Below are 102,298 nucleotides of genomic sequence, written 5' to 3'. Positions count from 1 at the left end.
TATATATATATATATATATATATATATATATATATATATATATGAAGACAGTTCTGGCATAGTCCAAAAAGGATGGCCTGGATGAGTACGTTGGTCAGGCTATGTGTAAGAATAGGAACTTTGTATGTACAGCAAAACAAAAAAAAACTTATTTCATAACATATAATAATCTGGAATGTGAACTAAAGTGTTTCAGGCAACCCTCATGGGCACTGCATGGTATGAAACCATCAGTGTAATGCGTTCATGTCCCCTGTTCAGGACTAAGGCTGCAATGAAGTACAATGAAGTACAGCCACACAACCAGGCAAGCCCAACCAGAAACACCTCAGGTTCATTAGGCATTTGATTCTTAATTGAGTTTTGGTTGTCTGTGTTTTGGGTCTGTGAAGAAGAAATAGGAAAAGTGGGGAGGGGAAAGGAGAGCAGGAAGAGGGTGTATTACAAACCACACACAAGAAAGGACGTTTGTTTAGCTCTCCTGTCAATAAAATCATCTTGGTAAACATGCAATTAAACTGTGAGAGAAAAAGTGTATTTGTGGCTGAATATTAAAAGCTCTGTAGAATTCTCATGGGCACAAGGTGAGAGAAGAATGCTTTGGTTTGAAACTACTATAAACAAAGACTGGGAAACAAAAAGCTGCAGCTCCCTTGAGCAAACACTAGGAAGGCTGAAGATTTGTCAGTTGGTAGAGCATTGCCAACCTTGCACAAAGCCCTGGGTATGATCCCATCACTGCATCAACCCAGCTGTGGCACAGAGATGAGTGTAATCTCATCTCTGGGGAGGTGGAAGTAAGAATACTAGAAGTTTAAGGTCTCCTTCTTCACCTACATAGCAGGTTCATGGCCAGTCTAGGATACAATAGACCTCTTGAAGATAAATAAAACAAACACTTGAGTGATCAGTTGTACCTACTGTAGAGGCCATCAGCCCTTTGGATTTAAGAACACATAGGAGGAACTCTTTACAGTGTGAATTATCTGGCATGACCCCCTAATATTCTGACTAGGAAAGTCTGGCATAGACAAGTGATTCTGGGGAAAGTAGTCCAAAATCCATAGGAGACATCCATGTGATTTTTGGAGGAAATAATGACAGAGAGGTAGGAAGGAAGGGTGGCTTCAGATCACAGATAGCCTTGACAGTCAGCTAGGAAGGTTGGTCTTCATTCTGTCAGCAGTGGGGACTCATAACTGTGTTAAGACTGTTGTACTCTGGTTGGAATTTTTTCAGTTAATCCAGGCTCTTCTAAATAGTATGATGTTTTAAGGACTCCAAGGCTTGCTGAAGTTTACTACAGAAATAGTGGGGAGTCCACTGAACAAGTTCCTAAGAATGTGACTGTGAATTATTGACTGGAAGAGTACACAAGATGAGTCTGTATGGTTGCTAGACTTCCCCTGGTTAGGGAAAAATACAGGTCACAAGGATCTCTGCAGTCATGAAACACAGAAATTAAGGCAAGTTTTGCCCTTTTTGGTTTTCTCCTAGACATCCAGAGACCACAAACGGTACATTCCAGGAGAGAAATGAGCACTAACTTAGAGAATACAAATTTGCACATCAGAAAATTCCAGAGGTTCTTTACATTTGCATCTGCCCATGCAGTGGAACAGATCTAAAGTCTTATGCTCTCAAAACCTCTTAATTCTCTTACAAAGGATCTATCACAGTGGTTCTCAGCCTGTGGGTCACAGTCCTTTTGGGGCCAAACGACCCTTTCATGGGGGTCACATCGCAGACATCCTGCATAGCAGATATTTACATTATGATCTAGAACAGTAGCAAAATTATAGTTATAAAGTAGCAGTGAAAGTAATTTTGTGGTTGGGGTCACCACAACATGAGGAACTGTATTAAAGGGCCATAGCTCTAGAAAGGGTGAAAACCACTGCTCTAGTACAAATTGTTGTTCTAGATTCCTTTGATCTCTCTCGGGTCCTTGAGAAGCACTGGACAATGCTTGTGTGAGTCTATGAGACATCACTCATATAAATCTAGAATGACTAGGGAAGAATTTCAGAAGATGCCTAGTTCTAACCTTGTTTAGAACAGAAGACAAAAATCAAAACTAGACTAAGCAGCAAATGTGCGTAGTTTAAAGATGTATGAGAAAATGCTGAAATACCTAAATTCTGTTTGCTTTACATTTTTCTCCAAAGGAACTCATAGCATAATACACCAAAAAGATTTTTAGTGAAGAAGTTTAATTAGAATTGGTTCCCCATGTACTACTTTGAACATCAGTAGCTTCAGGGATACTTTGTAGAGATATCCTAGGCAGCTTACAAATATTTGATGTATGAATCTCTGCAGTAGCAAACAGATTTGTTTATAAATTAAAAAGTGATCTACATATATTTAAATGTTAAGAGATTTTATTACTATTCGCAAATGAAAACTTCCCAAAATTTTAACTATGTTTGAAAAGTGTCCAGCTTTTAATACAAATACATTAGCAACTGGGCAATATGGAATTTTTATACAACACACTACTTTTTAAAGCCAAACCCTAATTTAGGAGATGGGAAAACACCACTGCTATTCATGAAGCAAATAAAAGCCAACTTGTTTCCATAACAAACATTTAAGAGAGTTGTGTCCTAATGGAAACTCGTTGTTACTGAATAAAAATCCTTAGAGAGGGGGAAAAGTACCTTCATATATAATCTGCATTGGGGATGCAAATTGGAGAGAAACATACACCAGAGGATTTGCATTTAATCAAATCTGAAGCAAGTGACTTCAGAAGCATCACTCAGTGTGGAGAAGACTTCCCACCGGGACCAGGCTGAGCTCTCCAAGAGATCAGGACCCCTCACTAAGATTTCTCAGAGGCCTGGCACTGTGGTACCATCCAGGATGGACAGTGGTGAGTGAATTATTACAATTAAAGATAATCTTCAGAAATACTAATTCTTATTTCTGACTATAGTCTTAGCGTCATCAAACATAAAAGCACACTAGCACTCTCTGGCTCTGAGAACAGAGGAGAAGCCAACTGTTGGTGATGTTCTTCTAACTCTAGTCACAATGTGTTGCTCTTCTAACTCTAGTCACAATGTGTTGCTCTTCTAACTCTAGTCACAATGTGTTGTTCTTCTAACTCTAGTCACAATGTGTTGCTCTTCTAACTCTAGTCACAATGTGCTGCCTGTAGATTTGATTTTGCCGCATTGGCTTTAAGTGAGTATTCGTTCTGAGTAAGAAATCCACTCAAATGATTCTCATGAAATGTTGACCTGAATTTTAACATATCCTTTTTCAGAATAGTGGAAATTTGTGTTAGTTAAGTGTAGCACTTTGTTGGAAGCCCTCAATTATAAAGAAAGGACATTAAAATCCATATGTGTACAGAGCTTGAAACATCTTTTGGCATCTGACTTTAAGCTCTTTGGGTTAATGACAATGGCTGTTCTGCTAATATATGATAAGGAAGAGGCTTGAGAGTCATTTCATGAATTCAAAGTACATATGGGTCTCTCCTAGTTTGTTCATCCTAAACTGTTATATGTTAGTGCTGATGTAGAACAGAGCCCACCTGATCCAGAACAAATTTGAGATGTATTTTGTTAGCATATTAAGTGTTAATAAATGACAAAATACTTTTAAAATTCTTTATAAAATACTTTGAACAATAACTTGATATGTATTAAGTGATGTATCTCTTTCAAATCTAGTCATAAAAACCTAAGAACTGGGACGGAGCTCTTCAGGGCACCTGCCTGCTACACATGGTGTGAGCTGGCAGGAAAGCTCAGGGCTTCCCCTGGAAGGACTAATAGGCAAGAGGCAGGAGATGAGAGAGTTTGTGAGTCACCACGGTGTGATGAAATGACTTCCACACAATCCTAACATGTCCAGTAATTTGACTGTTCCTGTTCAAATTGTCCCATCTTTACTTTAAGCTGATGGTGTCATGAGCCTTTGGCACCGTTTTCTGATTAATAATGTAAACCTTTCTGGACTTGATGACCTTGGAGACTTTTTACCTCTAGTGGTCTCTTGGAAATAAAGCTAATGCCTCCTCTTCCCAAATTGGAAGCAGAGTTTACACACAGTAAGCGTCTAATAGAGGTGCAGCAAGCACTACTGGTGTTTCTGAGAGAGTATCTGCCTTCCCCTCAGTGAGGTACACAGAGCCAAGGAGCAGGATGAGGAAAAGGTACAACAGAGGAACAGCTGACCCAGACAATGACCAAGTACACTGTATTATTGCTGTGCTGTCTGAGTCCTCAGTACCTCTCTCTCACAGTCAGAATCTGGGACAAGCACACAGGCTATCCATCAACAACCCACCCATTCGGTATTCTTACTTTGACTGTTCCAGATGACTGGATAACTATATACAGTGTTGTGAGGACCTATAATTCAGAGAGCTGTGCCCACTGACTTCACTGTTCTGTTGTTGAGTTACAGAACTCAGAAGGGAACTTCTTTGCTGAAGTTGCAGGGGAGGTCTGGCTTGTTGTTTCTCTCACCAGATCACTTCATTTCCCTACTTCATGTCGCCAGCACCTCCTTAGCCTTTCCAGAGAATTCGAAAGCAGGAAAATACACCTCAAAATGTCATTAAAGTACTAAAACAAGGATATGTTTCAAATATCATATGTGTACTTAGCATAGCTAAAAGTGTTTTGGGGGAGGGTCACCAATACTATAAGTATTAAATTAATCTTGGAATATTTGAGTTTGTTTTGATGGAAATGGTAATTTATGAAAACAATGGCCTCACTAAGTCTACTGTGGGTCAAATGTTCCAAAGAAGAGGGGACTAGGGGAAAGTGTAACAGATCCGTAGTTACAACCCTGCAGCGCCAACTTCTTTCCCAATTCTAAAGGATAAATTAATTCCTGCTGCTGAATTTGCTTGTGCTCTCTCTTTGGAAACACTCGTCTTTGTTTTCCCAACAACTGATCTGAATGTAAGTTTGTATCTAGAGCATTTGAATAAAAACTCTCCCCGCTCTCTGTGCTGATGCAGGTGTAGATTCTTTATATAGACACAGCACACAGAGAGGGTCCAATGAGTAGGAGTGGAAACATCAGAAACATTTATGAGCCCTGAATATCACTCTGTCCAAAACAGGGAATAGAGAGTCTTCCAAAGAAATAAAGCAATCCCAGGTGGGATTTAATGAATTCATGCTAGGCTCCACTGATTTGCTGAAATTTTAATGCACTCATGTATACTGTTGTCAAAGTAGATGTTCATGTTTCCATGCTGAGGCTACAAAGCTCATTTATCTGGCTACTCTCATTTCCTCACCATGCTTGCTCCCATGACACTCAAAATCAAGGGCCTTGCCTCTATGTCCTATGAAATGACTCTTGCCCAGATTCTAAGAATCTTGACAATCCCAATGGCTTTCCTCAAGTTCATCTTCCTCAACTTCTCTAAAGTGCTACATCTATATCTGTATTTGTGTCTACATCTACATCTATATGTATACCTATATCTATCTATCCATCTATATAGATATATGAGAGAGAAATAGATATCTCAAAACTTGTAGGAATGTGTGTGTGTGTGTGTGTGTGTGTGTGTGTGTGTGTGTGTGTGTGTACAATAACCATTTATTGAGCACCTACTAGGTACCAGGCACTTGAAATTGCTGGTTATCCTTTCTTCTCTAGGCTCCCTCTTTCTTTCACTTCCCTGGTGTGCTTCCATCCTGATCCAACACTACTGTTCTGTGCTTCTGGCCCTTGTCCACAGTGGTCCTTCTGTGGACCACTCTTACTCTAAGCACCAATGACTAAATATCCTCTTTCCTCTTATCCTCTTTCCTCTTGCAAATCCATCTATGAAGAGCATTATTTTCATGGCTCTAATTATAATAGTGTTAAAGATACACGGTGCCAACCCAGATCTAAATTCTTGTTTTATCTACTGGACACATCCACTTTTATTCAATTATATCCCCACAACCCCAGAGTCAACATATTCAAAATGTTCTTTCCCTATCCAAATCTTCATGGTTCGCTATTTGTTTGTGTGTGTTTATGTGTACATATATATATATGTGCACATGTGGTGTGCATGTGTGTGTGCACATGTGCATGTCACTTGAGGCTTACTAAAACATAAACAAATCTCCAACATCTACTACTTAGTGGAGGAAGTCAGAATGCAGAATTGGGTACAGAATTTGTTCAGTGCTGTTTGTATAATACAAACTATATTTCTGATACACTAATTACCTGATTGTGTGTCCTTTGTCATTCCTGCTGCTTCATGATACCTCCCACCCCCCACCCCTGTATTTTCATCCTAAACCTGTTCTAGGACTCACTCTCAGATTAATCTTTCAAATATTTTTCTTCAAATATTTTTCTTCAAATATTTTCAAATATTTTTATCAAGTGTGCAGTGCACAATATTTCAGTCAATTTCCAAATGCATAAAGGACAGTTGTCCAATAGCCTTATATCACCTAGTGACATCAGAGCCACCTTAATTTGTTTAAATAAACTCTATGATGTTTGCACGAGGACAAAATTGCCTAACAACTCATGTACACAGTGATGTTTACCATCACTAAACAATGCATGACATTATGTATTTCTATGTATTTTTAATTTTTAATTACATCTAAGCATGTACATGCATGGGGGTGGGGGGAGCTTGAGAGGGCATGACACAGTGCTACATTCATATGAAGGTTAGAGGACAACTTGTAGGAGTCATTTCTCTCCTACTATAAGGGACCTGGAGATTGAACTTGGGTTGTCAGGGTTGATGATAAGCATCTTTATTCACTGAACCATCTCACCAGACCAGTAATTTAAATTCCTATAGACATTTATTTGATTATTTCAGCACTTTCTTTAGTATTAACGGTGTCAATGAAAGGAATCTTTGAACAGATATGTATTTACCTAGAAGCCCAGTATGTGCCAGTCACAGGCATCAGGGTGTACTAGTGAGATCTTTACCCTCATGGGCTTCTCTTCCTGTGAGGGGCAGAAACACACAATAAGCTTCTAAACTGGAAACTGTGTGGGACCTTTGTAAAATGGTGAATCCTAAACAGAAATAAAAATACAGAAGAATCTGGAATGTCTTCAGGGGACAGTGATGCAACATTTAAAACGTTTTCATTGAGATGGCCTGACACCTGGACTATGAGGAAGACAGGGTAGTCAGCCACGGGGCAAAGGACAGAGGAAGACAGGGCGGTCAGCCACGGGGCAAAGGATGGAGGAAGATGGGGCTGTCGGTCACAGGGCAAAGGACAGAGGAAGACAGGGCGGTCAGCCACGGGGCAAAGGATGGAGGAAGATGGGGCTGTCGGTCACAGGATAAAGGGTGAAGGACAAAGGGACTAACTTGCCCCCTCAGAGGTAGCAATATCCTCAGGCAAAAGCACTCTTGGTCCGTTTCAGAGCCCCACTTGAGTGCAGAGAGGGAGAGTCTTAGGAAATGAGATCAGAGGAGCCAGGGAACAAAGCCATCTGAGAAGGGTAAAATGAGGAAGTGCTGTAGGGCTCTGAGCTACTGCAGCAGCCCTGCCATGAGGATAGACCAGGGCAGAGATGAAAGACAGAAACAGAAAACTCATTAGAGCAGTGGTTTTCAACCTTCCTAATGCTGCAACCCTTGAAGACAGTTCCTCATGGTGTGGTGACCCCTGACCATTTCTTTTCATTGCTACTTCTTAACTGTAATTTTGTTACTGTTATAGATCATAGTGTAAATATCTGTAGTTTTCAATGGTCTTAAATGACCTCTGTAAAAGGGTCCTTCAAATCCCCAAAGGGATTGATCACAATTCACAGGTTGAGAACCACTGCATTAGCAGGCTACTAGAACAATCCTTGTGAAAGGATTGTATTTCCTCTAGAGATGAAGAAAGAGTCAAGAGTGTCTAGACCATTCCATGAGTAGCATTCCTATGTAGATCTATAGTTTGAGGCATGCCACAGAAAGGAGAGTTTAGGGTGGCTGTAGAGCTGAAGGTCTGTGAGGATGGTATTGCCATCCACTAAAATATGGAAGCTTTCTGGTAAATAGGAGGGATAAGACAGTTTCTAGTTGGGCTTGAGCAGGTTGAGATATCTGCTGGAAATGCATTCAGAGATAACTACTGAAGTCTAAAGCTCAGGTAGAAGCCCCAGGGTCACTGTTTGAAATTCGTCTAAGTACAGATTCATTTAAATATAATAGCTAAGAGTCCTTGCCATGCAAGATGGGAATCTTGAGTTTGAATCCCCAGCACCCACATAAAAAGCAGGAAATAGTTCTGCATGTATGTTAACTCCAACACTGTAAGGAACAGAGGCAAGAAGACTGTTGGGTCTTGCCAGCTGCCAGTGAGCTCCAGGTTCAACGAGAGACCCCTGTCTCAAAAGAATAAGGGAACAACAGAATAGGAGACCAGATATCCCCTCTGGATTATGCACATACACACACATTCACGATACAAACAAATCATTTTATTAATTAACTGATTAATTACAAAGTAAAACTACCCCAACGCTTACCCTTCCACATAAGCATGGTTCCTTCCTATCTCTTTACTTTCGCCTACGCATGTTGGCTAGGCACAAGGTCTTTCTCCTCCTAACCTACGGAGGACTTTCTTCTAAGTATAAACTCAGCCTCATGCCCTCCCTCGAACCTTTGCTTAGACATCCAAAGTACACTCTGCTTCTTTTTCTGCTTCTTCTCATATGGAAATGTCTCCCTGAGCTCACTAAAATGGGATTCTGTTGTGTGCTTGATACTTGTTTGTATCCCCTGTGGCATATAACTCCATACTTCCGCTAAGTCAAGGCCAATAGGTGTAAACACGTGATTGATAACAAAATTTCAAAAGTTTTGATCTGGTTATTCTCTGTCTTGTGAACTCTATTCATCTGTTCATTGTCACGTGGCTATTTTTAAAACTATTTACAAAAGGCATGTTTGCCATAGGCTTTTTGTTTTGTTTTGTTTTGTTTTGGTCTTTTGAGACAGGGTTTCTCTGTGTAGCCCTGGATGTCCTGGAACTCACTCTGTAGACCAGGCTGACCTTGAACTCAGAAATCTGCCTGCCTCTGCCTCCCAAGTGCAGGGATTAAAGGTGTGTGCCACTATTGCCCTGCTTGTCATAGGCTTTTTGGCATGCATGGTTAAAACAGAAATTGCTAATTCAGATACAAATAATCAATTTAAAAGTCCTTCAGAGAAGAGCAATGTCAAGGCTGTCTGCACACACATGGGGATCCAGCCCGGGCCTCTCTTCCTCCTCAAGCATGTTTGAGTCTGTGCCCTCTGTGATCCACAGAGTACCCTCTCAGTGCCCAGCATGACTGCCAAGCTTGGAGCAGCTTCTCCAACACGTACACATCCTACCACACACAGGAACAGCATATAGACCTTCCTGGTATCTAGTCCAGACTCTACCACTTCTGAAGAAATAAGAATCAGCTGGAGAGCTGGGCCACATCCCTAGTATTTCTGACTCAGTACTTTAGAGTAGGGCCTGGGAAGCCGCATCCCTGACCAGCTCCTAGTTGCTGATACTGAAGCTCCAGGAATTGCATTGTGAGAATCACATCACAAGATGCATATTCTCAGCTAGATTTCTCTACCTGGCTCTGATTCCTTTGTTCCGACCATCAGGATCCCTGTTACCCTCCCCTTGGAGGTTACTCTTCTTGCATAGCACAACTGTCTTCATCACCCTGTCCCACGTGTGACCTCTCTTTATTCTCTTCTCAGAGGTGGAAGACTAACATGGGCTTTTATCCTAATTCATTTCTTCTTCAAGACTGACTTCTAGCATTTTCTACCTCTTTCAAAAAAACTTGACTCTTTTCTTCTTATTTGAATATCCTTGATTCTTTGCTGCCCCTAAGCACTACAGAGACAGGGGAATGCAAGCAGCCTCCCCTTCATGCTGAACTTCTCTGTGATGATCATCCAACCTCTACCACTCTTTATCCTCAGACTTCAAGAATAATTATCCCTACCTCCCCCCTCGCTTCCACCCCTTTCTTAACATCGTTTGACTTCTAGGTACCTCACATTTCCAGAATCTCTTTTGCTAAGGTTCACAACAACCACCAAACTGAAAGCAAGGGATGCTCTTCTGTCCCCGTGATTCTACTACATCAGACAGTAGGTACTACATCTTTCTTTCTTGAAATGTCTGCCCCTAAGGTCTTGATGCCTTTAGCCCCCATTTCTTGCTGCTTCTTCTCCCACTGATCTTCCCTATCTTCTTCATAAAGCTCTCTCTTGTGGCCCTGAAACCTCTCCAGCTGTGAATGCAAGCCTGGCTTCTGTCATTAATCTTCTAGTCCAGACCTGTGCAACAAGATATAGTGATACACACTAGAGTTTTATTCAGACATGAAGAAAAGTTAAATTATGTTGTTTGCTGCAAAATGCATTCAAATGGAGATCACTCTATTAAGGAAAGCAAGTTGAACTCAGAAATATAAATGTTGTATATTTCTCTCATTTATGGACCCTAGATTTTATGAAGGTACATGAATTCATTCTTATATATGATGTGAAAATAGCAACAAGACTGAAAGAAAGGGAATAGCAAGGTGAGGGGTGAAAAGAAGGCGAGGGCATAAAGAAAAGGTAGCCAGAGTACATAATACATAAACATCCTCTTGCTCTCTTGCTTCCTTCTGCTCTTGCTCTTTTCTCTTCCCTTCCCCCTCTCTTCCCATTCCCTTCCCCCTCTCTCTCCACATGCTCATGGTGAGCCTCCTCCCCCCCCCCGCATTTCTCTGCCTCTACTACCCACTTAACTCCCCTCCCCATTCCCATAATAAACTCTAATCTACACTAAAAAAATCTTTATGAGAGCTATTAGTATGTATTATGAATACATACCAATAATTACACACACGCACGCGCACACACACACACACACACACACACACACACACACCAGTTTCATAGGGTTTTCAGTATAATTGTTTCTATCCTTTAGAATTTCCTGACCTGTTGGGCAGTGGTGATGCAAGCCTTTAATCCCAGCACTTGGGAGGCAGAGGCAGGCAGATTTCTGAGTTCGAGGCTAGCCTGGTCTACAGAGTGAGTTCCAGGACAGCCAGGGCTACACAGAAAAACGCTGTCTCGAGAAACAAAACAAAACAAAACAACAGAAAGAAAAAGTAGAGTATCCAGACCTGTTTATCCCAGTATGCCAGACGCAGATCATGATTACCTCTGTGTCTCATCCTGTGACCCTGTCAATCATTCCCTCTAGGGCTTACTTCCTCTTTCCTGGTTTGTCATCAGTATCATGATGGCTCTAAAGCTTACATTCCAGAGCAATGGTGGAAACATGGAACTTTCCCTTCAATCTTCCCCTCTAAGCCCTGTTACATCTAAGTACTTTTCACATCTGCTCCTGGCACTTCTACCTGCCCAATGATCTTTTGTCTCAATTACTCTAAGGTTCTCCACACTGATCTCCCTGTGGCTTTGTGGTTGTCAAATCCACCCTCTGTGCTGTTGCCTGAAGAGTCTATCTAAGATGCAAATTGAAGCATACCTGCCCTTGCTGAAGAGCCTCCAATGGCTCACTGCCGACAGGATGAAATCCTAGCTCCTTCCGTGCACCGAAAGCATCATGGTTGAATGCTATTCATTTTCCCTTCTGGCCACTTCCTCTCTCATACCTCATTCAGTTCTTACTCCCAGACCTTTGCCTAACCTGCTCTCCACACCTAGAATATTACACCTTGCAATCACTCTCCCCTGACCTCCTTTTTTAAACCTACACTCAGATCTCATCCTGCCTTTCCCAGCTCCCCTCTCTATACCTACAAAGAAATGATAGAGCCTGTGCTTCTCTAAATATTCTAGACAGACTTCTATTGTACCTGACACATTTCCTCTATAATAATTTTAAGGTATATCCCTCTCCACTAGATAGTATGCTCTTTTAGCTTCTACTGACACACAGAGATTCTTGGATAAATAACTAATAAATATAGCCTAAGGCTTTTCCAAAAAGTAAATAAGGCACAACCTATTCTAGATCAAAGCCCATGCTTTATATTAGACAGTGATTTAAAAGAAGTATTTTAATCCTCCTTAGTAAAAAACACATAGGCCAAATCTCATCAAAATTAGACCAAAAGGGACCGCTGAAATAATCTCACTTTGTTGAAACCAGGTTGAGTGTGGTTTTATTGGAGTTAGCTGACTCATTCTTGTGAAACCATGTATCTTTTCCTACTCTATCTGTATATTAGTGTTTTTAAGAAACTAAGTAGCTTCAAAGCGTTTTCAGATGTATTAGTTATTTTTTCCTTATAAATCCCTGAAGACAGCTAGGAAGAAATTATAAGCAATTCACACACAAAGAAAATGGAGCTGAAGAATTTTCATTTTTCCATACCAGTGACTAATGTGTGATGTGTGACTATGCAACTCCTGATGCTTAACCAGCAACCCCTCTACCCATTGCCTTGCTTTGCCTATGGCCCTGTCCATTCTCTCTCTCTCTCTCTCTCTCTCTCTCTCTCTCTCTCTCTCTCTCTCTCTCTCTCTCTCTCTCTCCCCATTCTTTGTGTGATACAAATTGATTTGTATGTCAGATACACCCTAGACTGTTTACAAATTCAAGCAGATTAGAGTTTGGCCATGTGCCTCAGATATGTATACATGGGTATGTTCTGTCATATGCAGAGAAACTCAATCTGTCCCAGCTGTATTTGCTTGTAAGACAGCAGCACTTCAGTTAAAGTGGATCACAGCCATCCAACCTACCACAGCAATTTCAAGCATAAAAATATTTTAAACTGTGTCTAGTTCAACCAACTAATTCGGTGCTTGAACACCATCAGGGTGGTCCAAGCAGAAGATTCCCCAGTAATTACTTGGCCATCTTGATTCACAAAGCTCACAACTGCTTAAAACAATGCTGACCAACTTCAGAACCTTGGGAAGATGTTTCTCTAAAAATCCACCTATCTGTTATTTCTTCTTGGTGAAACGTTTTCCCTGGTTGTTCGGCTACAAACTGACCTGAGTCTAAATTGCATCTTTATTGCAATTAGTTGAGATTTTGCCAAATAACTTAGCTCAGTTTATTCATTTGCAAAATGGATCATGTTAAATAGTGCATGCAAATGGACTAGCCCTGTAGTATCTTCAACAAGTGCACATAGTAAGTACTCGAAACTATGTTAATTAACCAACAACTCTTCTTTATCCTTGGTCTGGTTTTCTTTTGAATGTGTGTTTGAGTTGGGGGGGTGCATGCATGTGTGGGTGGAGGGCAGCGGTCATCATGGGATATCTTCCTCCATCATTCTCCATGCTACTTTTTAAAGCAGAGTCTCTCACTGATCTTGGAGCTCATTGACTCAGCTAGACCAGCAAGCCCAGAGACTTCCTCTGTCTGCTTTCCCATTGCTGAAATCACAGATGCATGCCTCTGCACCTGGCTTCTTGTATAGAGTTGGCTGTCCAAACTCAGGTCATGAGCCTGCATAACAAGCAGTTGACTAACTGAGCCATCAGCCCAACCTACATTGACCTGGCTTTTAGCAGTCATTCCCCAGGTCCAATCACCAGATTTTCAAGGACAAAACACATTTAGTAAATAGAACACAGGACTTTCTTTAAATAATCCACTTGACCTTCTGCCACACATCTCATGCTGATATGCCAGGGTAGAAATACAGTCTCACAGTAACCTGGGCCATCCATGTTTAACTTCTTCCTGTGCAGTCAGAGGTATGATTCTGAATTCATCCAGTCCTTGATCTTGTGACCAAAGTATAAATTATAAATCTTCTTGGAGTTATTCTTGGCAAAGCAGAGGTGAAAACCAGAGAGGTCACTTTGAAGAACAACTGTGTGAGAGATAGAGAGGAGTCCCTTCCATCTCCACAGAATTTGAATGAATTTTCATCAAGCAGCAGGAACTAGGACTCCTTCGAATCCCTTCAAATTCAAAATCTCTCTCATTCAGCCGTTGGCCTAGTGACTCCATATATACTGATTGTGACTTTCCCATTTGCTTAAGTCCCAGGAGATTACAGCAAACGCGTGTACCAGGGCGTGAGAGTGAAGCACACAGTCAAAGATCTCCTGGCAGAAAAGCGGTCCAGGCAGACAAGCAACTCCAGACTTAATGTAAGTCCTGATTAATTCCATTTGAAGCCTCTGCTAAAGCAAGCTCTCTCCTCTCCTCCTTTACCTACACATCACTACCTCACCCCCTGGCTCGGATTTTTCTCAAAAGGCATTCCCTTACCTAGGACATATGTCAGAAATACTTTTGAGTTTTGTTTGGTTTTGTTTTAAATTTCCTCCCTGGATGGACAACCTTTCCCTGTTGAGGACACCATCATGATAGTCTCTGGGAACTTGTCTACTAGCATTAAGGTTTTTACTTGAATTTTTATTCTCTACAGTCTCTGCATTGTCTTGCTCATCCCATTATACAATGGCTTTTTGTTTGTTTGTTTCACTTTTGAAATAGTACGTATATCTCTATTCATCTGCTATGGTCATATGACCCTGGAACTAGAATGTGTTTACTCCCTCATGTCATACAAATAACCGTTGACAAATGCCAGCCCTCCTCCTTACTAAGGTACCTGGTTTGATGAAAAGAACACTCATAGAGAGGGAACACCGGCCTGCCAGGGATCATCTATGCATGTAACACACACACCCATGAGAAAGTCTCTGGATCCAACAAGAAAAGAGGCACCCAAAGTGACCTTCATGGTTCCTCATAACATAAAAATGCCTGACCGTTCGTCACCTCAAGGCATGTGTATTAGCTACCGGCGGCAATGTCTCCAGAGCTCTGTGATCTAATTGCTGACTATTTCAGTTAGTGACGGTAGAAACAGGATGTGTCTGGACTTTTCTGCATCCCCCAGTAGAGAAAGGCTCAGAGCTTGAGGAGAAATTGCTGCCCTTTTGTATATGTTATATTCTGTTTTATTCTCCATATGATAGATGAGATTCATGATAAATCCCAATAGGTCTGGAGCTTCCTCGATGTCTGTCAGTCACATCTATACTTGTAGCTCTGCTCACTGCCTAATAAGTTGTGCTCATGTCTCAACTAGACTAATCGTGTCATGACTATAACTAATATGAAAAGTTAATGTCGTGTATTCTATTAGAATAATAATGCAGAATAATGCTGGGCACGTAGGTGACCAGGAATAAACAGTGCAGCCACAGGCAGCGTCTAGTGATGGGTACACAAGGAAACACTCCCTCTGGAATCCCCGCTGACATGTTCACCACCACCATCAGCACAGCTCCAGTGGCAAACTCCTCCCATAACTGATCAGCGTCAGAACCAAACTCTGTATCCAAGACCACCTTTGAATGCACATCCTGCTGCCCCTCTCTTCAAACAGCCTCTTCCCTTCTACTCTGACAATCAGAGCTTAGCTTACACAGAGAAATCTGGACAGCTGGGCTCCTTGCCTGATCCCGATTCAGTATTTCTCTGAGTGCCTGCTTGGAAGCATCTGGAGGGGGTGTTATAAATATCATCACCAGACTGAGAGGGAAATCAGAGAAATCAGTGGGGAGTGGGAGTGCTTCTGAATCTACCCAAAATGAACAACTGCAATGTGCAAATGGAAGGGATGTTCAGCCACTACTTCAGACAAAAGAACAATTGAATTTTAAAGCTTCATTTTTAAAAAGTCCAAGGGAAACATCCAATTAGTAGAAAAGAGGAACATGTAAGCACACCAAGGCAGGGAATGGACCTTGCATCTCTACATTGTAAGGACAGAAGTCACACTTCTTGGTATCATAGATATATACATACAAACAAGACAGAGCATGAGGCTTCTGTCTGTAAAAAGGTGCACTGAAAGCCGGGCAGTGGTGGCACACACCTTCAATCCCAGCACTTGGGAGGCAGAGGCAGGCAGAATTCTAAGTTCAAGGCCAGCCTGGTCTACAGAGTGAGTTCCAAGACGGCCAAGACTATATAGAGAAACCCTGTCTGAAAAAAATAAATGAGTAAAATAAAGTAAAATAAAAGGGATTCATGCCCAAGACCTGTAAATATCAAGTCATAGGTTTTTCTTTTTTTCTCTCTCTAGTTTTTAAGTTTTACTTTTTTAAAATGATAAAATAATATAATATTTTATATAATATAATATAATATTAATATAACTAATCAGTTACAGTAGTTAAATATCAATATTTTACTAAATCTTTGAGACTTTCATACAATATATTTTTATCATATTTACCCCTAATTCCTCCCCCAACTCTTCCCAAATCTACTGTCCACCTCCCAACTTACATTCTCTTTTTTTTCCTATAACCCACTTAGTCTAATTTGGGCTGCCTCAATTGGTATGGGGCATCCATTGGAGCACTGTCAACCTATCAGGGCTACACACTTAAAGAAAACCAATTCTCCCTCCCCAAGAAGCCATATACTGTCCACAGCTCCCCTGTTAGATGTAGGGTTTGTGAACCCCTCTCCCTTCCATGCTGGGCTGTGAATCTGGCTTGTCCAGATCTGTACATACAAACACATTATGAATGTAGCAATCCAGCCATGCCCAAAGGATACTGTTTTGCTCCGGTCCCCCTTAAACTGTGGCTCTCACAGTCTCTCCACCCTGTCTACTGCACTGCTCCCTGAGCCCTTGAGAGAGAGGCACCTTATACATGTCCTACTTGTATCTGAACACTCCACACAGACTTACTGTCTCCACTTTGGCCAGCTTTTAATTTCTAGGTAACCATTATCCACTGTTCAAAGACACATCTCTGATGAGATGTGAAAGCTGCACTCATTGAAAGCACATAATTCAATTTCGTCTTAAAATACAGATTCTCAGGCTTGCCCCATTTGTGGAGGTGGAGTTAGGAAATGATTGCCTCAACACTTTCTCCTTGAATAACAATTCTCTGGCACATTGTGATTTACATAAGGAGCAAGGGCCCTAACCTCACACAGCATCGTGGCTTCTTATCTCTTATCAAACTAAACTAACTTGGGTGTTGGCCTAGTAACTACTGAGAAACTAGGAACCAGATATGTGGAGCACATATAGAGTCTGGTAAATACCAAATAATCTGGTAAGACAAAGGAATAATCTGGTAGGTATACACATAAAACATATATAGCCAAACACTAAACTGAATGCTTATGACTAGACTGTATAAGTATGCAATATGAAAATAGCTAGGGGGCTGGAGAGATGGCTCAGCAGTTAAGAGCACTGACTGCTCTTCCAAAGGTCCTGAGTTCAAATCCCAGCAACCACATGGTGGCTCACAACCATCCGTAATGAGATCTGATGCCCTCTTCTGGGGTGTCTGAAGACAGCTACAGTGTACTTACATATAATAAGAAAGAAAGAAAGAAAGAAAGAAAGAAAGAGAGAGAGAGAGAGAGAGAGAGAGAGAGAGAGAGAAAGAAAGAAAGAAAGAAAGGAAGAAAGAAAGAAAGAAAGAGAAAGAGAGAGAGAGAGAGAGAAAGGAAGGAAGGAAGGAACAAAGGAAGGAAGGAAGGAAGGAAGAAGGAAGGAAGGAAGGAAGGAAGAAGGAAGGAAGGAAGAAATAAAGGAGGGAAGAAAGAGAGAAAGAAAGAAAATAGGTAGAATATTTATGTGAGGATAGAGTGAAGTGTTTTTTTGTGTGTGTTATCTCATTTTATGGGCATATTATCTGAAATTTGCATTTACATTTTACAGATGAATATGTTGAAAACAGGATAAAGATGTGTTGAAAAATAAGACAGAGAATTAGGTATGGTGGAGAAATAGCTTGGAAGACCTGAGTTAGGTTCCCAGAACCCAAGTCAGGTGGCTCACAACTACCTGGAACTCCAGCTCCAGGGCACCTCTCTTGGTCTATGCATACATCCTCACTCACGTGGCATACTGTCACACAGACATGTAACTTTTATTTTTTTAAAGTAGATTTTCTGAGTCTGAATTCTGTATTTAAAAAGAAATCTCAGAGTGGACTAAAGCACAGTAACCTTGGATACGTGAAAAAAAGAGGAGAAGGAGGGGAGGGAGAAGGGGAGGGAGAAGGAGAAAGGGAGAGGAAGAGGGAGTGTATGAGAGAGCATAAGTATTAGATAGAAAAACTAGCAACAGAAAAATATGTTGCCTCCATCCTCCATCCACGGTACTGACAGGGCCATCCTGGGTGGTACACAGGACCATGGTACACACTTCATGTAGTGTTAGGTCATCTCCATCCGTGGTATTGACAGAGCCATACTGGGTGACAGAGCCATACTGAGTTAAGGTACACAGGACCTTAACTCCATGTTCTTATTGTATCATCTTAGTACTAGAATCTGCTTTCTCACTTTGGTGATGTTTAAGCTTCAGTGATTAGATGTGCAACATCCAGTGTGAGCTTATTTGGACTTTAAGCATCTCTATGAATTGATTTTACTATCCATTTACTACTTCAGAATATTGAGAAACCTGTCCAGAAAGATATTATCATCAGTCAGCACTCACTCTTCTGGCCTATTTCTATCCCTGCTGAGAAGAAACCATGGAGCATCCTGCTGCCCGCAGACCCTCCTCACAGGCTCTGATTCCATCTCAAAAGCAGTGCTGAGATGACCTGGTTTTCTTCGTACTGATCCATAAGGACATAGTGAGTCTCCACTCTCAGATGGGCTTGTAGAAAGGAAACTACTCATGAGGTAAAAAAAATTTCCAGATGACAATATGGCTAAAGGCCAATGATTAGTGTTGCCGACCAAATACTGAGCTCCCGAAGATCCCACATCAATCCTCTGGTACCTGGTAACCAAATCATGATTAAAAAGCTTGCAAGGAATTTACCTGGGTGGGCATTTCATGCAGTCAGATGTAAGGACAGTTTTGAAAGAGGAATATAGAAAAGATACCAGAGGAAAAGGTAAAGCGAGCCCTTCAGTGAGGCTGGAGCAACGAGGCAACCATCAAGGAAGCCCCAGCAGCTGCAGAGGCTGGAAAAAGCAAAGGATAAATTCCCCACTGAAACCATAGCAGGAACAGACTGGAAAAAGAAGAAGATAGATTTCCTGTTGAAGCCCATAGGAGGAATAGGCTGGAAAAAGTCGAGCCCCAATAGCAGGGACAGCCTCCAGGCAGGGTTGGGGTGTCTGGCTTTCAGAACCAGGAGAGCACATTTAGATGGTTTTAGACACTGTTTAATAGTGATAGGTTATGGTTGCCCTAGGAAACTAGTGCATGGATTATGGAAAATTAAGTCCCCTCAACCAATATGCTTCCAGAAGCAGTTCTTAGATGCCCATGATGGCTGCTGGCTCCTTCTGACCACTCTGAAGGGTGACATAAGCTGAACTTTTCTATCTTTACAAGAGAATTTCCTCAAGAAAAACTTTCAAGTTCTTTATTTTAAAGTTTGGTAAACTACCATAAAAAATAAAAATCTAATAAAAAATTTAAAAAATAAATAAAAATAAAAGTCTTGTAACAAGATTTTAACCAAATCACTTCCATTATTTTACCTCCCATATACTGTGGCTTGGCAAATGGTGCATCTCTGCATATTTTTAAATTGTGAGTTTTTCTTTATTGTTTTTTTCTCAGGTTCAGTTTTGTTTTCTGTAATTCTTCACTATCTTACCTGGACTTCTGCCAGGGTAAAGAAATAATAGTTGATAGATAGATATATAGATAGATAGATAGATAGAAACCACTTGCCAACACCTGGTACCAAAACTACATAATTAGATTTGTGACTGATAAATTTTTTTTGCAACTACACTATTTCAATTGAACTCATAAAAGCTAATCATTTAACATTTTAAGAATCACATCACAAAATTCAATAAACCCTGTTATCTTATCTACAAAAGAAAAAAAAGAAAAGCAATTAGCCTAATTGCCACAATTTTTCTGGTCTGTTTTGAAATGCAGTCAACAATTCACAGACTATTTAGCTCACTAACCAAGTTGTTCTTACGCAATCATATAAAGATTCATCTAGAGTCACTGAATGCACAGCAGCTGGCACGAGGGGAGAAGAAAAAGCTGTTTGGAATTTCAATTGTGTGAGAGGGTAGGGAAGTACCTTGTACTATGTAGGAGGCTAAGAAGGGCCTGGAACTGGGCTCTAGTGGCTAATCTTGACCTCGGATTGGTGGATACCGTGATAACTTTCTGGGCACGCCCACAGAAATACTGTAGTCAGTAACAATGGCCAAGCAGATGTGAAGGTCTGGGTTAATATTTTACATAAACACAGGGAAAAATAAACAGAAATATCTGGCTCCAGTTTTGAAAGCCTTTAACTGAAGGAAATGCCAAAACTATTTCCACGGAGAAAATATTTGGATTATGCTGCCTTGAAGTATGCATAAAATAAATGTAAAACAAAAGTTACTTTCACATGGTGAGATCCTTCAATGCCAACTCCGGGTGTTTGCTTCTCAAATATTAGTTATTACACCTCTGCTCCCTTTCCACCCAGTCCTAAGTCCTTCTACTTCAATCCGTTGCTTAAATCTCTGTCAAGGACATTCAGGATACAGTCATATCTTGGTTAATGATTTGTCCTAATCATTTTTCGGGTGAAAACAGTGTGAGTAGAGGAACGAAGCCTGGCAGTGAACCAAACGTAGAAGAAACCCTGAACAGCAGGTAAACGGGTGCCATCGAGTGATCTTTATGGCCTGGAGTCATTGAAAATGTTTGATCTTTGATGAGAGAGGTATGAGAAACGCTAACTACAGGACAGGTGTCCAGTGGCAGGCTCAGTTTGGGGACTACCTTTGCAATAGGTCCACAATGGTAGGTTTGTTTAGTTCCCTGCCCAGGTGTCACTTTGCTCTGCCAATCACATGCACACTCCCTTACCCACGGAATATAAACCTGTGACATCCAGATCTGTGATTTGCATCTGTATTTCCTTCGAAATAGTAGGAGGGAAAAATACGTAGCAGGGAAACCATATATTTTATTATCTTAAAAGTTTCTTTGACTACCCTGAGACTTCTCTTCTGCCCCCAGAGCAGCATGGCTGTTGCCTGGGCCTTCACTGTGGCTCTGTAAAGTTAATTGCATTCTCCTTTCTCAGCCTTGATGTCTTTGTCAACAATTTGAGTTGAAACATCTCCTAAGACTGTGCTCTTCTCAACATCCAATTTTATTTGTATTTGTCTGTCTCTATGGGTGCACATTTATCTTATACTTATTTGTGTGGGTTCACATGTGGGAGTATGCATGCATGTGTGCATACATATGTGTACAGAGTCTACCGGGCAACCTCAAATGTGATTTAAGAGCTCTGTGAGACTGTTTCTCACTAGGTCAGAACTCACCAATTGTGCAAAGCTGACTGTGCAGGGTGTGATAGATAACTGTCAGTCTTTACTACCCCAACTGTGGGATTACAAACTCCTATCACCGTGCCCAGAGTTTTACATGAGGACTGCAGGATTAGATTCAAGACCTTCTGGTTTCAGGATAAGTACTTTACCGATTAAGCCATCTCCCCAAGCCTAGTATTCATTTCAAAGTAAGTTATAGTTTATGTATTTGAGATTTACAACATGATGCTATGAGATAACATGTAGCTAGTGAATTAGTTACCACAGCGAAACATCTTAACACATATACACAGATGGATACACACACAGACACACACACATGCACACCCATACACACAGGTATCATTCTATACAGTTACTCTCCTGTCACAAGAGCTATTACAATGTATTTCTACTGCAAAGGTCCCTGACAGTACAATTTTATGAACTTCCTCCCCTGTACCTGACATCAGGCCTTTTGACCAATTCTGCATATTTCCACCTTTGAACTACAGCTCAGGATTTCATTTTGAAGACTGAAACCTTAAAAAGTTTATCCTCTTCCTTCAGCCTCTTTATTTTGGTTATTAATTTTCACATGTTCTCATCTCACTATTTAGCATTTAAAACAGATGTCTGAGGCTAAGGAGATGGCTCAGTGGCTCAGTGGGTAAAGTGCTTTCTGAGTATTCTTGAGGACTTCAGTTTGTATCCCATCCACCCAAGTAAAATCTGGGCATGGTAGTGTCCACTCATACCTCAGGGCTGGGGCCAGGGAGGGAGGAAAGAGCATGCAGATTGCAGAGGCTCATTGGACAACTAGTACCAGAAGAGATGCTATCTCGATGATGATGATGATGATGATGATGATGATGATGATGATGATGATGATGATGATGATAAAGTAGAGGAGCTGAGGAAATGGCTCAGTGATTAACAGCTTGCTATACAAGCATAAGAACCAGCATTCCTATGCTCTGAACTCATAAGTGCCAGGTAGGTGTAGCTGCTACCCATTCATTCAAGGCTCAGAGGGCCAAAGTAGGAGGCCCCTAAACCAAGCTGACTATAAGGATTAGCTGTGTTTTTGAGACCTAGGTTTTGGGTTGGATTAAGATACCCTGCCTCCATGAGTATGGTAGAAGTACAAAAGATGGTTCCTATCAAACTCAGGCCTCCACATGCAAGTGTACGCTCTCCAACACAGGAGTGCCCACATGCCCGCAAACATGCACACAAACACACATGACACACCCACACACATGGAAAGAAAGAAAGAGAGAGACATAAACAGAGAGACAGAGAGAGGGAGAGAGACAGAGAAACAGAGACAGAGAGAGGAAGAAACAGGAACAGAGACAGGGAGAAAGAGAGAGGCCTAAAAATCAATCTCTGGCCTCCACACATACATGCACAGATAATCACACCACGGATAGGTGTGAGTGCGCACCTACAGCACACCATAGACTAATAAAGACATAAATCTGAATCTGAGTCTTACAGGAAAACTATGGCGGGGAATTTGGATGGCTCACCAGCAACACCTCAATCCACACACAGGCCAACTCTGCCATCTACAAACACTTGGCTAATGTCGCCTAATCTTTCCTTAAACCTCACCAAGGTCACCATAAAGGTCATATTTAATATTTTCCAAGGGTACAACATATCATAGGTACTCAATAAGTGCAGTTCCTATTAAGAACCTCCTGTATGTGAGGCACTATGCAGATGAGAATTCAAGGCCCTATGAGAAATCCCTTGCCCTGAGATCACACAGATCTGTGGTAGGGGAAGGAACCATCTTTGAAGAAGAAAATTAAAATAGCAAAATGGCTTTGTTCCGAGCACCTCGGTGAACATCGTGTGGGCTCAGACGGAGACACGCAGGGACAGGGTGGGCAGAGAGCACTCCACGGAGGAGGGTGTGCCTTCAGCTAGAGTTTGAGGGAAGACAACAGGATGCACGAAGGGGACAAAGGTCAAGGGGAAGGAGAGGTCTTCAGTCTGTCACATGACATAGGGGAAACATCTTGCCTGCAGAGTGGAGGGGTGAGCCAGAGGGCTGAAGGACAGCTCTTTTAAACTCCTGTCTAGCCCTGACTGAGACACTTTCTCAGACATCCCCTTGGATCCCTGAGATGGCATTTTCAGCTTTAACCTTTATTGCACTATGCTATAACTGTTTGCTGTCCTAAATCTCCCCCAGTTAACTAACATCTGGCTACTTTCTGCTTGTCCCTTCTGAATGAGTGGCAGAGTGGCTGAACAGCCAGGATCTTCTCTTTCAGAATTATGGACTCTGGCTCACACTCCATCCATGGAGATGGTCCTGATTTCTGAGTCTCAGTTTCATCCCATAGACATGGGGACAGCAATAGCCACCATAGACAGTAATATGAGTGAAATTAGGTTATGTCTGCAGAGCACCTGGTATATCACGTGATGCATCCTGGGCACTCAGTATGCAGTGGCTTTTATGGATTTTATAACAGCTGACACCTGGCACCACTTGATAAGTACCAGAGAAAATAAGTGCCAACCTCAGCCAGATGCACACTAGATTATGGGGTGTTCTGAGAGCAGGCCTGCCTGGGAGTGGCTACCTCCACCCTCGTTACTACCATATCTAATATAATAGAAACATGTCAAGCCTCTAACTTTGTAGGTTAGAAAAAATGACATATTCTGAGTGAATGAAACAGAAAAGTGGCAGATGTGAGGATCTTTTCATAAAATGGAGTTTATTTTGTTGCATGGGATTATTTTTAATTGATTTAACTGAATAATTATACATATTTGTAATACAGTGTGATATTAAATATACATGTGCAATGTATAATCAACAGTGTACCTGGTATACCCATCCCCTCCAGTACTGGCCATGTCTTCATTTAGCTGTATAGGATACATGGTCAGTTACCAGCCAGAGCTTGATTCTAATGTGCAAAGAGACTTTCAGTGTGCCTCTTCTACTCAGATGCACTCTTCCATTAATCATGCTCTCTCCCTCCCTTCTTGCCACACACACCTCTGCTGGCCCTTCCTAGCTTCTGCTACTCACTCTAGGAGATGACTCTGTAAAGGTTGCAGATGTCATGGAGAACAAGCCTGTTTTGTTTAACATAATGTACCAGTTCCATCTGGGCTGCCACAATTAGAGCTTTCCTCCTTTGTGTAGCTGAATAGCATCCCATTGTGTATATCACCTCCTCTCCAGCCACCGCTGGGTAGCTCAGGTCACTCCTTGTCTTAAAAGCAACAAGCTTAATTGGACACTGAGCCAATGTTTGTCACCCTCTTCCCTCCTGTGGGTCAAGACAGTTGAACGTCTAATTTAACAGCTACAGCTGAGATATCCCAATTGCTTCATTCTGCCATGTCAAGTAGCCCAAACCTTAGCTACTCTCAAATAAGGATTTGACTTATTCATCATAAACTCTATTTTATGAAAAGCCTTGCTTCAGACAGCAGGAAGAAGATAAAAACCAGGAAGTTCTAGCAGCTTCCTGACCTGACAGGACTTCCTGAAGCTGCTCCTCCTCTGAGAGACTCTTGTGAGAGGTGGACAGGGGAGAGAATCAGAGCTCCCCGCAGCTCAGGGTACCCTCCCTTCCCTGCTGGCTAGAGTTGCTTCTCCTTAACTCAACAGATTTCCTCAGACCTCAAAGCATGTCCTACCCACACTCTACCACACACACACACACACACACACACTCACACACACACAGAGACACACTCACACACACTCACACACACTCACACACACACTCCACACACTCACACACTCACACACTCACACACACTCACATACACACACACACACTCAGACTCACATACACACACTCACATACACACTCTCACACACTCACACACACTCACACACACTCACACACACACCAAGCTCCAATTCCTAACCTCTGAGGCCAATCTTAAGCAAAAAAGTAAATCCTCTTTCCTCAAATTATACTGAAGTTTTAAAAGTTGGATTTGTAAGAAATATGGAAAAACAGAAAAATCACATAAAGCACAAAAATAATCACCTGATCTACAAACAGCCTGACCCTAAGATTAATATCTGGACAAGGACGGGCATGGGTGGTACAATTGTATTGACTTTTATCTTTCTCTCAATAATAATAATAATAATAATAATAATAATAATAATAATAATAATAACAGTTGGCCATATCTGTTTATCCCAACACTGGAGAGATGGAGTCAGGAGAATCAGGAGTTCAAGGTTGTCTTCAGCTGCATCATGAATTAAAAGCTGCATGAGACCCTGTCTCAAACACTAATCATAATAGCTGTTATTAACTGCTGAGCTCTGAAATAGAGACTTTATAAATATCCCCATTTCTGTATTTTAAGATATATTAAGTTATCAACAAGAGCTCAGCAGCCTCCAAAGGAAATCAGGTGGGAGAATGAAGAATCAGGTAGAAAGCTACAGAGCTTACATTTGGACTCAGATTTATGGATTTTTTTTTTCATCTGATTGGTGTGCTGCTACTATGCATATGTTTTTAAAACTGGATCTCATGTAGCTCAGGCTAGTCTCAAATTCACTATGTAGCTGAAGATGAGTGACACTCTGCTATCCCTCCCCCCACCTCCAGAGTACTGTGATTACAGGTGTGGACCCCCCATGCCTGGTTTTTGTTGCTCTAACATCAAACCTAGGAGAGGTTTTTTTGGTTTTGGTTTTGGGTTTTTTTGTTTTTTTGTTTGTTTGTTTGTTTGTTTGTTTTTGGTACATGTTAGACTAGAATTCAACCAACTGAGCTACATCTTCAACTATATTGACTATACTGATTTCTTAAATGTATATATCCATACCAAAGTGGGACAAGGCTTGGAGTCACCACTAATTTTCAGGTCTTCATACCAAGCTTCAGACTCCATATATAAAATGATGGAGTCCAGTTATGTCTTATACCTCCCAATATCCACATATGATTTTCATGCTTATCCTCGCAACAGGTATGTAGACTATCCAGGGAATGCCCCACCAAGCCCAAGACTCTCCTTTCCTACAGACTCCAATATATCCAATATTATAGAAATATATAATATATATATAGAAATATATTTCTTTTAGAAACTAGACTCCCCGAAGTTCTCATGTCTTTCAACAATTTTCTCTAGTTCAATTTCAAAATCTGCTGCTAACGAGCAGTCCACACTCATCATCCCTCTCCCCCCCAGACCACCAGATCTCACAGGTCTCTCCACAACCCTACCCAGTGTATGAGACCTCTGATCCAGAATCCTCTCATGTCACACATGGACATTGAAGAAGCTTCTCTTCCATTCTCTTAAAAATCCATAAACTTCCTCTCTCTTGAAAATCCCTAGGGCTCACACAACCCATTTCTCTCTATTTTTTTTCTCTTCTGTCCTCTGCAGCCTCTTGTGGCTGCCACTCTGATTTGAGGGGTTAATATGGCTCCTACTTTCTCAAGTGGACAAAGAAGACACGTAAGCTTCATTCCCAGGATCAATTCTCACTAGAGGGGAGATTACTCAACATACTGTCCCTAAAGACTCATCTCTTGATGTTATCTTACTTCCATGGTAATCAGAATTCTCTCATGATTACGCCCATGAAAGAGCCTTACTCCTATTTTGATGTTTGATTAGCATATATTAATTAATTGTACATGAGTTTGTTGTGACATTTTTATACATGTATATTTTTGATCATATCCACCCTATTCTCTTCTCTTGTTTCCCTCTCCCTCCTATTTATTTCCCTCCTTTTCCTAATTAGTCCCCCTTTTTCTTTCATGTCTTTTCCTTTTTGAATGACCCAATGAGTCTCATTAGTGTTTCTTACAGGTGTATAGGGGAGGAATGGCCTATAGGCCCTTAGGCAACTTTTCAATGGTTAGACTACAAAGAAAATGTCTTGTCTTCTCACCTACCAACTATTAATTGTACAGACTCATTAAGATGTCCTCAAGGAAGAGAAGGGACCACTGTGAGCTCATTCCTCCTCCAATCTAGGATGTTGGGAGATTTGTATGGATCTTATGTTGATTCTGTGTGTGTAATCACATTGGATCCTGAAGAGTGTGCCAGTCACTATTGGCCATGCCTGAAAGCCAGTGTTAGAGAAAGAGGAAGCCAGCATCCTTGCACCATACTTTCTCATGGAAATATGGGAAGAGATTGGAGGATAAAGACTACCAATGCTCTCATTCCATGGGATCCTATAGCAAAAGACAAATGGAATCCTTTTCTAATATGGAACTCTAATTTTAATCAAGATACACACACACACACACAGTCGCTAAACTTTGCAGTTTATACATTGCTCTCACTCTGGTCACACTTTAATGATTACACTGACTAGCAGTGGTGGCTGGAAGGAGCAGTGCAAAGAGAAGTTCAGAAGCTGATTATCCACAGTTTAGAAGTGTGGAGTTGATCACAGATTCACAGCTACGATCTAAGAATATAGCAATGTATGAACACCGTTTGAAATCAGGGGCTTCAGACAAAAGTTTCAGACAAAGTGCCCCAAGCTCTGAAGGCGCGAGTGCAAAAAAAAAAAAAAAAAAAAGTCAGGGGCGCGCTGTCAAAGTGTATGAATTGCTAGGATTCCCTTAAATTAACCATTAAACTTACTGTTCACCTCTGCAACTCTCATAGATGGAACCAATCCTATAATAATTTTGGCTTCAGTAAGATTATCTTGTTTGCCTAAGGCACAATGAACTATCATCACATGGCTAATATGTATTTAATAGTTTGCGACTGTTTGGAAGTTTTGTGTTTTCTTATATTTTTATTTTTCCCCTATAATTTTTTTTCTTATATTTTGAGAAACGCCTCACATTTGTTTGGTTACTAAAGCTGTTGAGAAAACTTGAATTTTTAATACATTTACTTCACTTTACCTTACTATTTTTTTCCCTAAATTTCCCACAGAAAAATCCATTTCTTATTCCTCATTAGTTTTCAAGTTCTTAATAGAGGGAATCTACATCTAATCGAAGGGTATCTTCCTCGTACTTTTTCCTTGTTGTCAAGGCATGGTGTTTGGAATGTTGCTCCTTAGTAACTAAGGAAGTCCCTTCATGAGCCCAGAAATGATAATAATAATAATAATAATAATAATAATAATAATAATAATAATAATTTTTTAGAGATTTATTTATTTTTATTTATATGAGTACACTGTAGCTGCCTTCAGACACACACCAAAAGAGGGCATTGGACCCTATTACAGATGGTTGTGAGCCATCATGTGGTTGCTGGGAATTGAACTTAGGACCTCTGGAAGAGCAGTCAGTGTTCTTAACCACTGAGCCACCTCTCCAATTCCCTGCACCCCCGAAAAAACAACATTTTCTGAGCACTTGATGCCTTGTAAATGCAAAATGCCATTGTTTGAATTTAAGGATACACATTCTACAGTTGCTCTTCATTTGAATGAATGCTTTATTTTCTAAGGCTTTCCAGACTGCCCATTGTCTGACTTTAATTAGCCCACTGTCCTGCCCTGTTTGGAGAACTGAACTACACTTCCAGAGTTTTCCATGGTCCCCACCCAGCCACCTGCTCCTGCACAATTGTAGAAAAATTTTAAATAATAATAAAAGCAAGCCTTTCATAGGGAACTTATTTTCTCAGCTGTTCTATTGGTTCTGTGGAATTCTCTTTTTAAATGTCAGGAAATTTTAAATCCTTCCTGTTGGAGAATTCTTTCACGCAGCTTGCAAAAATAATCAGGTTTTACAGCAAAACAACCCTGGCTGGTCCATCTGGTGGGGCTGCAGTTCTGCAATCTCTTCGCTGGCCAAAATGCTTCCCAGTGGCTCTCGCTGCTCTAATGTAGCTGCATAAATACAAACAGCATTTCAAAGGCACACCAAGAGCCAGGGGTATAAAAATATGCTTCATTTTGTAACTTAGGCAACAGCAATCACTTCCTCACAGATGCAGCCTGGACATAATTTTGTGCCAAGCAGGAGAGCTGTTAAAATAAAAATTTTAAGAAACCGTCAAAAAGTTGAAATTCTGGAATCATGTGAGCTTTCTAAGGGGACATAAAATAGCTCATGGCTCAGAAACTGAAGACATTTGGAATCATATTTTTTTTTATCAAATGAGAAATTAACCATGAAGATATAAAGATGACATCCATGTTAATTTTAATTTAATATTAATTAGTTGCCTTAATTACAAAGACAACCTATTGTGCAATTGCCAAAGAGAATACACAGGTAGAAAGTGTAAAGATGATACAGTAGAAATCTGTGGAAGTCTCCCCATACTATACCACTATATTCAGTTTCACATACATTCTTACAGATGTTTGTTGCAACTCCTGGTTAGAACCTAAATTGATGCAATAGGTTAACTGACTTCAAAATGTACCACATATAGCTACACAGGTGATAACAAAGTAAATCTGTGTTTCCATAATTAGTCCCCTTTCCCTCGGAATTTTAACATGGCTTTTGCTCTTGACTCCTCCTCTGTGCTTTTGAAAGCTTTAATCAATCATTCCTTCCATATCAGTGATGGAATCCCTATGGTTGCCTAGGTTACCAAGGGTGACGACACCCACACAGAGTGAGGCTTCGTAAATATAAGGTGAGTGCTCATAAGGATATTTCACCATTCCTTCATCAATTAAACATTATCACGGACCAGATGATCAGACCTGCACAGTGCATCACTAAATTAGATCATGGAAGAACTTAAGGGCCTTTTGATTTTGTAGTGTGGGACGGGGAGATGTGGTAGTCCCTCCGTACACAAGTGTCATTGTGAAAGGAGTCAATGGTGAGCAAAATAGAAAAGGCCCTGGGAACTGTATGGTGGCCAGGACAGGTGGTCAGAACAGCTCTCGGCACCAAGAGGCATGAATCAGCTTTCCTCATACAGCTTCTGAAAGGATGACAAATAAACACAGATGGCGGTGTCACCTGCCAGCCTCCTGGTACCCTCAGCATCAGGTCTTCACTGGACTCCAGAAGCTCCACACTCACTCTGCCAACAACTCGAGAGCCACGGCTTCACCATCAGAGTCCGTGTTCTAGAACAGCACCTTCATGTGGCCACACCACAACTCTGCCAACAACTCTAGACCCATGGCTTCGCCATCAGAGTCCATGTTCTAGAGTAGCACTTTCACCATAAGACTCATTGCCCACTGGTGGACAAAGTCCAAGCTCTTACCACAGCTCAACAGCCCTTTGTGGCCGAGCTCCTGTGTCTTCCTCCATCTCCTCATCACCATTCCCTGTCTTCTCACTTCCTGTTTGCACTCCCACACCTCAGACACACTGTTACAGACATCCCACGCCTTGGTTTTCTCCACAGTGACACGTCCTCCTCCAACTTGTTAGGTGATTTACTTTCATCTTTTCAGACTAGATTCGGGTGCCATCTATATGATGGCATATCAAATCCCATTCTCTCAAGACAGTCAGTCACCCCAACTCTCATCTGTGTCCTCACTTCTCTATCTATACCAAGTTGTGGTAAAACAGATCTAGATTAGAACCCAGGCTGCCATGTGACCTTGAACAGGTCAATCTATAGGCCAGAGGATACCTTATGATATCATCTGAAAGATTAATGGTAAGCACTTGGTGAAAACACTTTGCACGCAGTTTGAAGAGAACACAAACACACCTATAAAAGTTGTCCCTTAAAGTGAATGATACATTCATAATGCTTAACTGGAAGTAGCTACAAGCTGGGCTGGTTCCAGCGGCCTCAACTCTGTTCTCTAAATTCTGCTCTAATTACACCCACACTTGTATAGCTATTGCTCCTATGGATCTATATGCTGACCACAAACCCCGTGTCTTCTTTGTGTTTCTGGAATTACCTCTGTCCTAGAGCACAACAGGCACACAGTATGTTTGTATGGAAGCAATCATAGGAAGTGCCTGCTGCTGATGAGCAGTTGTCTTCAGCTCCTTGCAGAAAAGTCAAGCTTCTCCTCCTCTGGGTTCAGTTCCTAAGCTTCCTCGCACCAGAGAGCTTCCTCGCCCCTTCTCAGACTTCACATTCAAAATCAGGGCACACTAACTAACCTGACTCCTAATCTCCCATCTGTAGAAAGTAGGAACAAGCCATTGTATCTCTTGAGCTACTTTTTCCTGGCTATGTAGCTGCTACTTACTGCTGCATAATAGCCCCTTGGCCTTAGTAGTATAAAACACTGATCATTTCTTACAGTTTTCAGTGTCATCTGAAGCTTCCATTTGCTGTCTCCTGAGGACAACTCATGCAGTTGCATTTAGCTGAGGGCTCAGGTGAAGTGCATGGCCAGAGGTACTCTCCCTTGCCTCTCTGGTACCTGGTGCTGCTGGCTGTTGGAAGGATCACCCCCACTTTCACTTCATGCAATCTCTTGTCCATCTGAAGGCTAGACTCCCTTTCTTATGAGGAAGTAAATGGTAGTGAATGAAACAGCCTTCAAAGCCCCTTGAGGCCTAAAATCTGAAGCTCACAGATCCCTTCGGCCATATTTTATCAGTCAACTTAAACCACAACCCGCTACCCTAAATTCAGGAGTAGATCAGTGAAGCCACTTCCTGGGGTTGGGGGGAACTTCCAAGAAACTGTAGCAGTGTTTTCTTCTCACAGGTGGCAGCTCATCTTTGCAAGTGGCTCCTAATCTGAGCAATTATTTTCTTCTGGCACCTGCAAAGCCCTATGATGATTTTTCACATCCAGGGCAGCCAATGAACTCCATGATTCTGTTGAGGAGCCAGGACACAGGATTTGCTCGATAGGATGTCCTTGAGAACTCGCTAAAGATGCTTGGGAGACTGGAGTCTCATGCTTGGTTCTCTTATTCACTGGCTAGTTGATTGTGGACACACAGCTGCTCCTATGCTCGGTATCTCCTTTAGTGGGCCTGAGACAATATCCACTTTCTAAGGTGGTAATGTGTGAAGCAATTGGCACCTTATAGATGCTCGTACTCATAAGTTCTAGTCGTCATGGAGTGTTTGTCATTAGTTGGATAGCCCAGATACGCAGTCTGTAAGTGAAATGTGTTTCAAAGTTTGAAGAAGTCAGACTTATTAAAAGATGTTTGAGGTAGTGTAGGCACCATATAAAGCATGACATGCATCTGATTTCCACTGATTCTGCAACATATTTACCACATTAACGCACACAATTCTCGATGCCTGTTTTTATTTCCTGCGGGAAGAAAGTATGCCCACCTAACAAGGCTATCCACTTAAAGGTAATGTGCATTGATATCAGCATACCTTTATATTTATTACAAAGTTAGTGGGAAATCATGTGCCCTACAATGGATCTAAATTCAGATAAAACTATGATGTTAGAAAGTTCAATATAATATCATTAGATTGACTTGCCTCCCACGCATGGGTAGGATAATCCTAAGAAACTAAATGTGTTAAGTGTTGCAGATCCCTTGGAGATACCACCTACCCACAAATGGCTATAGTTATTACTCTTGAAGCATCACTATCAATATCTTTAAGTTTAAGAAAATGCTTTAGAAACTTTGTAATTATTTTTAATGGATTTAACAGCTCCAAAGAAACATTATGCCACTGAGAGAGATCTTTCTTCATATATCCCAAAGTATTCCTTCAACTATGTTGGCACCTAAAAATATTATAGGGTCATAAAAATGGCAATAAATGTATTCAAAGGAAACTCCTAATCTTATCACTTTACTACCTTGGTGACCTATTAGTTCAAATTAACTCATTTTCATGGAGGGGCTTTTGGGGCAGCTGTGAGGCTGCTCTGCTAGCTACAGGAAGTTGCAGATCGGCAAATTTCATTCAAATATAAACCTCTAAATTTGGCTACCTGGTATTGCAGGATCCTGTTGTTTGCAGTATGCAAAATAAAAATTATATACCATCTTGCATGGTCAAAAGCTAGGGGCTCTAAAATATTAAATCCGGTGTTATTGATAGGATAAAAAGTCACTGCATGAGTACAATGTATTGAACAAAGAATAAAGGGAGTCAGTGGTGGCCCCTTCCCATGGGGAAGGAAGTTAGTCTGACCCAGGCCATGCTCTCCTAACCTATGAAACCTAAGAATGGGATGGAGAAAAGTAAGGTCCAATTGTTAAATCTGTCTAGTGAAAGCCTCCCCAGTCACGCATGGCTCTTTCTTCTTTGTTCTGTGAGGTGAATTGAAGAGATGTGTATTAGCATTGTTAATTGATATTAATTAATCTGAATAGTCTCTGGCCATAGAAGGAACACATACTAATTTAATAAAAGCAGTCTATAACATGATTTTGGTCCTGTGTTATAAGGCTTCGTTGAAATTTGTTAAAACACATCAAATTGCATACTTAAGATCTAAGAATTTCAGTACATGTAAATGATACCTGACTAAATCTGGCCCCCATTAAGTGAAATATCACTGGAAAAGTCAAGAAAAAAATATCACACACACACACACACACACACACATACATCTCAGAAGTATCCAATGCCATATAATACTTCTATGGGTTTGTAGATGATTATATTATTTCTCTGAATGTCCCTAACTCTCCTTTAAGCTGGATTTTTCTAAAATAGTGGTGTGTTTCTATTTTTAATTAAAGAAATTTGAAGAACTGGGGTCTGAAATCAGAAGTCCTCACTGAGTCTCACTGCTGCACCATGGCAGACCGTAGGAAGAAACTTGCATGTTCCCTCTGTGCCTCAGCTTCACCGTCAATACAATGAGAAAAATGATACTTAACCTTTAGGTTGTTTTAAGACAAAAATCACTAAGCAAACTTTAAATTAGGATTTATAAAAACAAAAATATAAAATGTTAATTAAAAAAAAACCTCAATGTGGGTCTGGAGAGATGATTTAGTCAGTAAAGTGCTTGCCATAAAAACCTGAGGACAAATATTCATCATCCAACCCCCTCCCCCGACAAAACCACAGATACCTTAGCTCACATATATTAACTTCAAAGTAAGGAGTGGGAGAAGACAAAGACAGGAGCATCCCAGGGCTTGCTGGCCCTACAGTTTAGCCGAGTTAGTGAGCTCCTGTCCAATTAGAGACCTTGTTTCAGAAACTTAGGTGGAGAGTAACTGAAGAGGACACCCAACATCAACCTGGGGCCTCCACACACACATATGTGCACACCCAGGATAAGTAAGTACATAAATAAATAAATATTTTTAAGCTTCGTATGTGAGTCAAGCAGCAAATTACAATTGAATAATTAGTAAACCAATAAGATATGAAGAAATCTATACCAATCTCTAAAAGATATGAAGAGACACAAAATCATGGATGTAGGGTAAATGAGGAAGTTGTATAATATATAGGATAAAAGAAAAAGATCCAAGATGTATCTAGGTAGTCTCAGAGGATGTACTAGAGCAAAGTTTAAGGCTGCAGTGGTTCAAAGTGGTCATAACCTGATGAAAGACATGAAACCCCAGAAAAACAAAAACACAAAATGCATCCTATACCAAGCAGAATGAAAAGGAATGTGGTTTACTTCTTGACAATATAAACTGGGTTTGAAGATCCTGGAAGGCAGAAAAAAGCTATATTTTAAAAACAACAAGAAAAGAAAAACAATCTTGTCACACAGAATCACTTCAAGAGCAATAGCAGACTTCTAACTGGAATTGTGGAAGCCAAAGACTGTGGGCTTATCTTTTCAAAGTGCCAAGAAATTAAATACTAAAAAGTTCTTATTGTATGATTGTAAAATCAGAAGTATTATCTTCCTAAAACAAAGTCAAAAGAAATTATTTTTTAGATAAATAAAACCAGAAGTGAGTTACTTTAAAAACACACACACATTTAAGGAATTTTATAGAAAGTTGTTTTTAGAAGGTGAAGTTAATATAGAAAGTCTGGACAAATACTAACCAGAGAAAAGGTAAGCATAGAAGTAAATACAGTAGAGATTGTTTAATATAATAGTAGTGTCTAAATTGCAGTTGCTTGACTTAAAGAATATAACTAACCATAGAAAAATGGTGATGAGAATTAATGTCCTTGGGTTCTTATCTTTCAGTAGGTTTTAGATATTGTTTGCAGGTCTTGTTAAATCTGCATAGTAAAGTTTTATGGGTGGCCATAAAGAATGGTAATAGTGTATAATTCCCACAGTGCAGACAAGATGAAATTACACAGAAGGAAAGAACGCACGAGGCTTCTTTTTGTCAAAGTATAGATAAAATTAACTAGAGTCATAACCGGTAGAGCCTCCCATATTAAAATTGGGCTTGGGCAGGATCAGCCTGGTGTTTCCATGGTAATAATGAAGGCTATTCAGAGGGAGGGAAGGTAGTGGCATCTTCAGGACTGGCGGTGGCTAAAGGGAAAGGTGGAGGAACTTTTAGAGCCGAGTTGTAGAAGCCAGAAGGATCTTCATCAGTCACAGTGAGCAGCGGCATGGTGCAGAGGCATGCAGGCTGGTGCTGAGGAGAGAAGCCCATGATGCTCTGCGACTTACAAATGTCAGAAAGACCCAGGCATCCAACTGAGCATTGATTCATAACTTCACCCTGGCCCTGTCTTGGCCAGAACAGGAAAAGAGAGGAGAAATGGGGAAGGGGAGGCAACACCAGACTCAACCAGAGAAGCACCTGTACAGTTACCAAGCCCACCACCATTCAGTCTCACTGACAAGGAGGCCGAGACCGAAGTCAGGAGGTATCAGAGGTCTGTAAGAGAGTCCTTCTAGAAGAGACCCGGGCAGGCAATCAGAAACTGGGAGAGTAGGCTGAACAGCAGGGGCCCTGACCGCTTGGGAACTTGTGCCGAAGCCAGCTCATCTGGACTGGATGAACTGGTCAAACAGATGTTAGGGATCCTTATCTGCACCTCTCTGGCCACTGCATGTCTAAGAGTTCCTGTCTGCCACTAAACTCAGCCAGGGGTATCATTACTTATTTGTATTCCCAGTATGAGGGACGGGACAGCACAGGCCTGAGTTCAAGACCCGCTTGGACTACATAGAGAAACCTTGTCTCAAAAACAAGATTATATTATACACATCCTTTCACCCCATGGATTCACAGTTTGGGTGGCTCCCTGCCAACAGCAGCTTTAGAGTATTCATTGGAGAATCCATCAACGAATAATTCATGCTTTACATTGTAACCATTCTGAGGAGCAGTTAAAATCTCTGCTCTTCCACTAGATCCCACCCCAGATGCGTTTTACCTTTGTCTAATAGATCGGCATCGTGATACCTGTGCTCCAGTCACTGGAAGCCTTCTCCTTGGGATGGGCATCTAATTCAGTGGGACAGTACTTGTCTGCAATGCACAGGCCCTGTGTTCAATCCCTACCCAACACAGCAAAAGGAGACAGACTTCTCCGTTACCAGGCCAACTCTCACAAGGTCTAGTGCTTAAGCTTGAGTCACCCTTGCTCCACTAACAGTTACTCCAAAGAAGAAGTGATATGGGCAATTTTACTACAGAATAGTCTATTAATTTTGTTTTATATTATTCACTACCTCTTACTGTGTCTGATTTATAAGCTAAACTTGATCAACATGTAAGTAGGAATAACAGAGCGTATGTATGCCACAGTGACAAGAGAGGACTGCTGTAACATGAGCCATATAGCACACACCGGCTATTTCTGCCAGGTGCTATTTTAAGCACTTCATGGCTGTGTTCTAACCAAAGTTCACAATAAGGAAGCAGACCTGGGATTCAAACATAGACATGTTGGTTCTACGGCATTCATTCTTAAATACAATGCTGCCGCTGCGTGGTTGCATGATGATATTTTACCTGGAAGACAGAATTCGAAGTCATAGTTATGGACAGACAAGATGATTGAGACCTCAAGATTTCCAGGATGAAGCCTGACCTCCAGTATGGTTGTATTGGGAGGTGGGGACTCAGGGGTAATTAATATATTAGATATATGATCTCTGTGTGTCATTGGAAGTCACAATGAGGAGGCTGCAAACCAGAAAGAGACCCAAACAAGAACGAAGCCATGACCTCAGATTCCCAGTTCCCGGAAATGTGGAATAAAGAGCTAAGCCCATGGCTCCAGTATTTATTATAGCAGATAGAGTAACTAGGGAGGCAGTTGGTAGGGGTGCTCTTGAGAAAACGACTCAGTCAGTAAAATGCTTACCACACAAACATGAGGACCTGAGTTTAGCACCCAGCAACCACATACAAAGATGGGTATAATGGCACACACTTGGAATCCCAAAGCTAGGAAGACAGAAACAAGAATATGCCCAGGGCTTGCTGGCCAACTGGCCTCAATTAGTCACTGATCCCCAAGGGTCCCAATGATGCCTTGTCTCAGAAGTCAAGGTGGACAAGATTGACCTCCTCTGGATTTTAAACACACACACACACACACACACACACACACACACACGTATACATGGGCACCACATACATAAACAAGACATTTGGAAAACAATGGATAATCTTCAAATATTCAAAAAAGTCTATGTGGAATAAGAGTTAAACCTATTCTGACTGAGAGAAAGAGATGATTAGAAAAGAGAGCAGACCACTTTCTGCTGAGTATAAAGAGTCAGAGACCTCCAGGAAAAGAGAGAGAGAGAGAGAGGGAGAGAGAGAGAGAGAGAGAGAGAGAGAGAGAGAGAGAGAGAGAGAGAGAGAGAGAGAGAGAACTGAGATCTCCATTGTTGGATATTGAATACATGGCATTGGAAACATGCAGGGTGATTGCATGAGAGTCTGTGAAACCTCTCCAGCTCTCAGAGTCTGCAGGACCTTAGGCTAAGAGCTCGGCCTGAGGTCTTAAGGATGCTCGACCTCCTTGGAAGGTATTTTCACCATGAACTTTATTGGGGACCATTTTGGAGCTAGCATTTGCTTTTGTAATATTCTTTTTTTTTTTTTATCTTATGTGACTCTGTGTGTGCTGTTGTATACATGTGTGGTATGTGCACATGTGTTTGTGTGAACATACAGGCCTCAGGTCCCTGTTGAATGTCTTTCCTCAATTACTCTCCCACTAACCCTGAAGCTCATGAATTCAGTGAGAATGACTGGCCAGCAAGCTTCGGGGGTGTACTTGTCTGTAACGCCCACCCCAAAGGCAAGGGTTACAGGCACATCCGGCCTGCCCAGGTTTTTATATGGCTTCCGGAAACCTGCCCAGGTTTTTATATGGCTTCTGGAAACCCAGACTCACACCCTGGTGATTGCACAGCTGACTTGCCTGCCCCCATTTGTAATATTCCAAGAGTCCGCACATCTAGATACTCTTTATGTTGATGTCTATACAACATCACCTCCTCCTGGGTGTGTTCCTGTGCATCTCCAACACCCACCTCAGTCATCTTTCCCAGTCATACATCCCTTACCTTTCTGTATCATTAGTCTCCCACAGTGGCTATAGACACAAACAAACACAAAGAAGATGGCCTAAACCAGTAGAAATCAATATTGGTTCTAGAATGGGAGCAGGCCCCGGTCCCTCGGAGCTACAGGAACAGAATCCCTTCCCCTTCCTCCTTTCTTCTGGTGGTCACAAGGGTTCCTTGACCCCCAATCATGAGGTTAGATCATTCATGTTTTTCTTGTCTCTATATGACTCCCACCATGTCTGTATCATTGAGTGCTCTCTTCTTTAAAAAGAAAAGTCATTTTATATTTTGCTTATCTACATTTTTGCCTGCATGCAGTACCCACAGAGGTCAGAAGAAGGTATCAGATCCCTAGGGACTGGAGTTACAGATGGTTGGGAACCACTGTGTGAGAGCTGGGAATTGAACCTGCTCAGGAAGAGAAGCCAATGCACTTAAGCACTAAGCCATCTCTCCAGGTCCTCTTCTCTTCTTACGGGGACATCAGTGATCTGGGAGTGCGGACACATCCTAATTCAGTAATGACCACATCTTCATATAAGGAATTATACTTTGAAAGATCCCATTTCTAAATATGGTTATAGTCACAGTTACTAGGAATTAAGTAAGACTTCAGTATTGGGGCTCAGTAGGTAAAGGTACTCACCTCCAAGCCTGATGAAGTTCACCACTTGGAAGGTGGAAGAACATACCTGACTCCTGCAAGCTGTCCTCTGACCTCCACATGTGCACCCTTCCACAATGCACACACATACACACACACACATACACATACACACATATGCACACATATATACACACATACACACATGTACAAATATATATACACATATGCGTGTACACATGTATACACACATACACACACATATATATAAATACACACATATGCACATACACAAACATACACACATCATACATATGTACAAACACATATATACACACAAACATACACATACACATTCACACCCAAAAATGAAAGGAAGGGAGAGACAGAAGGAAAGAAGAAGGGAAGAAGGATAGTTTGAAAAATATATTCTTGATTTTAAAATTAAATTCAAGCTTGTAACCAAAGACAAAAACACCTGCATTCTGTTTGCCTTCCAGGGCAGTGTCAGCTCCTCCCAGCCTCCGTTCATCCAGATGCCAGGTGAGACCTTTAACTCAACAAGCAATTTACTCCCTTTTAAGTAGCAAGTGAGTATGTGTGCTTAGTTTTCCAATGTGGGGAACCACAGAGCCCAGGGCCGCGCACAAGCTGTGTGACTACTTTCTACCCCCACATTCTGTCTCCAGCCAAGACCTTCCAATGTTTCGTTAACACATCACATTCTCATTTTTGCATTTGAGGAAAAAAGGAACAAACTGATGAGTGAAAATAGATCTCATTGAATCACCCTGAACTTAGTTAATCAGGTCGCCTGCCTGAAAGAAGCTCTGGCAAAAGCAATAGTAACCAGGCTCCTGGCACAGAGCTGAAACATCTAAAGCTCTGACCTCATGACCCAATACCACTAGCAGTTCTCAACCTGTGGGTCGTGATATCATATATTCTGCATATCAGATACTTACAATTCATAACAGGAGCAAAAATACAGTTATGAAGCAGCAACGATAATAATTTTATGTTGGAGGGTCATTACATGAGGAACTGTATTAAAGGGTCACTGCACTGGGAAGGTTGAGGACCACTGTAAGAGATGATGTGCCCACTGTAGATAAAAGGAGAAAGAAACACGAGGGGTTGGGGCTACACTTCTTAAGTACCTCCTGCATGTCACACAGTGGTTTCCATGCATTGTATTTGTGTCTCTTTGGTGTGTCTCAATTCCACAGTCCTGTGAAGATGGGAAAGGAATTTTTGTAACAGTAATAAGCATCCTTGTATACATACCCCGAACCCCACCACACACGATCCCTTCCAGAATCCAAACTCCGAAGTGATTTAGCACCCTCCAAGTTGCATGGGAAAAGACCTTCCGAAGCATCCCAGATAATTGATGTAAATGTCTCTGCTGTATTTTCCCCTCACATTTATTTCCACTCAAATTTGGTTGCATCTGCTCTTTTGTACTAAAAGGAGTTTCTGCAGATTCTCCTACCATCTAGAATTTTCCTCCTCTTTTTAAGGAGAAATGGATACACTTGGGAAAGAAGAGGGCTTTTCTTCATGACCGTTTTTATTCTGAAATTAGAAATATAAATGCACTGCCCTGGAAGCATCATCTACCTTCTCACCACCCTCAATAATCTGTGGGATGTAACCTCATGACATGAACTTTTTATTAGCCCAGATTCCTCTCCCAGGGAAGAGGGTTCATAATTAAAACTGTCACCATGGAATCCATCGCTGAGGGAAGTCAGGGCAGGAACTTGAAGCTGACTGGCTCACGGGATTACAAGCTGATTGGAAATCGGTGGATTTAAAATGAAAGTGTAGGGAGCCAAAGCATGCTAAAGGCTTTGGTGGGCAACTTGAGTGCCTCCCCAAATGAATACATTTGCATGGCATGTTGAATGCAGCATTCCACTCCCGGGTTTACAGACCAGACAGTGCAGGAGACCTGATCTTCTAGCACAGAGCTCTTAGAACCCCCTGGGAAGAGAGCGGGAGCAGGTCACAGAGCAAAGAGCAAAATAAAAATACTACATTAGGTGGAAGAGGCTCAGGGTCTCACTGTGAACAGCTCACCCAGGGCAAGGGTCCCGAGTTCACAGCTCACCCAGGGCAAGGGTCCCGAGGAACTTGGTTTCTCTTCTGGGGAGAGGAGGTAAGGACGCTCAATGGGACTCACTGCTGTTGGACGGAGGGAAGAGGGCGAGGGTCACCTTCTCCACATCTCCCTTTAAGAAAGATAATTAAGGTGTATAAAGGTCTGAGGATGTGAAGGCTTAAGTGAGTTGTGAGGGTCTGAGAAGACAATTCAAGATATGCAAATACAAGCTATAAAGGTCTAAGATGGGATATATAAAGTGATAAACTATACGGACCTGAAGCCTTGTGCCCCAAACGGATTCCCGAAAACCAGCCATTTCCTGCCACAGACGACTGTGCAGGGTCAGAGAGTGTCAAGTACATCAACCATTTCATTGGTCTTTTCTTAAATAAAACTCTCTTGCCAGTTTCAGCCTTTCTTTCTGTCCGTCCTAACAAACTTGCTGTAGGTCCTGAAGAGGTGAATAAAGGGAATCCAGTCTGACCACAAGGGGGCAGCAAATAACGCTAGAACCATCAAAGCCAGAAATGTCAGAGGGTTTTTTTGTTGTTGTTATTGTTCTTTTTCCTCAAAAACTGGCTTCTCTGCAATCATATGGCCCAGTGCAGGCCACCTCCAGATGAAGGCTAGGTGTGAGACATGGTGGTGAAGAGCGGTGTGCAGAAAAATCAAGACAATACACCTGTCCCTGGCTTGAAGTGAGGTGTGTATCCTCTTACCCAGAGAGATGTATTATGGGATGTAAAATCCCAGAAGCAGCCCTTTGGCTGTATATAATGGATGTAGTCCTGTATTTTATGGGGTGCAGTCCTTCATATTATGGGCTGTAGCTCAGAAGCTGTGAAACGATGTTTATAGTTCCATCAAAAGGCGTAGGTTCCAAATATTCCAGTTTGATTTTGTTGCTGCAACAAATATCATGACCAAAACCCCCTTTAAGGAGGAAAGGGGTTATTTCAACTTCCAGATTACTGTCCATCATTGAGGGAAGTCAGGGTGGGAACGGGAAGCAGAAATCATAGATGAGTGTTAGATGCTGACTTGCCACACTTAGCTAGCTTTCTTATACAGCCCAGTGCTGCCTGCCCAGGGAATAGTGCCTCCCACGGTGGGCACACCTAACATCACTTAATAATCAAGGCAGTCTCTTACATCCATAACCAATGACTGACCTGATAAAGACACTCATTTGAGGGAATAAGCCCTGGGGCCCAGGACATTCATCATTGCTAAGGATGTCTGCTATTTTGCTCAGCTTTGTCAGAACACAGTCACCAGAGAGTACTGAGCACACAATGCTCCTCACTGTAAGAAATCTCCTTCGATTTAACTTTGTTCAAAAAGTTATTTACATTAAAGTTCCTGTGATTTTTTTTCTTAAGTTTAAAAAAAAAATAGACACTCATTTGAGACTTTCTTAGCAATTGGTTCTTGGCTACATCAAGTTGACGGTTAATGCTGACTGGGATACCATACCAAGGAATTCTCTAACTTATCTCTCTGTGCCTCTTCCTAGAAGTATCTGGACCTGAAAGATACACGATAAATCACTATCTAGGTGAAGTTATTGTACATCTAACATGAATTCATCTCTAAAGTCAGAGTGATCTTGAAACAGTGATACAAGAATATTACATGCCATTCAAGACACATGGGTTTCTTTGTTAACAATGGTGTCAGGCACGTGGTGGGGGGTACCATCTTTTCATATGGCACCAAATGCAGAACCACATACTCTGAGTTTCCCACTTGAAACTTTTGCCCACTTCTCTCTCATGTGGCTACAGGATCACCAGTGATGTCGGGTTATTATGGTGTCAGGAGATCTTTCCTGTCTGATTCCGACTTCCATAGCAGCAAACAGTTCTCAAATGACCTCTACACCTCCAGCATGAGCAAGCCCTTTGCCTGTGAGTCCTCAGCTGGGCAGAGTCACACAGGCCTGCTGGAGACCTACCTGGCTGAGCCCTATGGAGACTACCGCCCACCAGCGCTGACCCCCACATCGAGTTCCCTGTTCAGCACCTCGACCCTGCCACCGCTCTTGCCACCTCCCTTCCCCAATGACCCAACTCATTTTGTCTTTGTGAGTATGGTTATTTCATGTGCAGGGAGGAAGAGGGGGGGTGTCCCAGCTCCTGTGGCCCAGCACTCACGTGCAGTAACCAAGCCGAAGTCAGGCGACTCACCTGGGGATTCCTGAGGCTGCTCTGCTCACACCTGGAGGTGCTGGGTCAGGCTGGCCTTGCTGGGACTCTTCTGAGGAAGTCCAGCTCAAAACGAAAACATCAAAAGTCTAGGGTTTTAAAGCAGGGGCCTGTAAGATAGAATTCACATTCATTTTGTTACTAGTCTGTTTGCTAAATGTTCCCCGTGCTGTTAATGCAAGACTTCTTCAGGCCTCTGAGACCTAAGGAACAAAGGTAGGAGTCACATCTAGACAGGATTAGATAAGCTCCCAAAGGAGATTTACCCAGCTTTCTCTTCCACTTCCTTACCAGTCCCTGGACTCTAGCTTCCTCACAACACACCCTCCTACCTTGTTCTCTCTTGATCCCTCCAAAGAAATAAGTTCAGAAAGATCTAAGAGCTTCCAATAGTCCTTTTATAGAAAACTGTAAAGCCTTCTGCCACAATAGGATAAATGGCTGAAGGTGGAATTTTAGACCAAAAGGGAGGAACCAGGAATTAGCCTTACTCTGTGGCAAGGACTTTAGTGGACTTTTGTTCATTTAGGGCTTGCAGCAACTCAAGAAATCTGTGCCCCATTTTACAGATGAACAGATCAGTGTCAGGAGCATGGTAGGTGGTACTGTGCATGAACTCAGTCCACCCAAGAAAAGTACTGTTGAGCAGGTAGGGAGCCCCAACCCCGGGTCATTCTAGAGCCTATGGCATACGGAGGACTACTAAACATCCAAACCAGAAACGAGTGCTGCCTTCCCTTGCTTCTGTAAAGAGGGATGTGGGGCCCAGACCAACATCCTCGAGGAGAAATTAACCAAGGGGGAAAAGCTGTCGGCAAGGCAGGCTTCAGCAGCAGCAAAAGCATGCAAAGTTTCTCCGGGTGCCTCTGTCCAGTGGCAGCTCTGCATCCTCAGAGCACCAACTAAAGAATAACTCCTATGCTTTTGCCATTTTCCCTAGAGAGACTCCTGGGAACAGACGGTACCAGATGGGCTCAGCCAGCCGGACCCTATGCCTGCTGATGCCCTGCAGACTTTGCCACCCAGCACTAGTTGCCTCTCCCAGCTGGAATCAGGAAGCAGCACCCAGCACAGGAACATGGGCTGGGGGGCATCCCTAGCTGGGGCTCAGTCCTACTCGCTGCATACACTGGAAGATCTGCACCACACATCAGGGTACCCTACCTCACCTCCATACCCCTTCACGTCTTTCATGACAGTCTCAAACGACCTCCCACCCAAGGTGGGGTCCCTCTCCCCAGAGGAAGGGTCAGATGTCGCTTCCCTTCATGATCCTTCACCTTGGACAAAAGAAGATGGCAATATGGCCTGGGGCTCTTATGAGTGCCGGCGAGCTTACTGAGAAGCAGGCCGGAGGACTTGTGCAGCCTTATAGAGAAGTTGGACCCTGCGTCCACAGATACTTCTAGGTGTGCTAGCTCATTCCGAACTGGACTTTCAGTTTAAGCCACAATTCTGTCAGTGCTAGTTGACAACTGTACTCATCTCTCTGTTCTTACCCACTGTAAAACCCCTACAAAACACTACAATGTCAATCAAATATTTTGTGGATTCCATCCTAATGAGTCAATCTTTACAAGGAGGCCGCTTTAGAACTTCGGTAACCCATTTTGTTCTAAATTTTCTGTTACCTTTAAAGCATCATTTTTTGGCACTGGTTATTTTTCTTATATTGCATTAAAAACTTTATGCACATCATAAAACATAATGATTTTCCTGTCTAATTTTTATTAGTTATAAAGGATGTGTATTTTGCAAAAGAAAGAGGAAATGGTCTATGCAGTTCGGAGCATGTAAAACAAAGCTCATTTTATATATATAGCATGTGACTTTAAAGTGTGCAGTATTATACACATTTCCCTTATTACAAGGACTTGTAAAGGCCCAGTAAAAAATATGGCACCTGATATAAATGCTTTACTGTCAATAAAATAGTATGAGGTCAGGAGATTGGCTTTGTAAAGGTCAAGTTTTACCCAGGATGTCCAAATGTTATTTCAGAATAGCCCCCCGCCCCATTGAAGGTTGACCAATGGTAGCTTCAGTTAAACTAGACAGTATCTGACTAATGGAATACATTACAGTTACCAAAGTGCCTGAATACAATGGCCATCCAATGATCGAAGAAGAACAATTCTTATATTTCAAAGAAACCATAGAAGGTAGGACTAGGTTGTTGCAGGCAGCAAACGGGACACCAAGAGGCAAGGGGACCCTGAGAAAGTGCATGTCGCCAGGCAAGATCATCAACAGTACATTTTCCACCTATGCAAAGGAAGACCTCTGTGGCTTATTGGGAAGATATGTATAGCATTTACCATATACAAAAAAAAAAAAAGAAAAAAAGAAAAAGAAAAGAAAAGAAAAAAGAAAGAAAGAAAGAAAGAAACTGACATCAGAAACAGGAATCTGCTTCTAGTGAGTCTGGGCAGTATGAATTCCTTTGCTGAGCTGAGTAATGCCCACTGGGGACTGTGGTTACCTGCAGGTCACGCCCATCATAAATGACCTGCACACACCTTGACATGGTGGATGCCTAAACCAAGGCCTATAGGTGACACTTACAATCTCTTCTGGTCCCTCCTGTCTCCTAGAAGCCAAGACTCCTCTTTTCTACCAAGGTCTCTAAAGTTCCAGTTTGGCCCAGTTCTTCAAGAGAGTCCCCAAAAGGTCCTCTGCTGTCATCTTATTGCTTACCTCAGCTAGGAAGGTGGGGGCGTACAAATTCTAATAGAGGTAGTAATTCATACTTAGATGCAAATTGTGAACGTGTCTCCTCTTATCTTCTGGTGGTGAGGTTTTCTGCCTCAGCAAACTAGCTCATGGAATACGAACAGAAATGCTCAAGTTAAAAGCCCTCCTCTTCCTTGTGCTCAAAGCTCCCTCGCTGGAGAGTACCCATGTAAGAACAAAGGAAAAGTGAGATTTGGTGGCTGCTGTGTGGCCACCTCTCACTGGTGACTTCCTCTCTCTCAACAGCAAGTTTTAGGCAGCTTTAGATATGCACACATACATACACACACATGTATGTATGCATGCATGTATGTATATAAATGATTATACGCATCTGTGGGAATACAATGTGATACTTTGATATGCATAATCTAATTTGCTTTCTGTTGCCATGATAAAAATCATTGTCAGAAGCAGCTTGGGAAGGAAGGCAAGGCCTTACAAAGCTCCAGCTCAGCCCATCATGAAGGAAAGTCGGGGCAGAGACCTGGCGGCCAGAGACCCACGGAGGAACACTGCTTCCCGGCCTGTCCCCCGTGGCTCCCTTGACTTTCTGGTTTTGTTTTTACAATTCAGAACCTCCTGTCAGGGGCGGCACTACAGTGGACTGTGGCCTCAGACATCAATCCTTTACCAAAAAAATAAGGCCCCACACACTTTCCAGCAGACCTGTCTGATGAGGCCATTTTCTTGACTGAGGTGCCCTCTTCCAGATGACTCTAGCCTGTGTCAGGCTGACAGAAAACTAACACAATATGCAAACGTTACACAGTGATCAAGTCATGGCAATTATCACACCCATGGCTTCAAAACATTTATCCTGTCTTGATAGTAAAACATTAAAATCCTTTCTTCAGTGATTACAATAACAATAAAGGGAATCATCTTTTCAGTTTTTTGAAATATTAACTATGTTATTATTGATGGTAGTCACTCTACTATACAGTTGTAGGCCAAAACTTGCTTATCCTAACTTACATTTGTAGCCAATGACTAACTTCTTTCCTATCTCCCTCCCCTTCCCCACCTTAGTTTCTGTTAATCACTTCCAAAAGTGATTATACATACATCTATACAATGTCTACCTCTATACATCTATACTATGTCTACCAGTAAGATCATGCAACACTCATCTTTGGGCACTTGGCTTATTTCATTTAATGTATGCCCCTGAGGTTCCTCTATACTGTCACAGATCACAGGAGTGAGGATTGAGCTGAGAGGAGGGGGGTTCTCTTTATCTGTTTATCCACTTAGGTTAATTTGAATGCCAGGCAACTCTTCAATAGCAGAGATTCCTCAAAACATCAGAAAGAGCAGTCTCATAGCCCGGCAGTCCTGATGTACACTACAATGAGTATACACCCGAAGGAAAGGCCAACCTAAGCTCCACTTTGCTTAGTGTGTGCTCACCTGGGAAAGCTGGCATCACCGAAGCAGAGGGGAGCTGTTCTTTCTGGACTCTTCTGCCACTTAAGATCTCTCTGTTCTGGTTCTCAGGAGCTCTAGAAGACCCTCTGTCATCTAGTTGTTCCTCAGACCCAAGTATCAGGCCCCTGCCCTGGAAGGAAGAAACCTGGGCCCCCTGTAGAGTAGGGATCTTCACGAGGGCCTGAGAGGTAGTTTTCTAGATCGGTTGTGTAAATGTTTTAATAACAATAGTTATATAGTACCCACCAGGGAAAGTTACTAAGTAGTGATAGTATAATGTAGTTTCTGTAAATTATAATTCTAACATCTGTTTAGCTATTATGTTCAGTATTCGTCATCTTGGCTCACTTTGCATTTATCTACTAGAAAATTTTGATCATTTATCTTGTAATACTCTGAAAAGACATTGGTTCTCAAGCAAGTAGAGCCTGGCTATCAGGCCTTGGAATATAGAAAGAAACAGAGCACACCAAGTTGTCTCCACTCTTGTTAAACTGGCTAACCTGGTTCTCAATGTCCACAAGGTTAACCTATAACAAGGGAGACACATACAACCCATTCTCCATCTAATGCCTGTTACAGCCATCAGGAGAGGGGGATGGGGAAAGTAGGAGTGAGGCTGATAAATTCCAAGTGGTGGATGATTTTTAAGGACCGTGTGTCACTTCCATATACTTTAATTTGGCCACTTTTTTGTTCTAGAAATGTCTTATTTTTAAAAATGGAAACAAACTACAAGGTTCTGTCAAGGAAATTAATCACATTTCCCCACACTGTTTCCTATGCAATATGTGGATATCAACCTCACCTTTGGTTGCACAATATCAGAATGTGGAAAAAATGCATTCCTCTCTCTCCTCTCCCCCTCCTTCCCCTCACCCCACCCCCACCCTCTTCCCTGATGCCTTCTGACTCATACCCTCCCACGGAAGAACCAAAGTAAACTGTGAGCCTCAGCTCAGAATGCCATCTCTTTTAGGTCTTGCCAGGACTCTGGGCATGTTTACGGTTTAAGTTGGGTGAAAGTGGTGATGTCAAGTTCAACCTACTTAAGAAAATACCAGAAGTCAAAGGTGAAACTTACAGACCACCAGTAAGGCTTAACAGGCGAAGCCTGCTGTCCTGAGTTTTCATCCCCAGGTCCACGTGGTAGGAAGGGGAGAAGTGACTTCCACTCGTGTACTGTGACATGCATACACCCCTTATGCACACACCCCAGGCACAAATAAATAAACTCATGCAATAAAAATCGTTAAGTGAAATGTAAAATTTGCCCATGCAAAGCCTGCCTTGTAGACCATCACCCGGTGAGTCACCGGAGACACAGCACGTTGTTGAAGTGTTTTTAATTCTCTTACGGTGTAATACGAACCCTGAAGAATGAGAGAAGGAAACCACATCTTCACTTTGTTTGTTTAATAAGTACTTTTAAATGATCATTATGACTTTCCACAGCTGAGTTAATTAAACAATAGCAGGGTACTTATTAAAGTGCACCGCCGAGAATAAGTCCGCAAAGGGGACAGAGCTACCAACCTCAGCATTAAGGCAGGTGCTTGCATAGAGAGAGGCATATACACAAGAGAGTATCTGCAGATCGACCTGTTCAACATGTAAATTTAAATACATAGTCAGGAATAAAACCACTTATATTTAAAGTACCAAAATAATAACTGATCCCAAGGATATCATCCTCTAATGATATTATAGTGACTGGCTAAAATTAACTTTAGAGTCAACAGCTGGGTTCTGTCTAAAGTGCCTTCTCTATTCAAGCCACTGTTACACTGTTTATCTTATACGACATATTCACTGATCACTGACTCTAGGAAGAACAACTGCCTACACTCTAAAATCAGTGGTTTTCAACCTGTGGGTCGAGGCTCCCTGGAGTCACCTATCGGATACCCTGCATGCCATTCATAACAGTAGCAAAAATACAGTTCCAAAGTAGTTAGGAAAATAATTTTATGGTTGAGGAACAACATGAGGAACTATATTAAAGGGTTGAATTATTAAAGTTGAGAACCACTGCTTTAGACAAAGAGTGATTATCTAGTTAAAGATTCAAGGGGGTGGAGGACTCATGAATGACTCACCTGGCTTGGGGCCAACAGGTTGTAGGTGCTCAGTAAACCTTCTGTAAATTGAATTAAAAGTACCACAAAAGCTATTTAGCCCCTGATTCTGTGGATTACAGCCCTCTAAAATAAGTTGACTATGGATGAATATTGAAAGTTTGTGGGTACACTCTTAAGATGGCTGATAAAGTACTTTAAAATATCTTTAAGAATAAAAATGGATGAACTTCTGAAGTAGCACAAAAAATACTGGTGCATCTTTTACTAACCATGTGTACATTGACATGTTTCTAAGAAGACATACAAATTAGTTATTTGGGGCTTACTATCTCTGGTACGATTAAAGAAACACAATAAATCAAGAACTATAACTTCCCAGGGTCAAACTAAATAATAATAAATTTTCCAGAGTTATTTTAAGCATTGGCATCATGCTTTATTAGATATGTGGTACATAAATATCTTTTAACAATAACTTCAGACCAAATAAGACATAGAGGTTTACAAAATGCATTGTCAATAGATTACAAGAAGGAACAGAGTTAGAGTTCCATATTCCAAAAGGAAAAACTATAGACCTAACAAATAATATCAAGGTATTAGCTCGTCTAGAGCAAAAACTATAATAATAGGCCTTTCCCCCAATCAAATATCTGAAGTGGAAGGATCCAGAAGTTCCAATTCTTAGAAAGTAGAATGCAAAAGAAGCATCACTCAGCCATTTTATTTCCCAACTTTGGTGAAATATTCACAGCTTTGCATGACAGCATTCTCTGTACACTTTTATGTTAGAAGTATGGTACAATAAAAATGTTTTAAGTAAAAAAGTAGCTTTCCAAGCAGTATGGTATGGTACTTTTCTTGTATAAAAAATAAATGATCAAAGGTTGGCTCATCATAACCTTTTCTTAAAGGAAAGTCTAAATTCTGAATATATACTATATGGAGAAGAAACAGGCTATGTATGCATTATTATACAATCTCCATCGCCTAGTCTTCTTGGCCACTTTCACATGGACCAAACGTGCTTCCTAAGGACTCATAAATAAATACATGTTTCTTCTATGTATTCAACATTTTGGAACTTGATATTTCCCATAACATTTGGTAACAGTGTCCCAACATTGAGATGACAAAAGGATTTTGCATTACTAAAGAAAATTTAAGGCTCTAGTCAAATTTGGAAGGAATAATGACACCTTTTCCTTATACTGAAGGTCTTTTAATATGCACATGTCTACGTTTAATAAAACCTGTTTTAGAGGGCAAAGCACAACGCTGTGCTGGGTCATTTGCATGCAAAAGACCATCGATATTTTTTTCCATTAAAAACATTCAACTTTACACACTAACAATGCCTATTCCACTCACCCCAGGTGCTGCTGGCTTGATGATGGTCAGTGACAAACTGAAGGATTTCTGAGTTTGTGGCATGGAAAAGCAGAGATTCTGAAAAGCTGATTTAGGGAGGATGGGAAAAACTATGGACAGGGGCTTTAAGGGGAGAAGGCTTGAGTGGAAAGCAAGTACTGGATCAGTCAGAGCAATTAACATATGGTGGTTGAGTAAATGGTGAATGAATGAGTGAGTAAATGAATGAGTGAAAGAATGAATGAATGCATGCATGCATGCAAACGAGCCTGCAATAGGAAAGCAGTAGTGAGCACATGGGGCCTTTGCTGGCAGAAACCAAGGCTTGCTTACCTTCGTATTCCTGGTACTCGTTACTGTGCCTGGTACACACTTGGTGCTCAAGGAACGAACATCTCAGTGGATTATCGCTCATTTAAAGGCAAAATCTGCCTTACATATAGTGAGACCCATCTCCTCCGCACAGATTTTCCTTTGAGCTAACAATGGAGCTACAAGCTAGAAAGCTACTGTAAGTCATGATGCCGTCAACTCCCTCTCAGCACTTCAATATCCTTCCCCACACCCAACATCAAGATAGTGTTATAAGTAAGTGAAGGAGCTTGTGGCAGCATACCAGACACAAAATTGTCTTTACAACCTCAGAGGAATTGTTGGGCCTTCAGGGAGGCATCCTAGAAGCAATAAGCCCCCCCCCAGAAAGAGGGTTCTGGTTGGACCACCACAAACCATAGTCAGCATAATGATCCACTTATCCTCACCACTAGCCGGTTGCTTCTTCAGGGCTCCATGTTTCTAGACTATCCTGTCATCTATGCTGCAGTCTTAAGCCCCTTGGACACACTGATAACACAGCAAGGACTTTGGGGTGATACTTACAAAAGTCTGAACACCAGTTCTGACATTTAGTATGCAACACAGGCCTGGCACCCAGGAACGATACATGAGAACTTTAAGTAATCTTCTCAGCTAGGGAAATAGTTCTTCTGTAGAGTGCTTACCCAGCATGCTCTTGATTCTGTCTCAACACGGGGATAGACAGATGAGCAAGTGAGCGAGCAAGCAATCAAGCAGGGTACCAACTTCCAGAGGCATTTGGAATCTCACACTAAAAATAGCTGGTAGCTCTAGATATCATTCATCATCACACAGACACACGGACACACACACACATGGACACACACACACATGCACACCACACAGAGACAGACAGACAGACAGACAGACAGACAGACAGACAGACAGACAGACAGATGCAAAGGGGATCTACTGAGAAAGCATTGTCTCCTGCCTCCTGAAGCATGGCTTTGACTCTGAAATGTCTGTGCTTTTCAGTTACAAGAACAGGAATCCAAAATTCCTGAATGTTGCGCTGATCTGCAGTATAGATAATGTGGGGAAGATTCTCAAAATAGGCCTGTGGAAGTAGTTTTCTGAAGTTATTTGCCAGCAATGGCATCAGACTCTGAACCGCAGGAACTGCACCAACACGGAAATACCCCAGGATGTTAGCCATGGGTTAGGCAAAGACTTCTGGGAGAAAGGATGCAGGTTTCTTTGCTCTTTGTTATCTCTGTAGACACCAGGTTTCTAAAGAGCCTATGTCTTCCAGCCTGTGTTCTCTCTGGAGAACCCATTCACCAGCACCAATGTCCTTGATATTGTCAAGGGAAAACTGTGATCTCAGGCCACCTCTGCTCATTCCTGTGTGAAAGAAGAGCTGAAGAAAAAATATTTAGTGTAAAAGAATGAGACAGCACTCCAGAAGAGGGGAAAGAGAGGCATGTATAGAGCCAGAGAGAAAAGAGGGACAAGAAATGAAGAAAAATGTCAACAGGGAGAAAAACAAGGAACAGAAAATGGGGTGGGGAGAATAAACAAAACAGCAAAGGACAACAAGGAGATCTTAAAAGCAAGACAGAAAGGAGAAAAGCAGCAAGGGGAGATGCTGACTAGAGGAAGAAAGGATGTGATGCCAGAAAGAGGGTTTCTCTAAGATCTCAGGTCTGGTCCTCAGGCCTGCAGGCCTGGCTTTGTAGAAATAGGGCCCAGTGGCTGATAAACACCAGCTGGACCAAGTACAACCACACCTCATCCTACTCTCCCCCGACGGGCGTCCCCAGCCCTGATCCTTTCCTAGATGTGTGGCTCCACCAGCCTGGCAGACAGGTCTACCCAGCATGCTTTTTATCATCCCCAGAGACCCTTTAGCTGAGTGGTTTGTTAGATATTCTACATCTAATATACTATATCCAATGTATTTTAAGTTTTCAGATATTTTTTCTATAGGCTTTTGAATCTAAAGCTTGCTTTGGGGGGCTTTTGTTTGGTTGGTTTGTTTTTTGTTTTGTTTTGTTTTGTTTGTACTTCAGACAACTCGGAGATTAAAGAGTTGAGGTCTAGACCATCACTTTATCTGCATTCCTGGAAATATCCTAGTTATTTGCAAAGGGGGGCCTTTCTGTCTCCCTTTGACATCTTGGCCTGACATTCCATCTCTCCAGGCTCTTCATCCTTCAAATCACAGGACAGAGAGCAACTCAGGCAGAGCTTCAAAAATATGCATCAGCACAGGCCCAAGCTATTAGTGAGGAGTCCAAGAAGACAGCTTGACTCCAAATTCCTCCTACTTCTCTCCTCAGAGCCTTCACAAAAAGCCCCAAACCCTTCCTCTAAAAGAATCAGGAGTTTTATGAGGTAAAAAGGCTGGGGGTGGGGGAGGGTCGAGGAATTAAAAACAAACCAAAACATAGGATTAAGGCTTGCCACAATGCAGCAGTAGAATCCTGGCCTAAAGGAATCTCAGATGGTCAAGGGCAACTGTGATGGTCCACAGCTCCTAAGAGTAAAGTGAATGCTGATGTACAAGGACTGCTTGCTGGAACAATCTGTGGCCTAGCAGGAGGGAGGATGCAGACAGGCAAGCCTTGCGGCCAGGCAGGGCCAGAGGAATACAAAGCGCAAAGCTTCGGCCTCCACTGTCCTCTAGCCTGCAGCCTGGGCCCAAAGTAGCTCTTTGCTGTGCCACACCCTCTGTCTGCCATGTTCACTCTCCAAAACCTGAGATTTCCCCCTTAAAATGGAGACTGGACGAGTGAGATTCAGTGTGTCTGTCCAGTCTGGCTCAGGTGGTTCACAGGGAGCAGCCTAGGCCAGTGGGGGCTTCTGAGCAGCCTTTGAGGCACTAGCATTGAGCTTCTTTGAGGACACCTGCTCTGTCTGTGGGCAGGTGGACAAAATGTTTAAAATAGGAGAAAAGCAAGGGTCAGGACCCAAAGGGATCTCACTCTCTGTTTCTCTGGACTCTCTGTGGGGTGCCTGTGTGCAGGATTTCTGCAGAAGATAGTCCATTTTGTTAAGCCTTTGAATATTCAAATTGAAAGTATCGCGCAATCATTGATTGTCAAATCATGGGTTTCTAGAGGTTTTAAATACTTGGCATGAGGGGGAAAAAACTCAAACCTATACCCGAAGGTATAAAACATTTATTCTGTGTGTCTCCTGATCCAGGGACCGGGGTGCTGCCTCGTGTTTTGTGAAACTTTAAAAATGTCGCATCTCTGCCTTTCTCCCTGCACAGGAGCCTTCCTAGGTGCTAAGTCTCTGAAACTGCAGCATCCAGTCTCCGGCCCAGCTCCTGCTGACCAGGATGTCGGGTAACTCAGACGCTTCTCCAGGGGTCGGGTCAAGAGGGCCAGGGGCACTTGGATCCGAGTGTGTTTCCTCTGCTTTTCCTGCGTATAACAGAGAGGCACAAAGTCAGGGAATAATAGTCAGGGCCGGGCATGGATCCAGAGAGGACGCGAGCCCGCTGTGTCGGCTCCCTCTGGGTGCCTGCTCCCCAGAGCAGAGGCCCAGAGACCCATAAGGCCACTCCGGACAATCGCGTGCCCCACGCCCCTGCCTGCCCTTTCACTTTTCCACCTTGGCGTCCTGGGAATTTGGAGGTGCCGACCTTGTGAGCCCAGAAGCGGCGGCGCGGGGGAGCTAGAGGCTCGCGGTGAGCCCTGGACTGGAGCAAGACGCACCCGGCTGGGAGCTGGGCTGGGGCTGGTTCCGCGTGGACCCCGAGGCTCGCCCGCGCTGCCTGCAGATCCCAGAGCCGACCCAGTCCGTGGGAATGGGAGGGAAGGAGACTGGAGCGTAGTGGGCGCGTCCTGGCACTGCAGCAAGACAACCGACGCCCAGGACCGGGAAGAATAGCGCACTAACTTTTCTAGGGAATCCTAGGTCTCAGGATCTGGCTCGTGGGTGGGGGTCTCCCTGCTGTCCAGCCGCGGTCCCTACACTAACCAGGCGAGGCGCTGGTGGCCTGGCACTGTCGCCAAATGCCTAGGACAGGGACCATTGTGCTCCGCCCCTCCCCGTGCGACTAATAAGCGCTCTCCCCAGGGTCAAGGTCGGGGTGGGAGTCACACTGGGCTTCTAAGTCAAACCCTACTCGGAAAGTGCGTCTGCCGGGTCTAGCCTTGCCTAACAACCAGCCAGACCTACTCACTGCGCTCTGCCGGGGAACCCCAGGCTGTCACCGGTCCCTCCCAGCCGACCCGTGCCTAGCACGGCCGGCCACTTGGGCTCTCCCAGGTCTCCCGGCCCAGCTCTGCCGGCTCAGGGGCGGCCCCTTCCGGAGGGCTGCCTCCAGGCGACTGCGCGGTCCTAGGGAGCCTCGGGATGGATGCCTTTACTCAAGAGCTGTAGCTCTTGCTGGAGAACCCTCCACAGCCCAGTTCTCCAAACGCCTGCACCGGAAAGGGAGGGGGTGGGAAGAGATGAAGAGAGCGACAGAGCCGGGGAGTAGAGGGAGAAAGTGGGTGAGGGAGAAAAAAACATATTTGAAAAAGAGAAAGAACCGACAGGAGAATCTTTCCCGAGCTTGGCCCCTTTTCTGGGGTCAGTGCAGTAAGTCCCTCACAGGACAGGACAGACTGCCCAGACCCCTGCAGCTCTCTCAGGGCTGGCTTCCAGACCAAGGACAGCACAATTAAAGGTTGACAGTGTGTGTGTGTGGGGGGGGGGGGGGGACGACGCTGCGGGGAGGTTGTTCACCATATAAGCATTATGGTGAGGGCCGCGAGATCAACTGTGAAACAGAGAGTACCCCCAGATCCACGAGCTGATCCGGAACCCCAGATTTTACTATCCTAGCCAAAATAGCAGGCTTGATTGACCTCCCTCCACATTCCAGAGCAGAACAGCTTGTACTGTTCTGAAGATGGGGCCCAGAGAGGGGTGAATAACTTCATAGATGCCCACAAGAACCGTTCCCACTAGGACCCTGAAGCACCTGCCTGCGTTCACCTTTTCTAGCTTGAGAAGTGTGGATTTTTTTTTCTTTTTACATTCTCTTTGTGTGTTCTTCAAAGGTAGAAACTTGGCCTTGGGTATCCTAACCTGACCAAGGGAATCCTCACTGTATCCCCGTGACACCCAAGCTTTGGGATTGACCACTGACCCTGTTGCCTCTCCCCAGAAAAACCTAAGGTGTATCAAGGCGTCCGTGTGAAGATGACAGTGAAAGAGCTTCTCCAGCAAAGAAGGGCACACCAGGCCGCCTCAGGGACAACTGTAAGCACCACCCTCTCCCTCTCCCTCCCTCCCAGCCCATGGATGGCCTCATTCAGACCTGTGTCAGGGAAGATGCAGAGGCCACCCACAAGCACAGCCCTGCTCAGAGATGCTTACATGTGTTCCCAACTTCATCCCAGGTCACCACAGGCAGCCACAAAAACATGTGCGACATGGTGTAGGGCTCAGGACTGTGGGAGGCTCATCTCTCACTGCTCATAGTGGGGAAGGCTTCCTGGTCCTCTGCAAGGGAGAGAGGCAGCCAACAGGTTAAGTATGTTTGTACAGTGTTAAGAGAGTATTAGATACAGCCCCCACAAACTCATTGAAAAAATATCTCCCAGAAACCTATTTAGTTTCTCTGTCTAATCTAAACCTATTTAGATTCTGAGGTCATGTATATGAAAAATCACCAGTCACTAGAAGTCTCTAGAAGAAAAGGCCTCTGTCTCTGGAATATGCAGAATTATTATAGAACTGATCTGGGTAAGGCACCCTGACACCTCAATTTATTACCTGAGTGTTTAGGGCAGCTGCAGAACCATGTAAGCCAGGCATGCTTGTCCACCAAGAAAGAGTTCAATCCGAAGAGCCATGACAGTATCCGCACATGATACTGTTATTGCTTGTCGTAGGTATAGTTATAAGGGGATGATCAGACAGGACTCCAGACTTCTATGTTATCACTGGTCTCATCAGCATGTGATCCTGTTCTAGGTCCATGTAGGATCTCATGAATGGAACTTTGGCACATCAAGCAACAGGAGGGAGAAACTATGGAGGGATAGTGAGATAGGCTTCTGAGCCAGAGGGCCTGGGCTTAGTTCTCAGTAACTCTGTGTCACATGTCCTCCAACACATTGACTTACTAGAGTCTTTTTTTGTCTGTTCCCCTAATCTTTCAGTTGAAAACTAATAGGGTTATATAAAGGTTAAATAAGTACCGAGGGGTGTTCTCCATGGTAAGTGCTCAACATATCACTAAAATAAATTCCAACTAAGGATGGATAGGCCATTTACACTAATGTATATTCCATCTTTCTTTCAGAACTTAGAGTTCAAGAATATTTGCTATGATTTGATACATTCAACTAGAGAAGTTAGTTGTCCCCACTTACAGAATTTCAGGCAACAGTAGAATGTCCTTACAATACAAAGGTGGATTTGCAGTGATTCTTTGTTCAAAGTACCTCTGTATATTAATTATTTCATTTGACTGTAATGATCAAATGACATAAATAGATCAGAAATCTGTATTCCTCCACGACAGCTAAGATCCAAAGTCTTGAAATTAGTAAGAGGCTAAAGGTAGAAACAAGATCATCGTATTTTTCAATATTGGCTCTCTAAATTCATTGTTCTGCAGAGCCAACCATACTAACAGGAGCTTAGTAACCACAATGGTTCATCACTAAACCATTCATCAAACCAGGACCAGGAGTTTTGGTCCTTGGCAGAACTCAGCTTCAACTATACCCAGAGCATTCCAATTTGGCAAAGCAATCCTGTGGCTATTGGGTTCTTAAAGTTTATGTGAGCACCCTTGGCTCATAGCAGAGAACAGGGCAGGAGGAAGGATTTCACCTCAGTACTTGACCAAGCTCTGTTCCTGAGAGAAGTCTGATTTGGCATTTTCTGAGTTCCCTGTGAGAATGAAGCAAGCCTTCAGAACCAACGTCTGTTAAGGACGGAACGCTGCTAGCTGGGATACGCTCTACTGTGCTTCCTAGAAACTTCTCCTCTCTGTCCCTTCCAGCTCACAGGAGTCATTTCAGTAGGAGACCCAGATGTAGACTCTCTTTCTGAGAGCAAACAGAAGGATTTTGGGGTTCTGGGACTGCTACAGTGTACCCAGTCAGCGAGGGTGGCAGATCACCCCAGGGAGAATAATGTGTGCCTGCTCTAGGCAGACCTTTCCAGTTTGGTAGACTGTATCCAACTTGGTCCAACATTAAAAGACCTCTCTGGGAAACAGTCATCCAAGAGAGAATTAATTGTGCTAAGTACTGCAAGGCAAGAGTAAATCTGCCTTAATTGGCTATGAAGTCAGAATAATAACTGTTTGAACCTTTAAGAAACCAATCATGAATGGTAGTTATAGACTGAGGTAGATATCTAAGTCTCAAATTGTAGCAGAAGAAAGTATACATGTCAGACTGGTACAGTTAAATTTTTTATTTCAGCCTTATCAGTCTCACACACACACACACACACACACACACACACACACTCACACACACACCACTTCTTTAAGGGCAAAGAGAAACTTGAGTTGGTGCTTATCTAAAGATAAAATTTACCTTCTTTTTAACCACTAGTTTTCCTTTGTTTTGTTTTAATAGGCTTAATGTGTTTTTATATATTGTCGATTGTGGATGTGTGTGCTGCTTGAAATAAGAGAGGCACCGTTCTTTGTATTCTGGGAGCAAGGCTGAAAGTGAACCAAGGGCCAGAAAGATAATATCAAACAGGACATTGTAAACATACCTCCAGGAGATAACAGGAGAACAGGGAAGCAAGCAAACAGGCCAATGGGGAAAGCAGTGGGTTAAAAGCAAACTCTACCAATGAAGCAGATTTAAAAAAGAAAAAAAGAAAGAAAGAAAAAAAAACCCCTCCTTCCAAGTCCTTCAGCTCAAGCTGCAGCCAAATATTTGCATAAAGAGCTGGTAAAGGCCTCCAGCTTCCTGGTTCATGACATTAGAGCATGGATCGTTTTCAAAATTAACACACCTCCTGTTTGAGCAGTGGCTGGCTGTGCAGTGCTTTCGGTGGCTCAGAGAACAGGAGTGAGTCTACTCCTGCAACCCAAGAGAGGAGTGGTGAGCTCCCCTTCCTAGCCCAGAGCCACAGCCATGGTCCCTTTAAACTTTAAAGCCACCACCTGAAATCTAAAAGAAAAAAAATCCCAAATTACTCGGTTAGCATAATTGTCCTTTCAACTGGAAATGGCAAGCTGCTTGACTTTAAACATTTGAAAGGCTCAGCCTCATGAATTTTCAGTATTTAGATACTGTAATTTTAAAAAGTAAATTATATAGAAAATAGAAAATTTTTTTAATTTGCAAAGAACTATTTTTCTGGCTATGAACTCAAATATTTATAGGCTCTGAATCACTAAATACTTCAGAATTTTTTTCTTATATTTTAGAGGTCATAAATGTGAATATTTTAGCTTCTCAGATTAAGGAAATCTAGAAACAATGTCTAATTATTACTTATTTCTTAATTAATTAAGAAATTAATTCCTAGGACACAGAAACTAAGTAGTAGGTACAAACTTGAAGAAAACGTATTGACTATAGTCATAGTTGGGTTAAGTAAATGTTAACTCTTACTCATTATAAAATAAATTGCTTAATAGAAAGGCTGCTTATTGACTTTTCTTGAGTTTTCCTATGTCTGTAACAAAAAAAAATGACTTACATTAACCCTTATCAAAATTAATAACTTAATATTTTATCAAGGAATCTGATGTTAGGAGGAAAAAAACAATGCTCAAGTAAGCAAACAAAAAAGCAAATCTCAAATATAATGCCGGCTGTGTTTAAAGTCCAGTGTTCTCAGAAGAAGGCTTACCTCAGAGCAGGAGCAGCTGTCCCCATCGAATCCCCTGCCCAGCTTCCCCAGGGGGGGAAGCGCAGCCCTTCCCTCTGCTTCAAGTTCCTCTTCTTGCCTTGACAGCTGTCAGGAAGCAGCAGTCTCCACCTCCCAGACACCACCATGCCATCGTCTGCAGGTCAGTACAGCCAGCTTTATGGTTTCCTCAAACCCTTTCAAAAGTCCATCTCAGAAGCCCTTCGGAGCCTGATGCAGGGGGTTAAGAGAGGCACCACCATTTAATTGGAATCCAACCAATCAGAAGGTGACTCCAGATACAAGCCCAGAAAGACATGGTTTTGCCTTCATTCTGAACTGTCTACTCTGTACCAAGACTCTATCCTTTACATTCATCCCAGCTGCTGGTCTCCAAGCAACTCGACTTCACTCTAAAATCAGGGTTGGCTTTAGAATCATGTCGGCTTTTCTTGGTGCAGTAGGGGTTGTAATCAGACCATCCAGGATGATGTCTACGCTCTTGCTCACTGAGCTTGTAGTCCACGGGGGCTTCCTTCCCACTCTCTACTCTCTTCCCAGAAAGCTTTCAAACAAGTGTAAGTTTCCCCAGCCCCAAACAAATAACTCTATTACATAAACAGTCCTTCCTATGCCGCTCAGCAGCTACGAATTTAAGGAGGTCATATAAAAGGAAGCCTGTGCTTATGGTAGTTCCCACCAAATATGTCACTTTAATTTAACTTGAAAGGAACCTGAGACTTTTAATGGGCTCCCTCTAAACCTGCCCCTCTCTGAACCTTGCAAGCTGATTATTATACACTGGGAATATTCATATTAACTGGAAAGGGGGCGATGCTTTTTTCAGATTATCCTCATTGTTCTCTATGATATTTTTCCCATTGTACTCTCAAAGTGTCCACAAGTAAGACACTTCTGCTCTTTGTACTTCTGAGCAAAGTGCTATTAATTTGTACACTACATTCTAAGTGCCCAATTTTAGCATGTGCATCACTGTTTGTATCATTTCTCAAAACCCTCCTCTCCACAATTTAAGTCCCTTACATGAAAAGTTTAGGTAAGCAACAAGAGCGTAATGCCAGAAGGTTTTCCAAAGCCCCCCAATAAATTCATCAGAAAAGTTTCCTTGAGCTGCAGATAGTTTTAGTCGCTAATGCTTTTATAGCCCCGAAAGCGGAGGCTTGTGCTCTTCCTTGAATGTGGCATTTAGATACTGGCTGGGCCACATGCATTCTGATTAGATTAATTTCTCTGGGACTGGGATTAACCTAAGACAACTAACACAGTTCAAATTCCAAAAGTGTTTACTTATAAGGAATTTCCCAACCTCCATTTCCCCCTAAATATAATAAATAGAAGAAAACTCTATTCAAGCCTATTTTGCAATTTTTAAGTAAAAAAAAAAAAATCATTTCCCTTTCTCTTCTAGGACTGTATTTTGAGCCTGAAACAACGTCTTCCACACCCAGTTATTTTCAAGCCCGAGAATTTTCCACCTGTGTCTCTTGTGAAGAAAGTCCTAGCTGCCTCGACCAGATCTTCGAGTCCTACCTTCAGACAAACACATTCCCAGAGCTCAACTCTGCACACATCGCCCCCCACTATTTCCCAGAGAGCTGTCAAGTGGCCCCTTTCTGCCATGACCAGAGCCTGGTAATTGATCCGCATCCTTCCTGGAGCCTGATGCTTGCTAACTGCGGGGTAGAGATGCTTTGTAGAAGTGTTTGCATCATCTCGTGAGAAAGCGTACAAACGTTATCAACCAGGAAATAGTCAGGGAAGTATTTTAAAGTTCAATGTGTGGGCACTGCGAAGGGCATAAACCTTTGAATACACGTATTATGATTTCCCATGTAAGTGGATGTCTAGCAATAAAAAAGAACTACTCTTTTAAAAAAAATCTGTTAAGACATCTGTTTATTTGGAAATCAATAGTTTTAACAATAGCCCTTAGATTTTTTTTTTTTAGTCCTTGAAATGGATCGAGGCTACTTCTACACCAACATTCTCATGGGGCCTGGCTTAACTGCTGAGCTGGTTCTACTTACTGGCTGCTTTGGGCTGCCTGGGGCAAAAGAACACATTTAAGCCTGAGATGGTTAACATTTAAGCCCGTGGTATATGCCTTAATCCAAGCACTTGGGAGGCATGGACAAGAGGGCTAGGAGTTCAAGGTCAGCCTCAGCTAAATATATAGGTATAGCCTAGGCTACATGAGACCTTCTCTCGAAACAAGACAAAGCAATCCTAATCTTTGGAAGAATTTGGATTCTCTATTCCTGATGGATCTCAAATGTTCAAAAACGTGTTCTCTTTAAAATGAGTAAGACTATTGCTTTTATGTCTTAGGGATCTGTAATGGTTTTTAAACTGTGTAAGGTTTTTTCCTTTTAAAAAGAAATGTGCATACTTATTATTTTCATTTGTCAAAAGTCTATATGAGGAGAAACTGGATTTAGAGAAGATAGGAAAGTAACTCTACAGAACGTGCATGCATATTTTCATGGGGGCATAGCACACAGTTTCTGCTCAGCTTCCAAGGTTGGCCACTGTAAAGGTGCTTAAGATGTATTAGATCTCTGGCAGCTCCCAGGGGAATACACTGGTGACAGGAGCTGGGCATCCTCGGGTGTTCTAGATGCTGGGCCTATGAGGACTTGGGTTCTACCTCTGTGTGTTTACCTGACTCCTCCTGTTCAAGAGTGTGAAGAAACGCCCAAGGTGCCACCTGCAGCTTACACTGTGGCACGCAGCAGGATCTGATGTGCAGGTGACCTGAGACACAGTGAGATTTCGTGGTTTAAGAACAAAACATCCTGCAAGGTTTTAACAAAGGCAGGCAGCAGAGCAAGGCAATTGATTGTTGGGAAAGAGAAACAGAATCTGGGATGCGGTGTCATGAAATCACAGTCGGCAAATGAGATTACTTCCAAAGACTAGGTTAAGGGTTTTAGGCTCATTCTCAGCCCTAATTTTCTCACTTTGCAGGAGTAAATCCATACTGCCCCGTTCCTTTAATCCTGTCTAAGTTACCAAGCTTTTTGTTCCCTGGTTTTCATTTCTCTAGATTCCAGGATCGCCTTCGGATTCCTCCAGTCTCTCTGGCTCCTTTGACTGCAGTTACTCGCCAGCTCAACTGCCTTCCTACACTCCAGAAGGCTACACCTCTCCTCCTCTGGATTCCCTACACTCCAGTCTCCCAGAAGAAGGCTACTTCTGCCAGCATTGGCCTTCTCACCCCCAGTACAACCACGCCTCCCCAGGCACCCCCTCCTCCTCCGTCTGCTACTATGCATCCTGTGAGGCAGAGCATTTGGATGCCCTCAGAACCACAGAGTTCTTCTCTTACTCTGGCATGGACTGTATAGACTTTGCCCCTCCGGCAGCCACCACTAGTGATTTCTATAAGAGGGAGACAAGCTGTGACGCCTGCTATAGTTAGTAGAAACCACACTGGAATGTGTCATGGGTGTATCTCTTTCTCTACTGCATCTAGGTGACACTTCAACCATTCAACCCTTTCACAAACTACCCCACATATGGTTTACATTTCACCATTTTCAACCACCTGATAGGTAGCATAGGAATCGACACAGTGCCCTCAAACCTGGTCCTGTGACAGTCTTATTTTATACACTCACTGTTAAATTTTTTTTTTTTTTTTGGTATGGATTTTTCCAGAGCCTTCCTTCTCAGTATAACGAACAAACTCTTTTGTAAACTAATAAATAACTTTGTATAATACACGTTGTGGGTTTTATTTTTCAATTTCCCATAGTAGTATTGTTTGATTTCAATATCATCAATAACCAGGAAACAACTAACTGTACTCGAATAGTTTCATCGTAACTTACTCATGCATTCAAAATCATTCTAATATGATGAAAAGTCCTGGATGCCACAGAATAGAGGGATAGGCATTGCTGAGAAAGGAAAAGCCTGCTTTGGTTAACCAAGGATGTACATTTTGGAGCAGCATCAGACAAAAGTGTGATGACTCACTCACCTCTCATATCCAGCATCCATCAATGGAATGTTAATGTGACCAAAAGCACACACTTTACCTACAGCAGTGTTAACCTTGAGACAACTCCTTTGCATTTCCAAAGTACTGTTCTATAAACTTTCTCTGCAAATATTGGTCTTCGTTCACTTGACATCTGCTGTAGAGTAGACCCAGTGCTGAGTTTAGATTCATGCTTATCTCCTCTACCTGAACTTCTGCCTTAGATCCCTAAATATGTCTTACATGTGCTTACACAGGGATTTATAAGACTGTCTGTGTTGTTTACAATTGACTTTCAAGAGTTTGAGTCCTCCAGTCAATCTAGTGAGGAGCCCAGGTGTCTTCCAAAGTCAAGAGAAGTAATGTGTTTGGAGTCAAACTGCACCAGTCAAACTTCACCTGTTATTCTTGTTCGCTCGTGGCATCTGGAGTCCACAGAGGTGAAATCTGGGGTGCATTTCCCATGTCCCCTCTTTTCATACATGGTTCAATATTGGCTCCACAGCTACAGTTCTCTGAGCCCTCCCTGTGTGGTAGACTGTGTGCAGATTTCTCAGGCACTATCCCATTGATTCATCATAACAGCATTGAGAATACAAGAGGAGTCTAGGCCTCGGAAACTTAAATCTCCCAGACAGTAAGCACCCAAACCTGAGTCTAAAGGAACCCCAAACTCTGCTCCTCACACTCATGTGGCAGGAAGTTTGAGCCACCTTTCAAGAAATACTGTTCAGTAGACTATGGAGTCATTTAACCCCACAAAGAGGTCTGTTGTCGGCTGTATCAGACATCCCTGGAAGGATCAAACTGTCCAAAGACACCAGGGTGTGAAGCATAAAACCTGCTAAAGCTCCAGGGTAGCAGAGGGGCCTAAAAGGAGAAGCTGACCCACTGGTCCTTGGTGGCCTTCTCCTTATGAGAAGACAGGGGTCCTTTCAGAATGACACCATCTCTCTTCTCCCTGAGGACTTAGCTAAGGCTTTGGCAAACAAGACAAGTTCTAGCCTGCCTCAAAGAATGGCTGTGCCAGGGAAATGGAACAATTGCTGCCTTTCTGAGGTGCCAATAAAATTAGACTTTTAATGGCTTGAAATTAAATTGATGCTGGCCTGAAGTCAACAAATACCTATTCATGCTGTCCAAAGCCACTTCATACTCTCCATGGAGTATGGCTCCAGCAGCTGTCCCCAAGAAAGAGCAGAGGAACAAACATTGTTCAGTGATTGGTGCTAATATGTTCCTGCCCTAGAGTCCATTTCTCCTCCTGTTCTTGCTTCTCCTCTTCCTCTTCCTCTTCCTCCTCCTTCATTTTCATCCTCTTTCTCCATCAGTTTGGTGTGTTCTGAATCAACTTCCTTCCAGTTTTAACGAAGGCTGTTTCTGGCATCCTTATTTTCTTGATCTCTCTCTCTCTCTCTCTCTCTCTCTCTCTCTCTCTCTCTCTCTCTCTCTCTCTCAGGAATGCATGTACACATCTCATGTGTATGGAGGCTACTAATAGATATCAACAGACAGACAGATAATCTCTTCATCTTAAAATACTGTTTAAGAATTTTTAGATTTGAAGCGAAACCAATAGGTCAAGTAACATATTACTAAACAGATAGACTCTGCCCACACATCTGCCATAGCTCACAGGAAAGTCCTGGGATGGTGCATTGCCAGCAACACAGGGCAGCCTAGACCAGTGGTTCTCAACTGTGGATCACAACCCCTTTTAAAAGCCAAAGATCAGATATCCTGTATATCAGATAATTACGATTCATAAAAGTAGAAAAATCACTTTCATGAAATAGCAATGAAATAATTTTATGGTCGGGGGTCAACACATGAGGAACAGCATTAGGAAAGTTAAGAACCACTGGCAGAGACGATCATCAGCATGTGCCTAAACACATGACAACATGCCTGTGCCTCGGTGTGAGAAAGCATGACGAGGTAAGTGTGGGTTCTACATGTCCTACAAATATATACATCTATCCTAGCCCTTTGTCTACACTGCACAGTCAATGTAGACCTTTCATAGTCCTTTGAATATACTGCATAGTCAATGCCTGGCCTTTTAATGGAAGGGCCTATTAACATAATGGTAATCACTTACTCTCTCTGTCTTATTTCTGTGGACCTGTGCTTCCTGGATCATCCCATAATCGGTACACAGCCACACAAGTGTCAGATTTCTATTGTCTCATTTTATAAATGGTGAAACTGGAGTTAAGGAGATGAAAACTTTGTCCCATGTCACAATATTTCTAATAAGAGTTCTTATTCATAAGATACATGAGGGTATGGTTCAAACTCCCAAAGTTTCTTCAGTACATACTCCATACCTAGAAAAACAATCTTTTTGGAATTTTACCTTTCACTATAAAAATCATAGCTGTATCTTAGTTGGCTCCTCGTGCAGCACAAACGTTTAATAAAATTATATTTGGAAATTGGGATGAATAAATCTATTCTAGAACTATTGAGAATATTAGTCAATATGAACCAAATGCTCAGAATGTGCTTTCAGAGTACAAAGGGGAAGATTAAAGAGACTCAGTTTTTAAAAATGATGTCTGTGAGAAGCTCAGGTTGGATGGGCACCCACTTTTAAGTCTTCTGGAAACTAAAATTATAGCTCAATTCTTAAACCCAAAAGAGATAAGATGAAACAGAGTAAAAGGGAGTAAATATTTGTAAACTCTTTTTTAAATTTTTTCATTTTTTATTAGAGTTTTTTAATTGACATTTCAAATTTTATCCCCTTTCCTCATTTCCTCTCTGAAAACCCCCCTATCCCATCCCTCCTCCACCTGCTCACTAACCCACCCACTCCTGCCTGCCTGTCCTGGCATTCCCCTACACTGGGGCATCGAGCCTTCACAAGACCAAGGGCCTCTCTTCTCATTGATGTCCCACAAGGCCATCCTCTGCTACATATGCAGCTGGAGCCATAGGTCCCTCCATGTGTACTCTTTGGTTGGTGGTTTAGTCCCTGGGAGCTCTGGGGGTACTGGTTGGTTCGTATTGTTGTCCCTCCTATGGGGCTGCAAACCCCTTCAGCTCCTTGGGTCCTTTCTCTAGTTCCTCCATTGGGGACCCTGTGCTCAGTTCAATGGATGGCTGTGAGCATCCACTTCTGTATTTGTCAGGCACTGGCAGAGCCTCTCAGGAGACAGCTATAACAGGCTTCTGTCAGCAAGCACTTGTTGGCATCCACAATAGTGTCTGGATTGGGTAACTGTATATGGGATGTATCCCCAGATGGGACAGTCACTGGATGGGCTTTCTTTCAGTTTCTGCCCTGTATCTCTTCCCATGGGTATTTTGACCCCTCTTCTAAGAAGGACCAAAGTATCCACACTGTGGTCTTCCTTCTTCTTGAGCTTCATGTGGTCTGTGATTTGTATCTTGGGTATTCCAAACTTCTGGGCTAATATCCAATTATCAGTGAGTGCATACCATGTATGGTCTTTTGTGATTGGGTTACCTCACTCAGGATGATATTTTCTAGTTCCATCCATTTGCCTAAAAAATTCATGAATTCATTGTTTTTAATAGCTGAGTAGTACTCCACTGTGTAAATGTACCACATTTTCTGTATCCATTCCTCTGTTGAGGGACATCTGGATTCTTTCCAGCTTCTTGATATTGTAAATAAGGCTATTATGAACATAATGGAGTATGTGTACTTGTTGTACATTGGAGCATATTTTGAGTATATGCCCAGGAGTGGTATAGGCTATTCCTCAGAAAACTGGACCTAGTACTACCTGAGGACTTGTTTTTCTTTTGGCCTATATTGATACATTATGTTTGAACTCTTCCTCTCTCACATCTTATTGGTTGACTCCACTTTTTCAATAAGGTATTGCTTTTGGATGAAGGGAAAAAACAGAGAATAAAGTCAATGCTAGAGAACAGAGTGCTCTCTCACTCATCCTCTCAACTGAAACCCATGTGGAGTCAACACTGTCTAACTTCAGAGACTTGTGACAGATAGCTCATAGGAAAGGACCCATAACCAGTGAGAGTTGGCAAAGGTTAAAGTCATGGTCAGGGACATCAACTAAGAAGCAATAGCTCCAAGTCTGCATATTGAGAAAGGTGGTCACCATGCAAGAGGTTAGAGCTTGTGTAACTCCACTCTTTCTTATGCAAGGTTTTCATGGAAAAAATAAATTAATAAATTCAAAAACTATCCTGCCCTGTATATTGAACATGTTCAAGAAGGGTTTGATCAATTCAACTGATGATATATTTAGAACTAGGAAGGGACTTAGAGATCATCTACTTCAGTGGACCCCAACTACTGCAGCACATCATGATGATCTGAGGGGATTTCTTTTCTTCTCTCTCTCTCTCTCTCTCTCTCTCTCTCTCTCTCTTTTAGATATTTTCTTTATTTACATGTCATATGATTTTTCTTTTCCCAGTTTTCCCTCCCAGGAACAAACAAACAAACAAAGCATTAACATCTAATTTGAATATGATGGTGTGCCCTTGTAATCCCGAGCTGGGGAGGTTTGGGGCTTGTTGGCCTGCCAGCCTAGCCAGTTTGGTGAGTTCTGAGTGAGAGAACCTGTCTCAAGCAAGGTGGACAGTGCCTGAGGAACAACACAAGACCTTGTCTTTTGGCATGTGTGCGCACGTGTGTGTGCGCGCACGCACACACACACTCACGCTCGTTCTTTGTTCTTTCTTCTTACCCAGCCCTAACCATATGAACCTCTTTCTAGGTTTCTGGGCTCTCACTATCTTTAGTCCCACCTGGAAGTCTAACTGACATTTAACAGAGTCTTAGGACCATGTATGAGAGGACATACTTCATGTGTCCTTCTGAGCCTGGATTACCTCATTTAAAATACTTTCCAGTTCTACTTACTTTCCTGGAATTTTCATTTCCCTTCATGGCTGAATAAGATGCCGTTATTTTTTGTTTCTTTTTTAGTTATCTGGAGATTTTAACTCACAGGGCAGAGAACTTGGAGTTCAGTCAAGCTTAGCCTCATTTTACAGATGCAGAAATTGAGTCAAAAGGCAGAATGACTTATCCCAAGAGGGGACCACACTTCACACCAGTAAAGGCAGATGACCACCTGAGTTGCTGCACATGAACTCACCTCTACTCCTTTGTGGGTTGTAGGTCAATAAAAAGCTGATTCCCTGGTAGGGAGGCACAAGGAGGGTGAGCCCAAGGAGTGTATGCCCAGTTCAAGTCATCCTCAGGAACAAACAAAAGGTTCAATGGTCATTTTAACCTCATTTCTTGTTTTACTTTACTAGGGGTACAATAGTGTGTCACACATCTTGGGCTAACTTCAGTCTCTCTTTGTTACCAAAGACAATTTTGAACATCTGATCCTCTTGCCTCCATCTCCCAGGTGCTGGAAGTGCAGTTGTGACAAGTGAACCCAGAGCTCTGTGCACCCAGGGCAGTCACTGGAGCAGCTGATCTGCATCCCCAGCCTCTGACAGACTGAAAAGTGTCATGAAACATGTGGTCCTTGGCAAATGGTAAGCACAGTCTCCCTGTGCTATTGGTATTGAAGAGTGTTGGCTTGGAGGGACTGGGGGTCTGAAGTGCTGTAGACTTTCTTCTGTTTGCTCTATATTCCAAAGAGACTTCCAGAGACTGGGAACACAGTAAGACTTGTCAGTGTGACCTCCCACCCAGCTTTCTCAAGAACACCCCTTCTGTTCCCATTAAAGCCTTTGGTCAGGCAAGTGAGAGAGCTCACTCACTCTGTGGCACCCAGGGTTTTCGCTGTCAGCACTCTACTGCATTGAGTAAACCACAGGAGAGTCTTCCTTCTCCACTAGCTTCCTATCATCCCTCACATCCTGAGACAGCACATGGGATACAGCCTGAGGAAAGACAGGATGGCTCCTTCCCAAACCTGTCTTGGTCTATCCTTTTGCATACCAAGCTTTAACTGAAATCGAAAATGCAGCCAGGGCATTTCTCTGAACTGCACTGAAGTCTGGGGCTTGGGGAGCTGCAATAAGATATGGGAGTTGGGGGTGGGGCAGAGAAGCGGTCCCCTCTGGAAATGGTTGTGCTAGATTGGAACTCTGAGCTCCCAGCTCCATCAGCTTCTCATTCTGCTCTCAGAACCCACTTTTCCCAGGAGCACCTTGTCCCTTGTGCCACCGAATTTACTAGGCAGAACTAGGCACAGACAGATAGAATCTCAAGACGGCTCCTTTAAACTTTTTTTCTGGCAAGTTTTGAGCACTCATTGGCGGCCAAGCTCAAAGGCTAAAGTGTTCTTTCTGTTCCTGAGCCCCTAGGAAGACAAACAAAAGACTCAAGGCTTTTGTGGATTTGGATGCAATCCTCCAAACCTTCATTTCCCCTCCAGATGGAACGACAAGGGAGAACCACCATCTTGCTGGATGGGCAGCCATTTTTGCCACCCCCAGGGTCTTGGCTGGGGAACAGGAGCTTAATGATTACCTGGAGGAAGCCATGTGTGGAAGACTAAGCCTGGTAATGTAGGAGCCATGAACGCCTGCCCTACAGCATCTGCTCCCACCCCCACTGAAGACCGTGGAAGATTCATTTCTGCCCTTCTTGGTCCAAATAAAAGAGAGAGGGGCTTCACCTTCCCAAAAGCTAGCTCTACTTCCTCATGAAGCCGTAGAGGTCAGACCTAGAATCTAGTGCCAGGTCAACTTAAGTTTGACTCTGACCAATTATTTTGTGACATTGGGCAAGCACCCTGACCTTTCTGGGATATAATTTAGAAACCAAAAGTACACAAACCAATAAGGTAAAAGCTCAACATTTAGAACATGGGCTTCACCCTGGGAACACCTACGTAATCCTTGGTGTGGGAGGTGTTTTGGGTTGGTTTGGTTGGTTACTTGGTTGGTTGATGCATCAATAATGAGAAGAGGACATCTGGCATCATTCCAAACCTAAACTCCTTCCCATATCCCAGAGCGACCAAATTGTCCTCAAATTCTCCAAGATGTTGAGACACAAAATTTTATTTTAAAGGATAAGAATATTGTCAATGGCATAAAAGTTTAAGAAAAGTCTTCATTACTTCAGCCATTCACCTCTGACAATGTGCCTAGCCCCCAACCTGTTTTGTCTGTGGTATCAGATCCTGTTAGACTGCAACCATCCTCCATTTCATTTGTTCCCTATATCCAGTTGTGATGGTTAGTTTTTTAGTCAAATTGACACAAGCTCTGGTCATCTGGGAAGAGGAGACCTCATCTGAGAAAATGCCTTCATCAGCTAGGCAAGTGATGGATGTGGGAGGGCCCAGTACATTGCCATCCCTGAACAGGTGGTTCTGGGTTGTATAAGAAAGCAAAATGAGCAAGCCATGACCAGCAAGCTAGGAAGAAGTGTCCCTCTGTGGTCTCCACTTCATTTCCTGCCTCCAGGTTCCTGTCTTGCTCTCCTGCCCTGACTTGATAAGACTGCAGTCTGCAAATCGAAGTGAACCCTTTTGTCCCTGAGTCCCTTTGTCACAGCAGCAGAAAGCAAACTAGAACCCAAGCAATAAGGCAGGTGTTGTTATCCCATCTCCAGATGAGAGACCAGATTCAGAGAGAATCAAAGGCTCAAGTCAATACATTCCATGACCAAAATCATTCAGTCTGACCACCAAATGCTCAAGCGGGAATCTCTGCAGTAGAATGAGGTATAAATACCAAGATCCCAAGAAATCTAGTATTATCATGGTCTCTGTGAGGGACCTGTAGAGTCCTGATTCAAATGGAGCCTTTGATGTGTGTTTGTGTGTGTGTGTGTGTGTGTGTGTGTGTGTGTGTAGTCTGTGTGTATATGTGTGCATATATGTGTGTGCTGTGTATATGTGTGTGTGTTGTGTCTGATATGTATGTATATGTGGTGTGTGTGATATGTATGTGTGTGTATATGTGTGCATATATGTGTGTGATCTGTGTAGATGTGTGTGGTGTGGTATGTATGTATATGTGGTGTGTGTATGTGTATGAGAGAGAGAGACAAAGAGAGAGAGAGAGAGCACAACTTTAGGTGCCATTCCTCAGGTTCTGTTCTTCTTTGTGCTTATTTGATTTTTAAGACAAGGTCTCTCATTGACCTGGAACTCGCTAAGTATCCTAACCTGGTAAGCCACAGAAATCCACCTGTCTGTGCCTCCTTTATTGTAATCTCATTATTGAGATTACACGTACGCTCTATAGGCGTAGTTTTTGTTGTTGTGTTTCGCTTGTTTTTAACATGGGTTCTGAGGATTGAACTCAGGCCCTTGTGCTAACAAAGCAAATCTTTGTGAAATGAGTCATCTCGACAGCCCCTGAACTATCAGTCTGAAAATCCTGAAGAAAAATTGAAAGGGGGCATTCCTGGAAAGGGCTTGCAGTTCCCAGGCTGTTCTGTAGTCACAGGCCATTTATTGTGTTGCTGTCACATACAAAACTCTGTGCTGGCTTCTCTACAGGTGGAAAGGGGGTCAGAACTCATTTCATCCCTCTCAAAGAAGGTTTGTGCACACATTCCTGTATGAAATTCTTTCTACCAAATCAGAAAAGATGAAAAAAAATGAAATATGGAAAAATTAGAACATAAGCAGAGAATTATCAAGTCTAAGTATTTAATAAGATGTCATTATCTTGCTTTCCTCTCTAGTGTGCAAACAGATATCTACATACTTTATTGCACTGCGGCTCAGCCCTTATCTTGTGGGGTAATTTGGAAAGTTGTTAAGTATTGGCTTGAAATTGGGTGGTGTTCCACAGGTGCTGAACTTAAGTGTGCTCAAAGATTTGGTTTCAGAGAAACTTTACTGTTCAAAAGGAGGGGTTTTTTCCCTTGTACTGTCAGCCTTGAAGAATTTATTTAATGTCTATGCCATTCTCTCCTTTGTGAAGGATGAGGATAAAGAATAGTATTTACCTCCTGGGTTTGCTGTGAACATCAAATAAGATAAAAAATATTTGTGGGAATTGGTGATTGTTGTCAGTCACATCATAAGTGGATAATTTGTTTTAATAATGACAAGTTACACTCCTGTAGAGAAAAAGTAACTGCGAATGAGTTGTCTTTCCTTTCAGTTATTTCTTCTTTGAAAAAAAACCCAAATGTGTAGGTTCCATTCTCAGACATGGAGTCCTCTCTTGTGTCCGTATGCACAGGGATCCACTGGAAATCCTGTACAAGTAAAAATTCTAACTCAGTAGCCCTAGATCCCACAAGCTTCTCATTGGTCCTAATTTTGTTTCTCAGCAAACATGCTCATTCATGTGGCTACAGCAACTCACATTAAGTCACAGTGCCCAGAAAAAAAATGATATGCTTCTGTATATCCAATCTAATCTAATCATCTAATCTAATACAACCCCAATGCAAAAAATGAAGCTTGTTTTTCATCTTTGAGTTCACTTGGAGTTGTGGATTGTCTCCATCCAGTCTCTGATTCCTGAAAGTGTCCTAAAACTTTGGGACTACGGTTTCCTTCTGAGGGTAGAAAAAAAAAAAATCAAGGGACAGAAAACAAAAATACACAAGTTACTTCCAGGTTTGAATCCTCTAAAGACATATGCTTGAGCAAACTAGCCTTGCCTAAGACTCAGTTTGCTTGTTTGTAAATGAGCATGAAGATGGACTCCAGAGAATGGTCACTAGGCTCTTGCCCTATACCTGGCGTGAAGCCACACAGCAAAGGCAAAGCTATACAACCTTTAGTTTCAATTTGAAGTTTCCATGGAGATTTATTCTCTACTCTCTTACAACTCTGCATTATGACCATAACGTATTATAATGAAAAAATCAAAATTTTAGCCTTAGTGTCTCAGTGACACGGTTAGAGAATTAACACTCTGCCTTTTCTGTTGCTTTGCTTTATTTGCTTTATAACAGGGTCTTACTGTGAAGTCCAGGCCTGCCTGGACCTCCTGACCCTTCTGTTTTCACCTCCTGGTCCCAGGGTTGCAGGAATGTGTCACCATGTCAATCACCTGTGGCTCTTCAGACGGGCTCAGTCAGCAGCTCGAAGTTCTGTGATGAGTTTAGTTTTTCCAGCTACTACAGATTCTTGATGTCACTGAAGGAATAAAGAAAGACCAAGAAAGGGAAACTTGAGACTTGTCTACTTGGTACCCCAAACCACTTCTTCTCTCTGAGAAAAAAAAACCTGTGCAGCCAAAACAAGCAGCTGTGGTTGACATCATGGGGCTAAGGACAGAAACCAGCTGTTCCTGAGAAAGGAGGCAGCCACCAGCTCCCTGAACTGACCAAGCAACAGCCAGCTCAGAGCGGATCTCAAGATGGTTCATGGGCAGGGGAGTGAGCTTGCCTCATCTTTGCAATAGCATCCAGGAAGGTCAAACCTGGCCAGCAAGTGTTTCTGGAAAGTCACCACAGGTGTCAGGCTGATGTGAGCTCAGACATGGTTCAGGAGGCTCAAAGCACAAGACTGTTATTATAGGTGAGGACCCAAATCAATAGACAAAGAGAAAATGGAAACATTGGCGCATGAGAGAAAGAGAGAAATCAGGAAGCCAGGGGGTAGGGATCATGACTACCACCCTGATACATGGTTCCCAAGCAGGTGATAGATTTGAACCAAATCCTTCCCATATATACATATAAATCCTAGGGCCTTGTACCTGCTAAACAATTGCCCTACTACTGAGCTATTTCAAAAGCATATAAGGATTTTTATCAAGTTCCCATCAACACAGCTCAGGCTTTTTCTAACAGTTAATATTCAGTATGAAACAAAGAATATTTCTTTTAACCATTTTCATAAGAAAATGGTGACCTATAGAATTAAGTTGATCTGACCAAACTTATGGGCTTAAGCAATGTCAGGATAGGGAAAAGGAAAATACTCTCCAAAGAAACCTGGTGGGCACTGGCAGTGTGTCTGTGGAAATGGCAGAATTGGGTATGCTATAGCTTAACTGTATCTCTTCCAACATCCAGTTGTTGCCAATGTGATATAAAGATGTTAAAGGCTTTAAGAGGCAAGGAGGCCATGAAGTGATAGGATTGAGTTCTCTGAAAATGGCCTTGGAAGAAATCCTTCTGCTTGTCCTTCTGTTTCCTGCCATGTCCCAGGGACTCAGCAGAGTCACCTTGGGACACAACAGCCTACCATTGCAAGTCTACCCCCGACAAGGGGACTGAAGAGAGGAATGCAACAGCTCTTATACCTGAATATGAGACCCCACCCCACAAGCTGCCAATCAAAACATCCCTAGGCCTAAGCCAGGCATCCATCTCTTGCCTGTTTCAAGTTTAGAGTTGAGCAAGGTCCATTGGGTATCTCAAGTTCACAAGCAATTGGATGGGAAGGGTTTGCTCTTCCTGGCCTAGTGCACATAACTATGGAGTCCCTAGCCCTCCTCTTTCTTCCCCCTTGGGACTACTAGCAGGCAGTAGCTGTCTGTTCTTGCTACTAAAGACAAGCCCAAGTGAAGAAACACTGGTAAGAGCTATATACAGCAAAATGTATAGTGGTTCTGTCCTCTGTGAAATTCCCTCTCATTTTTCAATAGAAAATCGTTCCTATTTGATCCGCAGGTCTGCCACCTCTCAGTGATCATCCAGATTTCAGCATCTCAGGAAACAGCTCCAATTAACCAATACTTCCCCCACTGCCCCCACCCCAAAACTCTGAGTAATGACTAGGGGTGGGCTTCAGAACTGGTGGCTAGTCAGCCACTGTTTGAGAGTAAAATTGAGTCGAGGTGGAAACTATTGAAATTAAAGCTTTATGCTTCTCTAGTGACTCTCGATAGCGTCAGACCTTCCCCTCCTAAAAGGCCTTCCTGGAAACATGTGGCAGTCCATCTGAAAGCTTTTTTGACAATAGCTGCCTAGAGAATTTTTACCTCTTAAAATAGCCTATCTGCCCAATCTGATCCTTGGCAATCAGCCAGCAGCAGTGCCTCATGCAATCAGCCAACTTCTCATAAAATGTGAAGTTTGGACCTGAGATTGTTCTCAGAGATACACTATGCAAATATCCAGCTGGATATCAGCAGAGCCCACAAATTTAAGTTGTGGAAAACACAGTCACTGATGACCCAGAAGAAAGGTTCTGTGTCTCAAGCTAGATTTCCAGTACAGGCATCTTCCAAAGGAGTCCCAGTGGGACCTGGCTCCATCCTGGGAACGCACTTCATTCTTAGACTCAGATGAGTGGTCTTGAGCAAGTCACTCTTCATAATGTGTACCACATCACCAACCTCTTAGGGATTCTACAAATGACCAGAGAAAGAGAAGGCAAGGAGACCTTCTAGCCTAAAAGACCAGCCTCCTGAGCTGTAACAGAGAATGAAAACATGAAGGAACTCAACTCTCCTCATAGAAGAAGCACAAGGAGCAAAGTTCATATAGACAACAAGCTATTGTGATTGACAGCTACAGTTTGGTCATTCGATGAGCCCCTGAACACAATATGTGAGAAACATGCCCATGACTACCACCCTGATACATGGTTCCCAAGCAGGTGATAGATTTGAACCAAATCCTTCCCATATATACATGTATATCCTAGGGCCTTGTACCTGCTAAACAATTGCCCTACTACTGAGCTATTTCAAAAGCATATAAGGATTTTTATCAAGTTCCCATCAACACAGCTCAGGCTTTATTCTAACAGCTAATATTCAATATGAAACAAAGAATATTTCTTTTAACCATTTTCATAAGAAAATGGTGACCTATAGAATTAAGTTGATCTGACCAAACTTACGGGCTTGAGCAATGTCAAGATAGGATTCAAAACCAATTATTCTTCTACAAAACTAGTACTTGGCCAAGGATATCCTCAGTCCTCAGTAGCACATCATCACTTTGAACCAGGCAAGGCTCTCAAACATGCAAAATGTCCTGTGTAGACAGCAATGCAAATCCTCATCTTCCCTGATGGAGTACCCCAGGTGGCCACTTCGATATGGAATATGCCCAGCCTGATAAGAAGGCAAATTCCTGGTGCCCTGATGACTAAGGATTTTGAACATTTCTTTAAGTGCTTCTTGGCCATTAGAGATCCCTGTTGAGAATTCTCTGCTTACCTCTGCACTCCATTCTTAAATTGGGTTATTTGGTTTCTTGGTGCTGAAATACAAATCAAAACAACTCTGAGATTCCACCTTATACCCATCAGAATGGCTAAGATAAAAAACTCAATCGACAGCACATGCTGGAGCAGATGTGGAGCAAGGGGAGCACTCCTCCATTGCTGGTGGGAATGAACTTGTACAACCACTCTGGAAATCAATTTGGTGTTTTCTCAGGAAAATGGTTGTACCTCAAAAGGATAGTTACTTCTATCTCAAGATTCAACTATATCAATCCTGGGCATATATCTCCCAAAATGTTCTACCCTACCACAAGGACACTTGCTCAACTATGTTCATAAGAGCTTTATTTGTGATAGCCTGAAACTGGGGGAAAAAAAATGCCAGATGGCTCTCAACCAAAGAATGGATAAAGAAAATGTGGTTTGCTTACACAATGGAATACTACTCAGCTATAAAAAGACAAAGACATTATTAAATTTGCAGGCAAATGGATGGAACTAGAAAATATCATTCTGAGGTAACCCAAACCCAAAAAAACATGTACTCACTTATAAGTAGCCACGCTACAATCCACAAACCCAAAGAAGCTAAGTAATAAGAAGGGCCAAGGGAGAATCTTGAGTCATCTGAGGTTGATGAAGGGAGGGAACTGAGTAGGAGAGGGGAGGAGAAGGGGAATGGGAAAGAGAATCAGGTGTGGGGAGAGCTACAGGAGAGTGAATGAACATCGGAGGCTGGAATGATGGGGGCATCTCTAGGATGTGCCAGAGACCTGGGATGGGGGAGGCTCCAGTGAATCTCTGAGAGTGATCCCAATGGAGACTCCTAGTAGTAGGGTATGTGGAGCTTGAAGTGGTCACCCCTTGTAGCCAGGCAGGACTCAAAATAGAGGGATAAGGACACTAATCCACCAGGAAACCATTAACCCAAAATATCTCCTGCCTACAAGAAGTACAGGGACAAAGATAGAGCAGAGACTGAAGGAATGGCCAACCAATGACTGGCCCAACTTGATACTTACCCATGGGCAAGAACCAATCCCTGACTATTAATAATACTCTGTTATGCTGCGGACAGGAGCCTAGCATAACTGTCCTTGGAGAGGCTCCACTCAGCAGCTGACCAAACAGATGTAGAGACCCACAGCCAAGCATTAGGGAGCTCAGAGTGTCTTGTGGAACAGTTGGGGGAAGGATTGAGGGACCCAGAGGGGATAGTTACTCTATAGGAAGACCAACAGAGTCAACTAGCCTAAATCCTTGAGTGCTCCCAGAAACTGAACCACCAACCAAAGAGCATACATAGGCTGGGCAAAGGGCTCCCCCTCCCCGCCCCACATATATATACATGTAGCAGATGTACAGCTTGATCTTTATGCAGGTTTCCCAACAACTGGGGCATGGACTGTCCCTGACTCTGTTGCCTGCTTGTGAATCCTGCTCCCCTAACTGGGCTGCCTTGTCTGGCCTCAGTGGGAGAGCATGTGCCTAGTCCTGCAGTAACTTAATGTGCCAGAGTGGGTTTGTATAAGGGGGAGGGCTCCCCCTTCTCAGAGGACAAGGAGAGGGTGTATGGGGAGAGGCTGCATAAGGGAGGGGCTGGGAGGAGAGGGACGCTGCAATCAGGATGTAAAGTGAATAATTAAATTGATTAATGGAGAAAAGGGAAACAGCAGACTCTGTTACCTCTCAAAGCCCACCCTTCCATCATGGTCAGCTCAGACCTGCTCTCAGTGGTAGAGTTTCACACGCAAACTCTAACCTATCTTACCTGTGCGACCTTGAATGGCTTGCTTCAAGCTTCTGAACTTTGGCACCCTTCTCTGAACAAAATGAAAACAAAATTGTCCAGCTTTTAGGGATGTGAAGAATTGAGGGTCCCGTCCTGGATAAACTGAAAGAAAGTACTCTTTCTTCCCAGAGTTTCAATTTTTTCTGATCACCCAATTAGCATTTTCTTGAAGTTTCAGTTTGGTTCTATTTAAACTATCACTTTCCCATCAAAGGTAGTTCTCTTTACTTCTAGAATTCCTCAGAGCTAAAAAGCATGGTTAGGCTTTCTCTCAGATCCATATAACTCCTCCACCTCTGCAGACACACAGAGGACACACACTGTGGACTCTAATGTGAACCCCCTGTCATTGGTGGGTTGGAATTCCCTAGTAATACTGTTCAACATTCTGCAGTAGGGTCTTAAGCAGTAATGCGCTACATCGTTGTGTTTTACATCCTACCAAAATGGAATGGGTACTGCTTATGTTCACTCTGCAGGTAATTTGAGTCTTATGTAGTTAAATAAAATACTCAAGGGTACAGCATAAGAGGGAAGAAAACCAGGTTTTAATCTACATCTGTCCAGCTCTGAAACTCTTGCTTTTAACTGTTCAATATCTTCATGCCAGTTACATGGTCAGGGTCCATTCCCCTGGCAGAACAGAGTGTCCCTCCAAACAGAAGAAAGGTAAAAAAGACAAGGAAATACCAAAATAAGCTCTGGGGAGCAAGGGCTGGGGCTATCTTCCTCTATTGCCTAGGACTAACCTACCTCCCCTCTGAGCCACAGCCTAGTTCATTCCTAGTAGACACACATAGGAACTGGTGTGAGATTCAAAAGCAAAACAAACAAAAGCTTCTTGTTAAGATTTTCTCTTTGAATACTTCCTTCTCCAACAGCCAACAATGACCACCAGATGCGAAGGGCTCCATTTCTATAGGAAAAAAAAATAATAACCTTGATTTTGAGCTCGTAGTGGTAGAGGAAGAAGAAAATGCTCCCTTTAGAGTATTAATTCCACCTGTCTGTTACACCTCAAATTAAAACCATTTGCATATTTGCTAGAGGGTTTTCTTAATTCTGAAATTCAACTATTATAACTTGAAAGCCAAAAAGGAGGGAAAAAAATAACATGGAAGCCAGTCCAGACTCGTTCCTGGGAGATGCAGCTGAAGTGTACAGGACTCCACCTCTGTGATTGTGGGTGCTTTCCCTGCAGACTGTGCCTGTGGTCTGGCTCTTGGCTCAGGCTGGCTTCTTCTACCCAGGCTGTTGGAAGGGAGCCTGACTTGGCTCTGTCAGTACTGCTAGCCCTAGCCCCAAGCTTGGGACTGGCTGCTGGCTGGCTGCTCTGTCTCCTTTCTGAAACTTATAGGTCCCAAGAAGGCTTGGGAAAAGGTGGTCTCAGGACCTGTGTCACACTCAAGAAGTGACTCCTGGGAGCAGAAAGCAGGAGCACCTGCTTGTAGCTCAATTAATTGCCTCTCACTGAACTAGGCAGCATCTCAGTATGGCCATCTCCAGGACAGGAAGCTCACTAACCTCTATCGAGAGACCCTGATTTCCCCCCAAACATGGGATGACAGTCCTTTAAGTGTTATCAGCTTTTAAATCTATTTGGAGAAGCATTTGTCAGTGTCTATTAAAGTTTTTTCCATTTGAGTGCTCTATCATGCAGCAATTCTGCTTCCCTTCAAAAATGCTCACAAGAAATTCTGTCCAAGGATCCTCACTGAAGCATAAAGATCATGGATTACAACTTAAATATTCACCAACTAAGGAATGGCCAGAAACAGGAAACCAGAGCACGTTCATGGTGTGAAGTGTGGGGTTGTGGTATAAAGCGATGAAAGAAACTGCTTAGAGGCATGAGAAGAGGGTCAGAATAGATTGTGATGGGAAATTAATGTCAAGGTAGCATTCATATGTGTGATTCCATTTATGACAGAACAGCAGGAGAGGCTAGTGTTTGCTGTGTATAGGTATGTGTGTGTTAAAGTGGAGGGGGAGAAATTAGATACACGCCAATGATCTCAGTTACTCACAGGGTGGTGGAAAGTAGTAGGAGATAGGGATTGTTCCTCAGGGGTATCGTAGGCTTTTCTGAGTACCATCTTTTAAAAAGAATAATGTATTTATGCATTCCTTTTGCAGTTGTAGCAAATATAGAATAAAGTCATTGGGGATGGAGAGATGTCAGTGGTTCAGAGCAGTGGATGCTTTCCCAGAGAGCCCAGGTCAGATTGCCAACATCCATATTGGGGCTCACAACTGTCCATCACTTCATTCCCAGGGGATCCGAAACCCTTTCTCTGGTTTCCATGGGCACTGCATGTATTGGTGCACAATGATATATGCAGACAAAAATCTCACACATGTAAAAAAAATAATTAAAATAATCAAAAATATTTTAAAATAAAGTTCTTTTAGTTCTTTCCACTTGAGAAATGGCAGCACACAGTAACCAAGGAAGCAAACTCAGGTCACTCTTGGTTTTCATCCCAACTTGGTCACTGAATGGTTGATGACCTTAAATGATGGTTATAGGGCTTGTGCGTGTCTCTTGACCTTCACCCATCAAATTAAGTTACTCAAATAATAAGACCCCTGAAAATATGGAATGAAGGATAAAGCCCTAAACCCTTTGCTCAGAACACATAGATCAATAATCATTGGCATCACTGATCCTTTAGTCTTCCAGGAAGGTTGCTTTGAGATCCATCATGGCAGAAAGCTGTTGGGGAGGGTGGAGCATTATCACAACGCCAAGAGTTCTAATAGAGGGATAATGAGAGATTATGCCCATACCACAAAAGCACACAATGTGTCTACACACACACTCATTCACATAACCATGCTTACACACTCATACCATGAGAGAAGACATGGACGATCAGATGTTTGCCAGGCAACTTGGGTAGGAAAAAAAAAAAAACTATACATCTGGATATTGAGATCAGAGGACACATGAGTCAGGAAGCCAGGTTTCACTGAAGACTATCTAGTTCTGCCCTAGTTTGACAGCATGCAAGAGTCCTCTTAGCTCTGAAATCAAGAGATCCACTCCCAGAGAGAGCAGATCTCTAGAAAGAATCATTTGGAGGGAGACGGGCAAATTTCTGTGAGTCCTTCACTTGGTTGACTCTGAGCACCAGCTGGATAGAGTAGGTAGGCACAACAATGGGAACAATAACAAGGACCAGGAAGGTCAAGTTGGAAAATAAGGACTAAACTTTCCAGCCATGCTCCCTCTTATCCAAGCACAGATCCAAATTTCCAACATCCTATTAAAGACACAAGGACCTGAAGTACTGTACAGCCCAATGCATTCATCCAAATCCCCATCACTGACTCTAAGAAAGCATATATGTAATCTTGCCCTTAAAGCTCATGCCAGGGACTTTCCTTGGCTCCCAGTAAGAGCCTGCAAACTCAAGTCCTAAGTGTGGCTTTGAGAGCTGAATCTTGTGTATCCTGATTAAATATTGACAATAGCTCTCCAAGCATCATCTAGAGTCAATGGAAACCCAGTGGTTTCCATTTGAATCCCCATATCACAACCATCAAAATTGTCACAGGCAAGCTTAGCATATATTGCTCTGAGACCTATAAGACCTAAATCCTCACTCCTCAACAAAATCAGCTTTATGAAATTTTAGATGCCCAAACAAGTTTCCTTCAAACATCTGAGGTATATGGTGAAAAGATACTATTCCCTGTGGAATTTAATCCATTACTCATTAACTCTTAACAGCAGGTTAACTTGCAGGTTAGGGAGAGGTCTTGGGAGGGCTCCTTGGTGTCTGAATCCCCCAACAATTACATGCCTTCTGGACCAGAGGTCAGGGGGTCTGCACAAGTGCAAGGACAACCAAGAGTCCCAGACCTCAAGGAAAGAATGAGCCTAAAGTGACATTTCAACACCAAAGAGGGCGCATGCCTTTCAAGCTCTTCTGTGTCATCATGTACTCCAGCCTTTTCATGTTTTTTTTCCAGGAAACAGAGTGGGTCCTTAATCAAGATTCCAGTCCATCTTCATTTCCACCAAAGAAACAGGTTTGAAATGTTATCTTCTCCCTGAAGATGAAGAAGAGATGGCTACTGTCCTAGGTAACCAGAGAGGGATAATATTGGGCGTAAAAATATTAAGTAGGAGGCACAGGGACTGAACAAACAAAGGGATGTGGATTAACCAAAATGAAGGGTATGTGAAAAATCATATGGAAATCCACTATCTTATAACCCAGTTAAAGTATATGAGATATTGAAGTGACATAGTCTACATGACTAAATAATGCTACTCTTAGAATCAATGGGTCACTAAACAAAACTCCCAGTGCCAGGTATGCCAGATATGGGATACCTTATGTAGGAATTGTGGTCAGGAATGTCCCTCAAACAATACGGTCTAATTGGTCTTCCACATTACACACTCAAACAAGAGAATATGACCCTATGACTGAAGACATCACACATCTCTGAGAAAACAATTTGGAACTGGCCTGTAGACTTTTAACCCAATTATTTAAAGTGTTGGGAGGAGTTATGCAGGTTTCTAAGGTGTCAAGAAGCATCAGTGGTCTTATCTAGCTGTGAACCTTATGAACTATGAAACCAATGGGCTAGGCAAGATGTGCCCACCTGAGCAACACTTGTACAGCTGTTATAGAGACAACCAAAATCTCTCTATTTGGACTAGGAACTGTTCCACAGGATAGAATCCATGCCTGTACTGTAAACCAGTTAATAATCCACATCTGGACAGGTCAAAAGCCTAACATGGAACTTCTTACTGCTGTTTAGTTAAACTGAAAATAATTGAATTGTCATCTTAATGTCTCCTTCTGCCCATAAACAAAAACTACTCCCAGCTTTATAGAGAAGTCTCTATTTGCAGTGAATGGAAAGACTCTTAGTTATCCAAGATGCCAAGATAAGTGACAGATAAGAGTTCAGCCCTAAACAAGGCATCTCTACCAACCACACCCTCTGAGGATCAGGGAACAAGGCATCTATCTCTACCAACCACACCCTCTGAGGATCAGGGAACAAGGCATCTATCTCTACTAACTACACCCTCTGAGCATCAGGGAATAGGGCATCTCTACCACACTCTCTAAGGTTCAGGGAACGTTGCAGAGAAGAGAGTGAGAAGAATATAAAAGCTAGAAGACAAGGAGAGGGGCTGAGACGTGTCATCTTCTGGGCACAATATAGGCTTTGCAATCATGACCTCACAATGGCCGCAGTTACTGGGCCTGCCAAAGACTGTTCCTGTCAATAATCAGTCATGGATCAATGAAGGAATTGTAAGGTCCCACAATTTACTGTTGAAGTGTTGGTGGAGAATTCTGGGAGAGGATCTTCCAACAAGACCACATCTCCTAATAGTGCTATTCCCTGAACCTATAGGGCCCATTTTCATTCAAACCACCAAGATTGATAAGTTTTCAGGTACTGATTGAGTTCACTGAGAAGCTGGATTTAGAAGTGAGGTTGGTTCCTTTCCCATTTCAGACCCAAGTATGTTGTGTCACAGTGTTCTCTAAGGACCCTTGATTTGGGATGGGCTTCCTACTGTTAACCCTGACAGGGAAGAGAATAACAAATTGCCACAAGAATAAAGACACTGTGCTCTTGAGAACAGCTAGAAGGTAAACCACTTCCAACAGAGGGTACCATTATTTATCCCTCTATAACAATGCCTATGGAGAAAAAAAGAGATCAGAAGGTCAGCCATAGAAAGTCATCCATAAGGAGAAAAGGCTTAATTAGAAGCCCCAGATGACTTTTTCAATTTCCCTAGTCAGTTTCTGTTTCATATTGTGAGAACCCAGTTTGATGATGTAAGTTCTGTCTGCTGCTATTTGTACTTTATTTGGAAACCTCATCCAAGGGGACACCTGCTCTGTTAGAGACTTTCTTAGCTGGGAACTCCACCTGTCTGTCTTCACAGTGTTTCCCCAGTTAGTTTCTGCTGGGTGTTTGTAACCCTCCATATCTATGGTTAGCTTTCTGTTGTTAGCTATTCTTTTGGTTGGAATTCTCACTCAGGGGAAAACTGCTTTGCCAAGGATCCTTCTGTCTATTAAGAACTCTAGCTGACTGTCAGTCTATGGCTTCCATTGTCAGTTTCTGCTGTCTTATAGCAGCACTTAATCTACGTACCTATTTATCTATCTACTTATCTAGCTACCTATTTATCTATATTTTTTTTACTTTGGCCTACTTTACATTTAATAAACTCACTCATTCAAAGTCACCATGTTGCTATTGTAGATAATAGACTGTACAAAACACAAGGTTTCTGTAGAGAAAAAAACAACCAGAGACACAAATGCACCCCAGCTAAGCCTTCTGCCTGGAAGGTCTCAAAGACACGTCTGGTAGGACCTCTGGTTCAACAGCATTCCCCTCCACACTGCAACATTTAATAGATCTGAGGTCATGGAGAGTCCATATGGACAGACATACCCTGAGAGAGTGCCAGAGCTTAGAAGGGAGCCACATATACCAAGACCATTGTAGACAGTCTTCTGCTCATTCATCAGATCCCACAAGCTCCACAGATAACTCACTCAGGGAACATGGTTTTGGGTTTTGGGTTTTGGAGTTTGTTGTTGTTCTGTTTTCATCATTGTCATTATAGCCACTAATTATGAAAGACATTGTTCTCCAGACTCCATGTTTTGCATGTATCATCTAATCTGTGTTTAAGGTTAATCCCATCAGGATAAGTTTTATAGATAGAGAGAGTTGAGCATAAGGATGTTAACCATGGCTTTTGGCACCAGATGTATATGAACAGGGTGTGTTACAGGAACTACTGAGATGATCACTCCATAGTATGGCTAAGGGGAAGTCTTTTACAATAGATAAAAGAGACAATATATCCAGTCCATCAAATGGTATAAAACAAGGTTCGGCTTGCTATCTCTATGACAGTGTAGCTCATGGAAATGGCTAGTTAACCACCAGAGAAGGTTTTGAGGGTGCATTGGAGTAAAATAATTCATATCCATTGAATGTTTACAACAGAGACTCACCCATAGTAACCACTATACAAGTGTTTATTAAATAATAAGATGCTTTCTGTGATCATGGAAGATGATCTTGTACATTTATGCTATCAGGAACCTCAAAGGAAGCAATAGAATGAAGTGAGACTGAAGAGTACCTTAGCCTAATAGATCACTCAACTCCTGACCATATCCCCAATACTGTCTGCTAAGAAAAAATAAGAGTCATCTCCAAGATGAGACTCATGGTAGACAGAAGAACTGTAAGGACTTTGGGGGCCTTTGAGGAAGAAGATATGCTCCTACAAGACCCCTAGGACATACATACCTCAGCTATTAATACAGCTGGAGTTGGTTTGCATTTGGATTTCAGGAACTGTACCTTCCAGGAGGTAGGTCTACAGTATGCAAATTATTTGTTCCTAGATTCTTCAAAAACTACCAAGCCAGGCAAGTTGGAAATTACTGAACTATTTAACTTTTTCTATCCATCTACAAAACAAAAGTTGACATTGCAGGGTCATACAGAGATTTCGTCCAGCCTGAAAGCCAGTGAGAAGAAAGTAACCACTTAGGGGGAATTGAGGGTTCCCCCTAAGTGGTTAGAAACCAATGTCTACCCTATGTTCTGAAGGGGTTCATGAATTTCATATAGTGCATTCTTAGGGCTATCTAGAAAGGAGTGACCTCTTCCAAGGGCCTTGGGAGTTCATTTATTTACTCTGACTGACCCAATGGTTGAGGATTTTTTGGGAAGGTGGTCTTTGAACTGGACGTTGGAGATGAAATATCATGGAGCAAGGCCATGTCAAAGACAAAGGCTAACTTTGGAGCAGAGACTAAATGAAGGACAATTCAGAGACTGCTCCAACTGGGAAACCTACCCATATTCAGTCATCAAATCTAGACACTATTGTGGATGCCAACAAGTGCTGGATGACAGGAGCCTGAGACAGCTGTCTCCTTAGAAGCTTTGACAGTACATGACTAATACAGAAGTAGAGGCTCACAGCCAACCATTGGACTGAGTACAGGGTCCCCAATGAAGGAGCTAGAGAAAGGACCCAAGGAGCTGAAGGGTGTGCAGCCCCTTAGAATGAACAACAATATGAACTAACTAGTACCCTCAAAGCTCCCAGGGACTAAACTCCAGCCAAAGAGTACACATGGTGGGACTCATGACTCCAGCAGTATGTGTATAGTAGAGGATGACCAAGTCAGTCATCAATGGGAGGAGAGGCCCTTGGCCCTGTGAAGGTTCCATGTCCCAGTGTAGGGGAATGCCAGGGCCAGCAAGTGAGAGAGGGTGGGGTGGTGAGCAAGGGGAGGGGGTGGGAACAGGAGATTGTTTTAGTTTGAGTTTTTTTATTTTTATTTTTTTTCTTATTTTCTTTTCTTTTCTTTTTTCTTTTGGAGGGGAACCTGGGAAATGAGATGTTGTAAATAAAGAAAACATCTAATAAAGAAAATCAAAAGAAAAAAAAAGACACTGTGGAGCGCTGCTGCGGCCTTAAAGATAGTGCCTGCCATTCTTCTGCTAAGGAGTAAACAAGTCCTTATTTGGCAAGAGGGTTGCACCTGCCAGTGGCCTGATCTTTTGTCATGACTCTATAGCCAATGATAGCACAAGATGTGGTATGGGCTCATGGGCAATCCTACGAAGGACTCATGGACCATTCGGAGCACACCCTTGATTCTCATGTAACTAACAGCTCCTGAGTAAACTGTTGCTGGAAGGAACTAGTGTGCTAGTCTTTCTTCCCTGCTGGCCAAGGTGATCGGCACGGCATAAGACACAGGGGTGGGAAGTTATTTTAAAGAACACCAAGTAGTTGAGTAAGGATTAGAAGGTTGATCTCAGTGACAACCAAAGGCACCATACAGTTTTGTTAGGAAAAACAAGGTAACAAAAATAGAAATATTTAATAAAATCACAAGTTCATGCCTAGGCATCATAAAACTCAGCATCTAAAAAAGAAAAAAGAAAATAAGCAAAAACTACTGTTCAGTTCCTAGCTAAATCCCCTTTCTGGTGGGCACCGAACATTTAAGAGCAAGAGATGAGATTTAGACAAATAAAAATTCAATTGCTAATTAACAAAAATCAGCAGCTTTCCTATATACAAACGACAGACTGGGAAAGACATCAGGGGAACAGCACCTTTCACAAAAACCTCAAACCAAATAATATAGAGTATCATGGGGCAACTCTAGCCAATCAAGTGAAAGGCTTATACAACAAAAATGTGAAGTACTTGAAGAAAGAAATTAAATAAGATATCAGAAGATATATTGATATGGTGAAAATGCTATCCTACTATGATGGCTATTCCTGGTTGTCAACTTGACTATATCTGGAATGAATTATAATCCAAAATTGGAGGGCACACCTGTGATCCAGATCTTGAGGCTAGAAGACACAGGCTTCTGACCCATGAGATACTGAGAAATAGTAGCTATGAAAAGCTTAGGTCTGGGCAAGCTAGTATATGCCTTTAATCCCAGACTGAGGCAAGCAGATCTCTGAGTTCAAGGACAGCCTGGGACAAAACAAGCTCCAGATCCAGGCAGGGTAGCACACACCTTTAATCTGGGCCACACCTTCTGCTGGAGACCTACATTAGGAGGTTGGAAGAAGGAAGGCTCACTCTTCTCCTGTTTGCAATTACTGACCAGTACATCTGTTGGAACCTACTTCTTCAGGATTCCAGCTTATACAGAAGGCCAGCTGAACAACTAGTCTCATGGGACTGAGCAACTACTAGATTCTTTGACTTCCCATTGACAGCTGTCCATTATTGGGTTAGTCAGATTACAGACTGTAAGTCATTACAATAAATTCCCTTAATATATAGAGACATTCCATAAGTTCTGTGACTCTAGAGAACCCTGACTAATGCACCTACCAAAAGCAATCTACAGATTCAATGCAATCCCCAGCAAAATTCCAACATAATTCTTCACAGTAATTAAAAGAACAATTTTCAGCTTAATGTGGAAACACAAAAATCCAGGATAGTTCAAACAGTCCTAAATAGTAAAAGAAGATTCTAGAGGCACCACCACCCCAATCTCAAACTGTATTACAGTACTACTATTTAGCAGCAGCAGCAGCAGCAGCAGCAGCAGCAGCAGCAGCAGCAGCAGCAGCAACAGCAGCAGCAGCAGCAGCAGCAGCAGCAGCAGCAGCAGCAGTAGTAGTAGTAGTAGTAGTAGTAGTAGTCAAGTACCATGATATTGGCCCCAAACCAACATGTTAGTCGATGGAATTGAATGGAAGTCCCAGTCATAAGTCTACATACTTATGTACACCTGATTTTTTATAAAGTAACCAGAAACACACACTGGAAAAAAAAGACAGCATCTTCAGCAAATAGTATTGTTCAAACTGGATGGCTGCCTATAGAAGAATCTAAACAAATCCATACTTAACACCCTGCACAAAACTCAGCTCCACTTATATCAAAGACCTTAACATAAGACAAGGTGCACTAAATCTAATAAAATAAAAAGTAGGAAACAGTCTAGAATTCATTCACACTTTCTGAACAGAAGACCAACAACAGGAGCACTAAGAACAACAATTAATAAATCAAACTTTGTGAAACTGAAAGCAAAGGGAACTATCATTCAGACAAAACAACAAGCTGTAAAATGGGGAAATATTTTTAGCAACTACACATTTGATAGAGGGCTAATATCTAATATATATAAAGAATTCAAGAACCTTGACATAAGAGAACAACCAACCTAATTAAAGAATGGTATATGGATCTAAACAGAGAATTCTCAAAGAGGAAACGTAAATGGCTGAGAAATGCTTAAAGAAATGTTCAACATCCTTAGTCATCAGGGAAATGCAAATCAAAACTACTTTGAGATTTTATCTTTACACCAGTCTAAATAGCCAAGATCAATAAAACAAATGACAGTTCATGCTGGAGAGGATGCAGAGTAAGAGAACATTCATCCATTGCTGGAAGGAGTGCCAACTTGTACAGCCTCTATGAAAATCAGTGTGGCACTTCCTCGGGACACTGGGAATAATCTATCTCAAGGTCCAGCTATACTACTCTTGAGCATATACCTAAAGAATGCTTCATCCTACTACAGAGACATTTGTTCAACTGTGTTCATTGCTGCTCTATTCTTAAATAGCCAGAAATTAGAATCAGACTAAATGTCTATCAATGGATGAGTTGATAAAGAAAACATGGTGCATTTACACAATAGAGTAGTACTCATTTGTTAAAAAACAAAATCATGAAATTCACAGATAAATGGATAAGAGCTAGGAAAAATCATCCTGAATGAAGTAACCTAGACCCAGAAAGACAAACATGGTATGTATTTGCTTATATGTGGACGTTAAATCTTCAATAAGCAAGCTACAATTTATATAATGATAGAGGGCAGGTATAGAGTAAGGAAAGAGGGGTAAGGGATGAATCACCCTTGGAAGGGGAAATAGAATACTTAATTATAGATGGTTGGGGTGCAGAAACAGGAGGAACAAATGGATATGTGAAAGAAAGAGGTTTGGAGGAAGGGACCGAGAGGGGCAGCTAAAACTAAGGGTGATTTGAGAGGAGTCCTACGACATCCTAATACAGTAGAATCTTCCTAAATATAAACATATATAAAAGTGTTCTGGATGAAATCACCAGATAATGGGAAGACAGAGCCCCAAGTGGACATCTCTCATCACTAAATGAAGTTCTGGGAATGGGTTACATCTAATCAATTTGTTCTCATGAGAACCCCTATATCGCAAAGGCTGTTGGTCACTCTCCACAAACTGATAGTAAGGCCCTACACAACTCATTAAACACGAAGAAGTCAAGTTGGTGACCACCTCGAGCCTTTACATGTAAATTAAATAGTCATTATGCTCTGTATATATTAATTGACACTGGAAACTAATACAATGCCAACTATTCCTTAACCAGCTCTTTCCCAAATAACCACACAGAGACCTTTTAATATTTCAAAGCCTTAGGCCTTAGCTGGGCAGACTCTCAACTAGCTCATCTAAGTTAACCCAATTACACAGCCCCATCCAACCACGTGGCTAGCTATACTTTCCAAGCCTGTGATCACATCTGTCTCCCATCATGTCTCCTGGTGACCAGGCCCTCCCTCTTTCTTCTTCCCAGAGTTCCTTTCTCTTCTTCAGGAAGTCCCATCTTCTACTTCCTGCCCAGCTAATTGGCCATCAGATTTTTTATTAAAGCCAATCAGAGAATCCCTAAGTATGTGAGGAAGGACAGAAACACAATTTCACACAGCATACCCCAATATTCACACCTATGGATCAGTGTTCATGGTACCGAAAGGTATTCTGCATGCTACCACAGGGCAAAGGCAAAATACCAACCCAGTTACAGACTCTGTGATCTACAATGATGACCTAACTGAGCAATACATAAAACTTGTGGGAGTAACCAACCAATATCTGATTGGATTTAAAGCCCAGCCCATGAGATAGAACTCATTCCCAAGACTACCTAGTGGCCAAGAACCTGAGACCAGATAGGGCAGGGATCTAGGGGAAAACCAGATCCTACTATTATGCTAAAGAAGTGTGGCCATAAAATGACTCCTAATTATATTTTGCTGTACCCTTGTTCAGCCATCATAAGAAAAGCTTCTACTGAAGTAGATGGGAACAAATATCGAGACCAACAGCTGGACATTGTGCAGAGAGCGAGAGACCTGGGACATTCCGTCCAAAATGATATGTCTCTATCAAATACCTCCCCTTGGGGCTCAGGGGACCACACAGAAGAGGGGGAAAGATCGTAAGACATAGGGGATTTAGGACAACATGGAAACAAGGTCTTGTAAACAGAGATAACACATATATAAATTCACAGAGACTGTATGGCAGCATATACAGATCCTACACAGGTCTGTACAAGATGGAGCCCCAGCCCTGAGAGGATAAGTGTTCACCAATTTCTATCCTTAACCCATAAGTTATCTCAACTTGATAGCCACTGGCAAATGAAAAGTTCTCACTGGGTACACAAACCACTCAAATGCAAGGCCCCATACCCAGCAAGAGGTGGCCAACACAAAAACAAACTCAGGACCATCTTTGGAGGTCCTCTGTCTCATGCTTTGTCAGAGCCTTTTGTTTTGGTTTTTACTTTACAGGTCCTTTGCATAAATACTATGGCTTCCAGTTTTGTGTTTTTATGGGACTCCTGTGTGCCACTGTATCTATATGTGTTTCTCATGCTCTTTCTATGACTTTTTTCTTCTGTTTGTTTGTTTGTTGTTTTACCATTATTCTTTAGATGTCTGTTTTCTAACAAGAGACAGAAATGTGTGTATTCAATGTGTGGAGGATTTCAGAACAGTTAGGGGAAGAAAACTGTAATAAGAACATATTACATAAAAGAAAAAACTATTTTCAATGAAAGAAAAGAAAAATGTAAAAACTCAATTGCTATTTCTATAACTGAGCTCCTGGGTCCAGCTGAAAGAAGTGAGCCCCAGGTGGACCCATAGCTTACCCACCTAGGACTTAGAATCCCAGGTGAACAACAAGGACAGGCTCCTCCAGGGAATGAATCTGGAAGCAGCAGCTTTCTCCAAGCTTACATGAGAAGGCTGTGGAGGAGTGGAGTAGGCAGCCGACAGCAGATCATCTTATCCCTCTTCCCTCTAAGCCCAGGCAGAAGCACATCATACACAGCACAGTGAGGATGACTTGCTAGTCTCTTTATGTGTATGTGATGTCATCATGGAATTCTCCTGGAATGAGCTCAGTGATTCCTCCCTTCCTAACCCTAACAAGGTCTCCAGACCTTTGTGAACTACCCAGAGCCCTTTCTCTTTAGTCTGGGAGCGAAGCTCTGATCACTTGTGTCTTCAGATGAGTGGTCACCTTCTCTGAGTCATTAGCAACAAGAAAAATAAGAATAAGTTAAAACTCAAATTATTAGAGTGAAAGAAATGATAAATGCCAGAGTGGAAATAAGTTAAACAGACTTCAAAAAAACCACAACAGGTGAGAGAACTAAGGACTTGTGCTTCAGAAAGACAAAAGCAACAAACTCTGAGACCACAGAAGAAGGATAAAGAAAACTCAAAAGCACAAATAGGCGGGGAGACATAGAACTCACACCACAGACTTGTAAAATATTACAGATGGCCATGCACCCTCATTCTTCTCATTTATATTTTTTTAGAGAATTTTAAATGAATACTGGATTTTCAACATTTCTCCCTTTCTGTCCTTCATCCATCTCCTTCCATGCCTGCCCCCTTGCTCCTTCTCAGAATTCATAGCCTCTTCAATGATTATTACACACACACACACACACACACACACACACCCTTCTGAGACACCTAGACCATTTCATGTTGTTTTTTAGGGCTGACAACTATGTATTAGATAAACATACATCTGAAGAGATGGTCCCCAGAGAAGACAGATTCTCCCTATTTCTGCAGTCATTAATTGCTGGTAGCTCATCATCTAGGAAAGGGTATTGGATACCCTTTGGAACACATTGGATAACTTAAACTGTCAAATGTCTAGAAATGAATAAATAGAAAATCTAAGATCAATCATCAATCACAAAACAGGACTAGTAATACAAATTTTCCCAGGAACATACAACTTCATTATTGAGGTTTACTGAATACTTAAGGAACTAATACCAATTTTCTGTTATTCAAAAAGATTTAAAAAAATCTTAGACCTGTGTGGGTCTTGTACAGAAAGAAGAGGTGTGGATTTGGGTGGGTAGGGAGGTGGAGAGAATCTGGAAGGAGTTTAGTAAGGGTAAACTATGGTCACAATACATTGTATAAAGTGTGTGTGTGTGTGTGTGTGTGTGTGTGTGTGTGTGTTTGTGTGTTTGTGTGTGTGTGTGTGTGTTTGTGTGTGTGTGTGTATGTGTGTGTGTTTGTGTGTGTGTGTGTTTGTGTGTGTGTGTGTGTGTGTGTGTGTGTGTGTGTGTGTGTGTTTGTGTGTGTGTGTGTGTGTGTGTGTGTGTGTGTGTGTGTGTGTGTATTGTTTTTACAAGACAGAAGTTTCCTCCTTGTAGCCTTGGCTGTCCTGGAACTCATTCTGTAAATCAGGCTGGCCTCGAACTCAGAGATCTGCCTGCCTTTGCCTCCTGAGTGCAGATCAAAGGCATGTGCTACCATAACCCAGCAGAAAATCTATTTTTAATTTTACAGAGGATAAAAAACAAAGCTGTGATGTTTTGAATGGGTATTCCCCACCACCCACGCTCCTGTAGTTCTCACCTGGTAGGATTGTTTGGGAAAGATTAGGAGGTATGGTCACGGTGGAGGAGGTTTGACACTGGGCCTGAGCTTTGAGGTTTCAAAAGACTTATGCCATTCCCATTCACAAACCTATATACCCTGCACACATGTCCACACACACTGAAAAAAGATGTTTGGATGTAAAGTCTTCAAGACTAGTGGACACTAGTAAAATACAAACTCATCTGCCAATTTCAAAATAAAGCATTTGCATGGAACTGAGGGAAAGGATTTCTTAATGTTGTTTTCCTTAATTACCTAGCATAGCCAATGATCTACTGTTTTTATTTGGATATAAATATCATCCTATGGCATCGTTTTCAGTTATAGCATCCATTCAAAGTACCAAAATCAAATGAAGTTGAACCCTATTTCATAACATGATGATAAATGATTAAATTATGATAAAAATTTAAGGGGTTGAATGAAAGACTAAAACTTCTCTCCACAGTACCCAGAGTTGAAGAACTGACAAACAGGTTTAAGGACACCAGTTAATGGATGCTTCTCTCCAAACATGCAGAGAAACATTTGGAACACATGGGCAGTATTCTGTGTCTGTGTTTAACTAAGGAAGATGCCAGAACAATCCATTTAGAAGCATCCACATCAGTACTTAGGAACAACTGACTGAGAACCTTCCAGATTAACCTCAGTTAAAAAGGGGTTCACTGAACTCTCACAGATTAAGTAAACAATGTTTTTTGGTTTGTTTTCTTTTTTAAAGTTAGCTAGGTTTCCTGGTGTCAAAAATCTCATGTTTGGTAACAGAGGCTGAGAAGATAACTCTGTCAGCCAGCACTTTCTGTGCAAGGCTGAGAACCCCAGCTCAGATCCCAGCACCCTCAGAAAAAGCCAAGTTAAGCTTCACGAGCCTATAATCCTAGCACTGAAGAGGCAGAGATAAGCGGATTGCTGAAACTTTCTGGCCAGCTACTCTGCCTGAATCTGTGACATCCAGCTTGCCTGAGAAACTGTTACATAATAATAAAGTGGAAAGAAATTAAGGAAGACACTAAGGAAGACAGTTGACATTGACCTTTGGCCTTCACAGGCACCTGAGCATACATACACATAGAGAGAAGCAGGGAGGGAAGGAGGGAGGGAGGGAGGGAGAGAGGGAGAGAGAGAGAAAGAGAGAGAACTTAACTTCAAAATTCCACTATTTTATTATATATTATATATTATATTATGTAATATTATATATTCAAAATTTTGAATATCAGTACAGCCTGATATTCAAAAGAATTGGGATCGCTCTGTTGTAACTTTGATTCTTTCCCCATGGTCCACTTTGTCTGACCACACCCTTGTCTGCCCCTGGCTCTTTTCACACTAATGTGCAAAGTTTCAGATGAGAATCCTGTAAAATACCAATACCTCTCTCTTCCCATCAAATCCCTTCTGTCCCATGCCTTTCTCCCACTTAAGTTGTGCATAAATGTGCAGAAATAATGATGCCAATTGTCCAAGTGATTCTGGTATGTGGAAATAGTTATACAGCAGAATAATGTGGATGATTTACAACAATGACTCCGTAAAGATGGACAATGAAGGCAATAAACTCGGAAACTAATTAAATGAATAAATACAATTACAATTTTTTTTTCAAAATCACCCCCTCTGAAAGTGTTACTTGCTGCAAGGATGGAGTCAGAGTGGGGGACGTGACTGCCTTCTCAGGTCTCTCTTTGTGTCACATGTCTAGGGTCCTAACTGACAGCTTCACCAAGAAGGCCTGTGGCAGAAGCCCAGACACCAAGCATCAAGAGAAGTTACTCAGGCAGCACAGACAACAGGAAGAGCAGTAGGCCAACAAGATCTCCCCCCACCCTCCAGGCCCCAACTGCCCTGGAGAGTAAACCCACCAACCAATACATATTCCACTGTGAAAATTGCCCAAAAGACACAGTGGGGATAGCTTTTCCCTCCCAGCGCAACAGATCAGTGTGCAAGATTCTTCCTCTAAAGATACTGCCTCTAAAGACTCTCTACTGAGACATAAGAGGGGTTAATAGATAAGAAATAAAACACTTCGGCACAGAAAAGTCATCTACAAATCTTTATTGAAAATATTGCCTATGAGTAGGAAAAACTCCGGAGGAAATCTGGTTGGACACCTGCAGCCGAGACTTGAGGTCTCAAGATAAGAAGAGAAAAAAGGCACCAATTCAGTTCTAGCAACACTCACACTACTTTCTTTGATGTTTTGTTTGTTTTCCCAGCATTAACTCCTCTGTGATTGCCATTCCTACCACCAACATCTCAAACTACCAAAGTAGCTGGGAAATCTTAAATAGTGTTTTTAAGCGCAACAAGGTCTTAATGAAGTAGGCTGAGGCTCCCGGCTCCCTTTCTTGCTCATGATAACCACCAATAGAAAAGTAAACCTATCATCCATATCTAACATTTAATCTAAATATTAAGGAGGAATAACAAATTCAAGATAAGCATTCCAGGATTTTAGGCAGATAATGAGACATCTGAATCAAAATAGACACAAAGCAGAGGAGAAAACAATGACAGGTAGCTCTCTCTAAGTTTTCATTGAAAACAGAAACAAAGGGGGTGGGATATCAAAGAAACCGTCATTTTCTAGAACATCTATTAGTTCTACATGGATTCTACAGACTAAAGTTTGTGTGTATGTAATGATGGCATCATTAGTAAACAGTGGGGCCAGTTCCCAAAGACACATCCACTTCAGGAGTAGAGCATCCCAAAACAGCAAATTACTCAACAGCAAATGTTATGCTTCTCCAGCAAAAACTGCAATAAAAATGAAAATGAAGGCTAGCGGGTCTGCTGACCAGGACTTCAGGACCCCAGAGACAGACGGTGAGTGGGCGGAAGAATCCATGGCAACGCGTCAAGATGGCCCTGGGTGAGTCACAACAGGAAGTAAAAGCCCACATGGAACGACTAAGTGCGAGCCTCCTCACTGATGGGCTTCACCCATTTCTTTTCCTGTTGCCATGGCAATATGCTGACAAAAGTATTTTAAATGCTGGCATCGTGTTAGAGGGCCTGTAGAGAGGCAGAATCAAGCAGACTCGTCATTTATCCTCTGTACCATATCCAGCTTTCCTCCAAATCGCTGACAAGAAGAACAGCTAAACCACATTAAAGTGATATGTTTTTTAAAGCTGAATGTAAGGTCACTCCTAAGTCTCGCCCTTCTCACTCTAACCACAGACACACATGTGTGTCCTGCTCCTCCTCGCCCATCACTCACTGCCTGATGGTCCTGATCCCATCCCCCGGTAACCCCATCAGAAACACCCACTTAGATAGTGCATCTGGTCAAGGCTGAGAACAGCACACACACGCACAAAATAAACTGGTGTGCATTTCAGAATGGCAGAACGGGTAAGTGGTCATAGAGTAGATCTATTAAGCTACTGCTACCAGGAAGCAAGGGGCACCCAAGAGAAGGGTGTTCCCTAAGGATGTGCCACCAAAGGAAAACCCTGAGCTGCAGACTTGGTGACATTCAGTATAAAGCATTGTTCATAATATCACTACCATTTGCTACTCCAGAGGAAGAAAACTGGAAGGAGAAGTAAGAAAGAAGCAAGATGGGAGTTGGGGGAAGGATGGAAGTGGAGGGAAAGAAGAAGGGAGAAAAGAAAGAATACAATTTAGCTTTAGGAAGAAAGGGAACCTATGAAATAGCTATTTCAAACAGACAGAAGACTGGGCTCCAGCTGAGCTCTTTTAAAATCTCAGTTTCCAGTGAAAGGGCTGTTAGATGCAAGCCAGCCCTAAAAGCCCTCCACGGAGAGGGTGTGGTTGAGCTCATATGAGTTGCTTTCCTCTTCCTCCAGAAGCAGCTTGTCAATGGTCAGGGAGCTGATGGCCCTTCTGGGGTCATCCATGTCCTGAAGGACTGGCTCTGGGATAGAGATGGGGAGCTGGACAAACTGGGGCCCAGACAGGGTTGGGGCAGGAGGTTGATACTGTAGACTGGAAGTAGGCAGTGTGGAAAGAGGCTGAGGCCACGGGAAATAGGTGAGGGGTGCCTGGTGCTCTGGGCTCTCCAGCTGGGGCCCCACCGCGGGTGTAGCCGTGCTTCTTGGCTGTGATGAAAAACACAGGAACAATGGTTAGCAGAACTGGGGTGCCCATCATGGTCCTTGCCCCATCATGACCTCCCGTTATACCCCACCTGCCCTTACTGGTGTTACACTTTATGGAATGGGGCTCCACCTCTTCCTGGTTAGTCTCCTAGAAGAGAAAGCCTGACACATTTCAGCTGTGTTCCTCCCTCTTTGAACTGTATGCTTGAGCTACTTCCCAACCTGGAAGCTTCACTTTTTCATGAGGATGCAGAAAATAATGATGTCATACCCCTGAGTAAACTAAAGGCTTTATAGATCTCACTGAATATAAAATATATTCCAATAGCAAAAAACCCTCAAATTATGCAAAATATATGCTTGTTCTATAATGAGCCTGTCTCATAGCCTTGTAGTTGTTTCTTGAAGATGACTACCATCAAGCCCAGACAGAAAGGTGACACAGACCCCTGTGGTGGTTTGAATAAGTATGGCCCCACAGACTCATGTATTTGAATGCTTGGCCCATAGGGTGTGGCACTATTAGGAAATGTAGCCTTGGAGTATGTATGGTCTTGTTGGAGGAAGTATGTAACTGTGCAGGTGAGCTTTAAAGTCTCCTTATGCTCAAACTATATCCAGTGGGGTACACAGTCCCCTTCTGCTGCCTGCATATCAAGATGTAGAACTTTTTAGCTCCTTCTCCAGCACCACATCTGCCTACATGCCACCATGATGATAATGGATTAAACCTCTGAAACTGTAAGCTAGCCCCAATTAAATGTTTGCTTTTATAAGAGTTGCCATGGTCATGGTGTCTCTTCACAGCAATGAAATCCTAACTAAGACAGAAGTTGCTACCAGGGATTTGTCTGATAGGCCTGACCATGTTTTTGTTTGGAAGGATGTGGATTCTTGGACTTTGGATTAGAAAAGCAGTTAAATGCTTTAAGGGGGACTTAATGGGCCATACTTGTAAGAACATGAAGGACAGTGGTGCTGGGGGTGGGGGGACTGGCTCAAGAGGTTTCAGAGAAGATTTTAATATGTTGCCTAGAAATCCCTCTTGTGACATTTTGGTGAGGAATGTGGCTGCTTTTTGCCCTTGTCTGAAGTCTGCCTGAGGCTAAAGTGAAGAGTTAGATTAATTGCATTAGAAAAGGAAATCTCAAAACAGTATAGTATAGACTCTGTGTGGTTCGCTCTTATGAAGAGTGTTTTGATGAAAAGGAACAAGCTAAGGGAGAAAAAAAATTTAAAATGTATGGTTCAAGGAGAAAGGGCACCAGGAAGTGGGATGGAGCTAAATCCTGTGTTGACGGAAATAAACAGATTGAAGATATTAAATGGAATTGAGGGAATGCTAACCTCAAGGCAAGATCCCACCCAGTTAAGCTTTCATCTTGTGAAAAGGAATTAAAGAACAGTTTAGGTCCAGGTGTGATGGCAGCACATGCCTTTAATTCCAGAACTCAGGAGACAGAGATGTGCAGATCTCTGAGTTCTACAGTGCAAGCTCCTTGACAGCCAAGTTTAGGCAGTAAAAGAAATCACTGGGAACAGAAAGCTGGTGAAGATGTAATTGAACAAGGGACTCATGTTCCAACTCCAGTAAGCAGCAGAACTTGGCAGCTTTGGTCATGTGGTTCTGGCTTTAGAGTTAGAATAGAAAAAAAAGTGGGTTATGGAATCTGTGGGGAGCCGCAGCTGCCACCCTATATATTGAACACCTGGTCTCCGGCCAGAGCAGAGAGCATTGTGATAAACAAGCCCTTATTTGGAAAAACTGAGTGCCTCTAGTTTGTGATGGAAGCTGGCATGATTTCCCGCAGTCTATTATGTTTTGCCACGTAGCCGATTCTGATTGGGACCAGGGAAAGTATTTAACCCACGAGGGCTGAGGGAGAGAGAGAAGCTAGCTAGAGAAGAAGAAAAAATGAAGAAATGATTCTGTAGTACAAGGTTCCTGAATAAACTGCTTGGAGAAGAGCTCGTTGTTGCCTCCTTATTTCCGCTGGTCCGTAAGGCGGCAACAAATGGTGGCCCATACCATACGGGGAGAGACGTACAGGGAATGGAGAACTTGTGCGGGGAACTCAACAGGGAAATCTTCTATGGCTCAGAACTCCTTGCAGACAAGGCAGTCGACTGGTAAGTTCCCAGGTAAGGTGGAACAATAGGGAAGGACCTCGGTGAAGAGGCAATAAGGTCTCCGGGATTGGAGCAATAAGGTCCTTGGTGAAGAGTCAATAAGGTCTCCGGGTTGGAGCAATAAGGTCCCGTTAAGGACAAATCAAAAGTGATAGTATGGGGAATTCGCAATCTTGCCCTGTGTTTGTTGCTCTTAAGGAGCTATTAAAAGCAAAAAAAAAAAAATAGATTTAAAGAGAGAAACCCTAGAAAGATTTCTGTCAGAGGTAGATATCGCTGCCCCTTGGTTTGCTGTGTCGGGTCACCTGACGCTGTCCAGCTGGGATGAATTAGGAAGAGATCTGGAATTCACTTGGGAAGAAGGAATAATAAAAGGTGGAGTGCAACCAATCTGGAAACTGATTAGGAGCTGCTTGGAGAATAAAGTGTGTTCTAAAGCAGTAGAGAAGGGACAGGAAGTGTTAGAACAGCTGAAGGAAGAGAGGTAAGCAAAGTCTGAGAAAGATCAGACTGATGAAAGTGGCTCAGACTCTGAAGGGGAACTTGAGAAGTTAGTACAGAAAATAGAGAAGTTCACCATTAGGGTGGAGCCCACAGGTCCAGGGCCACCTCTATGCTAGTGAACAGACTGCTACTAATCGAGCAGCTGGTAATCCTACCTGGGATTTGGATATGCTTTTGGGACAGGGCAGGTTTGCGCAGCAGCAAATTGGATATCCGTTGCAGGTGTATGAGCAAGTTAATATGCTTGCTACAAGAGCATGGAAATCATTGCCTAACAAGGGAGAAGTTGCAGGAAATTTGACTAAAATTATTCAGGGACCCTTGGAGCCCTTTTCAGATTTTGTAGCTAGAATGGTAGAAGCAGCTGGAAGGATTTTCGGAGACCCAGATGCAGCCATGCTGCTGATTAAGCAATTAGTTTATGAGCAATGTACCAAGGAATGTAAGGCTGCCATAACTCCCTACAAACATAAGGGACTTGAAGCGTGGATGAAAGTATGTAGGGAACTGGGTGGTTCATTAACTAATGCAGGCCTTGCCGCTGCAGTTGTGCAGATAACACAAGGTAACAAGCGGAACCCAGGTAAATGCTTTCGGTGTGGACAACCGGGACACCTTAAAAGGCAGTGTCCCAATAGAGGAAAAACAGCAGAAACAGGGGCTATGCAGGACCATCCAAAACAACCTGGATTGTGTCCAAGATGTAAAAAGGGAAATCATTGGGCCAATGAATGCAGATCAATGAAAGATATTAATGGACAGTCACTTACTACAGGCTATGGTCAAAAAACGGGCAGCGGGGGCCTCGCCCGCAGGGCCCGCAAATAAATGGGATGATGGAAAACAAGCCAGAGGGGAATTGGCCAACCCTGCAGGATCCCAACCAGTGTGGAGAGCCACTAAGGGGAGCGCAGGATTGGACCTCTGCTCTGACAGCAGACTTGTATTAACCCCTCAGATGGGCATTCACTTAATAGAAACAGATTTCCAAGGTCCACTCCCCAAGGGAACAGTGGGGTTACTAATTGGCCGTTCATCATCAACATTAAAGGGATTAGTTATTCATCCTGGTGTCATAGATTCTGATTATACTGGGGTTGTTAAGATTATGATTTCCTCTCCCCCCACCCCCAGGGATTGTTTCCATCTCCCCCGGAGATAGATTAGCTCAGGTTCTTATTCTTCCCAGTTGTCATGAAA

General features: G+C 42.5%; 3 protein-coding genes across 9 annotated transcripts in view; 2 read left to right on the top strand and 1 right to left on the bottom strand.

Moving 5' to 3' along the window:
* The first annotated feature begins 2,779 nt into the window (after nt 1-2,779).
* CUNH11orf53 (chromosome unknown C11orf53 homolog) lies at nt 2,780-45,220 on the top strand. Of its 5 annotated transcripts, none has more exons than XM_031344679.1 (5): nt 2,780-2,878; nt 14,001-14,110; nt 39,699-39,741; nt 43,105-43,394; nt 44,456-45,220. In XM_031344679.1, exons 1-5 carry the CDS (start codon nt 2,869-2,871, stop codon nt 44,855-44,857), a joined length of 855 nt encoding a protein of 284 aa, XP_031200539.1. In that variant the 5' UTR covers nt 2,780-2,868; the 3' UTR covers nt 44,858-45,220. The 5 variants fall into 5 exon arrangements, with proteins under 5 accessions (XP_031200539.1, XP_031200538.1, XP_031200540.1 ...); XM_031344678.1 differs by having other exon boundaries at nt 43,096-43,394; XM_031344680.1 differs by lacking the exon at nt 2,780-2,878 and adding an exon at nt 7,069-7,084 and having other exon boundaries at nt 14,010-14,110; nt 43,096-43,394; nt 44,456-45,101.
* A 9,050-nt stretch (nt 45,221-54,270) lies between these two features.
* Nucleotides 54,271-64,016, top strand: Colca2 (colorectal cancer associated 2). Of its 3 annotated transcripts, XM_031344234.1 has the most exons (6): nt 54,271-54,605; nt 54,712-54,787; nt 56,602-56,696; nt 60,381-60,435; nt 61,702-61,925; nt 63,340-64,016. In XM_031344234.1, the coding sequence occupies exons 2-6, from the start codon at nt 54,781-54,783 to the stop codon at nt 63,712-63,714; spliced, it is 756 nt and encodes a 251-aa protein (XP_031200094.1). In that variant the 5' UTR covers nt 54,271-54,605; nt 54,712-54,780; the 3' UTR covers nt 63,715-64,016. The 3 variants fall into 3 exon arrangements, with proteins under 3 accessions (XP_031200094.1, XP_031200098.1, XP_031200097.1); XM_031344238.1 differs by lacking the exons at nt 54,271-54,605; nt 54,712-54,787 and adding an exon at nt 55,969-56,118; XM_031344237.1 differs by lacking the exons at nt 54,271-54,605; nt 54,712-54,787; nt 56,602-56,696 and adding an exon at nt 59,410-59,518 and having other exon boundaries at nt 63,340-63,802.
* A 32,418-nt stretch (nt 64,017-96,434) lies between these two features.
* Pou2af1 (POU class 2 homeobox associating factor 1) overlaps nt 96,435-102,298 on the bottom strand; it is a 31,109-nt gene continuing 25,245 nt past the window's right edge. Inside the window, exon 5 of the mRNA XM_031344629.1 lies at nt 96,435-98,464. Coding sequence (XP_031200489.1) covers nt 98,150-98,464 — 315 coding nt within the window. The 3' untranslated portion in view covers nt 96,435-98,149. The remainder of the gene's footprint in view (nt 98,465-102,298) is intronic.

Source organism: Mastomys coucha, unplaced genomic scaffold, assembly GCF_008632895.1.
Source record: "Mastomys coucha isolate ucsf_1 unplaced genomic scaffold, UCSF_Mcou_1 pScaffold23, whole genome shotgun sequence".
NCBI lineage: Eukaryota > Metazoa > Chordata > Mammalia > Rodentia > Muridae > Mastomys > Mastomys coucha.
The sequence above is the reverse complement of the archived record's forward strand: the minus strand, read 5'-3'. Positions and strand labels throughout refer to the sequence as shown.

Excerpts from the sequence above, each read along its gene's own strand:
- CUNH11orf53 (XM_031344678.1), top strand. Across the intron at positions 14,111-39,698 it reads CAAGCAACTCCAGACTTAAT|GGCAGTGTCAGCTCCTCCCA; the intron begins GTAAGTCCTGAT and ends TTTGCCTTCCAG. Across the intron at positions 39,742-43,095 it reads TCCGTTCATCCAGATGCCAG|GATCACCAGTGATGTCGGGT; the intron begins GTGAGACCTTTA and ends ATGTGGCTACAG.
- Colca2 (XM_031344234.1), top strand. Across the intron at positions 56,697-60,380 it reads AGGCCGCCTCAGGGACAACT|CTGTCAGGAAGCAGCAGTCT; the intron begins GTAAGCACCACC and ends TTGCCTTGACAG. Across the intron at positions 61,926-63,339 it reads TCTGCCATGACCAGAGCCTG|ATTCCAGGATCGCCTTCGGA; the intron begins GTAATTGATCCG and ends TCATTTCTCTAG.